We start from the raw sequence: 144179 nt of genomic DNA, 5'->3' as shown, positions 1-144179 counted from the left end.
TCCCTCCCTGCTGTTCTCCTGACAACGTAAGAGTGTCTCCTGAGCTCTGTCCTAAAATTGTCTTACAGTCATTTAACTTACACTCACATCGCATCAACTTTGACATCATAACCTGATGTGCCTTGGTCTGAGGCCGCCGTCAGGATGAGCTCGGAACTATGCCCCAAACCTCCGTTGAGTAAATAAAGAACTGACTTCCACTGTGGGGAATGACGGAGGGTGGAAGAATCACAGAAAGAGACCAGAAACAATACAAGCTCAGTAGGGAAAATTTAGACATCAAACATTTTTTTTTTTTAACACAAAATACCAAAGGTCACTAGTCTCCCACATCAACTACACAGACCATTTTTTTAAACAAATCCATTTCAGTCTGAGTCTTGAAGCAAGTCTGAAATATGTGATTTTGTAAAGAAGATGCTAGGATAATTTTAAATTCGTTGTTTTTGAAAAACAGCAGAGGAACTGTTTGGGATGTCAGACAAGGAAGGCAGCGAAGGATGGCACCATTGTCTCCTCTGTCCCCGTTCAGCACATGGACTTCCATGTACCCAGAGTTGTTGATATCTGATTCACTGATATGCAACTGTAAAATTCCAGAATCAAACTCATTTGCGGGCCTAAGAGGCCACCAGAGGGGCAGCGTGGGCTGCAAAATGTGGCTGTTGTGCCCCATTGATAAAGACTAGTGCCCCCTCTGTACTCGGTCAAGGCTGCCTGGAGCCCCCTGCTTCACCCAAGATGCGACGTCTGCGTTTATCTCGGCAAGAGTTCCACAAGGGAGTGAGTTTTGGCCAAAGGTGGGTGGGATGCATGAACAAGTCCTTCGCCATCTCGTCCTGTCTGGAGAAGGTGGGTAGAGACCGAGGCTTTGCAGGCTGAGTTCCCGGCGACCTTAACTGGAATAACTTGCTCTCTCTCACATCTGCAGCTGTTGTCCTCCTCAGGGAGTTGTCCAACTAAATGTGATTTTAAACATCTGTCAGCTAAATCAGAGCTCCAAATTTAGCACTCGGGAACATGATGTGGATTTGTGATGCTCGCTGGAGAATATCGGCTCCATAAACCAAGCTCACACAACACGGCCGGGTGGAACTCGCCTTGGTAATTTCATCTGCGACACATTTCATTTGCCTGCGCATTTAGGAACGAACGTTATGCAGAGGGAAAGAGTGACCACTGCCCTGCGAACCACTTTCTGAATTGCTGCAAGATCAATAGCCAGAGGGGAAGTCTTTGCACTGGGAACACTGACTTTATTCCTATCCAATCATTTGCCTGGAATTTTAAAAAATTCCCAATGGGCTCATTTTGTCTGAATTTCCTGAAACTCTGTTCTCCACCCCAAGCTGCTTTTCTGGTCCAACGACAACTTTGCTCCACTGACCCCATCCTGGAGAAGCTCTGCATACTGTCACGGATCCTAGTTCCACGACTGGAGATGTCCAGCATGGGAGAATCATCCTTCCCCCCATTGAATGATATGTCTGAAGGCCTTCACTCAAAAACCCTCTTTGCTGAGGCAATACCCCTGCATGATAGGCTAGCAATCCTTATGTACATGGGCGTTTGTAACCCGTCTTATCAGTTCCTGAGATTACGGCGTCCTCAAAGGGAGACGTGGGGAGGAATATCCTTGCAATTTCTGATAGATGATTAGCCAAAGTAAACTAAAACTTGTGAATTTGCTCTACTTAGGCTAACACCAAAGCGCACAGCCTCCCAAGTCCATTTCTCCATTAAGCCTTCCCTAGTTCTTCAGATGAGGTCTCTCCTCTCCTCTGAGCTCCCAAGTCAGCTTGTGCGTGCCTCTTATCAGGTATGAATGTGTGGTGGTGTTAGGGAATGTCTTCAAATGCCCCTGGGATCTCTAAGGAGGCAGAGATGGCGTTTATTTTGTCCTGTATCCCCAAGATTAGGGCAGACTGTACCCAACTGACATTTTATAGATAGTGAATAAATGCATGAGGGACTGGCACTAGTTTGAAAGGCATAAGAATATCTCATCGAGAAGCAAAGAGAGCTGGTTCGGGCACAGGGTTGATAGCAATAGGAGACCCTTACAAAGTACCTTGGATAATCGCAGGCAGATCACGCCTGTGTGCGGGGAACTGACTCAGCACACGTTCCCCTTGCTGTTGGGGAGATGGTGGTCCTCTCACAGGCAGCAAAGCTCAGGCGAGGACAGCCAGGAGCTAGGACACAGGGAGAGCAGTGCCATCTAAATGGGGCTGTTTGTGGGGCCTGAGCAAGGAGGGGCTTCTGGCTCAAAATATCTTCTTTTTGGCACCTGAAATTAGAGTGTTTTAAATGTATTCTTGGAAGGCATGTTAATTCTCCCCTCTATTCATCCCACCTCTGGGATGACATATTTACCTTGGGAACCCACATAAGATCATAGTTAAGACCAAAAATGACAGCATCAGACAGATCAGGGTTCAAACCACCGTCCATAACTCATGAGGTGTATTATCCTGGGGAAGCTGCTAACTCGTTAGGTAGCTGAAGGGATTAAATGAGTGAGTGAGAGGAAGTATCTGGCACAGAGCAAATGTCCAATATCTTCAATATCATCATCATTACTGTAACTAGTTTAAACTCTTATTTGCAAGTGATAAGAATCGACCAAAACTGGCTTAAAAATACAGATGTGTCTTCCCAGAAGCCAAGAGTGGGAATGTACTGGGACTGTCACCGCTGCCCTGCTCTGGCACCTGCTTGATTTTCCTCTCTTGGCTTCTTCTCTTCTCATAATTGTTGGTCCACATAATTGTTGGAGAAAACCCACCTCTTAACTCCTAAGCTGACATGGTATAGATTCAGCTACCCAAGGAGAGACTAATACAGGTCTTTTTCTTGGCCTTTTCACATTTCTGGAGGACTCAGGTCGACTCACCTTGAATCTGGTGCTAGTCCTGCTCATTCAGCGCCGGCGGGGGTGAGGCGGGGGTGAGGCGGGGGTGAGGCGGGGGTGAGGCGGGGGTGAGGGGGGTGAGGCGGGGGTGAGGGGGGGTGAGGCGGGGGTGAGGGGGGGTGAGGCGGGGGTGAGGGGGGTGAGGCGGGGGTGAGGGGGGGTGAGGCGGGGGTGAGGCGGGGGTGAGGGGGGGTGAGGCGGGGGTGAGGGGGGGGTGAGGGGGGTGAGGCGGGGGTGAGGGGGGGTGAGGCGGGGGTGAGGCGGGGGTGAGGGGGGTGAGGCGGGGGTGAGGGGGGGTGAGGCGGGGGTGAGGCGGGGGTGAGGGGGGGTGAGGCGGGGGTGAGGCGGGGGTGAGGCGGGGGTGAGGGGGGGGTGAGGCGGGGGTGAGGCGGGGGTGAGGCAGGGGTCGCACATACACTAGGGCCCCTCCACGTGGGGCCCGCTTCATTGGTGGGGAGGCTGGTGGAGAGGGAGAGCAGGTGGGTGTGTGGGGAGAAATCACCGTGAGGTGGGCAGACGCTGCAAAAGGTACCTTCAAACGACTAGAAGGATGAAAATGGGACATTTAGAAATGTAAAGAAATGTGTGAACTGTCCTGAGCCAAAAAAAAATTATTGCATATATGTTATAATCATAACTCCATTCACTGATGAAGGTAAAGATTTATAGGGAACACAAAGAAATGGTTTTTATGCCACGGTGATGATTTTTTAATGGCCCCTGATTTATTAACAAAACTTTGTTTAATGTGGAAAGCCCTATGGGGATTAATAACCCTTGAGCCTTTGCCACCTAACACCTTAGCAAGGATTCTTTGACAACTGGCTGAGAGCCAGGCCCCAGGGGACAGATCCAGGCCTGGAGCCGAGGAGAGGGAACAGAAGTGCCAAGGGAACCGGAGGCAGGCTTCTAGCTCTGCACACGATAGATGCTGCCGCCCTTCTCCCGGAAAGGCAGGAGGCCTGGCTAGAATCCTGAAGCCGCCATAGAACTGTCTCAGAACATCAGTGGATTCCAAGCCAGGGACAGGGGAGCTACCAGGAAACTCCTTCGGTAATAAAAAGGCATCGGGAACACTGTGCAAGGGACATGCACGGTTTCCAGGGCACAGCTGATGCCGGTTTCCAAAAGCCCTCCAGACGTCCCATAGAAACATCTCTACGGAAACAAACACTCCCTCGCCCACGCCAGCAGCCCCCGCGCCCTTGGGCCGCTCTGTCCCCAGCTCCCACCCTTGGGCACAGTGAGGATAACCCAGGAAGTCTTTCCATTTGGGCTCTGGCACCCTGCTCCCGCGAGCCTGAAGGTCAGTGGGCTGCTGCTTCTAGCGTTTCCCTCGGGGATTGGTTAGGACAGATGGTCACTGTCATGTTTAAGCCAGAGACCTATGAAGCAAGTTCGAGAGCACTGTTAGAGCTGAGCGCCTACCCCAGAGACAGACCCCTGAGACTCAGCCGGGACAGGGACTGAGGCTCTGAACTGCAGCAGGGAAATCACATCCACAGCCTGAGCTGCAGAGTAGAAACTGTTTTTGAAATGGCTCATGTTGGCGGCCCTGAGACATTGCCCAAATGTTTCCTTAAACACTGTTCTTATCTTCAACAAAGCTATATAAGGTCAAAGCTCCAGAAAAATTCACTGTGGCCTGAGGGCATTGAGTGAGTGTTCAAGGCCCAGGCATTAGGAGATCCAAAGTCTCGGCGCTACAGACCAGTCCTTTTTGTGCCCATGACTATTGCCTTAACCCAAACCCTTCATTTTGCCAACTTGGGCAATTTCAGCGCCTATAGCCTCAGATCTCTGTGTCCTGCAGAGTGTAGACCTACAAAGTTATCTGTAAAACAAAATTACAAAGTAGCTATAGGTTCATTCATTAAGTTAGTCAACTAATTTAGCACCTACTACGTGCCCAGTTGTGTGTCAGGAGCTGAGTATGAAATGATGAGTCAGACTCAGTTCTGCTGAGTCTAGGCATCTACAGTCCAGTAAGGGAAAAAGGGTATCTAGAGAGGCAATAACAGGACAGGATAATGAATGCTCACAGGATTAAGTGGGTACTTGCCACACCCAAGAGAAACTTAAGATATTGAAGGGTCAGAGAAGGTTTCCTAATGCAAAGAATAGTTCTACAGAGTCCTACTGGAAATGAAGGACTTGGGCAGATAAAGATGGGAATCAAAACCGCAGTTATTAGACCCTTCAGCAATAGCTACTGGCCCACCTCAGGTCACAAAGCCCGGCTATGAGCTGAATTGGCAAAGAGTAGCACAATCCTGTGTTTCTGTGGAGAGTTGGATGGTGTGAGGAGCTGGACACACAAATAAAAGCAAAGGCTTTCCTTCCTCCAGGAATTATTACAAAATCTGACTTTCTTGGACAGCTGAGAGAACTGTCAACTTTCTGTCTGAACAAGTTAGGTTAATCTACATAGTGGATCAAATATGTAGAGCGCCTACTATGTGCCAAGTAGCTGGGGATGAATGATAAAGTGATACACATGACAGAGAGGGCCCAGAGAGGAGAGATGGGACGGAGTCTGGGGTGGAGGAAAGAAGGAAGGCAGAAGCTATGGAGCAGGCTGTGACCCCCCGCTCGCTCACTGGTGGTGTAAGCTTACCAGCCGATTTTTATCTGCCAATTGGTAACTAGCAACTTCATCTCTGCTAAGATAAACAGGAATGGATACTCTTGGAAGAAGGAGTTCAATTCAGCGTAATACACCATTTCTTGCCAGTTGTCCCTGACATGCTTCGAATGTGGGACTAAGCGCACACATTGGCAGAGGTTTGCAGGCAAGAAAAACGCTTAGATGACTCACTTAGACTTCCTCCCAGCCTGTGCCTGACAGGTGACCGAGCTTAGCTGAATTACGAGTGAAGGAACCTTCAAAGTGGCTTCAGAGACTTAAGTTCCATGCACACCTGTCCTAACACACAGAGTTAAGTCACAAGAAAATGTCAAATACCAAAGTGTTACTCCAGCCTTGTGTGTTTGTGTGTGTGCATGTGCTTGTGTGCTTGTAGTCAGTGACTTTTGCCGAGTGTTAGATCTCTGGCCATTCTTACCTGATTCAAAAGTAAAGGGGAACCTGTTGGGAAGTGGGGGTGAAGAAAAGGTGATGGGATTAAGAAGTGCTAATTGGTAGTTACTGAATAGGCACAAGGTTGTGAGGTAGAGCATAGGGGATATAGTTACAATACCGTATAACTATGTGTGGTGCCAGGTGGGCACTCGAGTTATCAGGGGGAACACTTTGTAACCTATATATATAAATGTGTCTCTGCTGTGCTGTACACCTGAAACTACTACGCACAAAAAAGTATTGGATGCAAACTGTAATCGAAAAATAAAATTTAAAAAAAGTAAAGGGGAGATATGTGTATTAGGTAGTCACACAGCCACCTAATTCATTCTCTATTCTTTGGAACCCCTTGTTTATAGAATTTTAGAGCTGAGGGGGGCATAGAAATTAAATGAGAACCTGTCTATTGGAATGCTTAGCATGTGCTTTGCATTTGTTTAGCAGTGATAACCAAAGTAGAATAACTGTTTCAAATTTCTCATTTTACACATAAGGAAACTGAGGGACATCAACAGTTCAGATGAATTGTTCAAAGTCCCACAGCTGCTCATTCTTTTATGTATAAATTCATGAAAATAATACTGTGTGCCTGCCTCATGCTAGGCATTGTGTGCAGGACACTGGCCAACCCAAGTACTAGAAAGCAGTTATCCAGGCTTCCAGTCCAGGGCTCTCCCTTTAAATTCTGGAATTTACCTTTTAGGTATCCCAGCTGGAGGCATAAACCTGCCTGTCATCTTTATGAGGTGCCGGAAGAGTGATCTAATTTCTCAAAAACAATCTGTATCTTCTCCCTGAATATGCAAGCATTTTTATCATTGGTAAAATCTGGAGGAAATATATTGACCTCAAAAGATAAACCTCTTGTGAATTTTAGGTTTGCAGCTTTTAAAACAATCAGGGTTGGCAAAATGAAGTGAACTGGACAAGTTCAAGTGCAGTTTGCTATAGTATCTTATTAGATTATTGTTATGTTAAAGAGTGTAACAAGTTAACAAACTTATATGCCTCTTTCACAAGTTATGTTTTTAGGATGTTGATCTCAAGCTATTAAAGTTTGAGTTAATGAAGTTATCTGTGGATCATTCCCAAGGAACTTGAAATCAGGGGACACAAATGCGTTAGCCCAGCCAAATCCAGCCTTTGGTTATAGTATTTGGTTTGGCTTGCAGAGTGTTGGCCCACACAAGAGTTTTAAAATTTTTTAATTATTTCACAACATTAAAAAATCAGGAGGTTATTAGATAAAAATAAAGATTCCAGCTTCTCCTGCAAAATCAGAAGTTTTTAAGACACTGAACCACCTTCTCACCCACCATCAGCACGAGTTGACTACCCATGCTGTGGACAGGGTAGCCTTTTTTATTCATTTTACTTTTATTGTTGACATTATTATAGATGTCCATCATTGGTAGCCTTTTAAGTCAAGGCAAACACTCACCATGGTCCACCTCACCCACTGCTGCATTCTATACCTGCCTGTTTCACTCACCGACGTACCAGGCCTGGCATTGGAGTTCATGGCCTTTGCTACGTATCAGGGGTCAAAATCTTTACAAAGCTGTAGAGGCTTCCATCCAATTTTCTCCGGGCGCTGAGTGTAAAATGGCTTTGGTGATCAGTATGGTTAGAGTAAAAAAATTCATTCTTCCCTTAACATATATTATCGTCTCCTATGTTCTAGATAGATGTGTGCTGATAATGGAGGAGACAGAGACAAAAAAGGCTTAGCCTTTCCAGGAGCCCTGGGCTAGTGAGGAAGAGAAACATGTGATTAGAACAGTTTATCCACATGTTATGGTGAGTCATGATAGCACAAAGGTGGGAGCGGCCAAATCTAATAAGGGGAATTTAAGGAATTTTATTAGAGCAAATAGCTGAACTGAGTGATCAGGGTCTGACAAGGAGAACAGGACACATTCTAAGGAAAATGGAGCAGTTTCATACTGTTAATTGGTAACCCAGGTATGGGGTTTTTAAAACACGACCCCCAAATTCTTTGACATTCCTCCTATTGAGGGAGCAGTTCGTGTTCCTGCCCCCTGTTCGGATCTGGGTGGATTTGTGTGTGTTTTTACGAACAGAGTAAGGGAAAGTGATGCTATACAACTTCAGAAGTTAAGGCGTAAAAGTTAGTGTCCTTGTTGCTAGATGGACCCTTCGCATTTGGACCCCTGAGCCCCCAAAAGAGCAAACTGAGTGCTCTGAAACTGTCTTGCTGTGAGGAAGTCGAGCCACATGGCAGGCCGTGTGTGGGCGCTCTAGCCGGCAGTCCTAGCCTTTGAGTCATCACAGCCCAGGCACCAGACATGGGACTAAATAATCTTCAGATGATTCCAAACCCTAGGTGTCACGTCATCCCCCCCCACCCGTAGTTGAGTTTACCCGACTGAGGCCCATACTTTATTGGACAAGAAGGAAACCATGCTGGCTGCCCCCTGTTCACATTCCTCACCCAAAGAAGGGTTACTTTAAGCCATGGAATTTTTATGTAATTTGTTACATTAAAACAATAATCAGAACTACAGGTTATGGAATTGCTAAAAAGCCCAACAAGACAGGGGAGGAACCTACAGATTAGCAACAGCAGGAAACACAGTGCTACCGTCTCTAGGCTACAGGCACAAAGAAAATAGCTGGTATTCATGAGGGTCAGGGCCCAAGGTAACCTGGCAGAAGTTGGAACCAAAGCACATCTTCCAGAAAGAAGGGAACAAGGGAAAAAACACAGCTGGAACTGAAGATGCTACTCAAGGAACACGAAAAATACTAGTTTTCTCTCTCCTTCCTGTTCAGATATTTCTGCTACTGCCTCTCATTGGCCTAACCCAGTCAGAATCTTAGAAAACACAGCCTGCAGAAGTCAGTCCCATGTAACACAGAGCAGAGCAAGGGGAGGCAAAAAAAAAATAAAAAAAAATCTAAGGATCTAAGGGGAACAAGCCCAGGACTAGCACTCCAGGCATTGAGGAATGTGTAGAAGAACATCACAAGGCAGATAAGCAGGGATAAGCTTTCAGCAGAGGTATGAAGGTCCATGCTCATGCTCAGACTTCCAGTAGCTTTCCAAAGTTGGAAGGTACCTTGCATTTGGGGTGGAATAGAATCAGTAGAGAATTTTATCCCCATTGTATGGGCAAGACAACGGAAGCTCAGTGCTGCAGATTAAATATTAATGTCCCCCCAAAACTCACATGTTGAAACGTCACCCCAACATGAGGGAATGTGGAGGTGAGGCCTTTGGGAGATGATAAAGTCATAAATGTGGAGCCCTCATGAATGAAATCACTGTCCTTATAAAAGAGACCTTAGAAAGCAATCTTTCTCTTCCTGCTATGTGAAGACAAAGAAAAGAATCAGGTCCTCACCTGACAGTGGTTCTGCTGACACCTTGATCTTGGACTTTCCAGCCTCCAGAACTGTGAGGAATAAATTTCTGTTGTTTATAAGCCACCCTGTCTATGGTCTTTCTATTACAGCAGCCCCAAGGGACTAAGACGCTGAGAGAGAGTAAGTGTAGTGAACATTTGTCATTTGGAGAGTTACCTGGGCCCCAGCATCTTATTTGGGAGAGCCTTCCTCTGTATATGTCTTGTGTTGTCAACCACTATGAAAGCCAAAGGGCTGACCTGCCTCTCCCAGAGCTGCATGATCCCAATTGGACATTTTTGACCAGAACTTGAGATCTTGAGTAACACAAAGAGTTAAAATTTTATTCACAGTAGCAGTGGCAGCATTTAGGTCTGGTATTACTGGCACTGAGTGTCCAGTAGAAGCCTCTGGATCCTACCCGTCTTGATCTTGGCTCTGTGGCCTGATTTGTGATCTTTTTCCACTCTTGCTAATTTTCTAAGTCTGATCCTCCAGACTTCCAGTTAATTCTGGGAACTACCCAATATCTTGCCAACAAATTCTTTTCCTGCTTAAGTTAGATAGAATCACTTTCTGTTGCTTGCAGTCAGATAATATTATAATAAGTAAGAATTTGTGCTACTAACTGCTCTTTATAGCATTTATTTTGAGAAAGCTAAGTAGATGTTGAAGTGAAAATGAATCCATACTGAGACACAAGATACAGAAATGTGATGTGGATCTCTTTGAACTAATCATAAAGGAATATCACTTAATAAGGAAAAAGATGAAATCATCTGCTAACATGTATTAAGTACTATAATAATTTCCTCTGACTGCTGTAAAAAAAAAAGCCACTAACTTAGTGGCTTAAAACAACGCAAATGTATTATCTTATAGTTCTGGAGGTCAGATATCTGAAATGGGTCTCACTGGGCTACCATCAAGGTGTCAGTAGGGCTGTGTTTCTTTTTTGAGGCTCTAAGTGAGAATCTATTGCCTTGCCTTTTGCAGCTTCTAGAAGCTGCTTGCATTCCTTGCCTAGTGGCCCCTTCCATCTACAAAGTCAGAGAGAAGAGGTTGAGTCTTCTCATATCACATCACTGTGACACTGACTCTTCTGCCTCCTTCTTCCACATTTAAAGAACCCTTGTGATTATATTGGGTCCACCCAGGTAACCATGATAATCTTCTTATTTTAAGGTAATCTGATTAGCGACTTTAATTCCATCTGCAATTTGAATTCCTCCTTGCTACAAAACATAACATACTCTCAGGTTTTAGGGATTAAGATATGGGCATCTTGCCCCGTCAGCATGGCTCAGCTGTTGAACGCTGGCCTAGGATCCGGGAGATCGAGGTTTGATTCAGGGTTGGGGCACATGCACGGGTTTCAGGCTCAATCCCCAGCAGGAGACATGCAGGAGGCAGCCGATCAATGACTCTCTCATAACTGATGTTTCTATCTCTCTCCCTCTCCTTTCCTCTCTCTGAAATCAATATATATATAAGAAATGGACATCTTTGGGGAGTCAAAAATTCTGCCTACCACAAGTACTTATTGTGATGGTTAATTTTATGGGTCAACTTGACTGGGCTAAAGGATGCCCAGACAGTTGGCAAAACATTAACTTTCTGGGTGTGTCTATGAAGGTGTTTCTGTAAGAGACTAGCATTTGAATTAGTAAACTAAGTAAAGAAGGTCACCCTCACTAATATAGGTGGGCATATCCAATCCATTGAAGGCTTAAATATAATAAAAAGGCAGAGGAAGAGCAAATCTGCTCTCTCTGTTTGAGCTGAGACGCCCATGTTCTCCTGCCCTCCAACATCAGTGCTTCTCAAGCTTTCAGATTCAGGATTTACAACGTTTCCCCCTCAGTTCTCAGGCCTTTGGACTCAGTCTGAATTATACAACTGGCTTTCTTGGTTCTCTAGCTTACAGATGACAGATTGTGGGGCTTCTTAGCCTCCAAAACCACATGAGCCAATTCCTATAATAAATCCTATATAAATAAATTTCTATAATAAATATATTTATTTCTATTAAAATTGCTATAAAAATGTATAAATACATATATTTATGAATCCTATTGGTTCTGTTTCTCTGGAGAAGCCTAATACTTGTATTATGTACCAAGTTTTAACATACTTCACCTCATAATTTTCCTAGTGATGCTTTCTTGGGCCATGCAGTGGGCTGTGTGCACAGCCCTGGGTATTAATAAAAAGTCTTTTGCAGGCCATTGCTCTCTCTGCACATATTTCCCTCAGTGAATACAGGGAAAGGAGGCTGATTAAGAATAAAATTGGCGTGTTCTTACATCTCTGCCCCCAAACCATCTTAATCTCACTATAATTTGCAATAAAACAATACAAATGACAGTTATTTGGGTCAACTGCTTATCATTTTTGCCTAATTACTATAGAGTAAAACGAAAAAGTTAGCCAAAACACGTCAGATTAGCTCGTGTGAGCTTTATTTGATTGCAACAGTAACCTCCATTCTGTACACTAACCTTCATGGCTGGTTACACATGTAAAACGGTTGTCTGCTTACAACTTAAAAACATCGGAGGGAACGCTGGGCGTTAGAGACATGGTAAATTATCCAGTGTCTTGATTTCCTGCCATACAGAATGGCTTCAGCCTTCATTGCTATTTCAGAGAGTCTATCTATATTCCTACTGTTTTTGCTTCCAACATCCTAACCCAGCCAGGGAGGTGGGAAAAGAAGGGAAAAAATGGTATTTATATAAACATGATAAATCTGTTATATTACCTACATTACACACTGGACACATTAAAAAAGAAAAAAAACCCACCACCCTCAATTCCGAGCAATTGCTACAAATCATACGTCCCTGATTACATGGCAGTATTCCTGGTGGGAAAGCCAGAAGCAGTGAAGGATGAATTTTCACATGTCTTATGTGTTTATTTATGGTGCAGCACATCATCAAACAACACTTCACAGGCTCTAAGCTGGCAAACTGGAGGGCTTTGAAGAGAAATAATGAGCTGAGAGGTTCATGACGTGCTATTAAAAAGTTTGTGATTGGATTTGGAAAATCAGATGGGTCTCCAAGGAAAGAGACCATTTCTGAGCTGTTGCACTTAGAATATTTTTGAGCCCCAGAGCAGATATTTATGGGAAGGGAGAGTTGTTCTTGTCTCACATCCAGGTTTTGACTCTGATGTACAGCAGGGAAGCCACTTTGCACTGCAGACCTGAAGTCCTGGAATAGCCATGATGTCACCTTTTTCTACTGATCTGGCTACCACTGCCCAGAGGCCGGCTATTAGCTCTGTGATGTTTTAGCTTAATTCTCCCACATGTGGGTTGCAGTTCCAGCCAAAACAAAGTCGGCAGGGGATTTTACAGCCACTGAATCGCTCAAGGTGCTGCAGGCTCTGAGATTGGCGAGATTAGATCAGGACACAAAAGAAAGAAGAGGCTTCTGGACAGTGGGATTCAGAGTTGCCTGATGTGCGATTTCCAAATCAAGCCTCTGGTCTTCCAATCAGTGATTTGATGCTTTGGGTGTTCACCTTTGAGATTTTCGGTGCTTTTCTGGCGAACGTGATGCACGAAAGCATCCTCTTCTGGGTGCTAAACCATAGAGTCCCTGTCACTACATTAGAATGGGGACATTGTAGGATATGAGATCCTAAAAGAGGATAGTATTTGAAAAGGAAAAAAAAAATTACGCACACAATAACATAACTAGGGAAACACAGGATGGATTTGTGGTTAAGCCATTTTTCCCATTGCAGATGACACTATAACCCTTAGAACCTGAGAGTCCTGCACACCCAGCAGGAAAAGGTGGCTCTGTAGCTGCCACCGCCACAAAGCCAGGCTGGACCCGTAGGGCGAAGGAGGAAGGTCTAGAAACACTGGGTTAGAGGGTCAGCACTCAGCTCCGAAGCTCCCAGAGCCCGATCCCCAAACCCTTCACTTGAGATCACTGTGACTCACTGTCCTCTCCGGTCGGCTACGTAATAACATAAGCGCACAGCTCTCAGAAGCTCCTTGGAGTTGAATGAACAATGGGACGGAGTAATCACACCGTGAAAGGTGATTTGCCATCATTACAGAAAGAAAGAGGGGCTGGGCGAAATGTTATGCTAATCAAAGCAATAACTGTTGTTTCTTCAGCCTTCTTCACAAAAGTCACATGGATGATGGTACATTTTCAAGCCTGTTCCAGCCAAACTGAAATACGCAAATATTTTTTCATACGGGCAAAACTGGGTTTTTTCCCTGTCTTTTCACTGTGGGAAAAATGAACTTATTTTCAGTCACCCCTGACATCTGACCACTCAAGTGATCACGAGGACACTGTGGTAAACCACAGCTCAACTTGAAATTATCTTTTGTCGGCACGGTTCCTGTACTTTGGATGGCACCGTCCCTGCCTACCCAGCATGGGCTTTCCTCTACGGGAGTTCCATTTTCGCTTTCCTCCTCGACTCAAAGCAAAAGGTTTTGCTCTAAAGCCTTTCAGTTGGGCTCACATCCTCAAAATAAGCTGAGTGCAAAAACTGACACCAGTTTTCCCCAGCCAAAGCCCCCCAAATGGCCCATTTATACATTGTGTCCTTTGAAAAGGGTAGGGGAGCATGAAAACTTTAAGCATCCTGGAAAAGAAACAAGCAAAAAAAAAAAAAGCCAACTCTCCTGATTAATATCAGGATGATCCAGCAGGGTTTATACATATTCCTTCTGTTTGAATCATCTTGTTTTTTGTAGCTGTTTTACACCTCCAGGATCCTGCCATCTGCCCACTTTAGAGAAACGCTGCAAAGCATTCCAAAAACAATGGCTGGAAGGAAATACATTTGAATAAACCCGAGAGAGATCAACTTTTCTGCGCCCTTCTGGTTACTGCTTCACTCCCTGGAGGGAATACAGCCTGCAGCAGCCCCGAGGTGCATGCAGTTGGGGGCTCGGTCCCCCCACCCCCGCCCCGTCATGCCATCGGGCTAACAAGAGAGAACTCGGTGTACAGATCTGGCTGCCCTCTTGGCCGAGGAAGGAGGAGGAGGAGGAGGGGTGGGCGGCTCCCTGGGCAGTTATGTCCTACTCAGATCTGGTGTGTGTCGCTGCAATATAGGTCAGCGCTTGCTGGACAACTCGAGGCAAGCTGGAAGCGTGTGCACCCCGGCCCAGGCCCAGTTCCCCCCTTGCTCTCCTCCTGCCCAAAACAAGTTAACAGGCCCAAAGAACATGGAGAGGCCACGGGGACAAAAAGAAAGCAGCCCTTCCATTTTGCTCACCAGCGCTGGGGAAATCTCAAGCTTAGCAAAGGCTTTATCAGTCCTGGGGCTGGGCCAAGGAGCAGGCTGACATTCGCTGGCCAGGCCAAACGCAGCTGCCGGCTACTCAGGCTTCCCACAGGGCCTTTTCCTCCAGCCCCGATTTAGACGGCCAAGTGGATGGGCGGTGTGCACGTAGCTGCCGAGGGTGACTGGAGAAACAAAATGACTTTCAATTACCGAGCAGTTCAGGTGGAGACAGGGAGCGCAGAGAGGGTTTTCTTTCCAAAAGCAGAAGGAAGTGTCTGTGAAAGAGCTGCCGGCTTTGCGGGGAGATTACTACTTTAAAGGGAGGTTGGCAAATGCTTTCGGCTGAACATTTAGGCTTGGTTACTTGCCTTTTCCCCACAGTTCACAGAGGGATAAAGATATTGCGTGAACTGGGTTTTTCTTGTGAATTAAAACATCGATGTACTGGTTTGGGGTAACAAACGTTGCCAAGTTGGGGCTGGTGGGCAGAGAGGAGGTCTAGGTCTCGTGCTTTGCCCTGGGGGCGATACGAAGAATGTTCATGGAAGAGAGTCATTCCACGGATTGTCTGAAGTCACCGGACTGTGCCTGCTCAAAGTGGAACTCAAGACTCCCAAATCCCAGCAGCTGATTAAGTGTCCTTTGATTAAAACGATGAAAATAAAATGGATTAGGAAAGGGCCTTGCTACAGGCCAAAAAGTTCAGAAAGCAAACAACGCCTCATGGAGAGTAAGGTTTTCTTCAATTGGGCTGAGGTCAAATGCACCAGCGATAATGCTGTCAATGTGAAACCACTGGTACGATAGATACATTTGTGATTTCCCATCATGCAAGTCAAATTAAAATTTGCTGAGTATCCCTGTGTTCCCTGGAGCCGTGCATGGTATGTGCCCATAAATTATATGATTTAACCCTCATGAGAACCTGGTGGGTCATATGTCATTATCACTACTTTCCTGATAAAACTTAACCTGATTAAAATCCTGTTTGATGGGTAAGTGGTAGAACAGGGACTTAAGTCGAGGTTCCCTAATTGCCATGTTTAAGAATCACTCAACTGCCTCTTTTCTTTCTTCATATATATATACACACATGTATATACATACATATATATATAATTTTTCAGTTATGGTTTACATTCAATATTATTCTGTATTAGTTTCAGTAGTTAGAAAATCATGTACTTTAACAGTGTAGTCCCCGACCACCTCTTTTCAATAGCATCTTACTTTGTGTATTCATATCTAGGTTGACTGTTATAAAGTATAAATTTCAGGATGAGAAAAATTATGAGCTAAAATGGAGGTTTCTTTGAATTACTTACTTTCAATGTTTTGCCTAAATATGAACGTAGTGGAGTTGGTCATGAAATCTTATCATGCCTTTTAATTCAATAGTGCATACATTTATAAATAAACTGTGAGGAAGACATTTTATAACCTGATTAAAATCTGGTCTGGTATTTGAAATGCATTGCAATGTCCAGATGTAAAATAGCTTGGACCTTATAACAGGAAAATACTGGCTTAAAGAGTTGGAAAATTAAAGATGTTTGCAAATAGATGATTCAATGTTTTTTTTTGTGTTTTTTAAAACTATATCTTTATTGATTTCAGAGAGAGGAAAAGAGGAGAGAGAGAGAGTTGAAACATCAATGATGAGAGAGTCATTGATTGGCTGCCTCCTGCACACCCCCTACTGGGGATCAAGCCCACAATCCGGGCATGTGCCCTGAATGGGAATCTAACCTCAATCTCCTGGATCCTAGGTTGATGCTCAACCGCTGAGCCACGCCTGGCTGGGCTGATTCAATGTTAAGAGCATCTTGACAAAGCAGGAAGATGGAAGTTAATTTAGATAGCGTCTTAGTTAGAGGAGTTGAATGCCAGTCTCTCCTAAAATAGAGGAAAAAGACATGATGTCATTTTTTCTTTTTCACCTTTCTTGTTTGACATAGAAAAGATATGGGATAGGAGAAATAAGTTAAAATGGCTAGTAATAGGATGACAAATAGATAGCACCTGCCCTCAAGGGTCTCCTGGTCCAGAAATGGTGGCAGACACAGAAGCAAAACAGATTCTAGATGGAAAAATAGGAATATGTACAAGGCACAAAGACAGTGCAAAGGAGGAAGTAGTTACCTAGAGAGAGGGAAAAGCTCAGAAAACACTGGAAAGGAGGAAAACTTGAGCTGGAGTTTAAAGACTTTGACCAAGTGGGTAATGGAAGAAAAAGGAAAAGTCTGTACGGAGGCACAGAGCATGAAATGAGCTGACATTTGGGGCCTAGAGGGAATCTGATATTGCTGGAAGGGAGGGCTCAGTATGGAGAGATGAACTGGTGGAGTAGTTAGGAGGGCGAGCTTGGAGGTGGTGTGGGAAGCCACATCAACTCTCTGGGTTTTGAAAAGTAGATTTGAGTTTTTGAGAAGTTACTCTTGTGGTGGTGTCAAGAATGAATGGTTAGTCATCTGATCAACAAAATGAAAAGCTGGTTGTTTCAAAAAAGTAATTAAATAGACAAACTCTTGGCATGATTGATTTTTTTTTAAGAGGCAGAAATAAACAGTACTAGATATGAAAAGGGACATTGAAACAGAAAAAGTAAATATTTAAAAATCATAAGAGAATCACATGAACAACTTCAGGCCGATATATTTCAAACCTTAGATACACTGGACCATTTTTAGAAAGCATAAATTATGGAAATTAACTGGAGAAGAAACTGACACTGACTAACCAGTAGGAAGAGGGGGGGAATTAACTCAATAGTTTAAATGTAACACAAATAGTACTGGCTCCAGAAGACTTTGTGGGCACTTTTTTCCAAAAATTCAAGGAAGAAATACTAACCCCTAATAAATAACCATTCTAGAGAGTTGAAAAGGAGGGAAAATTCCTCAGCGCATTTTACAAAGCTATTATAACCCGGATGATTCAAAGCCAGACAAGGAGAGAACAGGAATTAACCTCACAGCCCGAGCTGGTTTGGTTCAGTGGTTAGAGTCTGTCCTCGGACTGAAGGGTCCCGGGTTCGATTTCAGCCGAGGGCACGCACCTAGGTTGCAGGCTCAGTCCCAGCCCCAGTCGGGGTCCTGGTAGGAGGCAACCATTGACGTGTGTCTCTCTCCCATCAATGTTTCTTTCTATTTGTCCCTTCCACTCTCTTTCTGGAAAGCAATGGAAAAAATATCCTTGAGTGAGGGTTAAAGAAAAAAAATCAATCTCACATACGTATTGACAAAGTTGCAAAAATACTACATAAATATTAGCAAGAAATCCAAAGTGAGTGTATATGTAGGTATCATATAAAATATATCTTATGTGGCATGCAAGATTTGTTTAACATTAGAAAATCAGTCATGTAATTTATTACATTGTCATTTTACAATAGATAACAGAAAACATTCAGTAAAATTCTTCTCATAACTTTAAGAAAATCTTTGCCAACTAGTTTGAATCATAGCTCCATGACTTATTAGTTTTTAATTTAATTCAAGTAAAAAAAACACAATCTAAGCTTTGTATGAAAAAGGAACAGAATGAAAGAGAAGAGACAAGAGAATGGAAGTGGAGGTCACTGCGGCAAATCCAGCTTGGGGATCCAGACTTCTAATAGGAGAGAAAAGCCCCCACGGCAGAGACTGAGGAGACGGTGGATTTCAGCAGCAATTAAGAGGAGAGACTGACAGAAGCTGGCGATTGACTGGATGTGTGTGGGAGAAGGGTTGTAATGAGAAGGCAGGAGTCTATTATTGACTCCCGGCTTTCTGGACTAGGTGGCTGTGTGGATGGTAATTCAATTAATGAAAATAGAAAATGTGGTTTGAAGGTTTATCTGAATTAGCAAGGCTCTCTTGCATGAGGGAGGAATAACTATTTAAGAGACTGAGTATCAGCCTGAAAAAAGCTTTTGCTGCCCCTGGATTTCAGTTAATACCAGGAGACAGGGAGAGCAAGAGAAAAAGAGGTGGGGGGAGAATTATTGGCTTTTGCAGTCTACGCTGGGCCTGTCAGAGTCTCCACTTGAATAAATGTTTACTAAATTAGCGCAAACCTACCAGCAGTTTACACAGTGAATAAATAATCAAGGGGCTGAGGCTTTGGGACACCCAGAATCATAGGAGCTAAGCAAAACTGAAAGTTTTCTTGGAAGAGTATAGTAAATCTAGAGTTAAGAATTGCCTAATGATGGCAATATTAGCGATAAAAATATTTTTTTAACATCGAAAACAGAGCAAAGAGGGAAAGATGTTTCCATTTTCTTAAATCTTGCTCTAGCATATATTTTGTTATGCCTTTACAAATAGTTGTTGCATTTTGGATTAAAACTAAGCTTTGTTTACAAGGGAAGTCATTTTTATAGAAAATAACAAAATGTAATATTTTGGTCCTAGATGACCACATGCTGGCAGCTAACAGAATTGCCTTTTTCGTCTCCCTTTATTTCTCCAATCTGCCCTCTCAACTTGATAATATCCATGTAGTTTCACTCATTGTGCTGTGATTTGCTATGTATCAAAATTTGCAGAAACGAGCCAAACCAAATCATCATTTTACTATGTATTTCCAAAGTGTCAGGAAAGTTAATGGTTAAATATTTGTGCCCAGCCTAGGAAAAAAACAGACAAAACTATAGAACGTGGAAGGCCACTTCCAAAGCAGTAACAGCCTCCAAAGGTAGCATTGGGCCGCTGCCAAGAAGATCTGTTAATAGCAAGACCGGTCTTCCCCAAGATGGTTGAGAATGATGACGACCTCATTTGGCTTTAAGGGGATTCATTCAGGTGTGAGTTGGGGAAAAGAATGTGTGAGTGCTGGAAAAGAATGAGCGACCCATCTAGAGTTTGGGTAATTTTGTCACAACCGACTGGTACTTAAACTTTAACCTTTGGGACACCAGAGAGTACAGATAGCATTACCCAGGGACCAAACCCAGATCAGAGGGAGAGTGAACTAGAACCTTTTGCCAGGAACAATCTTCTGCTGATCTGATCCAAGTGGTAAGATCCACAGCAGGACAAAGGAACCTTTGAAAGGGACTTGAAAAAGAGTTCAGTTACTCTGCGGTTAACCCATCAAAGACATCTTCCTGTAACCCAGAGGACGGCAGGCCTCGGCATGTGCTGGCCATTTGGAAAACAGATTCATATGGAGCAGATCAAACATTTCAGGAGAGCCCCTTGCCTTGAAAATATGGAGCCTTATGAAAATCATTAAGCAATTCATTGATATTTATTTGCCTACACTGCGCGTCGGCAAAGCAAGCAGGAAGATGAGACTGAGAACCATCGACCCAGTTTCAGAGGCTCCAGTTCAGGAAAGAAGGATTCCCTTACATGCCTGATTTTTAAGAGCCTTTTAAGAAGACATCCTACCACACAGCTGGCATAGGGAGGCTGCCTTGGCTCCCTTTAACTGTGTATTAGGTTAACAACCACCTCAAGCTTCTTAGAAACCTAGAAATCCCCAGGCAGCTAGAGGAATTCCACAGGGCTAAGAAAACCCTTGCAATCTCAGAGCTTTACGCAGAAAAATATTTCCAAACATCTTCCTTTCTCACTCTGTGGCACTTTGTGTAACCCACTCCCAAGCCTCATAAAACATGGGTGGCTCCACAGTGTGCCCAATAATCTGCTCTTCCTAATGAGCCAAAACTCTTTCATGGCTCGGGTCCAGTGGACCTGGAATGAACAAGAAGCTAGCTCGTATTTTCACTTTGGGAGTTACCAGGTACACAGTTCCTTCTAAACCTAAGTGATCCTACTGTCTGATGCAGGGGACTTGGCTTGCTTTAGAGTTTAAGGAAGTAGTCCCTGAAGATTCATCAGCTTCCTAGCCTCAAATTCTTTTTATTTTTTAAAATATTTTTTAATTGATTTTTAGAGAGAGAGAGTGGGGGAGAAAGAGAGAGAGAGAGAGAGAGAGAGAGAGACATTGATGTGAGATCGGCTGCCTCCTGCACACCCGCTACCGGGGACAGAGCCTGAAACCCAGGCATGTGCCTTGACCAGGAATCCAACAGACAACCTTTCAGTGCACTAGGATGCTGCCCAACCAACTGAGCCACATCAGCCGGGCCTCAACTTCTCTTTTACTCAGCTGCAAAGTTCCCATCAGTGGAGAAGGGCTCATCAGAATGCCATGATTCTTACTTTGGGCTTTTCAAATCTAGCCATGGGGGATGCCAAATGCAGAGTCTCCGAGGCTCTTGGAAGCTGGGCTCAACTTCTCCCAGAACATTACAGAAGTTGAAAAATCTGCCCTCAAATACTCAACACATATGTTCTGAAATTCATTAAGTTCCAAAATTAAAAGAACAAATTAAAAAGATCCAGCTTTGGTTCTTCTACAAAGCACATACTCAAGGAATGTTTGTTGACTGATGAATTTGTTAGCTGATAAATAATGGGAAATGCAGTTTGCTTTGTACCACATGGCAGCTAATGTTGCTGGGAAGACATTTGTCTCTAGTTCGTCATTATTCAAGTTTTAGAAAATGAATTACCTAACCCTACCTGTGTTTGAAAAACAACTTTCCTCACAAAGCCTTCTTATATTCTCCCCTTTGGCATTTTTCAGGAGAATAGCTGTCACTTGGCTTTGAATTATTAATTAAATTTTTGTCATCTCTTCAACCTCATGGTTCCCAAAGGGAAAAATTCTGTCTAATATTTGTTTAGCTAAATTTGGGAGGGTAACTCCCTCAGGATCCAATATGGATTCTTGCACAAAGCACATACTCAATAACTGTTTGTTGACTGATCAGTTTGTTAGTTGATAGATATTAGAAATCCAGTCTGGTTTATGCCATATGGCAGCTAAAGGTTCAGTACACAAAAAGCATCATTCTGTTATGTTTTTGTAGCCTGTACTTGAAAGAAATGTTGTCTTAGAAGATCTTTCCTAAGGTCTCAAATTAGCTTTGGTCACCAGTATTTAAGAGGAAATAATGCGTTTTATGCAGTAAAATAAGTATATAAACATTACCACCACAAATACTCCAACACTACAGTGACATTTTCTGTTGACTGACAGAAGTGCTGGTTAATTTCTAATAGGCCTGTGACAGCCATTTCTACAGTAGATGGAGGAACCTTAGCTATGGCGGATCCTTTGTAGATAAACTAGTTGGGCTTTTCAGAGTATAAGAGCTATTTCTGATGCTTTCTGTATTAAGGAAAGGAAGGAGGGAGGAAAAGAGAGAGACAGAGAGCAGGAAAGAAAGAAAAGAAGGAGGAAGGGAGGGAGGGAGGGAGGGAGGGAGGGAGGGAGGGAGGGAGGAAGGAAGGAAGGAAGGAAGGAAGGAAGGAAGGAAGGAAGGAAGGAAGGAAGGAAGGAAAAAACAAATGAAAACAACTCTTTGTTAATGTATCCACATACATGACTTAACCAGTTGTAAACTATGGACATATTTGCACACATAACAAGTATATCAATACTGAAAAGTAAAAAAAAAAAAAAAAAAAGATTTCCCACTTTAGAAATTTAATTTGAGGACATTTCCCTCATAAAATGTTGTTATCAGTGATCACTTTGCCCAACTCCACCATACTTTCAGAATGAGCCTGCGGAAAGCTCATTTTGGGAGTCAACCTAAACTTTAGGACTCCTAAGTGGTACCTGCTTATCAGTGCTTCAGCTGGGGAAGCCCTTCCAAAAAAGCCTGGGAGACGGGTGTTTATAGAAGCGCGAACTCCTCATAATTGGAACAAAAGCCTCCATCCTGGCGTGTATTGACTCCTTGTGGTTGACTCTGCAGACATCCTCTCATTTATCACTCCATCCAGGCTGGAGCTGTCTGATTTATTTGCAGAGGTCTGGCACATGGGAGGTGTTTACTACTTGTTAGTTGAATAAGTGAATTTCCATATCAGCCCTATGAAATAACAGCACAATGCATTTACTGGAAGGGGCAATGGAAATGGGAAGTAACTTGCCTGAGCTCTTGGTGGAGCCCTCACTTGCACCACTATCTCTCTGACCATACGAGCCCTCCTGAGAGAAGTGGACCATTTACCTAGGTACCCCTTCCTCTTAATATCCAGAGAGCTACTTTCAGGGATATCACTTCCTTTTGCTGATAGATTTAAAAAAACTCTCTCAATCCCTTGAAGCTTAACCAAAAACAAAGCAGAACTATCAAGGCCTACATAATAGTGTTTTTCTGTGACCCTTTTTAAAAAAAATCAGGGAATGGTTACTTAAGCCCTCATAGAGTCAGCTCAGAGCTCTACCTCTTCCCCCTTTATTAAGCCTTCCTTGACTTGGGGAGTAGTTTCTATGCCAAGGACTGTGCCAACCGTATTTACAAGCTGCCAAGCCCACCACCTCTTTCTTAAAAGAGCCAGGGCCTTTTTTCTCAAGAACTTTATGACCAACTAAACAAAAGCCAGCCATTTTCAAGCAACATTATACTGTGGTTTCCACAAAATATTTTAGAAACCTTGCCATATCTAGTTAAGTATTTAACCATAATACAAGTATTCAGTAGCAAGAATCACATAAATATACTACTTTAAGATCAAATTTTTCTAAAGAAATAGTAGCTACTTAAAGATCAAAAAATTCTAAGGAGGTCAACAAATATTAATCAGAGACCACAAAAACGTATTATCCATAATTTCTTTGTTATGTAAATGTGCTATGTTTATATACAGAGCCACCCACAGTAATAACAAAAGCCTAAACCCAAAAATGCTTCTTAGTAAAATTCATTACAATGGGATTCTACCTGTGCAATATTTTTACAATATAAATAAAGAGAAAAAAGTGCCATTGGTTATATATCAGTCTATACTAACCATTTTTACTGAATCTACACATTGACAAAAAGTGTATATCACTGAAAAACACTGAGAGGGAAAAAATTAGTAGACTAATTGCTTTATGACCTCTTTGGAAGAATGCTTGAACCTGGGTGGATAACGAGGACTTGTATAAATCCACTCTTCTATATTGTTAATTTTGCAGTTGAGATGATACTATTATTCAGGAAGCTACCAATCATTTGACTTGAGTAAGATGTTATAGGTAAACCACACGACACAATGTCTGGCACGTGGGCATGGTGCTTTGTTTCAGCTTTCCATGACAGTTATTGGTAAAACTGAGGCTACTCCAAGGTGAAGAAGCATTATTATAAAACTGGTCATGCTTGTCTGCTTGGAATACTTCCCCTGGCATGACCATGCTTACAATCAGTGGAATTCACTTTGGATCTATGTTAGGGATGGATTTATTTCTATGTCAAACACAATAAAACACCAATGATCAAATATGTCCTCAATGAAATCTCGCCCATCCTACAAGTTTCACCTTGAATGCCACCTCCTCTATTACATCTTTTCTGATCTCTCTCCCAAGCCAATGTTTTCACTCTCTCTTGACCACCTCCAAAACTTGGCTTTTACCCTTCTAAGGATACTTTCCCTGCTCTGCTTGTTATGTTGCTATCTCTTTTGCCTAATCTCCTATTAGATTTGAAGTTCCTTAAGAGCAGGGATCAGTCTTAGCTTCACATTTCCTATAGCAGAGCAGAGGGCGTTGGACTTAGAAGCTCAATAAAAATGTGTTGAGTAGGAGAGAATCCTGACCCACCATGGCTACCAGGCCCTCCGCCAACGTCAGAGTGCAGAACACAATAGGGTCTTGTATTTCCCGCTGTGCACACCCACAAACATATACTAAACACCTGGAAACATGGGGACACTTAGTTGCTTGGCAAATACTCTCCCTCCCAGGGTGTCTTCCCTTTTGAGGAGGCTCCTCTGACTGCGGGCCTGCTGCTGATCTGATGGGGCCCTCCCCGGAATGGCCCATTCCTGCAGCACATGGCCAAGTTCACTGTGCCAGGAACCAAGAAAAGAAAAGGGTCCAAGTAGGAGAGTGCCGAGGCCAAGAATGTGCTCCCAGGCTCATAACTAAGAGGGAAGCAGGGCGCACAGCAAGGGAGAGGCGGTGCTGGATTTGCACTGAAACCTCCTGTCCCGCCTGCCCTCCTTTCCTTGTCCACCCTCCCAGTTCCCTTCCTTGCAACCCGTTCTCTTCTGTCACTTGGTCCTGAGGAGCTTGGAATTCAACTCTAATCCCCAAGGAGAGGCCTCCGCTCCAGGGAGGCCAGGGCCCTGTCCCACTTCCCCTGCTGGGTGCTCTCCCAGACAGAGGCTGAGGCAGTGAAGCTCGCTGCTCAGTGTGAAATAAAACGGCACTGATCCGTTTCCAGGAACCCTAGTGGAAAGTTGATTCCCCCAAACCCTCAAGGCATGTCCCAGGTCCTGAAGGGATTATTATTATCATAGTTATTAGTATTGACAAAGCCCATATCATTTAAAAAAAAAGTTTTCTTAAAGGAACGGGATGGAGTAGGGCTAGGCACGCAGCTTCCAGAAGACACCCTCAGGTCAGGCCTCTTCCAGGAGAGTGACAGGACCTGCTGGAGCCTGGCTGGGCAGCGAGGCAGAAGGGGTGGCACTTCTCCTCCAAGCCCAGGCAGAGTTGCCCGATTTCGTAAATAAAAATACAGGGAGCCCGGTTCTGTTTGAAATTCAGATAAACAGTGAATAATGCTTTAGTAGAAGTGGCTCCCAACTATTGCATGGGACATACTTATACTGAAACAATATTCGTTGTTTACTGAAATTCAAATGGAACTGGTTATCCTGTGTTTTATCAGGCAACCCTCAGCCCAGGGAGAGTCAGACTTTCACCAACAAAGCTTCTTTCAAAGGCCTGGCTGAATGGCTTTGGACGACATTTCAGTTCAGGCCCTGCGTTTTCCCTGGAGTGTGAGCTCAGTGTCGTAGAAAAACAATTGGGAGCATGAGCATTCAGCGAGCATTCGGCCCCTTCCTTGCCCTCAGCAGCCTGTGGCAAACTGCTCCCCCTCAACCAGCTGTGGAGGAAAAAGCTCTTTTAAGATGGCTTTCCCCTTCCCTTTTACAGATTGGATTGTTTCTCAGATTTGCTGGAGAGCTGCTTTTGCTAATTGCTTGCAGACTGCAGTCTGACCAGGCCTGTCAGCTATGGAGGTGGGTGGAGGGGTTGAGAGGTAAAGAGCAAGGGGTTTGCAGCCAGGTGATCTCATCTGGAATTCTGGCTCTGCTACTGCACGCCTGTGACACACCGGGCAACTTGCTTACCCTCTCTGGACCCCATTGAGGGTGACATGCAACTGGAGTATGGACAGTGCCCATCACAGTGCCTGACACGTAGTAGATGCTCCTTTAATATTAGCCATTGTTATTAATAATGTGTCTCTTTGGTATGTCACACATGGTGGTGACACCTGGAATGGTCTACTGAAGTCTGGGACTTGGAAATGCTGGAACACAGATTCTAGAAGGCAGTAGAGCCCTTGTACACCGGGAAGGAATAACTCAATTGAAGACAACCCACCACTCTTCCTAAGGGCCCTGCCCCATTCAGTCTTGCAACAGTTGGCACACTGGCCACCCCTGAAGTCAATGATCAGATCACCAAATCTGATCCCACAAAAATGCATTGGGAGTCAGAAGACTCCTTTAAGAAGTAGGGGTAAGAGGGAGAGAAGAAAAAGGAGAGGAAGGGAGGGAAAGTGAAGAGAAAAGAAAGGAAGGGAGAAGGTGGGTCACTTCTGGACTGAGCCCATGCCTGATTTTTCCATCTCTCTCTCCCTGCCACAGTGGTCATGGAAAATGCCTCCTTACGTAAATGACAAAATCAAAGATTGAAGCCCCTTATCGCTGAGTCTTGTCTAAGAAGATAACTACTCTTGAAGAGGTTCACCTGGTCTTCTGTGCCCATTGCATGAGGAAGAAATAAATTCTTGTAAAGCCGCTGAGATATAGAAGGTATATGTTCTCATAGCCTTCTCTTATCCCTGCTAATGGATAGTGAACTGGGGGAAAAACTAAGAAATTAGCAAAAAAGACGAGCAAAGTCAAAGAAAGGATGTTTTTATTTTTATTTTTTTTGAGTTTTTATAATTTTAAGATAAGTAAGACCCAAGCAAGCTTGTTAGGAAAATGGAGAGTCAGTGGAGAGGAATAACCTGAAGATGACAAAGCAGTGTCCTAAAGAAAGAAGGAGCTATGACCATGCACAGGCCCGGAGGTGGGCCTCTGCCCTTCATCCAACAGAGATTAAATATCCAGACCCGAGCTGAATACCGGGCAGTTTGGGTTGGAGATGGAAGTTGAGGGAGCCTACCCTCACCAGCCCATGCACTTGACTTGTGAGACAGGAAAGCGGAGGCTGGAATTTGGAATCCTTGGAGTGGAGCAATTTCAAGGGATGACGCGTGTCTATGACTGAAATAACCATGCATGCAATGATCGCCTTTGTGTATCAGCTCCTGGCAGCTGTCCATGAAGGATGACTGGCAAGGACTACTACAGACTGCATTTCATTCTTTTGGTTTAAATTTTGTAGGCATTTTTTAAACAGAATCATTTATTATTTAAAAAGTAAATTAAGTCAGGCCCAGAAAGGGTTAAAACTGGTTTTTCCAAGTTCTAGCCTAGCCCTCTGCCCCTACTGTTTCCCCAAGTCCTTTAATGAAATTAGCTATTCCATTGACAGGCCAGTGCTGGTCCCCTCACAGAACAACACATGCTGTGCTCTCTCTGGGAGTGCACTCGTGATGAACTCTGAGCCACACATCTGCTGCAGAGAAGGAACTCTTATTCCCAAATGGCTGATGTTAGCCGAAGAGTCTGAGTTCATCTCTACCGTAGCCTATTTGTATTAGATGGGCTGCTGGAGAATCAGAGGAATAAATTTAGTTACTTTGTCTATATCTCATTACAATGCATCCCCAACTATTGCTCTTTTCATCAGCTTGATGTTATTGTAAGGCTCTGTTTCTGCAAAGTGACTATTTGGATCAAAACCAGTGTCCATCCTCATTTATCCCCAAGCCATGTTTGTATCTGGACTATGGATATATTTTCACAATGTCACCACTCCAAAATTTTTTGATTTAAAATGGTTGCCAAACATTTTGTGTAAAGGCCCAGATAGTAAATATTTTAGGCTTTGTGGAACATACAATCTCTGTTGCAACTACTGTAGTCAAGTCTGCCATTATAGCACCAAAGACAGCCAGAGATCATAGCTACATGAATAATAGCATGGTCATGTTCCAATAAAACTTTATTTACAAAAATAAACAGTAGGTCGGATTTAGCTCATGGGCTGTACTTTGCCTATCCTGGTTTAAAGTATGAATTAGTAAGAAGGCTTCAGGTGAACTTAGAGACAAAAGCCAGTATCTTTTCATGTTCATCTCCCAGAAGGAAAAATAAGCTAAAACATTTTGCTGGGTATTTTATTTTTTCTGCAGACAACAGTATGGTATTTTTCTTCTTCTAATATATTGCATCTTAAATTTTGAGATTCTCCTCCCCCACAAAAAAAAAAAAGTTGAGGAGAGCAGTAGAATTTAATTCAGAAAAGGGAAAGTTGTCTGGCTAAGAAATGAAGGGTGAAACATCACTTATTGGCAAACACAGTGTCTTCTTTAGAAACTGATTGCAGAGACATTGAGTTCATTATAAGAGATGTACAGTAAAAACAAATTTACTGACCTTCATTTCAGAGATCAAAGGTTAAATTCATACCCTCTAGGATGGTTCTGTTAAATCACTCCCAAGCTGCCTGCTGACATATTTTCAAAAAATATTTCTCTCCAACTTTATCAAGTGTTCTTTGTGTTCTGGAAACATGATTTGAAGTCCCAGCTGGAGCTGAGACCACATGAGGCTTAGATAGCTGAAATTCTTCTTCAACTATCTCCAGAGGCATATGGTTAGTTGGGATAGACATTCATTGCAAGGATTAACACCTCTGAGTCTAGTTGTTTATCAAATATTGAAATTAATGTTTTACACTGGATACACAAGGATTGTATAAACCATGCATAAATAAAGAAATAAAATTGTCCACACTGACATCCTTGACATTGAGCTGAAGAAACATGTTTTAAATTCTAATATTCATCAATGACTGAATGTTCCCAGTTTCCTTGACTCTATGCAATGCTCCAAAGCAGAACCCCAACATTTCAAAACTTAGGAAAACTTGCGTACAATTCTACTGCTCTCCCAACTTGTTTTGTGGAGGAAGAATCTCAAAACTTATGATGCAAGATATTAGAAAGAGGAAAATGCCACACTGCTGACTGCAGGAAAAATAAAATGTCCAACAAAATGTTTTAGTTATTTGTGTACAAATTACTCCAACCCAAAAAAACTTTTTAAAAAGCAAAGCAAATTTTCTGTCTCTTTAATTGTAAATTCAGACAAAATCTTTCAATAACAATGGTTCACAAAATTCATTTCGTCACAAAGTTTTGTTAGTCCATGAGATGAAAAAAATTAAGACACTGGTGTGAGTATTTTACATAGCTGAGTACCTTTTATTTAAAAGATCTTCCTTTAGTCTCTTTATTTTTATATTAAACAATCAACTTTAATTAATTTTAATTAATAATTAGTTAGTAAAATGATGTTCGCCACCCTATGTTGGTCCCTGGTTGTTTTAAACTACAGTTGCTAAGAACTCAGTTATGCCTCCTGCAAGTCATATATTGAACTCCTAATCCTCAATGTGATGTTATTTAGAGATGTTATTTGGGAGGTAACTAGAGTTAAATGAGGTCATGAAGGTGGAACCCTCATGATGGATCAGTGGCTTTAAAAGAAGAGGAAGGGAGAGAGATTTCTCTCTCTCCCCATCATGAAGACACAACAAGAAGGCCCTTACCAGGAATCAAATTGGCTGGTACCTTGAACTTAAACTTTCCAGCTTCCAGAACAGTGAGAAATAAATGTGTATTGTCTGAGCCACTCAGTCTATGGTATTTTGTTTTGTCAGCCCAAGCAGACTAATAGAACAATTCTACTATTTAATGAGTAGGGAACTGAGAAGATAGAAGAGTGTCATTGAAACTTTAATTTCTAGCATTTGCTGGCTCAATAAAGAGTAACAAATCTGGATTTTCTTCTCTACAAAGTTTGGAGGGTATGTCATTGCTAGTTGACCCCTAAGAATCTGGAATGTAAAAACTAAGCTGAATAACATCTTATCTTTTGGAGGCATATGTGTATACTTAGAGGTGTCTTCATTGATGTAGTAGGAGGTAGGTATCAGGATACCTGATTTGTTGGATGAAGAAACTGAGAGTTGATTTTTCTAACAGTGAGAGAGATGAAAATTAAACCCAAATGTCCCCACAGATGGCATTTCACTCATATAGCACACATCTTCTATTGTAGCATGAAGCAAACCCATGACAATACAGTAATTGAAGTTTCTAGTAAGATACCTATCCAGTATCCAAGGCTTTTCTTCTTAATCTATAAACAGGGATAATAGTATGTCCAATCTCATGAGGGTGGTTGAGAATTAGAGATAAGGCACAGAACACACTAGTTTAGTTACTGGCATAAAACAAGTGCTCAGTAAATGTTTCGTGCTATTATTTTGATTATATGCTAAAAAGAGACCCCCCCCAAAAAAGCTGATTTTAGTCATGGAATTACTCTCCCAAATTTTGAAGCTAAAATAGAAAACAAAATTGCTAGATCTTTATCAACTAAAACTAGTCAAGTGGTTGGAAGGCTTCCATCTGAGACTTTGCTGCTATGCACGTGGGTGATGAAGGGTCAATAATCCAAGAGGATGATAGCCCTGGCCAGATGGCTCAATTGGGTAGAGAGGCATCCTGTGCACCAGAAGGTTTTGGGTTTGATTATTGGTCAGGACACATACCTAGGTTACAGGTTTGATCCCCAGTCGAGGCGTGTCAGGAGGCAACCGATAGATATTTCTCTCACATCAATGTTTCTCTCTTTCTCTCTCTCTCTGTCTATCTCTGTCTCTCTCTCTCTCTCTCTCTCTCTTTCTCTCTCATCAATAAAACATATTCTTGGAGGAGAATTTTAAAAAAACCTTGCCTGATCACTGAAATGAGCCACCAACCCATATGTCAGCTAGAGAGAGCTGCATGATACTGATTAAAACCCCTTTGGACATACGAAACAAAAATCCACTTGAAGTGGCCCAAGGAAGGAGGATTATTTAATCAACAATTTACCCAACAAAAAGAGTGCTCAGTCTCCCAGCACCTGGTGGCATCTTACAGCATCTTAGGGTGAAAAGTCCAGCCAGACCTCATGGCCTAGCCCTGGAATCTGGGGTTTGGGAAAGACCTATATGGTCTTTCTGATATCTTCTCATACTTTCACTACCTTTTTTGTATCTGCCTCGTTTTTCTCTTTCTCTCTTTGCCTTTTTTCTCTGAGTGCTCATTTTGGAAATGGCCCAGGTTAGCTCTTAGACCCAATTTCCTTGTTCTCCCCACTTATGTATTTACACCAACTGGGTCCTTCTCTCTGTGATTTAAAACATCTAAAGAAGGGTTCTGGGTGGCTTAGCCAGCCTATGGCTCTCCTTGAGTCAGATAATCTTAATTAGCTGAAGCCATCGTGGGGGCTCTCAAGTGCACAAGCATGGTGACTCAGGCCCACTCATTTCAGGTCATGGGGGCGCAGTTTTGGAAAATGGGTTTATTGTATGCCCTGGTCTCCAGGAAGAAGGAGAGATGAATTGATAATAGTTCCTTGCAGATTTATCCTCACCGTGGAAAAGAAATCCAAAAGTCATGTCTATTCAGAAGGTACATATTTCTGTATTTTTTTAAAAAGGGCAACATATAAATTCCTGGTTTTACATTATGCCCAAATCTTTAGGGAAACATGTCCAGCAGTGGTTTGTGCCTGTTTCATACTTGTTTTATTTTGTTTGGCAGCAAAATAAAGATCATGTTTCGAATAAAAGCCCAGTTCTGTCCCTTACACATTTCATCAAGCATTATATGAAACAGTTACACCCAGGCACTCTTTGCAGACTCATTTTGTGGGAATATTTTTTCTCATTTGTACATTTATAATTTCTTATAGCCACAAAATAAATCTAACATTTGACATAGGGTTGGAGAATTTGAGGAAGATAAATGTCTCTTATCAACTCATTGTTTATATTAATGAATTGATAAAATTGCTATTTCTTGATGCTGTTTTTTTTAAAAAAAAACAAACAAAAAACTTAAGGGAAACCTAAAATTGAAATATGTTTCTGGCGAGGACAGGAAGGATGGCGAGTGTGTGAGATTGGGAGCTGGAAGTCTGAGCCCAGGCTTCACTAGCCGTGTGTCCTTAGGCAAGTCAGATAGCCTCTCTGGGACTTAGCCCCTCCTCATTGGTCAGATAAGGGTGATACTGCCTTGACCTTGAGCCCACAAATTTGTCTGAGGACACACTGAGATTAAAATGATATGCTCTCACAAAAATACTTTCATGATTTGTGAATATGCCTCAAAAAAATGGAAGACTAGTAAAGCAATAAAAATGTCCTGAGCCCAGAAAACTGCGTGGAGCTTCCTCCCTTGCCCTGTGACTCCCTTCAGCAGTTTCTGGTGGCTTTAGAGGCAGATGGATCCAGACTCTTTGTGCTAACTCTGTCCTGGCCAGTGACCCACCTTCTTGTGGACAGATCCTGTCATATTCGCCTTTCTAATGGTTCTTGGATCAGGCCCTCCAAAGTGGATGCTCACCTCTGATGGCCACTTAAAAACTAAATCAGTCAATGTACGTTAGCACCTATTGTTCACCAGGCATGGTGCTAGGCTGTGACTCTATAATAATAATAAAAACAATAACAATATACCAGGTGGTCTCTTAAGCACTTACACCAATGATCTCGTTTGATGTGCACTACAAACCCCTGAAGTATATACTGTTATCATTTCCCTGTTTAATAAGTTAAGAAAGTAGGTGAGAGAGGTTAAATAGTTTGTCAGATGCTAAACAGACTGTTGCTGTGGAATCAGGTTGTGAATCCAAAAGATCACTAGAACCTCCTCCCTGACCCCAAGGGGCTTATAACCCACTAGGAGGCTGTATTTCACATTCCACTAACCATAACATAGAAGGACACATCCAAGCCTAGTACTGTGGGCTAAGGAAACTCAAATGCAGGCTTATTTCCTCCTGTTTCTATTAGGAGGGCTTCAAAGAGAAATTAGCAGCTGAGTTGAGCCTTAGGCATAGAGCCAAGCTGACCAGACTTCCCTTGTCACCATTCACTTGGACTTACCCATTCCAGGATTTCAGATATGATTCCTGCCATAGTTTTCAGTAACCACATTAGCCTGGGTGTCAGTGAATTGAAGGGGGAGGGGTGGGAAAAAAACTCTCAGTTGAGGGGCCAAATTCTTAGTGCTTGACAATACTACAAACTACCCACCATCCTGCTTTCCATCTAGCATGCACTTGCTTCAAGCAACTCATAAAAGATGAGACCCTGGAGATCATCTAGTTCAATGATAGCAAATAGATTTCACTTCATGTGCCAGCTCCAATCCACTGAGGGTTGCTGCTGGAACACTGGGTTGAGGAGGATCCTGAGGCTGTCAGGGATCAAAGGGAAATGTGCCTCAATTGATTAGTGATGTATGACATGGGCCCAAGAGTAGAAAGTCATGGCCCACATGCAACATGTATACCAGGTTGGATCTAACCCAGCCTGTTTTTTTTATAGAGATGAAATAGGGCTCTAAGGTAAAAGGCTGAATGTCTCAAAGTCAGTTCACACGTTAGTGGACAGTTACCTGGTTTCTAGTGCTCTTTCCGTAACATCTCAGCTCCTGTCGAGGAATAATTGTTGTTCACAAATCAGCAGCAAAACCCAGCAAGCAAATGACATTATGCTTAGTACAGTATCTATGTTAAGTGTATTTCATTCTAATTCCTTGAAAGCTGATGATCCATGCAATATAACTCTATTCATCAGAATATCTGATTATTCAGATCATTCCCTGACTTAACTGGATACTAGCCAATAACCATCCCCCAGGCAAGTAGCAATTTATCCAAGACAAGAGGAAAGAGGACAGGTCAAGGTCTCCCTTCTTTTTTTCTAAAGAGCCAGTGATAAGCATTTATGTAGTTGGACTGTTTGCCAGTATGACCTGAGATGTCAGTGAAATCTGATAAAATAAAACACATTTGAAGGAATGATGGCTCTCTGAACAGCTAGCTCAGCTAAGTTAAACCCTGGTGGCCAGATTTCATCATCTCTAAACATTCCTGAAGTACAAGCTAATCAAGGAGTGAGCCCTGAGGGAACCAGTAGGAATGCAGAGGTAGAGAGAAAGAAAGGAGGGCATACCTGGCAGGGGAACTGCATTCACAAAGGTCTGGTGGTAAAGAGGAGTGGAGCGCCTTGGTGGGGAGTGAGGTCAGCCTGGTTTGGGCATGAAGTCTTGGGAGCAAATGAGAAGCAAGTAGATGATGAAAAGAGCTGGGACTCTGCAGCCAGATGGACTTCCAGTTCAGTCCTAACTATGCCACTTACCAACCGCAGGATCCCAACTCCATGTGCCTCTTCTCTGGGCCTCAGTTCTTCATCATATATCCTTCAGTATGGCATTAAAAGTGACTGAGATAATTATGTCAAACACTACACAGTGCCTAGAATTTAGTTGGTGTTTAACAAATGGTCAAGCAATTCATTAAAATGTTGGGTTTATTATATTTTGTAGGGAAAGCAATACTGGGCCAGGAATGAGAAGCTTTGAGTTCAGATCCCAGCTCTGCTACAAACCAACACTGGGACCTCAGGTGCTCTGCCTTGGACATAGTAAGCATTAAATAAATATTTGTAGAATGAATAAGTGAGAAAATTCAAGGATTTTACACACTTGTTGGGCCCCAGTTTTCTCATCTAAGGAAGACTGATTTCTCAGATCCCTTTTAACAATAATGTTCTTTTGATCTCTGTATTTCTCACAGATGGTCAACTTTACTACGAGTTGGGCACTCTCCTGGCCATGAGACTGAAGTCCCAGGAAAGTTCATAGCATGCAGTGCTTGACCTCAACAATCCCTGGGCTAAAAAAAAAAATCACCCCTGAAGATTTGACCCTAACCACCCAGAGATCCCATAATGCTCCACTTCTTCTTGGAGTTTACTCCTAGCAAAGGAGAGCAGATTTTAAAACAAAGGGTAGCCAAGGGTGAATGAGACCTGAAGGGTGCGTCCCAGCCTCTGCTCATTCATATGAACTGCTGTCACCAGCAACTGTCCTCTTCGTGGGATTTCAGCCTCCTCAGGGACTGTCCAGTGGAAGGGCTTTTGCTGCTTGGCCTCCATGAAAGTCAGGACACTCCATGGACTCTTGACCCTGATCTGCCACATTCGGGTGGGTCGCCAGCTTGTTCAAGGGGAAGGGAATGGCGAGCTGGGTTTGCTGAACCATCAGGACACCAGCTGGGCTCAGGGACCGCCACAGTTTCCCCCGCTTCCTGTTCCCTGGCGGAGATCCCCTTGCGGTGTGGGCTCTGACCCAGAAGGGGGCAAAGGCGCTCGGAGGCAGGGACACAACATTCACAGGATGAGAGTTCGAAAGGAAATAGCACAAGCTGGAAGTAATTGATGTGTCTTTAGTGCTTCGAATATGCCTGCTTTTGTTTATTTTTTTATCTCAACAAGTCACAAGCACTGAATGGTAAATCAGAGTTCTGCCTTCCCCCACTTTGGGCACTCCAGCTTAAGAGGAACTTTTACGCTGCTTTAAAGATAAAACTTCAGAAGGCCTAGCTCTGTGCCCGGGAGGCAGGGAAAGCAGCCATCCGACCAGGAGAGGAAGCGGCCAAGGCTGGCTCACCAGCGCTCCCTGAAAAGGAGGCCGAAACCAGGCCGATCCATTTGCTGGGAGCGGATAGAAGCGGGAGCCGTGGGACCAGAGAAGTCAGGGGGCCGGTTTGTTCTGAATGTAGTTTCAATAGGAAATCGTTACAGGTTTCCAAGCAGAGGACGGACAGTGGGAATATTCTGCTGATGAAAGATGTTTCTATTGTCTTTTCTCATCACAGATTAAAACAACTGATAGAGAGGGCACATCCACCAACTAGCAGATCAAATTCAGATTTGGAAATAGAAAGGATGGGGCTAGGTTGTAATTTTTCTAGCCTATGTTTTACTCAAATTACAGGAATGTTTTTAGTGCTACAATACCATTTAGTTATGTATCCATTCATTCGATAAATAATTATTAAATATCTATGATGTGATCAACTCTCTGGGAGATACAAGAGAAAGAAAATTATAGTCTCACCAACAGAGGTGTACAAAAATGTGCTCAAAAGAAAAAGAGAAAAAGATCACAATTAATTGTCCAAGAAGCAGGGCAGATGCTATTTGATATAATCAAGCTGTTGACAGAATTCCCTGAGAGCTAGAGTGGCTTGGGTGGGACAGGGGCACAGGGAGCAGGAGTTGGTGCAAAGGGAACATTCCAGGCCAGGGGAAAAGATTGGCAAAAGATTTGGAGGGAGCACAAGCAGAGTGTCGGAAGGACCCTGGTCTGTCTGCGATGGAGGTATTCAAAAGCTCTCCTGAAAGCAAAAGGAAGTCCTTGCTGACTTTTGAGGCAAGAGTTCGCCACTTTAAATGGTAATTTAAGAAGATGAATCTTGCAGCCATGCTCAGTGAGGGTCAGGAGTGGGAGAGTCGAGGAGGGAGAGGTCAGCTGGGGCTACAGCAGCGATCTGGGCCAGAGATGGGACTGAGAGCCTAACTTACCAGTTGGTTCCCATTGACCTTTTCAAACATCCCAGGGAACAGGCAGCTGTCCAAGAGGTCCAAAGAGCGAACTGGACACCCATGCTCCAAATCCCTGCTCATGCCAAGAAATGAACACTTCTGGTGCCTAAGAGGAGCCTGGAGAATTGAACAAAACCCCAGGAAAGTGTGCTTCCCATCTGCAGCCCACAGCCCCGGCAGCCCGCCCACCACTGTGGAAAAGGGGGATTAATGAGATGCAGATCATCCAAGGCCTGGCCTTCTAGTATTCATTTTTCTTGGAAATGTCTGAGGTTCTGTGATTCCTCTCTAATCCCATATGCCATACTGAGCTTATATTTCCACAGGCACAGGGCTGGTTGCTTTGGCCAACATCCGCTTCAGGCTGGAGGAGGTGCTGCCTTCAGTCTGTGCTGGGGGCTGGCCACACGTGGCCCGGGCACCCATTTCAGGTGGCATCAATTAGCCCCAGGATCTCAGCTCTCTGGCACGAATCACAGTTCAGGAAATCAGAAAATAGGGTATCTTTTTATTTTTTCTCCTCTTTTTATTTTTTAATCTGAATGCAATAAGTGTTTTTCTCTAACATCCAACTGAATTAAATTCCTGAGTTTAAAAAAGTCACAAGAATTTTTATTCGATCTCTAGGTGCTCTACTCCAGAGCTGCTCCACAACTTGAGTTTCCCTTTCTTGCTGAGGTCCTCTGTTTTATTTTCCTGGGTTACCTGTAACTAATTCTATTATCCAGTAATGTGTGCCAGGATCCCCTGCTCCTAACCAAAGGTTTCTTGGCTCTTTACATCCCATAACATAGAATGAGGGTCACTTTATACCTTTAGGAAGACAAGATATTTCTTTGAGTTTTGTTATCTTTCTTTTTTATTAAAAATGTTGAAACGTAAACCACAGATCTTCTTAATATTTTACCCAATTGATGAAAGAGTGACTTCTGCAAAATATATGAATCCGTACCCTTTCAAAGGCCTCTAATTAGCTCAGTGCCACCCACGTCACTCCTGTTCCCGACTGTCCTGCGTTGTTTGATGTAGTTTGCCGCTTCATTCTCATTCTGTAGTCACTAGTCACAGTGGGTGTTATCTCTTAATGTCACATCTTGAGAGCGCAGCCCAGCAGGATGTAGCACAACACCGGCCTTAGAAGTGTTCTAAAAGGCTTGTTCAATAACCACCCCAAATGGACATTTAAAAGTCAACCTGTTTTTCCTCAGAACTGATCTTACTCTCTCCCGCCCATCCCCATAACTGGGACCCACTCTTGTCTCAACTGCTGTAGCCTCCAGGCCTCCTGGGCCACTCGAAGGCCCAGAGCCCACCTCTGTTACCCTAACCAAGCCCGGGCAGCAGCCCACATGCCACACCTTCCTCCGCCTGCTTCCCCACATCAGAGGGAACCCAGAAACACGTATTCTAGAGTGGGGTTTATTTTCAGATAGAGAAATTCAGTTCTGAAAAAGTATGGTAGGCACCTGGAGGTGCTTTTATTTGGTGGGGTTTTTGGTCCCCTTCTTCCTTTCTGTTGAAAAACCATCTTTCTACACATTTCTATCATGTATGGTTCTGGAGAAGTTCATTCCACTCCTATGCCCTAGAGCAGTGATTTTCATCTTATGGCACACATTAACTAACTACTAACATTCTGCAGCACACCAAAAAATTTATTATATTTTTTGCCAATCTAACCAAAAAATAGGTATAATTTTGATCCATTCATATCAGACGGCTATTGTGTTGGCTGTTGTCATTTTTTTGTTTGACAGTCTAACGGAAAAGAGGTCAGTGGCCCTGATGAAATAGTCAGGTACTGCATGTTTTAAAAATTCTTGCTGCACACTGGGCAAAAATCGCTGCCCCAGAGGATAGCACACAACTTGGCCTGGCCAGTTCTCTTCCCTGGTGTCGGTTATTGATTCAGGAGGTGGGTGTGTGACCCAAGCCAAGCCAAGGTGGCATTCTCAGGATTTGTGCTAGAAGTCTTGGGAAAGAGATATTGTCTTTCTACTGGGTTTGAAAACTGATAGGCTGTAAGCGTGGAGCTTCTGGTGGTCATCCTGTCACCATAAGCTGGGGAGCCTTCTGGAATGCTAAGCCAAGAGAGGAATGCAGAGATAAAAGGTGAAGAGACACAGATGTCTTGTGACATTATTTGAGCCCTTGGACCTAGTTGTGCCTGAAGCTAACTATGCCTGAGCTTTCGACTAAGCTGGCCAAAAACATTCCTCGTCTTGCTTAAGGCAGTTTGAGAAGGCTACTCACCTTGAAGAAAGGGGCTTTCCCTCCTGATGTCTTGGTACTGAGAGCCTACTGTGAATGGAGGGTCTCTCTGCTCTTATTGGTGGGCTAAGGTCCAGAAATGGATTGATTGATTCCTGTTTATGCACTGAGTACGACACAAGATATAAACATGTGGCTTTATGAACACTGCAATCATTTCTAACTCATCTTAATCAACATTCTTAATCTCTTCTTTCCTAAATGTGACAAAGTAATGATTGAGTAGAAAAATTTACAGATGGCTTACTTGTGTGGGGACTGACAGATAATGAAAGGTCTAAATGTAAGGAGCAACAACAAAGGACCTGTCTGATGCACAAAACTGGTGTCCAGTCCCTAAAAGGGTGTTCATGGACTCACTGTACACAGTCTAAGGGAAGCCCCTCTCCAGACTGGCCAATCAGAGCCGAGGAAAAGGACTGCCCAAGGCAACTTTATTTCTGGTCTATAGACCTAAAGACTAAGTCTATCAGTTAAAAGGACCGAAACAAAAATCATGAGCTTTGATGTTAGGCAGACTTGTACTTAAATCCCAAGGTTTGTAGTTTACTAGTTGTGTGAAATCTCAGAGGAGCTTTCTTAACCTTGGTTTCCTTTCCCAGAAATAGAAATACCACCTATCTCATAGGGTTGTTGAGAATATTCAATGAAATTATAAATGTAAGTACTTTATCTACTCACTGGCACGTAGAAAGAACTCAACAGTTGGTAGCCATCATCAGTATAATTATTAGTAATAGTAATTACAAAGATAATAACAGAGGCAGCAGGAGTTTGCTCACTTCTATTTAATTTTTGTGTGTGGGTATAACTGGAATTTTAGGACTATAAAACAGCATTAAGAATAGTTATCCTGGCCGGTGTGGTTCAGTTATTGGAGCATCATCCTTGGCACTGAAAGGTTGTGGGTTTGATTCCTGGTCAGGGCATATACCCAGGTTGTTCGTTTGATCCCCGGTCTATCCCTGGTCGAGGAGCGTACAGAAGGCAACTGATCTATGTTTCTATCTCACATTGATGTTTCGCTCTCCCTCTCCCTCTCCCTCTCCCTCTCCCTCTCCCTCTCCCTCTCCCTCTCCCTCTCCCTCTCCCTCTCCCTCTCCCTCTCCCTCTCCCTCTCCCTCTCCCTCTCCCTCTCCCTCTCCCTCTCCCTCTCCCTCTCCCTCTCCCTCCCCCTCAAGTCAATTAAAAAAAAAACAAAAAAACATATCCTCCAGTGAGGATTACGTAACTAAAGAAAGAAGGAATAGTTGCCATTAGATAGGACTTGATGTCCTCTTAGCCTGGTATGTAAGGATTAGGAGAACAAAGTGATGAAAGGACATTTTGATCGGTTTTGTTGAGGTCAGTACAACGTATGTACCTTGACTGAGCCAAACTTCTCAAACACTTAAAGCATTTATTATGCTAATCTCTGCTTATTTTCAATTCAGGTAAAATGTCCCATTTAAGATAATGCTAACAGATCTCTTTTAACAGTTGAATTATATAGACTTTATTGAAAGATAATAGCTAATACCTTCCATTTATTTGTTCAGCCTCTACAAATGGCATCAAAATGACATATTAACTTTTTAAAAGGAGAATTTTGAAAACGTACTCTACAATACCCCATTTAAAAAATATAGCATAAAATGGAAAGAAAACTAAAGATGAAAATTGAAAATAGAACAATGACAAAATAACCAAACAGAAAAACAAAGTAATGCAATAAATGTAAATATAACATACACGTGTATATGAGTATGGTTTATTGAGTTTTAAATGGTTTTACAGGTCAAGTCTCCTTTCCCCCAAACCTGTCATGCTATATAGGTGAAGGAAAGAGAGGAAAGAGAAAAGAGATTCACGGTCCCCTCTCACTTAGGAACTGAGGTCAGCATCTCTTCTGTTTTGTTGTGTTTAGGGCTCTTTGCCCCGACTCCCACTCTGCTCTCCCCACAACAGGGTTGTCCTATACCAATCAGCACCGCACTAGCCAGAGTGACTGGTTCAGGGATGGGTATAGGAAAAAGTTCTAGTCAGTGAATTCTGATCAGGTTCAGAATTCTGTTGAACAGAACATCTTGGGGAGAGAAATTCACTTTTTTCACAGGACCTGAAAATGAGAGGATGTGCTCCTACTACTATTGCTCATGAAACAGGAGATTGAAGCCAACACTAGCAGAAAGCAGAGCCAAGAAATGAGAGAAACTGAGTCCTGAGAGTCCCCTCTGAACCCTGAATACAGCTGTGCCTAACCCCGCTCCCTGAGCTCTCCAGTTTATGTAGCCCATGAATTCTCTTTTTGTTTAAGCCAGTTTAGGCTAGGATTTTTTACTTGCAAACTGAAGTGAGTTCATGATATCGAGATCGGGTATCAAAAACAAACAAACATAATCAAGAAATATCTAGGTTTAAATTAGGCATAAGCAAGTCAGTTCTGTGATCACAGCTGAGAGATTAAGGCCCTGCACAACAGCCTGTTGAACTTAGAAATCTCTACAAGTTGATCCACAGATGCACCTTCAGATAAAAATATATTTTAAAAAACAAATAAAATATCTGATTTATGCTGTGTGGCCATATCTGTTCAACTGGGGAAGTTTCAAGAGAGAATTTAGGAAAAGTATCCAAGTCTAAGCTGGTGGCTTTGGCAGGAAAATGGATCAGAGCTAATTTCTTAGGGAAATTCGCTAAGGAGTCAGCCCTGCTACAGTTGCCCTGGTCAGGGGAAGCAATGGGGTGGCTTGCTAAAGATTGAACTGGGGTGCTTGCATTATTTAGGGCTTCTGTGACTTCAAATTAAGAGGCTTTTCCAAACTTGGGAAGGTGCCTTTAGGGCCAGAAATAAAAGGGTGTGACTCCTCCAGCACACAAGCAGAAAGAACTCGGACAAACGAGGAATTGTAGTTTTATGAAATGGGGACTGTACAAAGCAGATGCAGTAGGAATTTGGAACCAGCTTAAGACAGTACATTGTTTGTTCAATTCCTGGTAGAAATCCTGCCCCCCAAAATTATTTTTAATCTTATATGGCAACTTCTTTGCCAGAAAAGAGCTTTGATGAGACGCTGGCATAAAAATCACTCGAAGCCAGTGCAGTTCAGAAGAATCTTGGAGCTCAGAAGCTCGGCTTCCAAACCGCAGCCGTCCTGTGCCTGTTCCTGGCAGGGTGGGGTGCAGCGATGGCAGGCTCGGAGCTGAGGAGGCGACAGGGGCAACCCCCAGCGTTTTTCTTTACATCAAGAACTTTCTATCAGGACTTTGATATCTCCTGATCCGTGTTGTTGGAATATCTGGTGCTATTTAATTCTGCTTCTACTGGGTAAACATCAGGAACTGTTTAAAAACCAGGACAGAATTAACGCAGCCCTGTACACACTCAAATACCAAGGTTTGAGTCCCTTGGGCCAGACGTTTGCCAACTACAGAAAGCTCGTGCTCTACCTAGGAAGCCAAGGGAATCATTCCACACCTTAGTTCCTCCCCGTGCCATAGGATGGCTCATCTGGGTACCATGTGCTAAGCTGCATTTATAGCAAAAAAAACATTTCCAGTACATTCAAGCCTCATTTTATATGGCAAACAGGCGAAGGGGTCTGGCTCTGTGATGAAAAACACAGTATCCGAAATGAAATGAATTGTTCAGTACAGAGCAGAGAATCAACCTTAGAATAGCAGCTAGGACATAACAGGCACTGAGAAGTGTATGTTGAGTGAATGAATAAAAGCATAAGCTAGTGAGTAAATGAATGAATGATTGGCCATGCCATTTAAAATGAGACCTGAAAGAGGGCCAGCTGGAAAATTCTTGGAGGTGGAGCAAGATCACCATTATTCAACAGGACAAATATTTATGGCTCGTCCACCTTGCACAAGGTGAAGTGGGAAATACCGAGGGGGAGAGAGGCATAAAGATGTTATCAACATGGTTTCCGCTCAGTATTGCTTGCCATCTGCCTGAGAAAAATGAATATGCTATGAAAACAAGAACTGAAGTTGTAAATTATCGTCATGAAATAAGGGCCAAGGAGAAAATAATCTTACAGGCATTTGTATAGGTTCTGGGGGTTGAAGGTCAGAGAAGGCTTTGCGTAGAGATAACATCAACTTAAGTAGAACCTGAGTCTGTGGGTAGGAGGGGCAAGGCTTGCCTGTCAAGGGAACGCGTGATGTGACTGCAATCATGTGACATATTTGGGACCAGCTTGGCAGCCAAATATCTGTAATCTGTCCACATCTCTTGTCCTCTCTGCCAGGTTCCAGGTTCCTACCATCATCTCGTGTCTGAATTGCAGCCTCCAATTGGGTTTCCAGTCACTTTACCTGGTACTCTTCTAACTCACTGTCCAGAAAACAGCAAGAATGATATTTTTAAAAGATAAATCCTATCAGTTTTCTCTCCTTAAAACCTACCATGGTTCCTAACTGACCTTAGAACAAAGTTCTAGCTCACTAGGCTTTCAAGTCCAGCAGGATCTGGCCTGTTTTCCGACCCAACCCCAACCTTCCCAGCCCTACCCCACTCTGCCCTCCAGCCACACTGAACTTCTTTCAGTTCCCAAGGATGCAGTGCTGTCTCCCCTGGGCTTCATACCTGGTATTCCATCCACCAAGAAAATTTCCCCCCATCTTTCACCTGGCTAACTCCTATCCACAGGTCAGATTTCATCCTAGATAACACTTCCTCTGAAAGAGTCTCTTGGCCTCAGGGCCCAGGTTACGTGTCCCTCCAGTGTTCTCTCAGAGCACCTTGTGCTTCCTGCTGATAGAGCTTGTCACACTGCATGATCGTGTTTAGTGTTCCATTTTGCCACCAGACTGTAAGCTCCATGAGAAAAGGGACCAGGCTTGTCTGTGTCACCACTGTTTTCAACACAAAGTACAGTGTCTGAAACTTGTTAGATACTCAGTAACGTTTTGTTGAATGTGTGGATGAATGAATATTGTACAAACAAGTTGGGAAGGGATTGAGGATTGCAGTGGGCCTTGAATGACAGGCCAAGGATTCTGAATTTTACCTTGAAAGCATCTAATTATTAAACAAATTTGAGTTCAAAGGGTGACAAAACAAGAGATAATTAAATTGATATTCAAAAGAAAAAATAGACGTAACTGATTTTATAAGAGGTTGGAGAATGAAAAGAAGAGAAGCTGAAGATTTCATTTCCCAAAAATAAAGGGTTTAAAAGAAGGAGAAATGAAATCAAGTGTGCAGTCTAGCAATGCTTCTTAGATGAATTACTAATATTTGGGGACTTTTAAAATTGGGTTCACTCCAAAGTTGGTCCTCAGAACTAAACACAGGCCATCCTCCCTTCATGCCATGTCATAATCACTGGTACATGCCTCACCCAGACGCACTCACCCATAGGAAAGGGGGAATGCAAAGTCTCGGGGACAGTTTGTAAGTAACCCTTTCCACATGGGGTGAACCACATTTCTTTGATTGGGGGCAGAGAATAATAAAGATTTAGAATTGAGCAGAGGAGATAGATACTCTCAAGCTTAACTCCACTTGAACTGGGGTGCCAGCAAGCATGCAAGCTGGTCCTCAACTTACCCAACCCACAAGTCTGAGCCGGTCCTTCTCCACAAGATTAAAAAAAAAAAAAAAATTAAAATGTTACCATTGTTCTTTTATTATGTGTGTGGTAAGTGCCATGTAGGCAGAGGAGACACAAAAAGCCCAGCTAGTTTGCAGCTACTATAAAGGTCAAATACTGTAGCCAGAACGACTACCATGAGTTGTCTTAGAATACACTGGCCTGGGTGATTCCTGAGCCTCGCTCTGCATTCAGTCAAATGTTGTTGGATTATAATATTATAGTTAAAAAAACTAGGAATAACATGACCCATACTCTTAAGATTATTAAAAGAGTGGAAAATTACACAACTGAATATTTTTCTTAGTCTTCAAAGCCTGAGGGTCATAATTTGTAGGGATGACTGTGCTGGCTTGGATACTGATTATTTACTAAGCGCTGACAGCTTCTTCAGTTTTGTACAAGACAGAAAAGAAGTTCCAGTTCCTCATCAGGGAGTGATAACGTAAGTTAGGCAGGCAAAGAATCCTACATAATACAGATAAGGTACGGCTGTAAAGTAATAACAGGAAATTTTTTAAACGCAAATGCCAGGACTTCCTATTCAAGAGAGCTGCTCTGCACCTCTGTCTATCACCTTGGGGCATGGCACAATTAGTTCAGAGACGTACCTGCTGCTGAAATATTTTCGGACAGTATCTTCAGACACTGGGACGCAGTGTGGTATAGTGGAAGAAGCATCACCTTTGAATTCTGGCCTTTACCAGCTGCACTGCCATAGGCAAGTTTCTTAACTTACCAGCTCCTTAGATTCTCCTGGAAAATGGAGATAAGATACCACATTCCACTTTTTTTTTTTTTTTTTTTTTTTTGAGGATCAGTGAGATAATGCTAAAAAGTACCAGTCTTAAGAGTGCTTACCACCAAAGGCAGCCATTACTTTTTGTGCTCTTTAAGTCCAGTTTTAGATCAATGGGATAAAATCAGTCTTGCTAGGTAATCAGAATATTTTGACAGTAGAATTACTCACTTGGTAACTCCTTCAGACATCCAACTTAGTCCTTGTATTACTTTCCTAGGGCTGCCGTAAGAAAGCACTACACATTGGGTGGCTTAAAAAACAGAAATGTGTTCTCTCACAGTTCTGAAGGCTAGAAGTTCAAAATCAAGGTATCAGCAGGGCCTCTCTCTCTAAAGCTTGTAGTGGAGGATTCTTTCATGCCTTTTCCTAGCTCTGGTGGTCTCTAGCTATCCTTGACATTTCTTGGGTTGTAGACTTAGTACTCCAATATCTGCCTTCATTATCACAAGCCATTCTTCTGCATGTCTGTCCCTGAGTCTCTTGTCTTCTCCTTATAAGGACACCAGTTAGATAGGATTCAGGGTACACCATAATCCAGTGTTACTTCATCTCAACATAACTAATTATATCTGCAAAGATTCGGGTGGGGAATGGTCACTATTCAACATAGAGCCGTCACCAAAATCACTCTTAAAAAAACACAAGTGTTACTTTTTTTTTCTTTCCAATATATCTTTATTGACTTCAGAGAGAGGAAGGCAGAGGAAGAGAGACAGAAACATCAATGATGAGAGAGTCACTGATTGGCTGCCTCCTGCACACGCCACACTGGGGATCCAGCCTGCAACCGGGCCATGTTCCCTGACCAGAAATCGAACTACGATCTCCTGGATCATAGGTTGATGCTCAACCGCTGAGCCATGCTGGCCAGGTTCAAGTGTTACATTTTTAAGGGCATTCAAAATTATCTAATGCAGGTTTTACGAAAGCTAGCAAAAAAGAAGAGCTTCAGATGTATTCCAAACAGTGGCAGCTGGCAGTTTTATTGGAAAATATGGCTTGGCCACCATTATCATTAATTCAAAACTATCGTATCTGACTCTGTGTATATATTCTCATGGTTTTAAAACCACCATTCTGTCCCTTCATGAACATGGAATGGAGAATGTACTCCTGCATGCCCAGGCTTACCAACTGATACTCAACTCAAAGAGACTAGAAGAGTTATTCTAATAATAGTAACAATAATGATAATGATGGCATCTTCCTCTAAATTTGATCTGATTCAAGCTGAGTTATTCCCTTTTCATCTCATTATTGAGTTTTTTATGTAATCTTTATACATGTCCTTTATCAGATATGTGGTTTTTCAAATACTGCCTCTCATTGTCTTTCATTCATCTAATAGTGCCTTTCAAAAATATAAGTTTTTAATTTTGCCAAAGTCCAACTTATCTTGTTTTTTCCTTTCATGGATCATGATTTTGTGTTCTATCTAAGAAATTTTTGCTTAACCTAAGATCATAAATATCTTTTCTTCCCATTTTAAAAGGCTAGAAATAATTTTAAATTCTATGGAAGTTCTATGTGGACCAAACAAAATACATCTTTCGGCTCAATCTTGCCTGTGAGTCACTTGTTTATTATCTTTTAGCATGATCCCTCATATCTCTAATTTTATATCATGCAAGGGTAGCAGGTCCCTTTCTTAACCTTTTCACAGCACATCATCTTTCACAAGAAACTGTTGTAAGTCTTATTCAGGGTCATCTTTTCCATGATTTACACAGAAGATCAATACCTTCTTTAAAAATAAAAGTATTGGGATGTCAATACTGTCACTGAGTTCTGAGAAAAAGAATAAATGATGGCTTAGTTCTCCTGAGTCTGAACTTGCTTGGAGTTCTGGTCAGATAAAAATCACATTCACTAGCACGATATATTAACCAAATTTTGCTGAACTTTAACTGATGAGAAAATTGTGGAGGGGATGGGGTTGAGGGGAAGGGCCAGAGGGAAACCAGACTTTTCTGTTTAAATTTTGCTTTCAGGTAATTAGGGTCAGTGCCAGTTGGGGCCCTTTATTCTTTGGTGCTATCTCAGAACTCAGAAAGAGGATTTCAAAAGCACTTGACTAATTAAATGCTCTTCCTTTAATGCAGACTCTCCAGGAGAGTGTTTTTAATATACTGGAGGAGACAAAATTCTGGCCCTGGGCATACGTTAAAAACATTTTTGTGTAGTCAACAGAGAAAGAGTGTTCCTAGCCCTCTGGCATTGTTCTGGAAATCCACACATGATGCAGGAAATTAGTTGTCTCATGTCCAAACACTCTCACAAGATCAGCTTTAAAAAATGTAATCAGACCCCATAAAATGCATGGTGCACTTCATAGTGTGTGATGTGCCCTGAGAGTTCACAGGCCTAAAGGACAGTGGGAGTTGAGCAGAGTCTTTTACTGTCACTGGGTGGTAGGGCTGCACATAAGCAAGGGACAGTGGGAGTTGAGCAGAGTCTTTTACTGGGAAAAAGCTTTGCTGGACCCTCTGAAACCACTATAGCATTAAACTTGAGCAACTCAAAAGGAGCAAGGACAGCTATTGAGCCCCAGTGCTCTGTAAATGCATAAAACTTTTCTTACAGCAGAGATGCTGGCTTGGATCAACGAGCATAAACTTGATGTTGGAGACTCTTCTACTCTGTTGATTGTTTCAGCCATGGTTCAAACGCGGTACTGAACTCCTGTGAGAAGCAGTTTTCAGAAAAGTGAAAGCTTTCCATTGCCTTTAAAGGAGAATGTTGCATTGGAACCCCCTTTATCTCCTCTTCTTGGGTGTATCTGGGATTCTCAAAGCAACAGGACAGTTTATTCTTCCTCTGAAGCCATTGCCTGCTATTGGGGTTCTTTTACAGAAATATGAAGGAAATTCAGAGGACCAACAACAGGTTACATGCCTGAAACTTCCGCTGAGTCAACCGTTGAGGCTTGAGTGCCCCTTGGAACTTCACATCCTTCATTTCGCACCAGCAATCAAGAACCTTGGCCTCTGTGTATTTCTTTCAGCCTTGAGTACTAGTCCTTTATCAGTGTATCATGGTCCCAAACGAAGCCATTGATTCTTACTGTCAATTCAAGCTAGGGTAGATTTGAAATCTAAATAAACTTTCCTAGCAAACTCCATTATAGCAGAATTTGAATAACTATATGGGATCTGTTATCTTAAGGGTTTCCTCCTCTATGTCCCTCACCAGAGGATCATCGAAGAGCAGGAATTTTGGACTTTTTTTCCCCTGAAGTAGGTGGAGATATGATAGTTAGGCTAGGAAAAAATTTAAGTCCATTTTATTTAGTACAAAACACATTGCCCATCATAGAGAAAGACAGTTGGTCCATTTTAGTTTCTGTTAGTCCCAGGGGACGTGGTCTAGTAAGGAAAGCACAGCCATGGGTTTTATAGGCCAGGGTTTGAGTAGCAGTCCTGCCACTTGCTGTCTGCGTGGCCTTGAGTGAGTGTTCTGACCTCTCTGAAACTCGACATCATCACATACAAATGGGGCTACTGACACACAGACCAGAGGCTGCTGTGAGGATTCTGCACTGCAGGACCCTGAGCAAGGCCAGGAGCTGCGCCGGCCCTGCGCCCGCCCTCCCAGCTCCATAGATTCTACTGTAGCATTTGCCACCGTTTTTCCTAACGGCTTCTGTCATCTCTGACTTCCCCCAAGACCCCGTTAGGGCAAGGCCTTGTCTCGCTTGCTCACCTTTGCATTAGTCACCTGGCACGGGAGAGTACAGAGGAAGCTTTCAATAAATATTTTTGGAAGGAAAGAAAGAGGGAAGGTAGGGAAGAACAGGTTGATTAGAATAGTGATTAAATGATTAAGAGCGTAGGTCACGATGGCTGGCGATTGAACCTACTTTCGCCCACCCCTGTATTCTCCAGCTATGGAACCACTTGCAGGAGGCTCTGTTCCTGAAGGGTTAATGAGGATGAGGCCTGGGACCAAATACTGTCAGGGATGAAGGAGATGAAGGAATGCACGCTCAGCAGAAATCCCCCAGGTCAGTGCTTTCCCACATTTTGCCTGCTCTGCCCACCCTGACATCCCACAGGAGGGCAAGGCCAATGCTGATCAGAGCCCGCCACACACTATAAATATTCGCTTCACAATTACTAGATTATTAGTATTTATGTTGAAAACAAATCCCCCTTTGGGACTCCTGCTCAACTCTGTTGGCACCTGGTGGATCCTTTAATATTTAAGTTTCTCCATCTTCAAAGATCCACATCAGAGTCTTTCCCGAGGCTGAGGACTGAATGTTCTTGCACCTGGGAATTTCCCTTGTGGCCAAAAAACCAAAAGGGGGAACCATTTCATGCATAAAAGAAATGTTAAAGGGAGAAGATAAGGCAAAGTGGAGGGGGGTGGGTCTTGAGGTCTAAAACCATACATAAAGATTTAAATTAGTCTGCCTCCCCTCACCTTATTCTCATTAGAAGCTTATAAAACAATGTGATGTGAGTGTATTTGTGTGTGTGTCTGTGTGTGTTTATACACACAAGTGCACATGCAGGCATTAGGAAGGGTGCAATCAATCAGAACTGAAATTTACATTGACTTTCCAGAAAATGTTTCATGAAATTTGTTTGTGAAATAAATCTAAGGCAGCCAGCCTCAAACTTCAATGAGCACAAGAACCACCTAGAGAGCTGCTGAAAATTTATATTTCTAGCCCTCAAGAGTCTGATTCAGTAAGCCCAGGATGGAAATCTGGAACCTTTATTTTATTTTATTTTATTTATTGTTGACAGTATTACAGAGATCCCCCATTTCCACCTCCCACCCATTTCCACCCTCCACCCAGCTCCTGCCCCCCCTCAGGCCTTGCCCACACCGTTGTCTGTATCCATGGGCTGTGCATATATGCATATATGTTCTTTGGTTAATTTCTTCCTCCCCCCTCCCCCTGACTGCTCTCCCCTCTGAGATGTCAGTCTGATCCATGCATCCATGCCTCTGGACCTATTTTGTTCATCAGTTTATTCTGTTCATTAGATTCCACATATCAGTGAGATCACGTGATAATGTGCCTTTCTCTGACTAGCTTATTTCGCTTAGCATAATATTCTCCAGGTCCATCCATGCTGTCACAAAGGGTGAGAGCTCCTTCTTTTTTACAGCTGCATAGTACAGATTCTTTATTTTTAACAAGCATCCCATGCAATTCCGATGCAAATGGTCCTTGAACTACTGTGAAAAATGTTAGTCTAAGGTTGATGTTTTTCTCTTTATAATTTTTTCTGTCCTCTTACTCATTTGGGAATAACTTTTAACTATTTTCCCCAATTTTCTCACTGAGCATAAATTTCCCATCATTGGCTCAGGTGGATTTTTTTCACCCATTTGGGGAAACTATTTAGTGCCTGAAAGCTAAAGTGCTTTTTCATTGAGTAGGGCTGGGGCAAATGTAATGGAGACAGCTTTGTTCTGAACCTCAGCTAGACAATGGCAGAGAATACCAGAAAGATTTTCTCTCGGGTTTCTCCACCAAGAACAGTTTCAAAGGAGGAAAGTCAGCTGAACCTGTTCTCCTCTGAGCTATCTGTTCCCTGATAACTTAAAAGCTATGTGGGCCCTGGCCAGTTTGGCTCAGTGGATAGAGCGTCCAGGGCTACGGTTTGCTATGGGTAAGCAGCTGTGTGCAAGTGTGAGGCAAACCAGAGGGACCCAACCGAGAGGTAGATAGCATAGGAATCTGGTCAAAACATCACAGGTCAGCCCAGGTTCATGTGAACTAGAACCCACTACTCAATGGGAGGAGTACCAGAAACTGTCAAGCTATCTTCTGTCAGCCACAGTCAGCATTTAAATAGAAATTAATTCCCAACATAATTAAATCTACCCAAAGGCAATGACTCAAAATGTTTGTTCTCTCACAAAACTCTGAAGATTTAGCCTTCTTAAAACAAAGAGGCTGTTTGGGATATTCAATGATCATTCTATAGCCTCTTCATACCCAGACAAGAAGCTGATTGCGGAGGAAGGTCAGGTTCATGAAGACACTGTTTATAGACCAAAAAGCTATGTTTAAATAGAAACTGATTGCTGTTAAAAAACAAACAAGCAAAAAAAAAAAAAGAGAGAGACTCATTCTAATGTAGTTGACTTTTATCTTTGATAATGCTCAGTCCTTGGCTCTTTCAGAAAGAACGGCATGGGAATTGCTAAGTATCCAGTAACTCTATCTACAAAGCCTCGTTACTGAGGCCACTTCATGGGCCAGGGGATAAGCTCATTGCTTAGTGCTCTGCTTATGCTCTCAGTGTGACACAGATGCCACCCTTGCAGTGCACACACAAACAGATCTTTGTTGTTCTGGCTGCAGCAAATTCTTTACCATGAATAATCTACCATAACAAATGCTCCCTTTAGTTCCTTCTCAGTCCTGAGAGTATGTGAGCTCCCAAGAGAAAGAAATTATTGCTCAATAGGAATTAAATGCTAGAAATACTCTCTTTGAACCCTTGCTACGGAAAAGAAATGGAACTGTACCATTTGTCTTACAAGTATGGTAAAGGGAATAAGTGGATGAATGTGGTGTGTGGACACACAATGCTACAGCAATGAGGCAGCGCAGTGGAGCTGTGAGGCACCTGGCCTTTGGAGTCACTCCATCTGGCTTTGCATCCACACCTGACCACTTCCCAGCTGTGACACTTTGGACCAATAACTGAGCTTAGCTGCACCTCACTTTTCGCAGAGGTAAAGAAAAGACCACAAGAGAAACATCTACCTCATAAGGCTGCTTCTGAGAGTTAAACGAGACGATCCCTCAAAAAACTCAACATGCAGTAAGCACTTGATACATTTTTGTGCCCTTGTTATTACTATGACAACCACATTGTAGACTCACATATACTCACCTTGCTTTTTAAGTATGCAGAAAAAAATGCAGTTTCCTAATTTTGTTCATTACTGATATCATATTAGGAGTTCCCCTACTGTACTGGGTAGTTAGGAAGGGAAAGTTTTAAGCATGTCTATTAATGGTACCTCCATCTCTTCCGGTTTGAATACTTTTTTGATGACTTCATTGTTTAGGTCGTCTAGGATGTCTCTCCTTCCCAGTGCTTTTCACCAAAAATGGAGTAAGAATATAAATGGAAGGTGAGGGCCTGGGACTCACAACCCTGCTTCGGTTCTTGCTTGTCTCTGCAGTGGGGTGTGCCTTGTCCTGAGCAGACATTGGCTATGCTGACAACCATAGAGCCAGCCATCTGTTTCCAGATCTCTGCAGTGTCCCTGGCCTCCAGCACCTCTGAGTCCTGTCATCAGGGCAAACTGGAATTTTTGGATTTCCTGCTTACCATGTACAAGCCCTAGGGAGCCAGGAGCTTTGCCTCAGGCTCATCTACCCATGACCTCTTCTCAACCTGAGCCACTTTGTCACTGTCACTCCAACATGGAGCCAAACGTTGACAGTGGTTCCTATGGGGAGGGAACCACAATTTTGCCTCCAGGAGCTATTAGCAACATCTGGAGAGATTTTTGATGGTCACAACTGGGGAGACACTAAGGGCTCTAATAGGTAGAGGCTAAACATCTTACACTGCATGAGGCAGCCCCTCAAGACAAAAACAATTACCTTACCCAAAATGTCTATGGTGCCAAAGGTGAGAAAATCTGTCCTAGAGGCTCCCAGCACCCCCAGGCCACAATGAGGAAAGCAGGGCACTAGATTCAAGTTTCTTAGGTCTCCTTAAGCCTATCTAGATGTTTCTACCATACAGCACTGCTGCCCTCTCCCACTGGCCGGGAGTTTTACTCTGAGACTGGAGTTAGTAGGGAGGTCGGGGCATGGATACCTCACCACCTTGTCCTGCCTGCCTCTCCTTACAGTTGGGGGGGGGGGGCAGTGGGCTTTCCCAGCCTTTCCTGAGTGGCCGAGATTTCCCCCCACCACTAGCTTCTCCTTTCCTAGATATCATTTGCCCTGGGGCCTTCTCTGGGCCAAAAGGGTGAAATGAGCTCAGGCAGAGACTGACTCATCACTGAGGCAAGATAAACGGAAGGTATTTCAAAATTACTTCACTGCTCTTCTATTAATATTTATAAATATTATATAACCAGCTACTTTTCTTAACGCCAGGCAGTGGCTTGATAAAATATGCATTGAATGGAGTTACTTACACTATAAAGTATTTATTACTACCTAAAAAATCAAAATAAATTTTTTTGGGGGGTGGAGTCTTTTTTCCTAGTTGGCCTCCCTCCCTATACTGTTGGGCTGCTGTCTGTGACCAAAAGAAGCCCCGTTTGTAGGCCACCTTCTTGCCTCTCTCACCTGTGAAACTTGAGCTGAGGGCCCCACCCAGGCCTCTCAGCATCCTGCCTTCCCTTTGTGGCTGCAGGCACTCTGTCCCCGGCCTGAGAGACGCCTGCAGCACAGGGATGGTCCAGAGCGGATCCTGACAGACCGCGGGATGATTCCATGCCCAGGCTCTGGAGCAGGCTGAGGAGGTGGGAATGCTGGCTCCAGCATTTGCTGGAGTTGGGACAAAGAAGAAGTTATTCCGTCTCTCTGAACCTCAATTTCATTAACTGCAAAATGTTGATAGTGATAATATCAGCTGTATAGGCCGTTTTAGTCAGCTCCAGCTGCTTTAACAAAACACCACAGACTGAGTGACTGAAACAACAGAAACTTCCTTTCTCACAGTTCTGGAGGCTGGAAGCTTGAGATCAAGGTGCTGGTGTGGCTGCTTTCTAATGAGGCCTCTCTCCCTGGCTTGTAGACAGAAGGCCACCTTCTCATGTGTCTTTACATGGCCTTTCCTCTATGGGAACACAGAGGATGGTGGGGGAAGGGCTCTCTTGTGTCTCCCCTATTTTTATAAGTACACCAGCCCTCTCAGATTAAGACCCCACTTTATGACCTCATTTAACCTTAATTACCTCCTAAAGGCCCTGTCTCCAAATATAGTAACACTGGAGGTTAGGGTGTCAACATATGAATTAGGCTAGGGGAAGACACGATTCAGTCCACACTATAGGATTTCTTTAAAGATTAAATGAGATCATCCATGTAAAGTATTTGAACCCAGTAAACACGCAATAATGTTTATTATTATTGTTGTTGCTACTATTGTTGTTAAGACTATAGAGCACCATCTGACCAGAACAGGCAGGCCTACAGCTTGACACCCACTAGGATAGGGGTTTACTGAGTAGGGATCTAGGGAAGGAAGACATGGTGCTGACCTGCAGTCTCAGACCCAGACGGAGCAGTGCCAGGAAGAGCCCAGGGAAGGTGCCATATTTGGCAGAAAGAAAGAGGTAGTTCTTCTCAAGGGGGACCAGGTCACCAATACTGACAGGAAACAGCATTTATTGATTTATCCCATAGACATAACAGCTGTCATTTATTTAACACTTACTATGTGCACTTTATGTAACTTATCTCTACTGTCTCCCCACAACCTCACCATATAGGGAAACCAAGCTTCAGAGAAGTTAAAAAGTCGCAGTTATTTATTTATTTTTTAAATATATCTTCATTGATTTCAGAGAAAAGAAGGGAGAGGGAGAGAGAGATAGAAACATCAATGATGAGAGAGTCATTGATTGGCTGCCTCCTGCACACCCCCAACTGGGGATTGAGCCTGCAACCTGGGCATGTGCCCTGACCGGGAATCAAACCGCAATCTCCTGGATCCTAGGTCGGCGCTCAGCTGCTGAGCCCCAGCCTGCCGGGCTCATAGTTAAGTAGCAAAAGCTTGACTTAGTTCCAAGGCTATTTGAATTCCAAAGTCATGCACTTTCCTCCTGGGCTGGACTGTCTCATGCACAAGCTCAGGGCTGTGGACATAAAAGACTGGAAGATGTAGTCCCTTCCCCGAGAGTCATTATTAATTGGAAAGAGGAGCTAGTCTCTACATGCAGCATTTGGAAGGGGCTAGAAAAATTATCCATTTGTCCCTAAACATATTGAGCTGAGAATTAATGTATGGATTAGGGAAATAAAGGGATTCAGGACATCATATCAGTTGACTGTCCCTTGTTACTGTATAACAAGTAATTCACTTCAAAACCCAGTGTATTAAAACAATAATTATTTATTCTTGCTCACATGTCTGCAGGCCATCTGGGCATTGCTCATCAAGACTGGGTTCAGCTAAGTGTCTCTGCATCAAGATATAGGGCTGGCTTCACTTGGCTCCGTGCTGAGGTTCCCTATGTATTCATCTAGGCCTCAGGCAGACAGGTAGCAGCTACATGGGGAAAGCTCTCTTCACAGAGATGGGAGTAGTGATGCCTCTTAAGGCCCAAGTGCAGAACTGGCACCTGGCCACTGTCACCCACACTTCATTGGCCAAAGCAAGTCTCAAACCAATGAGAAAGTTTACTTTGCCTTTTGTGTGAGAGGCTGCAAAGTCACATGGCGAAAGGTGTGGATGAAGAATTGAGGCCAATAATTCTATCTACCAAAGACATGTTCTGACTTGGGGTGGGGGCGGCTAACCTAGACGGGGTGGAGTGGGCAGAGAGGATCTATAAAATCCCACTAACTTTCAAAACATTTGCCGGAAGAACTCTGCCTATGAATAAAACTCCACATTTCCTTATTTCGCCAACGGAGATAATGAAAGGCAAACCCTCCCACCCTCCCACTTTCCTTTTCCTTTTCCTTACAAAGTATACAAAATTGTAGGATGTCAGAATATTAGGCAAGCCCGGCTAAAAAGAGAGACCCCTCTAGTCTCGAGTTTCAACCGTCTCTAAGCTTCTAGCAAATATCTGTGAAAAATGCCTGTCTCTGTTTTGAGGTCTCAGGGTCCCCATTAGGTGTTTCATCTACACCCCTGTAATGTACAAACACAAAGACACCAGCCTAACTGCTTGACAAATCGGAGCAAGCATGCTAATAAAACAAAACAGGAAAGCCCCTAGAAACATAAATCTGAAAGAACTGGGGCCAGATTTTATTGCAGAAAGTCCGGGTAGGCCTCTAGTGGTATCACATTACTGACTATAGCTGTATTTACATTTCATTGTGTTGGCTCAGCAGTTCTGATGATGGGGTTGTTTTTGAACTGGGAGACAGGGTTCCAATGGGAAACTGGATTGGTCTGTCTTTTCAGTAGAGATCTCGCTAGCATCATTTTCTGTCTTCTCTCATATTCAGACAAGCTCCACGGTGTCAATTATTTCAATTTCCAAGAAGCAAGAACACTAGATAAGCTCTTTCTAGGGGTCCGTGCAGTATCCAGGTCCCTTATCTCAGCCTCTTATGAGCTATAAGAAGACCATCCATGTAGCTTAGTGCAAAGGTCAATAGCCAGATGCCTTTTTGCACCAAATTATAGGTCCTGCAGGGCTATGCAGCCCTGAATTCCAATCAGCAAGGAATTACAGATGCCCAACAGTGTGCCCAGCACTGTTGCCAGGCAATGGAAGGTAGCAAAGGAAGCAAAAGACTATATTCCCTGAACAGAAAGTGATCACTGTCTGTCCACTCATTAGGTATGGATCTGCTGTGACTTCAGTTGCGCTACAACTGGGGAGTTGGGGATTAAGAGTTTTAGACTTTGCTCATAAGAACACAGACCCAACTCAGATACCTAATTTTGAAGCAATTACAGTGCACTTTATCTTTTTCTTTTGCCAAAGACCATCTTACCTGAGCTTGCTTTCCATTTTACTTTTTCTTCTAAGTCACAAAAATATCTCCTCCTGGGTCAGGAAAAAAGAAGCAGCACAGACCAAGCCAAATGGAGAAGGGAGTGATGACGGCACTGGGTGCCCACACTGCCTGAGGAGGGAACTTGGATCCTGTTCCCGCCAGGTCTTAAGGCTGGATAGACTCATTCAGGTGTGCCTGACTAGTCTCATGTTCTGGTGGGAGTTTGTTTTTTCCATGAACATGTGGGTTGTGTTAGTGCTTAGGAAGCAGTTAAGTTCAAGAAAGAAAAAGAGAAAACAAAGTGAAGGTATAGTGCTTTTTCTTATATAAAGACTAAGTTCCAGTTTTTGTGTGCACTATTAATACACTCTCCCTGGTTATTTAAAATTAATAATTTTTTAAAGATAAATAAATAAATAAGCACTGTTGTCTGATGCATTGGTTTTCAAACACCTGGATGCATAAGAATCCCCTTGGAAGCTGTTAAAAATCCAAATTTCAATATAGCAGGCCCAGAGGACAGTGGACAAATCTTTATCTTTAATCCTCTTTCCAAAAGATGTGGTTCAGGAAAGAGGCTTTGCAAAGTACTCATGTAGCTACCTGTCTGGTTTTCTTTGGTTCACCCTATGTCAGCTGTGTCATGATCTATCCTGGCTGCACCAGTGAACAACAGTATATTGCCTGTTCCTGCTTTGCGGAAAGTTTTTGCCTAACCCTACCTACATTCATCTGTTGTGGGTTCCAGATGAGGGAAATAACACCTGAGTTGTTAGAGATGAAGATATAAGTCCCTTTAGTGCAAGACTCAGAACAAAACACTGGAGATCTCTAGATCAGTGGTTCTCAACCCAGAGTGACTTTGCCCCCCCACACTTAACAATGTCTGGAGATACTTTTGGTTATCACAATCTCTGGGTAGGGAGTGCAGTAAGAAAGGATGATTCTGCATCTGATGGATAGAGACAGGAACGCTACTGAACAACCTGCAATGCATAGGACAGGCATCCACAACAAAGACTTATCCAGCACCCAATGTTAACCATGCCAAGGGTGAGAAACCCTGCTTTAGACCCAGCTGTTCTTCAAAGGAAACTTGGAGAGTTTACATCCCTTCTCCATGTGCTCAGAGGTATATTGCTCCCAGATGGTGGAGGATCTTGAATGCCATTCTTAGGCATGTACACCCTAATTCATATTTAGTAAGCTTAGATGAATAAGGAAAATCACCTGTGCCTGCAAACCAGTTAGCCCAGAGGAGACTAAGTCATGATAACCTTGCCAAATACATAGCTCATAGTAGACATATATATGTTGAATGTTGACACAAAGGCTGGGGACATGGATAAAAACAGCAAAGTCCTTGACTTCAAATGAATTATTTTTTATGAGTGGATATCATGTCTACTCCAAGAGCTATAATGTAGAGAGAGATGGGCTCAAAATGGAGCATATGAGACCATAGTAAATAGAAGAGGAGAATCCTGAATCGCCTGAATGAGAGGGGGTAGGTGGGCATTGGGGAAAGAAGTGTAATATTTTTTTAGTTGATCTTAAAGATAGCTATAATTTTGACAGAAGACATGAAAACAAGATTAGCCAAGCAAAGATTTAGAGGCACAAGAAATGCAGGGCGGCATTGGTGGGGTGGGGGGGGGGGGTCCCAAAAGAGTGAACAAGAAGTTCTCATTGACATGTGAAGGAGAGAAGTGAGGTTGGCCCAGCTTGGGAAGGTTTTGACTGCTTTAGCCAATGTGTTTGGGCTTCATCCTGTGGGTAATAAGGGGCCACCACCAGGTCCTTTTTCCCAGGAGGCTCTAATCACTAATCCAATTCTTGTAGCCCCAGTTCTTGGGCAGAGTCAATAGGCATATGGGTACATATTTGCCCTGAGGTCTAGCCCCATACCTTCCTTTACTCTGTATCCACTTTTCAGCTGCAGACTGGGCTCTCCAGGTGGCCTGTTGGATATTGAGCTGGGTGACAGGTAAGAGCATTTGGTTGTTTGCAGGTCATATCCAGGAGGGTGAGGAGAAGGATTTCCAGCTTGTACAAAAACAACACCATCCTAAGCACCATGGAGCCCGGTTCCTGGCTCTCATAAACCCCAGGAGCCCACAGACAATCTCTGTTTCTTAACAAGACATCCCCTTGCTATCAGGTGAGGGATAGGTAGAGATAAGTTAGCGGGACCATGCTCTTGGTTCCTGGCAGCTCATGCTAACTTCATTTCGGTAGAGACTCGTTTGGGTTGCTTCTTCAATAGGGTAGCTCCATCTAAGTTATTTTCAATCTTTAAAATTAGCAAGTAATTGCTCAAGTAAAAGTATAAATATGAAAGGCAGCTTTCACATAAATATGAAAAGTATAAATAGAAAACAGCACAAGTGATGGACATCCCCTTAGAAGAGGAGAGCCTGAGAACCAAAGCAGCAGAAGAGACCTTTGATGGAAGTTGAACACACTGGGGAGCAGCTTCCGTATACCTGGAGCTGCATTTCTCAAACTGTGTTCCATGAAACTCGCTTAAGTTCCCTGAAACAATATTAGGTGTTTCATAAAAACTACCCCATAGCCAGGCAAGCCTGGGAAATTCCCAGTCATATCCTATGCTTTCCATAGTCTCCAACAAAGTTTCAAAATTCCCCTGCGGAGCATCACACTAAATGTTCTGAGGACTAAAGGGGAAAAAAATGTAGTTGCCTTTGATCAACCCAGATTTTCCAAATAAACTTATTTTATTTGAGGATCCTTTTATTTATTTGTTTTTTAGTAGTATACCTAGCAACATTTCCTGGATACTTAGGTATTTAACAAGCACTTACCATGTATCAGGTTCTGTTGTAAACACCTTACAAAACATTAGCTCATTTAATCTTCATAACGTACTTAAGAGCTAGATAGTTTTGATTTATTTTATAGATAAGAAAACTGAGATACACAACAGGGGGCAGATGGGGGGCAAGGAGGTCATCTGTGGTGTCAGCCAGGCAGCAAGGCTCCATAGTGCACAGTTTTTAACCAATACATGGAACACGGTGTGAAAAACAGTGTCCTAGTGGGGCTGTCCTAAGAAAGAGCGTGGAGGGAACCTGTCTCTTTTGTTGCAAAGCTCCCTTATCTATTTGTAAATACTTCTAGATATATCATCGGTGTCTGTGCTTTGATTTAACAAACACTTTCTCTCATAATTGGCCAGAAGCAAAGGTGGGCAAGGAGACAAGTTGGCCAACCCAGGCCAATGGTGCCACAGCGGAATGTGTGAACAGAATGTACAAATCAGAGAGAACAGTGTGAACTCAGAGGTACGTTGAAGCCAGAGTCAGGATCATAAATCCCAGACAGGTCCCGTGGAGGGGACTTTCAGAGTATCGTCTATGTGTCTCATTTTACACACAAGTGAAAAACCTGGACCTGAGAGAGTATGTGTCTTGCCCAAGGGCTCATGGTTACAGCTGAGCACCTGTTTCCTGGTCTAGGACTTTTTCCTACACATAACTACATTGCTGCTAATTTTAAAGATTGAGAGTAGCTTAGGCGGAACTACTCTGATGACAGAAGCAATCAAAAACTAATCTCTGCTGACATGGAGTTAGCACGGGGTGCCTCAGCCCAAGAGCACAGCTCAGCTAGCTTACCTCTTTGCCCCACAACCTCTGCATCTGGTTTCCTTAAGTGAGGGGGGGAAATCAAATGATTTAACATTCTTTACTTAAGAGCAAAGTACTCATCACCCTATAGAGCTCCCTGGTACTAAGAGCACAGTACAGGCTGTAATTTCTTCAAAACTCTCCTACTCGCCACAGTAGGTAGACATACTATGCAACGCTTCTTGGAGGAAGGGAGCTGCTGAGTCCGTGGGAGGCAAGAGATGAGCCCCCTTTGAAGGTTGGTGTGGGTGGGAAGACTAAGGAGTCACCCCCACAGCTGCAGGAGCTGCCAAGGTTCCTGGTAAAAGAGCACATGTCCTGCCCCCACACATGTCACTGTCACTGAGCCAAGCCTGCTGGGTCTAAGAACAGGAGCCCTTAGAGAAAGCTCCTGGCACAGTTCTGTGCCTCCCTTTCCAAGCCCTGAATCAAGCCAGGCAGAGCTAAGGCAGGCCTGCCACTCAGCCCTGGGTGCTTGCCTCTGCCCTGGACCAGACTCACCCTGGACCTCACTGCTAAGAGAGGCTTGTTCAGTGTGTAGCATGGACGGCTGCACACAATATGGCAGACATGACCACCTCGATTGCTCCCCAAGAGGAAACTCAACTCTGAGATGAGCTTTCCGGACCGTGAACTATGTTCTGAGAAGATGGAAAATAAGAAAGCACAGATGTGCATGAGCAAAATAGGAAGAGGGCAGAGAGGACACATAGACAGGATCCTATGCCCAGCCAACTCAAATCACAAAAAGTTTATAGCATACAAGGGAAAAAGAAATGTCTTATAATAGATGGAAGCTAGAAAAGTCACTGTGAATTAATGAAGAGCCTCCATATCCTACTACACTAAAATAAACTCCATTTTACTGAATGTGGGCCTATGCAACATTTCAACCAACAGTAAGAGGGGAAGACAGAGCTAATCCACCCTTTAAATCTCACCTTCCCTGAGAAATCTTCCCTAATCTCTGTAATCCACACAGAACTCCCCTTCCTGTGCCAGGGTCTCTGATTGATTTGCCTGTGTTTGTTCTGTTTCCTTGGGTCAGGCCAGGGTGTAGGCAGCAAAAAAGTACAGGCAGAGATTCAGACATGTCTCAAAGTCTCAATCAAGCCGCCAAGATCAGAACAGATGGGGAATGAGAAGTCCAGGTCTGAGAAAGAATGAGACGGTTCCTTTATGTCAGAGCAGATGATGGGTTGAAAATCTAGGGTGACAACTACATAAGGATTTATACAGATATCTACTAGGAAGGCAAGAAAGATCCAGAGCACCGCAGGTCAGAGAAGTTGAAGAAAGAGTCCCAAAGAGTGGGAACCCAAAATTTAGGGCTGATCCCAAAGAGGAGGCCCTTATCCCTCTGCCCTTGTTTATAATCACACTTCCTGCTATCATTTAGTCATCCCCGACCCTCAGGAGACACAGGTTTGGTTATAATATTTTGAAAAGTGAGGGGTCTGTGGGGTTGAAAGGGCAGTCAGCCAGTGTTTTCATTATGTCCACCACTCTTGATTGGGACACCTATAAAAGTGCAAAGAACAGACAGAAAATAATTTTTTTTGTAACCTAAGAACAACAGAGATGTCATGAACTTCTGTTCCCCCAGTGTGTGCCTGGTCAAACGTTCATTAAGACATAAAAGTAATTTAAAATCAGTCATTCTTGGTTTAAATGCTAAAACTTTTGTTTTAGCACTCTAAACTTTTAGCACTGAAAACTTTTGTTTCAGTCACTCTAAAACTGTCACTTAGCCAACAAATATTTACTGACTGCCTGCTCTTCACCAGGCGCAGTGCAAGTCTCCATGAATGTGGGGAATGAGATCAACGCTCAGTCCCCAAAATCAAGAGGCTTCCCATCTAGCCTAACAGAAACACATGCCTGCCTGCCGGCCTTTCAGCCTTCCTTCCTTTGTATGTTTTTTATTGTCTTGGGAGAGTAATTTTCATAGTTTCAGGTTAAATCCTGTTGACCTTAAAGAAATCAACAGCCAGATATTTCTCCAACAAAATGGGTTTATTCAGGGACAGCAAAGAATTGCAATTTGGGACATGCGGTCTAATGATGAACCACATGCAAGTCCAGAGAACAAAGGAAAGAAAAGAGGGAGTTCAGAGAGGCCTCTGTAAACCAAGAGTCCATTGAGGAAACTGGGATTGCAAACTGTAGTGGCTTTTCATTGGCTATGTTGTAGCAGTCTTCCATTAGCTGAGTGGTTGCGGGTGAGGAGAAGATCCTCATACTTCCTCCTGCTGGAGTAGGAGAGCAGAAAAGCATCTTCCTGTTGGAGATGGAAAATATATCTCTTCCTACCTGGGGTAAGTGGTGATGAGTGATAGGATGTGAAAACTCTCTCTAAGGCCCTCTCCAATTTAAGTGAGGTTTCTGTTTATTAATCTCCACAATCTCATCACAAGTTTTTATATAGCAAAATTATTACTCTATCTTCTAGAGATTCAAACTGTAACTTTGCTTTGTTGCTCAGCCTAAACTACATAGAGTGAAAGGGTAAGTTCTTGACACTTCAAAATCACAAAAGAAAAAATGTAAATAATTATAAAATGAATAATATTCAAATGTTAGCCTCCCTTACGAGCTTTTAAAGTCATATCTGAAATGTTAAGAAAATGTGTATACTTTTATTTATCTATCTATACACACACGTTCATCTAAATAGATAGATATTATATACATACAGGTGATTCTCTTTGTGTCCTTCCAACATATATCAATATCATGAAAGCGTAGAATGTTAGAACTTGATAGGCTCTAAGGAAATTGAGATGATGAAATTAAATTCCAGACAACCACTTGGTCACAACCAAACACTCAGCTTAGGAAGTAGAACTCACATCTGTTGACTACCAGCAAAGAAATGTTTCTATAGACATCATTTTAGGGGTTTCTTCAAATTTAAAAATAAGATCCTGCCGCCAGAAAAGGTACAGAGCTTTCACAGAGCAATTAAGGAGACTCCAAAAGTGTAATAATTTTAACTAGCAAAATAAAGGTCAAATGAATTCTAAAACATTCTACTTAGTTACATTGTTCAGCTGGCAATTATAGTAATAACCATCTCTTGTACATTTTCTAAAAAAAATTGGAGCTGGCTTTTTTAAAAGCTAAATAATTTTTTTTTTAAATAAACCCAAAAAGGCATAAAAATTTGTGTTTAAACTGTAATTATGTGAGACTTCAGCTACTGGTTACATTGTCTGGCCTTTAACAAAGTGCATCCTTGTAGTTCTAGTGCTTTTGGGGTTTGGTCCAAAGGCAAAGCCATGTAGCCACAATCTCTGTTTGACAATGATCTATAGTATAATATTCTGCTAGTAAAGCCTGATTTTTTAAAAATAGTTTTTGTAAGGGAATACATCTGACATCAGAAATGTGATATTAACAGCTTGGTAAAAAACATTCCTTGCCGGGCTGGGCATGGCTCAGCGGTTGAGCATCGACCTAGGATCCAGGAGATCGCAGTTTGATTCCCAGTCAGGGCACATGCCTGGTTGCAGGCTCGATCCCCATTCGGGGCTTGCAGGAGGCAGCTGATCAATGACTCTCTCATCACTGATGTTTTTATCTCTCTCTCCCTCTGCCTTTCCTCTCTCTGAAATCAATAAAGACATATTTAAAATATATATACATATATATATATTCTTCAGTGCTTCCATGGTAAGAAGGGACATATTCAACGATACCATGGATGAATAGTTTATCAAAAAGAAAGTGAAATCCACTGAAAGTCAAGTAAATCAAAGTGCATTTTAAAAGACTTTAAGACAGAGAAACAGCCTGTAACGAACAAGTTGGTTCAGCTGCCTGCCACAACAAAAGCCAAACTTGTGGGACAAATGCTAGTGCAAAAGGAAAGAAGTTTATTCAGGTGCCACACAACCTGGGAGAATGGTGTACTTCCTTCTCAAAGACCATCTCCCTTTCCTGCTCAAGCCTATTGTTCTTATAGGGGTAGCAAGTGAGGGGCTTTTTTTCTATCCAATTATCCTGCTAGTTTTCGGCAGCTGGGGCCCTGTCCATTCATCTTTCTGGCTTTTGGTGTGCTGGGTGTAAGAACCTCCCTCTGCACCATGTTGGTCAATGGGGAGACTCCTGGGTGCTCCCTGACGGTCTGTGGTAGTGGGGAGAGGGGCACTGCAGGACCTGCCATCAGGAAGCCTGGAAATGCTACAGCCTTCGGTCTACCTCCCAGTGCTGGACACCACACCCACACATCTGGGGGAGTCAGTTGGAGTCCATGGGGCACCCCTGGATCCCAGAGCACCCGTGTCCTCTGTGCAGCCCTTCAAGGCCTGCCCCTTCCAAGTGGCCAGCCGCACCAGTGCTCTAAAGCTTGCCTACGGTAAAAAACTGAGTATTTATTTTCAAGTAAAGACAGGGCCTGTGTTGAATAGAAGCACACCAATATTTCAAGGCCAATAATGCAAGGTTGTGTGTTTGTTTTCATGTAAATTTAAAACCAAATGCATGGTCTTATTGTTCATGGGAAAGGATTGACTAAGATTTTAAAATCATAATCCTGTGTCCTAAGAGCAAGGAATATTAGATATTAGTCATAATCTGTCAAATTCCCTTTTGATAAAAAATGTTATTGGTCCTGTGTGTATTAGTCTGAATGACCTAGGTTGTGCTGTAGTAACAAACACTTTCCTAAATCTCAGAGGTTTCACACAAGACCTCTGCCTGTGCAGGGGTCCTTCAGGGCAGCTCAGGGACTCAATGTGTTTGTGTTTTATAGCTATAAAACTTGGAACACATAGTTTTAAGGTCACAATGGCCGCAGACAAGAAAGCTCAAGGTACTGCATCAGCTTTTAAATGCTTCAGACCATTGGCCACCTGCCTGCAAATGGGCTGAGAGATGTGGGGAACATATGGATGTTCAGTGAGGAGTAAATATCTGTCCTACCACATGACCCTAATCTGCCTCCAACGAAATGTATTCTAGGAGAAGTTGAAGGTTAATCCTAGTAATTCTCCTTGGGAGGTTTTCTCCAGCCCTTTTTTAATTTGTTAGACTTTGATTAATGCCTACACGAATGCTTGAAACTGATTAGTTCATATCCACAATAGATTATTCAGTAATCTCTTACTTTCAAGAGATGCTCAAGTCCTATCTCTTTTTAAAAGATCCTTTTTAGCAGACTTCAGTGTTTCTTGGCCTGCAAAAGGATCGGGCTCCAACGTGCTGTATAACTGTCAACTCCTGTGGTGCCGACACATTTCCCAGCTTGGGGACACCCTGGTTAAGCAGTTATGAGACTTGAGGGTGCAGTGTTGTAAAAGGGTTTTGTACTTTCCCATGCAGAGTCTGCTTTGTAACATTACTTTCTATTGCAAGACATGGTTTTGCTTATGTTCATTTGATGATTCTCTAAAAAGAATACCTGAAGTGTGCAATTCTGCCTTCATGCTTAACAGACTCAGTAAAATGAGGTTGCTGGAGCCACTGCCATCCTCGGAAAATGGGGGTGGGAATATTCTGGGCTTCAGATCTTGTTCTTTTTTGTTTAAACTTTGCTCAAAAAATTATTTTTTACCATGGAGAAATCTTCATATAATATTTTCCAACAGAGTTAGCCAAGCTCATTCCCTTAAGTGGGAAGCGTTACATGTGTTACCATTTAGCACTGATATATCACTTAAGCATGCACGCAGTTGCAATGAGCTTCACCCAGCAGTGTGAACTCAGGCGTATGGCACCGGATGGGGTGTCTTGGGTTCCTTTCCAGCTCCCGAGCACTTTCATCACACTGTGACCTTGACTGAGTCACTCAACATTTTTCCTCTGAGTTTCCACAGAAAAGTGAGAGATGAACAAAGATGACATGTGTAAAATACACGTTCTTTGAGAAAAGGGAGGGTGTTGCGTGAGTTTAATATTGAGATATGAATAGTTGGCTATGCATTTACATGTTATATATCATTTATGGGAGATGTTAACTCCATCTTGACAGTTTTAGAATGATGGGATTAACAGATTTTACTCTGACTGTTTTGTAAAGATGCATGAAATGTAAGATACAGCCCTGGCCAGTGTGGCTCGGTTGGTTGGGTGATGTCATGTGCACCAAAAGGTTGCTGGTTCAATTCGTGGAGTGCCATGCCCAGGTTGTGGGCTCTATCCCCAGTAGGGGATGTGCAGGAACAGCTGATCCATGTTTCACTCTCACTTTGATGTTTCTCTTTCTCTCTCTCCCTTTCCCTTCCTCTCTTTAAAAATCAATAAAAAATCTTTTTTTAAAAAAAGATATGTGAAATAAGAGTGGTCTTCTAATATAACTTCTTCCATCACTCTGAGCCACCAGGGTGACTTTACTTCCTAGTCTCTACTGGTTTGTTTAAAAGTTCTGGGTTTCTTTCAAAACTGCTTAAACCCTCTGCCTTGTGGTTTTTAACCAAGATGGAAAATGTTCTTATTTTAACAGATGATTTAAATTTTATTTATTTACTTAGGGATTCCTCAAATTGTGACTTTCCTTATCTTCTCTTCTCTTTACTAATAATCTCTGGGCTCCCTCGTTATATTAAACATACAAAGTTGAGCAATACTTTCCAGGAAAGAAGAGTATGGGGACCTGTTTCCTGGAAATATCAACATACCCTTGGTGAGAAAAGATTTTTCCACTAAAATTAGTAAAATCAAGACCAGGAGATGCTTTTGGCAATGTTTTTCAATGTGCTTGGTAATGTATTATTTGAAAGGATATTGACTAAATTTGTGTTGGTTTTTGAAACTCAATGATGCAAATTTAATACTGTATTTTTTTAGTTTACCATTCTTTGTTAGCTTAAGCCTCACATTCTTTTTTTCTCTAACCCCTCACCATCTAACAGGTCTTGAATTATCTCAGATAGCACTGACATCAAAATATTTTATTGATTTATAGGGCTTAGTCAAAGAATGTATCCACTGAGTAAAGAAAACAATGCTAATTTTAACAGCTGATTTAAATTTTAATTACTTGGAGATTTAATTTATGCTATGTCCTTATGTGACAAAGTTGACCAAATAAGATGCAAAAGGTAAGTTGGGATAACATCATGGAAAATACTAAGGACCATGGTGAGGAGTTTGGAATGTGTTAAGTAGAAGATGGAGACCTTTTAGAAGCTTCAAGACACAGACAGTGTATTATTTCATCTGTTTTAACAAAATAACCTTCCCAGTATGAAGAATGGATGGAAAAAATAATATGAAAGAACAAAGACCAGTGAAGGGAGCAGTATTCTAAATGAGACCAAAACTAGTCCAATGAAAGTGAGAATGAAGAGAAAGGAATAGAAATGAATGAATGAACAGAATGGTAGAATAGAATAAAGAGAAAAGGATCCATATGTAGCCTTGGCTTCAGTGACTATAATTTTAATTAGCTGATGCTGAAGGAAAGGTAGAGCAACAAGAAATTTTTAAAGCCTAGTTACTCCCTTATCTCCATAGCCTCAAGACTGAACAAGGGCAGGGCATCAATGCAAGAAGAACGTGGTATTATTGAAAACACTCTGACTTTTCTCCACAGCCTCTGAGCATTGGTACTTTGGTGGCCAATGAGCTACCTACACACCTAAGACTTGGAGTGCCTCAGGCGCACAGAGATAGATGTATGGTTGCGACAAATCATTCCAGAGTGCTGAGCTATAGGGATGAACCTGGATACATTATTGATTACTATTTCTATATATCACTGGATTCATTTAGCAAGACATTCATAAATAATAAGAACTTTACAGTTTACCCTCAACTACAAGCAGTATCTGAGAAATCTTCTTGGGCTATTGCTCAGGACAGAGAGGGGTCCCTTAGATAATAAAAATGGATCATCTTCTTCAGAAAAGCAAAGCAAAGGACCCCTTTCTGTCCTCCAGCATGATTATTTAACCAAGTCTAAGGGACATGTACCAACTATTCCCTCCTATTGTCTCCCCAATAAACACCCTTGGAAGAACATCCAAGATATTAGTGAGATCAGGAAGCAGCCTGTTCGAGGAAACATATGCTCATCGTTAATAGGACACAGGAAGAGAGGGTCCCAGGGCCTGGGTAGTTGAATAGGTATGATCAAGGATCTGAAACTGAAACAGGGCCTTCGAAGGTAGCTTTTAAGTGAATGAAGAAGAAAGACAGTATTTGGGAGGTGAAAAGCATGAGCGCAAGCAAGAAAGCATTTCTGTTGGTGGGGCAAACACCTCACTGAAACAGACTTAAGACAGGAAGTTTTTTGGCTCATCTTACTGAAAAGAACAGGGGCCCGTCTTGAAGGACTTAAAATGCCATCATTGGAACTCCGTCTTTCTCCATCTCTTAGTTCCATTTTTTTCTGGGTTGACTTTACATTCAAGAAAATTCTCAATATGTTGCAAAAAATGTTGACATTGGCTGGAGGTTCACTCCTCACTTTTCACTTGTCCCAATAGAGCAGTGAAAAAATATCACTTCTCTGCAGTTGACCCATCCAAAAGAAATATCTCAAGATTGCCTCTGAATGGAGGGTCTTGGGTTACCTGCCCATCCTTGAACCAACCTGTGTAGCCAGAAGGATGAAACTGACTGGTTAATCAAGCCTGGCTTCTGTGTCTGCCGTAGATCCGGGAACCGGGGCCAAGTATCACTGGCTGTTACAGGTTATCATGGAAAAGACAAAACGAGAGATGTACACTAGAGCATTAATGCATCCGGATATTGTATAGCCCAGTTCGAGGTCAGCAAAAAATATCTTATTGCAGTTATGCAAAGTATGGTAGGGGGAAGTAATGAGGTAGGATGAATAATAATTAATAATGCTGCAAAACATGATAAACCACTGAAGATTTTTCAACAGGGCAAAGCCCTTTGGGTTCAAATGACTCTCTAATTTCAAATATCCAACTAAAAATGCTCTTTCACAGAGAAGAAAGTTTATTAAATGCATTAAGGTTATATATTTATGGGAAAGTCATATGCCTAATTGAGAGTATTTGTATACAAACACTTAACTTCTCTAAGTCTCTATGAAGATATATGAGCATGAAAAGGAATGTTTGATTTGTCTGATAAGTTAATTCTGCTATAGCAACTTCACACATTATCTGACCTGAATGTAAGGTGAGGATAAGTAAAGAAACACCATTGATTGATTGATTGTGTTCTTCCTTCTACATGCAAGACATTGAAGCCATCAGGGTTTGCATCTAAAGGGAAATATGGATTTGACTCCCTGCATCTGAATAATACCGTGGGATAACAGACAACTAATACTCTTCTTCATCAAACACCAAATGAGTGTCAAGTAGTGTGCTAAGAGATATGAACACTATGCAAAGTGAATATTACAGAGGAGTAAACTGAAGTCCAAGAAACATAACTAGTAAGTGTCAGGGATGTAGGGTTCAAAGCCAGTCTGTCCAAACCCAAGGCTATGTTCTTTCCACTATTCTGGGCTGCCTTTCCACAACTGAACTTGTTAATGGTATCATTTCCGAGGTCTGTGACTAGAGTCCCAATTGAAAAAAAAAAGTCCCATTGTTGATGAAGTTACTTGTCAGGAATGAGTTTCTGATTTTCCAAAAGCAATAGTGTTGTACATCATGGGAACTTAAAATCAAAGAGAGAGAAAGAGAGAGAGAGAGAGGGACCCCCACAGTATACTACTTACATATAATTTTGATTTTAATTAAGTCTGATGTTAGCTTCCCCAGAGACTTTCAGTATTTAAAAGAATACTGCAGTGAGCCCTTTTGTGACGTGAAGTTTCTTAATGTGGCTGCTTTATTATTTATTGCTCATTATTTCAGATAAGAATAAAAATGATCAGTCCTAAAGCTTAATCCTAGTGTGTTTTGAATTTTTAAAAAGTATGATCAGTGTGTGGCTTCAGAAAAGAATAAACTACACAAATGTTAAATATGCTATCTGAAACTTAATGTTGTTTTAAAGTTCAAGCCACCCTAAAAATGAAAGATGAGTGCTGGTTAGAGCTGGGGTACATCTGGTCACCTGGGTGAGATTTTTTTTTGCTAAATTCTTCATCCACATCAGCAGCCTCCCAATCGACAATTCTGAGTTCTGATGCGGTTGAACGTATTTGAGCACAGCTACTCTTGAGGCTCATAGAAGAGGCAGTTAGCCTCTGACCACCTCTGACTAATATATATGGAGAGAACCCCCTAAAATAAACATACTTCAAGTTGTTTGCCCAGTAATGGATATTTGACCTATCCCCCACCCTTCCCTAATGCCAGCACAAGTGGTATGTGAAGAGCAAAGCACATTCCATTTTGATTCCAAAGCTTGGTTTGATGCACTTTGACTAACGTCCCAAATTTTAGGGAGCAGTTTCACCAAAGAGATCCTCTCAAGCAGCTCTTGAGCTGGCCATTATCCCACTAATGCAGCAATTATTTCAATCTACACAGAACACACAAAGGCTGCTATGGCTAAGCTAAAAAGAGGGCAGCTATACTGTACACACTAGGGAAACCAATAACTAGAACCAATAACTGAAAGAAAGGAATGGTTCTTTCTTTACCCCTTTGCCCCATTCCCAATCAGAAAAATATACATTTTAAATTTGACAATGTAGTGCACATCAACAGTCTTAAAATTTTCTATACCACTTACCCAGTAGTTCCCCTTTAATGAAATATTATAAAGAAATAATCAAAGATATTTTATTTAGCTACATCAAGGCTTAGCTACAAGGTTGTTCACTGCAGCATTATTTCATTAGCTGAGCCCTAGCCAGTGTAGCTCAGTTGCTTGGAGCCTTGGCCCATGTACTGAAAAGTTGTGGGTTCAATTCCCAGTCGAGGGCATATGCTCTGGTTGCAACTTCAATCTCCCGTCAGGGTGTGTACTGGAGGCAACCGATCAAAGTTTCTCTCACACATCGATGTTTCTCTCTCTCTTCCTCTTTTTTTCCTCTCTCTCTAAAATCAATAAAAACATATCCTTGAGTGAGGCTTAGAAAAAATTGAAAATTACCTAGAAATGCAACAATCGGTTTATTGGTTTTCTTATTGCTGTTCTAACACAATACAATAGACTCAGGGGCTGAAACCACATGAATCCCTCATCTCACAGTTTGGCAGGTCTAGTGGGCTTGACTGGTTCTCTGCTTCGAGTCTCACTGAGCTATAATCAAGGTGTTACCAGGGCTGGATCCCCTTATGGAGGTTGTTGGGGAGCATAGGTCCCTGTTTCCTTGTAGTAGTGGCACTGAGGTCCCCATTTTCTTGCTGGCTCTCAGTTGAGGGTCATTCCCAGATTCTAAAGACCTCCCATATTTCTTGGTTCATGGCTCCCACCCTCCATCTTCAAAGCCAGCAACAGTGGGGCTAATTCTTTTCAGGTCACATCTCTGTACCTGTGTTTCTGCCTCCCTCTTGTACTAAAAGGTTCCATGTGATTCCACTGGGCCCAGCCAATAATCAAGATAGTCTCCCTTTCTGAAAGTTGTCAACCTTAATTCCTTTTGTCATGTAACCTAACATAGCCACAGATTCCAAGGATTAGGGCATGTTGATGTTTGAATGTCTACCACAGTAAGGTATTCATGGAGTAAAGTATGGAACATGCACAGACTTAAATGGAATATAAGTAAAAGTAATGGTGTGGGAAAATATTTAATGGCATGGAAAAATGCTAAGTGAAATATCACATTGAAAAACATTAAAATAAGAATTAAAAAAAAATAGACCACCCAATAATAGAGTACAAGTAATCTATAGAGTAAAAATAATCTATAGTTTAATATGTCTAAATATCTATATCTTTTCAAAATCTATATATCTACTTGGAAAGGTCTACCCCAAAATTTTGAGTGGTTATTTAAGTTTGGGGATTATTAGTGAATTGTTTTCAGATTAATATATATTTTGGAACTTACTTAAATAAATATGTGTGTCATCTACAACACACACACACACATACACACAAAATTTAAAAATTAAACCTTTCTCTTACAAGTTGAATGCCATAAATAGCCCTTTGGCCAGCCAATCGACCCACCCCAAATACCAAAAGCTGTTTCTCCTAGATACAGTGTTATCCTCATCCTCAGGGGACTGAACTCAGTTTCCACATGACAACCCCAATCCCAGGCAGCCTTTCCTAATTCTGAGAAATCCAATATTTTTAGCCCAGTGGCCCAGTAGCTTTTAATTCAAGTTATAAGAGAAGAATCTCATAACTTTATAACCTTAGAACACTGACTTCCTACAGCTGCAGTAATGTATTGTTGTTTAATGTCATCTCTGAGAAATTTTCTGACATTGTGCAGCCTGAAACATCCATATGTCAGTGTTGGGTTTGGTTTAAATTTCAGATAGCTAAAAATAAGTCTTTCTCCTCCTTTTGGTTTTAAAGTGTAAGCAGATCTAGCTTTTGATGTACAAAGCTTATAAACGAAACAATTTGCTGTCTCCACCCAAAGACAGCTAATGCAACTCCAGAAAGAAGGGTCTATCTTTAACAGTTTACTCTACATTCTAACTGTGGTTTCCGTAAGAACATACTGTATACAAACTTTGTTCCTAAGATTATTTCTGTTGGTGCCAAATTGACTTCAATTCACAAAAATCATGTGGTGCATTCCCATGCAACTTGGATTTTTTTTTCTAAAGAAAACAGGTCCCCTCCCCTCTTCAGCAGCCATTCCTGTTTATGGAAGGTCCACTTCCACCACGGGGATCATACTTAGAATCAGTCACCAAATGTGGGCTTAATTCTCAGAAGACCTAGCAAAGACTTTGACCCTTACCTATGACTAGACAGCACACTCTGTCTTATTAGTAGCAGATTGGTGGGCACCTTAGAGCATTATGGTTAAAAAGTGCTGGCTGTCCTACCAAAATCCTGGGGTAACACATCCTTGGGTCCTAATCTCTTCTCTGATCTTTACTCCTTGTGTTACCAGAGATGAGTTATTTAATCTCTGTGTACCCCAATTTGTAAAATGAATATAATAATATTATCTGCATCCTAGGACTGTTGTGAGGTTTAAATGAATTACACTTATAAAGAAGTAAGAGGAGAGCCTGGCCAGGTGTGGCTCAGGGGTTGAACATCGACAACCTAGGATCCAGGCGATCAGGGTTCGTTCGAATTCTGATCAGAGCACATGCCCGGGTTGTGGGCTCGATCCCCATTCGGGGCCTGCAGGAGGCAGCCCATCAGTGACTCTCTCATCATTGATGTCTCTGTCTCTCTCTCTCCCTCTCCTTTCCTCTCTCTGAAATCAATAAAGATATTTTTTTTTAAATTAAACAAGAAGTAGGAAGAGAGAGAGAGGGAGAGAGAGAGAAACTTCTTTCAGAGAATCATGAGCATTTACAAAGAGTGCAAAAAGCCAGGCACCCTCATGGCATTTAAATTGGCTTTTCCCTTGACCAGGTGCTTCCTCATTGAAATAGTCACATGGTCCATTCTCCTACTTCCTTCAGGATCTTGCAGGAATAATAACTTCTCGGTACAGCCCACCCTGATCACCCAATATAAAATCCTACCACCATCCTCAGTGTGGCACTCCCTATCTCCCTTACCAGTTTTCTCCTACTGCACTTTTAACATTTCATATAATTTATGGTGTTTACTGTTATGTAAGTTCCAGGAAGGCAGAGATTTTTGTCTGTTTCTTGCTACTGTATCCTCAGCACCTACAATAGCACCCAACTTGCAGTTAGTGGTCTGTAAATATTTGTTTGATGCATGGATGGCCGCCTGCCTTCAAGAGTGGAGGCTTCCAGTCAGAGAAAGACAAGCACCATATGATTTCACTTACAGGTGGAATCTAATGAACAAAATAAACTAACAAACAAAACAGAAACAGACTCATAGGTACAGAGAACAGACTGACAGCGTCAGAGGGGAGGGGCATTGTCGGGTTGGGTGAAAAAGGTGAAGGGATTAAGCAAAAACGACAACAACCCGTAGACACAGACAACAGTGAGGTGATTACCGAGGGAAAAGGGGGTGAGGGCAGGGAAAAGAGGGTAAAGACGGGATACACGGTGATGGGAGGAGACTTGACTTTTAGTGGTGAACACACAGTACAATATGCAGATAATGTATTATAGAATTGTGCATCTGAAACCCATACAATTTTATTAACCGATGTCACCCCATAAATGCAATAAAAAATTTTTTGTAAGAGTGGAGGATTCATCTAAAGAAGGGTGGGTATGGCAAAGCTTGAATGCAGAACTCGAGTTCTTAAGCAACATGTTGAAAACCCCAGTGGGAGTCCTACACTGTGCGAGCCTCCCCCTGACGAGGCGCCCAGGGGAAGCTGTAAGGAGAGCCAGCGAGGCAGAGCAGTGGCTGGATGCCTGGGGACCGTGCTCAAGTGCCATCGCTGCCCCTCACCGTCAAGTCACTTCAGTCTTCCTCGAATCTAAGGCAAGAGCCAGGTGATTGGTCAAGGCTGGTTAGGATGTAAAACACCGTCTGTTTCCGTGGGTAGAATGGAGACATAAGCAATTGGGTGAGCGTTTATTTGATGCCCATAGACTCAGACTGCTTCAGTTGCCCTTAGCAAAGCTTCTGCCAGAGCCTGACTGCAGGCAGCAAAGCAAGTTAAATTTTCCATTTTACTTGTGGCTAGGACATCCCTGTGACTTACATAGAAAGATTGCTCCAAGAATCCCAAGAAATCTTAATTATTCTTTTGTATAAGATCTCTCAAAAAACCCATAACAGGACTTTTGAGGTTTAGTGCAGAGACTGACAAATTTAGAAATAAAATATCTTTTGCATTTCTCTTTGTTTAAAACGTATTGGATACATTTTTCTGTTAAAAAAAAAAAAAAAAGTGTTTGCCTCTCTTCCTCTCCCGCACAGAAGCAAAGTATTGGTTTGTAAGCATTGGTGTCAGAAGGGGGCCTGATGACGCTTGGCATTTAGAAATCACCCACATCTTCGGGCAGAGAGTGAGGTTTGCATTGCCTCCTGGCCAGCTCTCTGCTGCTGTGGCAATATTAGCATTTCCACTTCCTGTCTAGATTTTCTAGTCTGTTCTGGGAAATGGGAGGCCCACAGGAGATCTAAATCTTATCTTCTCTCCTCATCTGCCCCTTGAGATATAGATAAAATTTGGCTTTAATCCCTAATGCAGAAGCCCTCTACCAGATTTCCATAAATTCATGGGTTGGGCATGCTTTTGGTTACCACCAAATTATTTAGAGTCGAATCTAAGCTGCTATAATAAAGGGACTCAAAACAGCAGTGGCTTAAACAAGATAGAAGTTTATTCTCTCTCGTGTAATGGCCTAAAGGTTGCCAGAAGAAGCAAGGTAAAGCCACTCTTCCATTTTCAGTGCACATGGCTGAGCTCAAGGTGCGTGCGTGGTCCAGCTCCCGCCACCACCTCTGCATGCCAGACAGCAGGGGGGGAAGGCCACGCAGGGCTCCTGCCTGTGCCTTATAAAGGCACAAAGCAGAAGCGGCACATACCACGTCTGTTCGCATTGCAATGTCTAGGACCTATCACATGGGCACAACTAGCTTCCAAAACGGCTTGGAACTGATGTTGTTACCTGGGCTGCCACTGGTCTATCTAGAGAAATGACTGTCAGTAAAGTAAGAAAAGAATAAGTGACGGAGGGCAACCAGTGGTCTCCGCCACAGTCCCCTCTTCAGCCACTCAAACATCTGTCTGTACCTTTCTTCCCGCAAAGAGCTTGGAGCACACTTGTCCCATCCCTGGGACAGTCAGCCCAATGCCCCATCTAGTTACTGCATCAAGCTCTCCAAGAGGAGCAATCTTATCCATCATTTAGGCGCAGCTTCTCAGGGTCTGATGGAATCCTACCGCCCCTTTCACACGCACGCACACTCCCTGTATCGGTGATGGAGTAGAAAGGAACAAACTGGAATTTAAAACTCCCATTAGGAAAGGGGAGGATGGAAAAACACAGCAGTCACTTGTCCATAGCAACTGCCAGGGTTTCCCTCCCTAACTGAGCAGGTGTCTGTGATTTGGTGCTGCTCCGCCCGCTGAGATGTCCTTCCCTCTCCATGATTCTCGCTTGCCCATCTGAAGTGAGTGCTCAGAGCAGGCCTTTGCGGAGCTGTGCAGCTTTGGAAATGCACTTCCTGCGTGGGGCATATTTGGGGGATTAGGGTTGTTTTAGGGATGGAAGAATTACAGGCTTCTGGCTATGTGGTTCCAGTTGATTCCACGTATATGTAACTACAGCCAAAGAGCTCATCCACACAGAGTTATGTTTTTTAACTGATCTTATATTTACTCATATTTATGCTCCACCTATCTCTCTCTGTCTCTCTCTCTCTCTCTCTGTCTCTCTCTCTCTCTCTCTCTCTCTCTCTCTGTCTCTCTCCCTCTTATTGTAGCAACCTTGGGATCATCTGAAACAATAGTCTGAGTGGGAAGGCAACATCCTTCATCTGATTTTTGCTTCTGACTTAGCTCCCACTGTCTGGACCAGAAGTCTTATTGGGGAGGTCTTGAGGCACAATATTATCACCTGCTAAAGGTGTCCCTTTAGAATATGATCCACCTTTTATAATTAGCCAGAGGTCATCAAGAGGTTTCTAGAACAAATCAACATTTTGAGTTTTCTCAACCAGTTTCACTAAAGTTTCTGGATCTAGCGCCATGCATTATCTTCTGGGGTTTCATTACAATGTTTTCAAATATTCTGCATGGCTTAAAACAATCACCAGATTTCCAGTTTGCAGTGTTTTTCTTTGTCTCTTGCTACCCAACCACTAAGCCCCTTATTTGGTTTTGTTATGGTAGCACCCCACTTCTGACAGAAAATTCTGTGTTAGGTAGGATATAGCATAAGCTGCTATCACAACAAAACCCAAGTGCAATGGCTTGAATAAAACAGACTAAAAGGAATTTTGATGGAGTCAACTGTAAGGACAATAATATGTTGCTTTAGGAGACTGTAGGGGGACACAGAGAACGGGGTAGAAGTCAAGGCCAGATGCCTAAAATTCTACCAGATATCACCTGACAGACAGCTAACATGGAGAAACTAGGATTCAGCAAATCCATAGAGCTGGGCATTGTCTTACCACATTGTGAGTTGTCATGAGAACAGGCCCATAAAATGACATTTATTCTCTGCCTTGTTAGCCCTCTAACAATATAATTTTCTATATTTGTTTACCAGTTTACTCAGTAGAGTCTTTAACAGTATTACCACCATCCAGACATTCATGAAGACATCTGCTCAGTTGTAAAATACACATAGATTTTCCTTAGATGCCAGTGATTAAGTATCGATGAACCCCCACTCTCAGAAGGCAGCCATTTATTCATCTTTCCCCTTGTCTCCTAATGCTTATAACATCTATTCACATTCTTTTCAGGCCTGGGTATCTGCTATTCATATTCTTTCTTCCCATTTTATTTGAACTAGAAACAGGTCTATCAATGCTGACATTAATGTGTACAAAATCCATCTGCATGAGGCCTGATGCCATCCATGACTTCCATCCGGTTTTCCCAGCATCTGCAGCTCACCACCATGCTTGGAAGTTCCAAGTGGGACAGATTTCAGATCCTGCCAGCATCCTGGCACAGCCACGGTGGGTTGTGGCATGCTTCCAACGGGGATGTGCATGTTAACACTGGGTATCTGAAGGGTGGCGAGAGTCTGCTGGCCTCGTGCCTCTCATTGTGAGCCTTTAGGTTTGGGTCAGTTCCTGTAATGGTTGAATCATACTAGTCACAGTCCCTTTTAATAAGAAGTAGACTTTTAGGTTTTGCTTTCATGGAATTATATGAGAATGCCTCATATGGTCAGGAGAAAGAAGCTCTGCACGCCTCTATTTAAATGCTGCAAGTAATTCCCGCTCACTCTAACTCTATCCAGATGTGGATACTCAGTGCCCATGTAAATTAGATGGTTTTCTTTTCAGTCTTGTCGAGAATCTGCACTCTGACTCACACCAAAAAAAAAAAAAAATGGAAAGAATGTGCGGCAACTACACACAAGACGTGCTATTTTAATAGTACAAGCTCTGTTGAAGGGAAAATCAGGGCTTTTGTGCTGCAAACAACAGCATTTGCATTTTGAGGGGCTAGACACTATGGCTCAGTGAGAACCAGGCCAACGGTGGCCTTTCGTCCTGGATGTCAGCTATTCCCATAGTTGGATTTCTGGGTTGGGTTCTAAGTATTCTTGAGCCCGAGCCACATCTGTTCTCTGCCCCCAGCCTTGCTGCTGCGACTTTCTAAAAGGGAAGGATTATTCGGAGATAATGGGCCCTCTGTAGTGCCTTCAGCATTTTCCATTCTATTCCCCTCTCTCTCAAGTAGCAGAGCGGCAGTCAGGCAAATGTGGGCACCAAAAACTCTGAACACAAAAAGCAATTCACATGGCCCATCATGTTTTGTGTTCCACAGAGCGTCTTATTTAAAACACACCCTACTAAAGGCCCATTTCACTAAATTGGGCTCTGACACAATGGAAAAAATAAAGAAGAAAAAAAGGCAACCCATTTCTTTGCCATCCTTCAGTTATTTACTGATTGCTCTTCGGAAAAGCTTGTTCCAGGACTGACAGAACTGAATTAATCTGCAGCCTACCTTCACCCCAGGCTCATGCTTCTTCCTATGAGACAGCCGCGGGGAGAAGACCCACAGATGGCGGAGGTGCTTGGAGCACAAAAGTCTCCGCCGCGCTCTCCCAGAATGGCATGGGGGCCGCCCTCCGAGGCTCACCCAGCTCTCCTGCGAGCCTACCCTTTCGCCCCCATCTCAGATTCGGCCCCAGTCACAGGCTATGGCATTTGACATGTGTGTTTATTTACCCTGAACTAAATGTGAGGCTGAGAAATGAAATTCAGAATAAAGAGAATAAATCACCGCTTAGACTCATGTGTCATTGACCATAAATGCCTTCGAACAAGAAGCCCACATGACACTGACCAGGGTCTTGCCGTTTACAAAGTGCTTTCTTAGGCAATACCGTGTTTGATCCTTGCAGCTATCCCAGGAGCTAGTTTACTACTAAGGTTTTCCAGATGAGACAAATGAAACGCAGGGAGGAGGGTTAGCTCCCCAAGATCTCAGCGCTCATTGCACAGGGAAGAGAGCAACTCAACCCAGGGCTTCTGGTTTCCAGCCCAAATGTATTTTCACCAGACCCTCCAGACTCACTATCTCTTCCTTCTGATTATCTAACTTGTTTGGTCTCCCAAAGGTGGGAGCTTTAGGCCTGGCACTTTTGTGGGGAAGGGTGACCAACTGTCCCCACTTGCCTGGGACTCTCAGAGCTACAGTTGACAGGACTTCCAGGGCAAGTGGAGCTGTTTTAAGCATGCTCTTCTTCAGCCAGCTTACGCCATTTCCAGGCAATGTGTACTATTTCCAGAAAACACCTATAGCAAATGCTTCCAGAAGGATGCAGACATCCAGAGGGCTGATCTTTTGATGAGACACACAGGAATTCTTCAGCAGCCCTGTCCTATGTTCCTAAAGGACCAGCGAGTCCGCTCCTCAGAGCGTGAGTCCGTCTCTGAAACCATCTTTCCCAGGCAGTCAGAGAGCAGCCCTCCCACCTGTCTGGGACAAGCCCGGGGAAGCTGTGTGACCACTGGGAGGGTGGCAGATTGAGAGGGAAGCTGAAAAATAAGAAACTTGTTCGTGCCTTCTCCCCCCCTGCAATGACCTTGAGCTCTTGGGGATTGTTTGTTTCGATGACTGAGTTACTCCACCAAAGAGAGGTCTGATGCTGACATTTTTACATAACTTCTGTGCCCTCCTGCTTCAAACAAAACAGGGCCTCTATTCTCTGTGCTTTCTATGCGAAAGCAAGCCCGGTCTGCTCTCTCTACACCTGGCCAAATGCAGTAATATATATCAAAAGCCTTAAGAATCTTCATATCCTTGAATCCAAAAATTTTCGTGGAGGAATATTAGCTAAAGAAAATCAGGGATACATAGGTTAATATTAATAATAATAAGTTCATCATACCAGGCCTATCACCTTGCCAGGCTACATTTATTTCTAGGGATTCGGGCATATTTGGAGCACTGGTAAGACTGGCAAGAGACCTTGAGCTGTGTTTACTGTTTCGGTTTTACTGTTTCGGTCTAGAAAGAGCAGGGCTTGTCTGGAGCCCTGGGAGAGTGGTACAGATGTCCACATCCAGGTTGGGGTGCTGAGAGAAGTGAGTATGTGGCTGTAAAGCATTCTGGAAAGCAGCTCGGTCAGAGGGAGGAAACCAGGCAGCCTAGTAATAAAGGCTTGGACCTTGGAAGGGTGTAGAGATGTTAAGGCAGAGTAAAAATTACTGTCTAGCATCTGTCCCTACCCATGCCCCAGAGGCATGTTTGAGGCCTAGGAAGAGGGAGGGCTAGAATGGAAAACTAAAAGAGTCATTTCACTGAACTATGCGACACTTCTGGGGCCCAAGGTTATACTGTGTTGGCCACCTTTTGGGAAAGGGCAAGTCGTGTGAATGAGAGAGCTGTCCTTCCCACTCTGCCACGAGATCCTGCCCAGCTTTGGCACCATGACGGCCCCAGGCAGCCACTGGCCGGGCAATACTGCTCCGGGAGCAGTGGGAGAGGCTGCAGGTCTGCTCAAGCCATGAAGAGAGGCCGCCCGAGTAGCCAAGGCAGCTGGGCATCAGAAAGGGCAGGGAAGGGGCACAGGTGAATCAGCTTCCAGGGATGCAGGGAAAATACTGGGGACTTGAGAGTGGGGCTGGAGTCAGGTAATTGGGATTAAACATCACAACTTATTATATAATACACCAAATGTTCAACGTGAGAGATGGTTTATAGAAGGGAGGACATGGCCAGCTCAGAAAACATTATGTCGGCATTAAAAATTGTGCATTAGTACAATATTTAATTACAAAAATGATTATGATATATTGTTTATTAAAAACTTGGTAATGCGTATGTGTATATATATGCTATATATGTATACAGTTATTCATATAAGTGTATATATATTGCACATATAGACATACACAGATGTCCCAGACCTTACCAGACAAATGAAAGTAATTTTCATCATCAAGTTTATCTCCCTATCTCCCCTATTGGAGTCTAAGTTCCCTAGGCAAAAAGAACATTATCTGTCTTGTTTACCTTCATATTCTTAAAACCCAGGAGAATATCTGGCTCGTGGTATGTATTCAATAAATATTTATTAGATAAATAAATGGCTGTTGCAACCCAGACTCTTATTAGGATAATTCCTAGAAATTAAGCCCTCTCAAAATATTTCCTAGTAATTTGGGGGAATCTCCAAAGGAGTGTCTCATATCTCATGTATTCTCACCATGGTCAGCTTCAGCATCCTCCCAGTTTTTTCTCCTGGTCCACTTGTCCTTGTTCTCTGACCTTGAAACATCACTGTTACCATTGCCTGCAGTCAAAATCCTGTCTTCTGTACCAAGGGTTCACTTGCAGTCCTTGGAGTTTCAAAACACTGGGTTTGACTCAGAGGTTGGAAAAATGTTCCTCTCTCCAATTCTGGACCTCACTTTGTCACTAGGACCCAACGCAGCTCTACTCAGCCCAGAGGCTGGCAGTCTTTTTTGAATGGTGATTTGGGGCCCTCATGCCTCTGACCATAAATGTTCAAATCCAGGAAAAGGCTTGGGCAAGGGTAAGATATTATACTACTACTCATACCAGCTTTTTTCCTCTCCTTATCAACCCAAACTCTCCTCTCCTTAGTTAATGATAAAACAAAACTCTCTTTGTGTCATAATGTTCAGATAGATTCCAAGGGGAGGAAAAGGCACGAGCATGTATGTAGCACTAACTGCATCTGGTCCTCAGATCATACAGAGGATCAAGACCCTAGGTCAACAGTTGTTATTCCTGGGTGGTGAAATTATGGGTGATTTCCTTTTTCTTCCATAAATATAGGATGTCCCCCCAAAATGTATACACACTTTTTTCTGGTAGCTCAATTGATGTTTCTTTCTTTACAGATTTAATTCATTGGAGTTAATAATTATTTAAAGTATGTATACATTTTGGGGGGATATCCTATATATATAGAAGTATATGTGCATGCATGTGTGTGTAATTTTCACATTTTCTCCAAGTATGTAACATTTAAAATTAAATTTTTTTAAAAAGTAATTATTCAGGGTTATATTTCAAATAAAACAACAAAGGAAAGAAAAAGAAAATCTCACAGCTGTCTCAGCTCCTGCCAGAAGATGCATGCACCTTAACACCTGATGGCACCACACCTGGATTGGTGGCCCATTTATATCACAGAAATGACCTTAGGCCCCAGGCTCAGGAAATATAGAAGCTCAGAATATTGCAAGCTAAGGACTAGAAGTCAGCAAGAATATCTTCACTTGAGGCTCTCCAAAGACATGGCGAGGGCCCATTGACCTCCTCTAATCAGTTACTGGAGAGTCCCAGGAGAAGAAAGGCTTGGCCAGACTGTTAACCCATAAAGAGATGATTCTTGGGTATCAGGTTGTGGGGGTGTTGCTGGTGAGGGAAGAGGAATCTGAAGCAATACCTCAGAATCACAGGAGACTGGAGCTGGTAGAATCCTTAGGGAAGGAAGAGTCTGGTATTCGGCCTCCTAAATTCACTGTTGAAAGAGAAGATGGAGAGCTCACTGAATGGATGGGGGTTTCACAATTCTTTAGTGACATCAAGGCATCATCAACTTTTCTTCCCCTTTTTTTCAGAATGCCATGTTGCCAACAGTGGAAGAATCGAAATTATCAGAATCGAATTGTAAGAAAGTTGCCTGGCCTTAAGAACACCCCTCTTCATAAACACAACCAGGTAGTGATGCAGGACCCAAGGGGTAAAAAGGTCCAGCCATTTCCCAAAGTTTGATCTGTGGGACTCTACTTCTATGGGATAGCAATAGGTATGATATGGGAAAAAGAAGGCTGGCAGGGTATCTTTGAGAAATACTGGGTTAACCAATGTTTTAAGTGATTCCTGATGCTAATATGTTTGTGAATTTGTGTCTCAAACACCTTTGACCATAGAAACTTTACTCATCTTGTAGGATTAATGTTGTACAGATGAAATTTGATAATTCTGTGATAAAAGGCCACTGCCTTAGGCAAAATCCATTATTTTTTTTAAAACCAGAGCTAGGCTGTTCATGTCTGTGGCCTTCAATACAGTTCCCTGAGTCCTTCTGAGAATGTTAAAAATGCTACTCAAGAATGTTCCTGTGCAGTAATCTCCTATTTAGGAACCACAGGTCTATTTATTTTCATTTTGCTAATTTTTTGTTTCATCATCTGTAATTCAAAAATATTTTTATTTTTGCACTGTAAGAGATACAATGAAATATCTATAAAATTTCACCAATATTTTTATCATAAGTTTCTCTTTTGGTAGGCTGTAGAACTATGACAAATAAGGCCAAAAAATCAGTAATGACTGACAGGGATCCTAGGCAAGAAACAAATCAAACAACCTCAATTTGAACAATATCTGTTCAATGACTTCTAAAATGATAACACTGCAAGAAATAGCACTGAGCTATTGAATTTATGGCTTGGGTTGCTTTTATATTTTAGAAAATAGATTCCTTTGTCAAACTGGAGTTTGAAAGCATGTCACCTGGGGTGAACCATGGCGTCTTTAGACATCACTGTATATGGAGAGAATTAACAGCAAATTAAATACTATTTAGATACACAATCTTGTGGGCGGATCTTGCTATTAATAGGTGCCTTCTCTTTTTTTTAGCAGCTCCTAGATATACAATAATTAAATACATTAAAAATTGTCTAAGCCTGGCAGGGCATGGCTCAGCGGTTGAGAGTTGACCTAGGATCCAGGAGATCAGGGTTCGATTCCCCATCAGGGCACAGGCCCGGGTTGAGGGTTCCATCCTCGGTAGGGGCGTGCAGGAGGCAGCCAATCAATGATTCTCTGATCATTGATGTTTCTATCTCTCTATCCCTCTCTTTTCCTCTCTCTGAAATCAATGAAGATACATTTTTAAAAATTGTCTAAATTATCATTAGGATCTGCAGAGCCAATAGTTAAATCTAAATACAAAGAAAAGTTGAGGCCAAAGGATAAAACATATGCACAAAGTAGATAAGCCTGGTCAAGAATGAAAAGCCAGTGTCACTGAGACCCTTTTATGGCAAAATACTTTTCTTTGTTTCAAACCTGTTTCTAGGTATGGAAATATTAATGATGGATATGACTAAAAATATATTTATAGCAGCCCTGCAAAGTTCTTTAAAGTCATCCAAACTGTCAGAAGTGTGTCACTCCTAGTGAAGACAGTTTAAAACTTAGAACATCCAACCTTTGATGTAAAATCTTTTTTTCCCTGCAAGAAAATACTACAACCTCCACCCCCAAATTATATTGCCAACTAGTGGCCCCACAGAGAGAACTCAAGGCCAGTGAATCTAATGCCCACAAAGAGGAATGATACCTGAATAAAGTTTGGGTGCAGGCCTGTACATAAAACACACTTGAGATGAAATCATGGCACATGTACAGTAGGGAAGACCAGCTGGCAAGCTACATCAGTATATGTTTCTACCTCCAAATATATATTTTAAAGTTTTTGTTTTGTGTTTCTTAAATAGCACTTCCTGCCATCCTGCCATTCTTCAGTAGGAGCATATTGGTTTTGGGGTCTACAAGCCTTCTATTTCATAAACAGGAGCCTGTCTTAGCAAAGACTTTCTCAAAATGCCATCATTAAAGAAATATTTATCCTTGAAAGTAGAAATGTCAATAGAAGCATAATCAGTTAATTTCTTAAATTATTCTCTCCTGCTGTGAAAGTTAGTCTGTGGTTGCTTTTTAGAAAGAGCTTTGATTTGTGCCAGGGCGGGGGCAGACTGTGCACTGCCTAGAGGGATGGAGATGGTGCTTTTTAAAAACGATTGGTTAGAAGAATAGGTAAAATGGAGAGAGCATTAGGAAGAGGAAAAGAAGGGTAGGAAGAGAGGAAGGGGTGAATTAAGACCAAACCATGTTCCTGTGTTCTTCCACATCTCCTTCCCCATTCGGACTCCATTCTCAGATTCTAGGTATTTCCTGATTTTCAAGCTCTGCCTCCTTTCAATATTCACAGGGAAAAAATTCAATTTACTATAAAGTGACAATACTACTTCGTAGCAGATATTTTATAAGGTACGCTCATGTGTGGGGCTTTGAGAGTCAGATACACACACACACACACACACACACACACACAAACATACACAATCAGGACAAAGAGAGAGGAAGCAGAGTGAGAAAGCCTGCAAACAGCTCGGGCAAACCCTTCTAAATTAAAAAATGATCAGGGGGAATGAAGGGAATGAGCCTCCAGCCGAGATGGGCATGCGGCTGAGATGGGTTGAGCAGGAGGAACTTGAAGCAAGTCCTCGGACCGCGGCCTCTCAGACTTTGAAGAGCAGACCAGGCTTTGGCCATGACGCCACAGGGCACAGGAGTGAAGCTGGTAAAATGGGAAAGGGCAGTGGGCTGTTCTGTGGGGAAACTGGTGCACGGACTCACCTGGGAGGGACCCATGGGGACTGCTGAGATGTTTACCTGTCATGGAAGGAACATGAAAAAGGCCAAAGGTTAGCAAGCAACTATGAGCCCACATGAGCATGAATGGACTAAAATAAGGGCAGAGGAGAGGAGCAGAAAAAGCAGAAAATAGACCCAGTGGGGAACAAAAGGTACATTTGAAGGGAAGCGCCCATGTCTTTTCATTTGGGGGCACCCTGGACATTTGAAGCCAGGTCATTATTCCTGAAATTCCTGATGGCCTTCTCCAAAGAAAGACAGGACCTGTCATCTGTCTGGGTGCCAGTCGCCCTTGCTGGGCATTTTATTTGCCGTGATACAGCGCCTTACGCCTTTGTCTTTCATTTAACTACAGCATTAAAATTATGGAAGATTTTGGGGTACTTTCATTCATACAAGGACAAGTCAAAAGCTACAATTATGGTATTTATATAACACGGATACATTTCAAAACAAAATATAAGTCATGCCCTTGCATTTTGCAAAAGCAACATCCTATGGAAACATGAAGAAGCTAACACAGCCTTTATCACTCGGCAGGATGTTTTCATTTTGTTTGGTCCATGTCCCAAATTGTATTTTGTTTGAGACTTCTGCTCATTTTCTTTTGTTTGTAAAGAGCTCTGTCAGGCTGAGTCTCCATTTCCTCAAACATTCAAGTTCAAAATGAATTATTGATTAGAGAAAAAGTAATGCTATCGTCCGGGTGCCTGGTTTTCTTCCTTGGTTCCAGCTGTGTGCTTACCACCAGCTCTTCCTAACCTTCTTCTGCAAAGCGAATGTATCAAGTCAAAGGCAGGAAGAAATAAAACCTGGAGTGGTGGGATTGGAAGGGACATGGTAAAGATGTAGAGCTGATGGCGCCCTATCGAGATGGTGTTGCAAGAGGAACCGGCTGTGGCCCTCAGAAAGATTCTACATGTCAGAGGCTTGCACGGGGGTAGCCGGCAAAGGATGGACATCTCAGAGGTTTGATTGGTGACAGTCCAAAAGGGCTAAAAGAAGAACCGAAAGCACAAATTTGACTGTGAACACTGTGGCTGTGTGAAATATAGTAGAAAGAATGCCACCAATGTTACAAGCTGGATAAACTTGGGTAAACCTGAGACACTCTGAGACTGAGTCACATACCAGGGCAAAGATGACTGGAATTGACCATTGGAAAGAAACAGGGAGTAGCCAGGAGGAAACCTGAGGCTGAGGACTTCTTCCTCGTGTGGAGTAAGCTCAATCCAACAAAACAGACATTTTACATTAAAGGGGCAATGTAGAAATGAAATGAAATATTCACAAATTCTGAAACTATTCAAATAACCCTGAGAAGCCCCCATCGGCATGATCCTTCCTACCTTAGAGTGCCAGAGATTAGTCATAGAGCAGCATGCTCCCTGCCAGGCAGCAGTCTTCCATCTGAGATGGAGCCCAGGGAAGGGAAGGGAACAGCAGCCACTGGGGATCTGGGCAAGGTGTCACTCAAGTCATTTTGATCCCAGGAGCAGCTGCATTTTCTACTGATATGAAATAAAGAAGAAAACAATTTGGATGTTTCCCTATCAAATATTTGGGGAAAACATTTCTCCCAATGAGGAATCAGGCCAATTCAGCAATATGTCAAATACCAGTGATGTCAAAGACTCAAATCCCAGGAGCAATCTCCAAGATCAAGGAGTCAAAAATGTCCATGGTCCAGAGCTGTCAGTAAAAGTAGCATAAGAAGCTGTGAAGGTCCCAAAGTCCACTGTGGCCTGGAAAGAGGGCCAGCCAAGAAGGCCAAGTGGGAAGATGAAGGCCAAGTGAGGAGGTGAACCCTAATGTGGTCTGTAAAATAATCCCAGACATAGGATTAATCTCGTATACTTATGAGATCTTCACAGCTTCCAATACACTTTCATGGGCATTATCCCATTTAATTTCTGGAGTTGGAGGGCCTGCCTTCAACTTCAGGCTTCGCTAATGCTTAGCCATGGTGATCTTGGGCCAGTCACCTCTATGAGCTGAAGCGTCTTAATCTGTGAAATGGAGATAATAAAACTACTGACTTCCAAGCATTCACATGAGGATTAAGTGAGACAGTATGTGCAAAACCCTCCACATGGTGCCCTAAAAAATAGTAAGCACTCAATACTCTTTATCTATGTTTTAAAATTATTGATAAAACCCCACACTAACCCTGTGGGGTACTCAGGGCAGGTATTACCATCTTCTTGTTTCAGGTGAGCAAAGTAAAGCTCGGAAAGTGACTTGCCTAGTATTGCAAGGATGTAGGCCCTCAGAGAAAGACGCTAGAAAATGTATTCCCCAATCAAAACCAAGAGCACTCTGAACAGTGGCATCCTGGCGTTGTGCATCCATGTGTTTGCACCCGCTGCAGCTGGAGAAGGTCAGAGGAGCAAATGAGTTTCAGATTTTTAAACCAAAGGAAAATTTGACAGAAAATTTTCCAGTGTTCACTTTGCATCTCAGAAGCAGGACTATTATGATTCCTACTCAGAAAGACTTAAGTTTTATGGTCAGGAGGATCTCAGGAGACAGCAGTGTCCAGAAAAAGAAAAGAAGGGTGTTGCCGATGGGAGAAAGACACGCAGTGGAAGCCTAGACGCCCTCACTCACGCACATGGTGCTGGGCGAGGACTTCCTCCCACAGACCAGCAGGGCCAAGTGAATGTGGCTGTCCTCTGGTCACATCTCTCAGCTCAGACTGTAAAACATCAACTTTCTGGACTCCCCATGGACTGACTTATTGTGGGGAGAGCTGAGGACTTACTCCTTCAAGCGCACAAAACTTTATAAAATATTACTGTTACCATTGTAATGAAAATGTGTTAATTTATCACAGATATCTCTGGCTTTCTAAGCAGAGTACACTGAGTATAACTTAGCCTTTCCTTGACAACACTAGGACATCTTCACGAACATCCATTACTATATTGGGAATGAATACAGTCATGCTATTGGGACATTTTGAAGAATGTTAGAAAGGGATTTCCACTGAACTAAATGGATCCAGATTACCAGCACTTCTTAGTACCTCTCTGTGCTTCTTTTAATATTATATTTGTCTCGTCTCTTACCATGAGCACTATCCTTGTTTTCCCCTTGCCTGTCTCTGTCTCTTTTTCTCTCCCAACCCCTTTAACTTGCTTTTTCTCATCTACCATAGATAGTCAAGCCTTGTAAAATAGGTTGTAAAATAGTACAAATAACACTTTTAGATGTTAACTCTGTGATACATTAATTATATCTCAATAAAGCTATTTTTAATTGCATTGCAGACTATAAAATCTTAAGAAAGGAGAGATATCACATCACTCTGTTTGTTTTGATGCTAAACTATTTCACTCTTTTTTATTTAAAAAGCACAAATAAGCTCTGAGTAAAGACTTAGAATTCTCCCATAAGTAATATGCCCAAGAGTTAAGGTGTGGTCTCTGAAACACCTATTTTTGTTTACTTGATTTTTTGCTTAGTTCTTAATCCTGTAAGTGAAGTTAATTGTCGTACAATGTAGTATGACTGTAGACTCTGATTAAAGCCTCCTCCCTTATCTTTTGTTTATTCATTTGGCGTTTTTAGATGACCTACTATGTGCTAGACCCTAGAAATAAACATGAATTTTTAAGTGACTCAGGTCTTTCTTGTGTGGATTTTAGTGTCAGTCTCTACAAAGTATGAGTTTTGGTGCTTCCTTGATTTGTGTTCCCATAATAATCCATGACTCCAGACCCAGCCAGTCCCCAGGGAAACAGCATACCCGACCAACTGGGAGACCAGCCGTTGCAGGAAAGCTGGCCCATGGAGTGGGGATCCTTGATCAGAGGAGAATGCCGAGACGTGAACACAGAACGGCTCTCAGTCTTCGCAGCCTCTAGCACTTTTCCATGGGGCATCTAGAACTTATTACTCAAAGAATGGTTGCTCAAACCAGCAGCATCACTATTGCATGGTAGCTTGTTAGAAATACAGAATCTTGGGCTCCACCCAAGACCTATTAAATTAGACTCAGCCTTTTAAAAAGTTGCTCAAGTGATTCCTATGCTCATTCAAGTTTGAAAAGCACTGAGCTAGATAATATTGTACACAAGCATCCCTGAAACACCTGCCACTTTACCCATTGCAGTAACCATGTTTTTCGAAACCCTTAGGTGAATGATGCCAAACACGAGAGGCCACCGTTTGACACAGACTCACATCCCACTGGTCAGAAGGCAGGCGTGGTCATGATGATGCCGAGCAGATGTTCAGCATCTTCGCTGAGCAGCCAGAGACCACTGCTGTTCTATTCACTTGCCTGTCAGGTTCAATAACTCTTTCCCAGTGACTCATCGCTTCATACACATGTGTTGTCATTTTCTTTAAAGACCAGCTTGTCAGCAGCATTCAAAGCTGGGTATTTTTCCTTTGTTGCAAAACTTCCATATTTCTGGAAACACCCCCACTTCCAGCTCAAATTCAGCTCTAGTCTTTCTGACACCATTTCATTTATCCACTCATTTACTTGAAAAGTGCTTACTGAGTGCTTACTATCTTCCACATTTTCCTTTCGGCGACTACCACGTAAATATTTGCATCCCTTCTATGTCAACCAGCTTGCTTGCTTGCTTTCCTTTAACACTTAGTTTGTATATCTTACATAAGACTCAAAACATATTTTTTAAAGTACAAGATATGACTTCTATTCTTTAAAAACTAATACTATAACTGGGAAGGCAAGATATATCATTTTGAATTAGCTGGAGAACAAATTTTCAAGACCACACGGGGATGATATATGCTATGCTAGAACAAGCACTGGATGTACATGAGTCAGGAGATCTGGGGCTAGTTCTGGTTCCTCCGTGAACCTACTTCACACTGTTAAACAAGCTTTTTTGCCCCTGTGCAATTTTCTGAACTACTAAAAAATAATAACAATTCATTATTGTTTAAAAGCTCTTGGACCATCTAATCTCAAAAAATTAAAATAAAATAAAATAATAAAATAAAATAAAAATTCCTTCTTGTCTCCAATATCCAAATGTCCAAGAATGGATCCTAAACTACATACATAAACTCTGATGGAATTCAAGGCAAGAAAATAAGCAGCATAAGGTTGATTAAGAAGACTATATTACTATTATTTATATAGCAGACAAATCTAAGTTCAGATCTGATTGTAGTATAAGCTAAATACCCTTGAGGCCTTTGACAAGTCACTTAATCTCTTTGTTCCTCAGTTTTCTCATTTATAAAGTGGGGCAATAATAGTACCTATCTCAGAATTATCATGAGAAGTAAATGAAGTGATTCATATAAAGCCCTTAGCACAGTGCCTGATGTAAAGGGTGTGCTAAATACATGATGAGTGTGGTGTGGTGATGGTGTTGATGATGGTGGCGGTGGTACCTTCAGAAAGGTCTTTGTGAAGCACACAGACCTTCCCAGTAAGGAAAAACTTCAACTCTGAGTTGGAGGAACTAACAGGATGTATAAATAAAGTACAAAGAAACTGACCAGCTAGCAGCAGAGGAGCAGAAAGAAGGAATGGTCAGAGGTAGGGAAGATGGGAATACAGGTAAGTTGATGAACAACGTTGTTGACCAGGATGGATAGAGAAGGGAGGACTTGGTTTGACAGAAAGAATTGGACATGATGAAGCTTAAGTACAGTCGCTCTTGTATCTCTGTGTAGGTGATAACGAGCTGAAGGAATGGAGATCTGCCAGGTGCCTACTGGGTAGTCACTCCAGGGTAAAATGCTGAGAACTAGACAAAAAAATCAGGGCAAAATGTCAGGGAGAAAAAACAGTCCTCTGGAGCTTCCCAAGGATCCTGTTTAGTATTTCTTTCTGTTTAGCATTTCTTTCTGTTATCGGTGGAGACAGGTCCGCATCCCCACCTGTTGCTCATCAGCATGGGCTTCTTGTGATATCCTAAGAAAAGGAATTTTCTGAGACTCGCATGGGAAGTTGAGGTATTGTGAAAAGCTTTATTTCTGTGGAATTAAACCCCTGAGTTTCCAAGGTTCCATTTCCCTTTGCCCTGCCATTGAAAAAGTATAGCTGTGGCTTCAATAAGGCTAGAATCAAAGCCAGTGTCCAGAAATTTTGCTTTATATTGGAGCAGTATCTAGTCCAGCATCAGGCTAGCTTAGTTTGTGTTTCCCATTGCAGTCCATCAGTCCATTGCATATGGGGTCTGCAGAGCCACATGGCTTTGGAGGAAACACAGGCAAATGCAATAGAGCCAAGAGCCAAGAGAGAGAACGTCTTTGTTTTGGGGGATTATGTATCCCCAAATTTTTGTGTGTTTGCAGTGGCCCCGCCAGTTCTGGCCAACAATCTCTGCTCCCAGGTTAGACTGACAGGCACCTTCCCTAGTCACCACAACTTCACTGCGCATGCATCTACCTCCCCTATGTTGGACCCCTTCCCTCAGTGATCTGTGGGGAATGGGCCTGTGGTTCTTTGGGGAATATGAAATTGCAGCTCCCTGGTTACGCTGCCCAAATGGCCATGCTTATAATGTCTGGCCTCCCTTTTGTTTCTTTCCTATTATTAATAACTAGCTAATTACAACGGTATCATTCCCACCCCCATTAAAACTAGAGGAAACAAGCAACCATGTCCATATGCATGAAGATTTTCGAGGAGCTGAGATCACATCCTGTCTGTGAGTTCTGAGTCAGAGAATCCCGTAAGAGGATATTGAGTGTTACTAAGCAGGCCATGTCACTTTTCAGCCTGGCTTTAGTCAGAGATCTTGTCGGATAAGAACAGGACCCAAGCCCTCAAGGCATGACAATGCCTCTGCAGCACCATGTGGTTGCCATTACTGAGCCTAAACAATGAGCCGAGTGCTTGTACGAACTGTGTCCACTGTGGTCTCCTTCACAGTCCGCACCCCAGGGCTGTCCAGGAAGAACAGAGATTGCCCTCATATAGCCATGGGGCAACCACTGTTTCCTAAAGCTGCCCCAGAAGTGGAAGCAGAAAGCTTTGCCTAATTACCAAACTGACCAGAATTTTGCTCCTGGATTCATCACGGGTTGTCCTGTGGTGTGCCTCACTTGGGCTTGGTGCATTCTGGAGTATAGGTTCTTCTTTGCAGCTTCCTGAAAGGCAAACATTGCCCCAGCCTCCAACTATAAACAGAGAAGCTATCATATGATATACGGAGGGGTGTCAGGTGAGGTGGGACATCAGAGGGAAGGACAGTTCAGCAGTCTTCCCAACACATACACACCCACCCCACAGGCCCACCGCTGGCATCTAGCATGACTTCATCTTCTACAGTCCTGGGAGTCTTCTGCCAGAAAAAAAGGATGTGATGGGAAATTGAAACCTGAGCTTTCAAAGCAGGACATGTGGCCATGTCCCCATGGCTATAGCAGGTGGAGAATTGAGGCAAGGAAAGAGCAGAACTGCTTCTTTGAGACAATCAGAGGAAGAGTCTCTTCAATCTCTTTCTTTCTTGGCCTTGACTCATGTACTCAACAAGCAATTACTGAGTGCTGACTACCAACAATAATCCTAGATGCTTCGGTGGATTCTACAAAGTCTCTGATACTTTGTTCAGTAGGTGTAGCATAGGGGAAAGTAGAAGACTTTCCAGGCAATGACATTTGAGCATGATCATGAATGATGAGTAGGGTGTTCCAGCCAGAAAGGTAGTCAGTTCAGGTAGAGGGACTATATGTTCAAAGGCCTAACTTGAGAGGATCCATTCCTTTTGGGGAGGGGGGGGGAAGGGCAGGCTCTGCCACTTACGCAGTCCAGCAAATACAGTATTTCTAGTGAGTGGGGCCCCATCCTTCTAAACCCTATCTCAGTTCCCCCTTCTCACACCCTATGTTCCTGAAGTTATCTTCCACAGTAGAAGTACTCAGTTATCCTTGTAGTAAGGATCTCATTGTTATTAAATGGCTGTTCTTTGCTGGCCCCATTCTTCCTTATATCACAGCCCTAATACTAGCACTAACAACACTAAAACTTCAGCACTAACATCAGCTCAAATTGAGACCTTATTTTCTAAATGGAAACTGGGAAGCTATGGCACAACTGGGCAATATACAAAATGAGCGCCTATAGACACCAAGTGATGGATATGACTTGAGCCCTCATTTCTCGTCTGTAAAATAAAGATAATTCCTGTCTTATTGGACTGGGCTGTTGTGAAGATTAAAAATAATGTACCATGTCTAGCATAGGATCTAGCTTATAAAAATTGCTCAATAATGATAGTCATTATTAATATTACTATTATTTATATCATTATACAGCATAGCCTAAGTAAGAATATCAGTTATTCCCCCCAACTTGATTGGCCTCTCCAAAGTTTGTGGGTGTCTTGATTAAATACTTAAAGAACAGCAAAGAGTTCTATTTTTTTTAATTATCATTTTTATCATGTATTTTGGGTTATAAGCATATTCATTATCTCATTTGCACCCATGCCAGTCTTGTGAGGCAAACAGAATAACTGTAAGTATTAGGACACTACTCTGCCTCACAGTCGGAAGTCTGCCTCAGAGAGGTTAAGTCACTTGTCTAGGTCACACAGCAAATCAGTGATAGAGCCAAAGCCAAAATAGAGGTCTTCGGTTTTCTGTAGAGTTCTTTCCACAATTTTCATGCTGTATTTTGTGCTTCCATGTGTTCAACAAACATTTATTTATTACCCTTTGTATGTGTGTCACTATGCTAAATAGGTTCTACCGATCCAAAGATGAATGAAAGAAAGTATTTGCCCTCTAACCAAGATAATTTAAGAAAACATCCTCCCCTCAGGGAATCTAATAAAAAATACTTTACCAATTACATGACTCTCAATGTTTTTAAAAAATGTATTTGTAAATGAGATGATCAAATTTTAAAATGGGACAACTGCTCTCCCTTGAGCCATAGCATATAAAATTAACATTAAAAAGTAATATTAAAATCACTAAAGTGAGTTTTTCAAAAGAATTACTTTTCAACTGCTAAAAATTTTTTCATTTTTCAAATTAACTTCACTGTTAATAAGACCAGCAAGTTTGCCAAAAAGAATCTAAAAGTGATGCCAATACATATTATTTATAATACACAAATTAAAAAATAAAACTCCTAGCTTCTTTGGGGTCTGGGTCTCCTAGGACATCTTTCTGTCTAGCTCCGCTTTGACCCCGGCCACTGTGAGAAGATATAAAACACTATGGGTTTCAGAATGTTTTGTCCTTGGAAGATTTCCATTCAAAGTTTTTGGCCAAATGTCCCATTAATTCCCCTCTGACAAAGGCACTTTGGGGTCAGCTGAATTTGGGGTCTACAGGGATTACAGAAAAGGGACTGGGTGCAGAGTTCACGCCAATGCTGCATGTTTCAGAAACTTGGAGTAAAGCCAGACTCTGCTACAGGGATTTAGGAGGGAGTTAGCTCAGGGAAGCTTTTTCCCTAAATAAAGAATTCTGAAGTCAATATTGTTCTTTTATTACCAATAATAATAGTGGTTACCACTTAATGAGAGACAAATATGTGCTGAGCACTTTAAGTACCCTATTTCTAATCCTTACAAATAATAATGCAGCAAGGTATTATAATTCCTATTTTACATGTAACACAATTGAAGTGCAAAAGGTAATCTTTCCAAGGTCACATAATAAGAGGCAGAGATGACATTTAAAACCAAGATCTACCTTATTCCTGTTTCCTCTGTATCTCTGATACTTCATCCAACATCTTCGCCCAAAGCAACAAGACTAGCCCTCAAGTATGTATGTCTGTACAGGAAACTTCAATTGTTGATCTGAACATATTTACTAATTATCACCTCCACACCCAGCACTATATTAAGCACTGAGGAATTCTGCAGAAGAATTCTTGGTTTTGGCTTATTTCTTAACTTGGGAAAAATTTGCCTCTTTGTGTTCTGTTCCCACATTTGCCAATGACCTATTTCTTTAGCCACTAGACATAATACAAAAATTGGAAGCTTCTTTTTAAGGCTTGGGGAGAGCTAAATGAAAGATCTTGTTCAGTCAAAAATCGTAATAATATGAATTGCCCATTTAAATCTCACAGATCCCAAACAACATAATTTTCAAAAGTGTCTCATTAAGAAATCTGAGCCACTGCATGTGCATTATATTTTTAAAGAAATACCAAACCTTCCCATACTTTACTTAACATTACAAAGATTCCTGTTGGACGTCCTGTGGCGAACACTCGGAGCACCCTTGCCAGAATTGGCTGTAAATTCATAGTGTCACGAGTAGGTCAGTTAAATGGTGTTCTCTGATCCTCAAGCTGAGGGTGAAGGGTAGAGGGGACAGGAAACAGTATTTTAAAAAAGCACATTTAATATTAAAATATGATGTATAATTCGAAAATGAAATGCATAGCTTCCATAACACAAGCTTTGAAGGTAAAGCTTGACAACTTCTTTGCTGGTGGGTCACTAGCATAAAAGAGAAATGCTGCTGCATGTATATGAGAGGACAGGGGACAGGCCAGCTTACCCCTCAGCCTTCATTCCGTAACCAAGTCCTCAAATCCGTGCAAAGACTTGCACTGTTAGCAAAACTCGAAGTCATCATTTTAGTGACTGGATTTCAGATGTTTAGTTTTGTTTGTTTCATTTTTCATCTTCCTCACTTAACGGAAAAATAAACCAAGGTTTTCTTCTCCCTAAATGGCCTGGGAGGGAGAAAATATGAATAAATTATGTTCTAATGGGTTGTTAAAGATTTCTACATAACAACCTGGGTTCCACTCAACTTGGGAAGCAAAAAGCAGAGGACCCACCCACTTAATAAAGCAGAAATGGCCCGGCCGGGCGTGGCTCAGCGATTGAGCGTCGACCTGGGATCCAGGCGATCGGGGTTCGATTCCCGGTTGGGGCACATGCCTGGGTTGCGGGCTAGATCAGTGACTCTCTCTCATCATTGATGTTTCTCTCTCTCTCTCTCCCTCTCCTTTCCTGTCTCTGAAGTCAATAAAGATATATTTAAAAATAAATAAATAAAGCAGAAATGTCTGGTACATCTACCTCTGATTTCATGTCATTGCACACGGGTCCAGCCCATCAGCTACTCGTGCACCTTCTTCCCTGCCACTCCATCTTTCATCACTGAGGAAGAGAGTTTCAATTGGTCAATTCATCACCTTTTAAAAATTCTTATTCACCAATTCTTTTAGAGCAAAGCCTCAGAGAAATTAGATACTTAAGTGATTTAAAACTAGCTTGTGAGACTAATGGCAAAAATTAATAATTACTAAAAGGAAGAAAGGAAGAAAAGGAGGGAGGGAGGGAGGGAGGGAGGGAGGGAGGGAGGGAGGGAGGGAGGGAGGGAGGGAGGGAGGGAGGGCCGCATGGCTGGCAAGGTGTGTAAATCCATCTTTCTGAAGGCAACGGGCAATGAGCAGGGTTCATACCAGCAAAAGACTATGGTAAGTGATCACAGTTAAGACAGGACATATCAATGCTGGTGTGGAGCATTAGACCCAGCCTAGTGGTTAGGAGAGGAATTAACATTTGACATTTTTATCAAAGAGCTAATTTGTTAGATAAGCAATTTTAGTAGGTCATAATATTTGGGGTTCCCTTTTCAATGCCTTATTTATATTCTAACATAACTGGACCCATGAGGGGCCATGGTTATATGCCATTAAGGTGGAAGTTGGAGGTATAATGGTACCAAACAAGTATAGACCCTTTAGGAGCCAACCGGGAAGCAGGAAGCATTTCCTGACCCCAGAAGGAAAATGGGTCCTGGGAGAAATGGGTGGTTTCTGCATAATTTTAAGCATGGTTGTCTTTTTTACATGTTTTATATATCATTACTCTACCTAACATTGCATTTGAAAAAAATATATCCACTGCTGGAAAGAATAAAATTTAAAAAATACTAGATGAATGCCATTACTATAGAACAACTTTTCCTCTTGAGATTAATTTTGAAAACTGGATAGAATGTTAAAATAAAACATTCTATTAAAAGTATTAAGAACAAACTAATATAATATTGAATGTCAAGTATAATTTAGAAATAAAAATAAGTATTAAGAACAAACAAAATAGTAAGGAATTTCTAGGATAACATCCAGGAAAAGGCAAACCCAGAGAGATAAGCCCAACATTCAAAATTGCTTCGTCCTAAGGGTATATGCCAACATAAAGTAAAAGCTATAAATCTAAACTTTAGTTGTGGTAGATTTGGATAAAACTCAAAGTGCAGAGCCTTCCTTATACACTGTTGGTGAAAATGTAAATTCACTCAGCCACTATGCATGGAATATTCCTCAAAAATTTCTAAATAGAACTGCCATATGATCCAGCAATCCTTCCTCTGAATATATATCCAAAGGAAATCAAATCACTATCTTGAAGAGATAACTGCACTCCCATGTTCACTGTAATATTATTATTTAAACTAGCTAAGATATAGAAACAACTTATGATATCATTTTCAACATAAAAAACCTAAAAGAAACTGCATTTAAATCATTAGAATTAATAACAGGATACAAAACCAATATATAAAAAGTAATTGTATTATTATAGTCCACCAATACAAAACTAGAAAATGAAATTTTTTTAAAAGATACCATTAATAACAGCATCAAAACTATTACTTTTCTGCCCTCGCCTGTTTTGCTTAGTGGTTAGAGCATTGGCCCACGGACTGAAAGGTCAAGGGTTTGATTCCTGGTCAAGGGCACGTACCTCGGTTGCAAGTTCAATCCCCAGCCCTCGTCAGGGCACGTGCGGGAGGCAACTAATTGATGTGTCTCTCTCATGTAGATGTTTCTCTCTCTCTCCCCCCACTCCTCCCTCCCTTCCACTCTCTCTGAAAATCAATGAGGGGGGCAAGAAATGTCCTCAGGTGAGGATTTAAAAAAACACACAAACTATCAATTTCCTAAGAATAAATCTAAGATGTGTGAAACTACTATGATGAACACTAGAAATCCTCATTCAGAATCATTAAAAAGATATTCCATGTCCATGAATGAGAAAGCTTAGTATTGCAAAAATGTTAGTTCCTACATTGTTCTTAAAGTCATTGTAACTCCAATCAAAATCTCAACAAGTTATTTTTGTGGCATTTGGCTGGCTGATTTTAAAATGTACATGTCTTTTCAGAATCAACAAGTAAAGACACCTGCCTAACCATTTCCACCAAAAGGACACCACTGTAAGTCTTAGATCCCCAAGAAAAGCTGAAAATTCTTGAGAATCACCATCATCCCACAGTGCCCCTTAGCATTGCAGGGAGAAAGAGATGAGTAATTTAGTCTTTACGGATAAGGTATATAGAAGTCCTTTCTGAGAGATCCAGAGGCCAAAGGCCAGGTGTTGACCCAAAATAGACCCTAATGTCAGCTGAATGTCCTTTTATTGAAATAGAAAGAAAAAAAAAAATAGTAACAACATTGCAATGGCAGAGACTCTCTTAGCAAAGCTCTGTAGAAAAACACCTTCAGGAGTAAATCAGCTAATCTAAGTAGGATGCCTAAAATCTTCAGCTTCCTTGGGGCAGGCAGAAGTGTTCTTTACCAGAAAATTTGGCACAATACAAATTAGGTATATGCCAAAAGCTTAGCCCTGACTATAGCCCTCCAACCCCTCAGAAACCAGAATGGTTAAATGACTTGGATTGATTCGATCGACAGACAATTATTAAATAGTATGAGGTAGGCACTTCTACTAAGAACGGAGGTAACAACACTGAAAGGCACAGTTTTACCTTAGAAGATACTTGAGAGGATAGTCATTCACAAACAAGCCATTCACATACAGTAAGAATAATCGCTTCTCCAGAATTTTGTATTAAGAATTTTCTCTACTATTGAGAAAACCACTTTACCACCTTGTGGTACAAACTTTCCGACTTGGGAATATCTTTTTTTCATATAGCCCATCTAACTTGAATAGCCTTGGCTAAGTCACTCGATCTTTCTGTGCCTCCTTTTCCTTATCTGTAAATTGAGGACAATAACAATTTCTACCTCAAAGGATGTTGTAAAGATGAAATGTTATAAAGATTAAGTGAGTAATTATATACACCTATAAAAGTGTGTGTACATGTGTGTATGTGTGTGTATACAGTCTGGTACTTGGTAAGCACTCAGTAAAATTAGTTGCCATGATAATAATCTTTATTATTGTTATCATTAGGCTGTTATTCTTTCCTCCTATGAAATCAGAAGTCCAGCCCAAGAAAGTGTATCACAAGTTATGCAATGGTTACCAGTTAATTCAGCATCTCATGAGCTTCTGATGACCATGACTATCTAGGCTGAGCCAGATGAGCTCCCCATCCCCACCTCACACACACACACACACACACACAAGCACAACACAATGCACCCTTTTCTGCAATCCCAGGCACTTGCTTTGCCCACAACTGAACCACTTAAACTGCCACATCTCAAAGACAGATAATCTGTCCATAACCTTCAAGCACCTTTCCCTGCCACACTTTATCTTATTCTGATGCTATAAAAAACGCTCTGAAACCCGATCTAATCAATAACAATTAAAACTTTTCAAATGGACAAAGAATTTCCAGTATAACCCCCTAGATTTTATTATAATAAACATGTATGGGGACATGGCTACAGCCTGGCCTACACCGATCCTTTCAAAATAGCCTCATCAGGGAGTCAGACTAGGTGGCCGCCAGCATCTCTTCTAACCCTAGAATGTTAGAATTCCATTGGCTAACAATACATTTAAAGAGTAGGAATTCACACTGAAAATTACCTACCCAAATCCAATCGGGGTGTTTACTCAGAACTTTGGAGTGAGTGTCCATGCTGGAGCTGCCCCTCGCACGGCCACTCTCTTTGCCCTGATTTGAGTGCTCTCCTCTGATTAATTTTCTTAACCCCGGCTTAGACTCACTTCCTGAGGTGGTTTGATCCTTAATTTCCAACTGGCCCTAAGAAGCCTCTCTCCTGCCTCTCCAAACTAGCTCAGCTAAATCTGTGCCTCTTCCTTCTGTAGGAATTACATTGTGGTCGAAGTTTTCAGAAGCCCCAGCTTTTTGAGATTGCAATTACCGGCTACCCTGGACCTGCTCAATATTAATTCCAGACTCCATTGACAGAAAGGAAGAAGGGATAAGGGGAGGAGGAGATTTAATCCTTATAATTAACATTTTGCAAGAGCAATCACTTTACGTCTCCAGTCTGCGTGAGGCTAGGGGATAAGAAAAGGCCACCTTACATCATACGGTGGCTAAAAAGAAACACTTTGAGCCATGTCACTGGGGACAGTCCCTGCAAAACCAGAATGTCTAGTCACTGTGACCTACAGCAAAAGGTATCGAATAACTTGGACAAGTGCTAGTGCAAACAACTGACCAAGTCATTAACTACTGGGTGCGGGGCACATTTAAACCTCCCAGCTCAAGAAGCAATCTGCGAAAAGACAGAAGTTGAGTTTTTTCCTTTCCATTCTTAGTTTGCCTTTTTTTTTTTTTTTTTAATCTCAGAGGGACCTGAGAACATAGATGGGGAAAGGGACAGCACTCTGACCAATTTGCAGAATTCCCAGCTTACAAAATCAGCAGAATCTTTTCTCTGTAATAAGGTGAAACCACACCTTTGCGTCATGAGCCACCGCTGCAGGGAACCCGACTGTGGCAACCTAGTGGGCACAGCCCTGTTTTCTGCCAGTGTGTTTATGGTGTGCACAGAGAAAAGGACAGCTTCTTGAAAGGTAAAAGAAAACCTCCAGTCAGCAACCACCCAGACTCCTATCCTTCTATCACAACAGTGGTGCTAAGGAGTAGTCCTCAACCCAGGGCTCGCCCAGCTGGCCTGGGTAGATGAGATTATCAGATGGATCAAGACAGTGATTAAGAAAAATAATAGAATAGCTATCATTTCTGCTGCTGAGACTGTGGCAGTTCCTGTGCTAAGCACTTTACACACATTTGCTTATTTAATAGTCTCGTTAATGCTAGGAAGAGCTTTTATTAGGATCTCCATCCTTCAAATAAAGAAACTGAGGCTGAGAGGTTTTAGAGAATTAGCCCCAGGTCACAGAACTAGAAAGCTGCCACATCTGATTAACAACATACCCACTATATGTCCCTCCTCTGCAGCATCTCTGCCCAGACTATTTCTTTATCTTCTTTCAGAACGATTGCACAAGAGGTCCTTGCTTATCAGGTACAAAAGTCAAGTTCTAATTACATCTTTATTTGAATAAAGGTATATAATTTTCAAAAACTAAGACATCATCTCATTTGGCCCCTACCACACCTTATAGGGTAGGTAAAGCAGAGTTGTTTTTTAAAGTCCCTTTAAAATTATATGCAATGACTAAGCATTTCCAATGATTAAACTTTTAGAAGTTTCTTTCAAGACACTAATTGTCAAGATAGAGTAAGCTGACAACTTGGCCCATTAGTGGAAGGACAACAGACATGCTGTTTGTTTGGAGCGGTGACTGAATGTGGGCTGGGAGAGGGAAAGTGCATTATAAAACCACAGGGACAATCGCCGGCACCACCCCAAGCGGATCGGAGACTCTCGGGCATGGGAAATGTTTCTGGGTGTTTTCTCTGCCTTGTCTCTACAGGCTTTTGAGAGCTAGGCCCAAATACAATAAGCTTGTCAGGAAGGTAGAGTCATTTGGGAAGTTGACATTTTCCCTAAATTTCCACTCTCCTATTTTTCACTCCTATTCCTAAGCATAGTGGCATAAAAATGCAGGCTCAGTAGGCACCCAGGGCAGTAATCAAATCCCTGCTGCTCTGCTTACTAACTGTAGGACCTATAGCAACTCACTTCATCAATATGAGCCTCAACATCTTCATCTGAAAAATGGGGATATTGGTTGAGAAAATTCAATAAAACAATGCATATTAAGTGCTTGCCACAATTTTTGATACTTATTTAACAACCAAGGGCACAATCTTCACTTCTATCACTGATTAACTTTAATATTTGACAAACGTATGTGAATAAGGCATAATTGGTAACATATAATGTCTTGAGACTTTAAAAAATCCTTAATAAAATTCCATATATGTGGTCATATTAGGTCATATGCCATCAGGTACAACTACCTCAAGGTAGTTGGGTTTTAAAGTAGGAACCAACAGACTGAGATAATCATATACTTCACTGTGTCAAAAATTGCTCACTTTGGGGTTTTCCAGAGATTTGTTATTTGAATAATCTTGTTAAACTTTTTAATAAATAACCTAAAAAGCAAATTTTAAAATGGCTGCCAATAACACAAAGAATTTCTAAGCAGTAAAAAGTCCAATGTACTAAATTTTGAGGGTAAGGGAAAAAAATAGGGGTGGTAAGACTTCAATCTCTAGACTTCTGGAGGACATGGGTAGGGGGGAGCAAGTACACATTTATAAAATAGCACAACATTAAAACTCTGGCTACAATCTTAAAGCTTAAAAGTATTAGTAGGACAATAAAATCAAGTACTACTTCTATCAGGAATGAGTGTATGAATCCAACAGCTATTTCAAGCTGAAAAATACAAATAGGCTTTTTAAAGTTTGAAAAGAATTCACCAATGATGGACCCAAATCCCATTTGTGTTCCCATCTACTTCAACAGATAAATTCAAGAGCAGCTGCTCATAGGCTCAGGACTGAAGTGCAGGCATGGAAAACACACCTCCTGCCCTGAAGCAGCTCGTAGAGCGGGGAGAAAGCTGTAAGCACTTCTAATTCAGTGCTTCTCAACCCATTGATGAGAAGGAATAGGATTTTTAATTATTTTATTTCCAATATATCACAGACTGATACTTTTGAAAAGTACAATAAAAATAAACTACTAGAAAAAATGAAAATTTAAAAAGCTATATAAAATACAATCCCCAATTTTTTATAATTACTAGAGACAACTGACTTAAAATCATTGTCAAATTACTGTGACTATTTCTAACACTTACCATCAGTTTCTGTACTTGGCTCATCATGGAATAGCAACAATGTGCAGACCAGCTAGTGGTCCTCAGGCCAAATTTTGAAGAGTACCGATATGTAAGTTAGTTGCTTTAACAAAGACAATAATAGGACGAGAAGTTTCTAAGGAGAGAAATTATTGGGGTAACCACACCTTCTTGATTGATATGTTTTCCCAAAGCCTTACCAACTCCTCAGACTAATGGACTACTTCTCTCTTTTTCCAGGACCTATTTTCTTAAAAATATAGCCCATATTTGCTGCCTCGTCACCACGCAAGAATCATTTTATAGCAAAGAACAGAAAAGGATCACTGTATTTTTTTATACTTGTCTTGTAATACTTATATCCTTCAATGTGAGAGAGCTATTTATCTCTCCTTTCCCATTAGATTTTAAGCTTCTCAAGGGTAAGAACTTACCATAATTACCTCAATATCCCTACAGCACCTACTAAAAGCCTTGACCATGGTAAGTACTTGATAACTGCTAGTTAAATGAGTGAAAGACACAGAATGAAAAAACAGGTAAGCTAGCTACAATTCGGTGCCTCCAAAAGTATATTACTAAGAAGTACTATGTCTTCATTTATTTAATACCAAAGGTTACTGCTTCCCTTTAGACCTAAGCTGCTGGAACCATTTAATTTTTCTATATTTGGTCCACATGTGAAATTACAACCAACATCAAATGAAAGTTTGATTAAACAGACCAAGAACAGCATGTGTGATAGATGGGAATTCCCCCAGGGCAGGATGTCGGTCTGGAAGCCAGAAGGCTTGACACTACAGAGCTCAAAGTTCTCCCAAAGAGCCGATGTCCTAGCCCCAAAGAAAAACGGCGTATACTTCACCTCCACAAAAGAAGCAAATCAAGTTCAGAAACCCAAAGGTCTCTGGATCAAATCGCCAGATCTGAACCTGTGCTTCTTTCCCTCCTATTTCCCACTCCTCTTCTATTCTTGTATCCACTCCTCATCATAAGAAAAAAGAAATGGAGAATTCAGTGATATTACAAAAATATTTCTAACCTAAGGAGGCAAAAGGACAGAGCAGTTACAGCTTCCAAGATTGCTCTAGCTTCTCAGTAGCTCTGGTTGCCCTTGAAGCTGGTTTCCTGGAGCAGCTAAGATTCCTTGGATTCTGCAAGCAGCTAGAGTTATCTGGTGAGTGATCAGAAGGCTCCTGGGAGGAGGTCCAGCTGGGATTCCTTCCAAACCGTGTCTGCACCACCTGTAACTCTTCAGTACATGTGCTTGCCAGAAGATCGTCCCAAGCCTCGGGGGAGGGGAAGAGTTGCCATTCCAGAAAGAACCACCAGCCAGCTTTGGCAGAGAAGGACGTCCTTGTGCATTGGGAAGGAGTCAGGGCTTCCAGCTAAGGGCGCCTCGCCAGCCCTGGTATGCAGATCCGGGATCTGTGCCCACTGAGCCTGCCCCAACTTGCCCAGGAGAGAGAGAGAGGCCAGGGAAAGATGGGAAAGGTGTTCACTCCTCACCTCCTTCCGGTTCCAGCCAGCTCCAGGCTCCTTTGAAGTCCTGGGCCAGGAGGCACGGCCAGTACTGATGCTGAGGTTTTTTTCAGTGAGCCTCTGGGACTTGGGGTTCTTTTTCTCTCTCTCTGGAAGGCAGAGACCAACATTAATCAAAAAGCATGGACTTTGGAAGCAGATAAACCTTGATTCAAATTCTGGCTGGGCCGCAAACTAGGTTTATAAGTCCCCAAAGAGTTATACAACTTCTCTGGACCTTGGGGTTCTTATTTCTGAAATAGCATTAATCTAAGAGTTTCTCAGTCTCAGCATTGGCATTTTGGACTGGATACTTTTCTATGGCATTGGAGCGGGGGTGGGGTGTCTGTACTGTGCGTCATAGAATGTTTAACAGCATCGCTAGCCTACCCACTAGATGCCGGTACCACTATCTTCATCCCAACTGTGACAGCCAAAAATAATTCCAGACACTGGGCTAATGCTCCCTGGGGGCTACATTGCCCCCAGTTGAGAACCACTGACCTAACATAATTCTTGGGATTATTGTATATGTATAAAATAATATTGCAAATTTAGAGAGTCTGGTACCCATGAATGAATGAAAAGTAAGCAAGAATTATTTATTCCTGTAGCAGATGCCATCACTGACCCACCCATATCCCCTCAGCATCCACCTTAATACATTGATGGCCACTTCCCATGAACACCTAGGACTCTCTGGCCTTAGGAATATGGTTAGTCTGTGAACAGGGCAAACTGGAACTTGCCCTTGGAAGCAACCCCTTAACCACTGATAGACAAAAGGTTGATGGGTAAACACTCCAGCTTCCTAGCCTCTTAGCTGAGATAGTTCTGAGGTGTGTTCTAGAATTCCCCAGTGAGATCAGACTCCGTCGCCCACAGTGGTAGCTGACTGTATAATGCACAGCCCTTCCTTACCCTCACTTTCCTCTTTCCTCCATGGATATTTCCTAGGATTATTTCCCAAGCATTTTTGCACAACTTCCTTTATCTTTCATGGATTTCTCTCTTTGAGTAATCTAACACATAAAAACTGAGACTTTTATGTCTATAAATATCCTACCTTGCTGATTCACCGGGCTTCCCATTAGAATTTACTCACCATGTTTCAAAAAAAAATGTTTTTAAGTACTGCAAATAAGCTACTGTTCTGCTCTGGGGACTGCTGGAAATAATGATGGACACATCCCGACAGTCTCAATGCAAGTAAAAAAAAAAAATTAGAGGCCAAAATTCTCACTTGTTCCTAAACCCAATCTATCCCCCACATTGCTGCCACACAGCTCCTAAAATGCACACCAGACCGTGTCTGATGGGAACCCAGCAGTGTTATCTATGGTTGTAACCTCAGAATTTAAAACCACTCTAGGTCTAGGTAGGTACTCAGTAATATTTGTTGAATTACTGAGTGAAGGTCATTCTCATGCTTAAATTTGGATGCTTCCCCATGGTATCAGCAAAGATGAAACTCCTTCAAGTGGTACCCAAGGCAGGGTCTTGATAACTCAATCCCTGCTTCCTTCTCCAGCTTCATCTCTCACCCCTCATCCTTTCCACCTGACCCTAAAATATGCACATACAACCTGTACTTTAACCATCCCATACTATGTGTGGTTCCTAGAAAGGTATGTTTTTTGTATGGCCGTGCTTTCACATGTATTGCCCCTGAGCTTGGGATGCCTTCCCAAGTCTTTCCCCTGCTGACATCTGAAGGTTCCTCAAGGGGTTGCTCAACTGTGACTTCCTTTGAGGGGTGGGAGTGGGAGTCTGGCCTGATCCCTTTGAGTAAAGGCAACCCTTCTCTGCTCCCATTATACTACTGTACTTTGGGAATTGCTCATTAATCTCCCCCACCAGAGAAAGAGCGCCTTGAGGTATATAGGACTGTCTCTTTGATTTGTAGGTATTTCCAATGTCTGAGATATTTTAGGTGCTCAGAAAATGAATGCTTTTGCATTAATGAAAGTAATAATGTAGTAATAATTTGAAGGGGTTTTGGTATGTATATTAGTCAGGGTTCTCTGGAGAAACAGAACCAATAAAATATAAGAAGATACATAGAAGGAGATTTATTGTGAGGGGACTGGCTCACTTGATTATGGAGGCTGAGAAGCCCCACAATCTGCCACTTGCAAGCTGGATGCTCAGGAACGCTGTTGGTGTAGTTCCAGTCCAAACTCAAAGACCTAAGCCCCAGAAGAGCCAATGGTGTAAGTCCCAGGGTGAGTCTGAAGACCTAAGAACCAGGAACAGTAACACCCGAGGGTGGGAGAGAATGGATGTCCCAGCTCCAGGAGAAAGCAAATTGCCCCCTTTTCTACCTTTTTGTTCTATTCAGGCCCTCAAAGGGTTGGATGCCACCCTGTCACATTGGTGGGCAGGGTTTCTTCACTCAGTCTACTGATTCAATTGTGAGTCTTCCAAAAACACCCTCAGAGACACACCCAGAAATGTTTACCAGCTGAGTATCCCTTAGCCCAGTCGAGCTGACACATAAAATTAACCATCACAGTGTGTAATATTCATTCCCCTGAATCAGCAACTGACTTCTGCATAGAGAGAATATTTGGTAAATCCCAGGGATCCCCCATTGCTAACCACCTCCAGAAAGACAAACCACAGGTACATGAACCACATTATCTAAGCCTCCTACTCTAATGGTTTAGCAGCACTAATGATGGGAAGAACCTTCTACCTTGGCTAAGAAATAATGTGACCTGCCACCCTAGTCTGTGAAGAAAGCTTGTGTATGAACACAAGCTCCACATTGCATAACCAGGTAAGGGTCTGTCTTGAGAACCAGAAAAGCTGTTTTAGAGTTGTACTCTTTGTTGATTTGAGCTCTTTCAATCTAGAATATCTTCAAGATTAAAATTTTACAAATTTAATACTAGGCCTTAAATCTTAGAGCTTGAGTTTAATACTAGTGAGTTAGTTTCAAAGAAACATAATAGGAAACAAGGGAAGAAGAAGACATACAGGTTCTGATCAAATCTTTAACTCTACATCTAAATTTTCTTCCAGGAGAAGGCTCTAGCTGGGACAAAATCACCCCTCCCCACTTCCCTCTCCCGTCCCATTGTCATCCTCCCAAAACAAAGCTGGCTGAAGAGTCTCAGACATTTTTTTTCCAAAACAACCATGACACCTGAATAAAATCTAATTGCATGCAAAAAGAAATCATAATGCCAATAAGGAACATAATGAAAGGAGAGTTTTCATTGTATTGATTCTATCATACCACCAGCAAGTACCAAACTCTTATGACCAGCTCATACATTAGGGTTTGTTTGACAGTATTTACAAGGTGTACATGATCACCAAGACACAGTGCAGGAGTCAAATGCTAAACATGATGTCTGGAAAGTAATAACGTGTTCACATGACCCTAAATCTCCTGTATCCTGTCAGTAGAAGACACTAATTGAAGTCTCTCTTTACTGGGCTGAAAAATCAACCAAACTCCATTTTCAACAAAGTGGAGGGCATAGGTCTTCCACCAGGACCACCTGAAACATTTCCTCAGTTCCAATACCCAATCTTTGAATACCTTATTTATATCCTGTTTATATCACAAAACAGGTCATTCTGCCACTACACAATTATCTTTAGTTCTCCAAGCCCTCCAGTCATTGGACTGCCTATATCCCCATATGGTAAGCTGAATGAAATATGAAGATTGTCATTTTCTTCCTCTGTTTCTAAAAATAGTTTCCACTTGAGCCCGGCCCGGCGTGGCTCAGCGGTTGAGCGTCGACCTAGGATCCATGCGATGGAGGTTCGATTCCTGGTCAGGGCACATGCCCAGTTGCGGGCTCGATCAATGACTCTCTCATCATTGATGTTTCTATCTCTCTCCCTCTCTCTGAAATCAATAAAGATGTATTTTTTTTAAAAAAATTGAAAAAATAAATAAATAAATAAAAATAGTTTCCACTTGACAACACCTGATAACATGCCATCACAACTGCACTTCAAGGTAGACCTGAACAGCACAGGGAGTCCCCTCAATTCAACAGGCATTTAGACATTGTTTAGAGTGAGGTTCTGGGAACTGGTCCATTGAAGGCCATGGGAGTTTAATGTGAAAATAAATGTAGAGGCTGGAACTTCCTAAGAAAGAAATCATAGAACCACCAAATGCCCAAGCTGAAAGGAAGTCAACAAAACCAGCTAACTCGATGATTGAGAACCTTTCCTTTAAAGCCAGGGAAGATATTTGAAATTCTCAAGTTTCAATAACAGGGAAGGCCAACCATGCCAGGACTTAAATCTCCTGATGCCCATATTATGTTCTTTCTACTGCTCCACACTATGCCTCATCAAGCATTTCCATTATTGAATCCCTCAGCCTCCCGAACAAGCTGGCCTGGCACGGGTGGCCCCAGGCACTACTGACACATTTTTAGCCAACAGTTTAGACAATCAAGAGGAAGAGCAAAGCATCATTTTTCACGTAAGTACTAAACTATATCTTGTTATTCTCCTACCTTACATCCATGTGGACTTATTCAGGAGATTCAGAAAGTTTCTTACCCAGGACCTTACAGATATTGAATGAAGTAATTAATGGCAGAAGTAGAGTAGCAACTACTCTGGCTAAATACAAATAAGAATCCAGCTAAAATAACTGCTACTCCTGCTATAAAAGTATGTTATTACTTGTAGGACTCCACAGAGTAAGAGGTAATTCCCTTTTTATGTGCTGTAGTAGCAAGAATGTTTACATGTCATCTTTATTTTGACAGAGAAGGGCATTAATGTCACATTCTATTTAGATAGACTTTCATTATGTCAAGACCAATGCCTTTCCCTATTGGGTTCTCTTGATGGACAAAAGGCTCCAAAATAGAAACAAAATTTTTATACGCAACTATGGATCTCTTGGGGGGAATTCTAACAGAAAAGTGTAGGGTAGGGTAGTTTGGCAAAACTGCATCAATAACACTAGTGATTTAAGCTTGGTTTTCCTTTAACTTATGGTCCTGACACCTTCCTTCTCCAAAGATTCCATTCCTGACTAATAGTCTCAAACTCTATGTGTTTTTCTTTCTTTTTGATACGTCATGCCTAAGATATGAATAGTTTAGCCTTCAGACAGCTTAGCTAGTGTAGACAAATAGTATGCACAGAAAGAAATTCCCTTAACAAAAAAAAGGAAGAGAGAAAAATTAAAAAATGTTCCTCAATATCTTTTGCTAATAAATAGAGTATCAATTAGCACAGCCCATTTTAATAGCACAATGGTAAACCCTTGAGCTTCTTTTTATGTGCTTTTTGGCCATTTGTATATTTGATATTGATCTTTTTTCCATTTAGAAAAATGTTTAGAATAATAAAGAGAAATAGTCTCTAATAAATACGAAGTACATCGGAGTTTACACTGAGCCTGTGGTAATAGCCACCAAAAGAGAAAAGTACAGAAAGATGCCTTAATGACATACAAGAAAAAATGAGATCATGAGCCTGGCTTTGGGGATGAGTGAGGACTTCAGCACTAGGTTAAGAGGCAAGGCTTCAGTCCTGGCTTCAGGCAAGTCACCCATCACTAATATCACTTAAATGTGCATATAAAGCATAGCTCCTAGCACCCGGTGAGCACTCAATAAATTGTTGGTGTAGGAAACTAGGTTAATTAAAATTCTTTTTTTTCCCTTAATTCTAGGACTTCTCCAAGGCTTTATTATGTAAATGTGCACTAAGACTCTCAAAGAAGCCCTAGCGCTCAGTTGGTTGGAACATCATCTTGTCCATCAGAAGGTCGTGAGTTCAATTTCTCATCAGGGCACATACCTAGGCTGAGGATTCAATCCCTCATCAGGGCACATGTGGGAGGCAACCAATCTATGTATATCTCTCACATCAATGTTTCTCTCTCCCTTCCTTCTTCTTTAAAATAAAATTTAAAAATATTTTTTAAATAGATAAGCTACCTATTTTTAAAAAAAACAAAACAGACTCTCAAAGAAGAAATAATTTGTTTCCCAAATGTAATTGACCATAGAACCTTTTTCCAAAGGTCATCTGGCAGGTCAAATTGTCCAGATACACATGGCAATGCTATTCTACAGTCTTTCTCTTTTACAGACCAGGAACCTGGGGCCCTCAAAAGAAAACATTCAGTTAACTATTCTCAAATCAAATCCAAACTGAGAACCCAAGTTCCTCTGCTACCCCATTATTTAGTCACCTTGAGAGTGTGGAAAGAAGTCCGATGCACTGCCCACTCTGCATTCCACCTATTTAGTCCGTCAAGCTCAGTCCCCACTCTCTCAAGCCCATTGTAACATTTTATGGGCTAGAGCAAGAAGATAAATGGAGATCCATAGAATCTATGTCTAAGTACATAACAGATACAAGTCAAGCTAACAAACTGCTAAAGGAAATATGTTCTACCTTTCTGCCTTGGCAAATAAACCTTCATAATGACCTGGAAGGCCAGGTTTAAATTTTGAACCCCTCAGAATTCTTCTGTGAACATGACACATGAGGAAAACAGGGCCCTTAGCCTGAGGCCAAGCCCTGTCTTTTCCTATCACTTCCCATCCCTGGCTCTGTCCCACACTGGGGGGGGCCTAGTTTACATGTATATAGACCCCTCTGATCACAGTGTCCAGGCTTCATCCCCAGCCCCTGCAATAGCTGCCTCTCCACACTCCTTCAGAACTAGAACTCAGAGTGTGTTACTAACAGCATGGTAAACCCTCAGGAAGTCAGACCTGGGGGAGAGGCTTGTGTATGGAAGTGGGTTCAGGGCTGTTCGGGCAAAAATTGAGAGTTCCAGGTACCTGAAGTATGGAGGGGCGTGGGCTCTGAGTGGACAGATTCCCGCAACCTTGCAGAATCATTGCAGCGGGAGGAGGGCCAGAGTAGGCTCTCCAAAGGTGGAGCCCAGATGAAGGCTCGCTCAACTCCTCTGAATGCCACTGGGATTGTTTCAGGGAAGATGTATGAAAAGAAACACCTAAGGAAATGAGTATGCCTCTCCAGGCCCTAAACTAGGGGCTTTTTAACTGAAACAGCCCTCTAACTAGGGGCTTTTTAACTGAAACAGCCCTCTAACCCCACTGGAGACGGTGTCCCAGAGATTCACAAGCAGGGGCACTGGGAAGACTCCACATGACACACTGAGGTATCAAAAGGGCATACCTGGGAGCCTCTTTTCAGCCCTCTCTGCCCCCATTTTGTAATTTAGAGAATATCAGTAAAAGCTGGAAGGAGACTCAAGGCTCACATAATGTGTGGATGGTTTGCTACATGTAAATAAGAACTTTATGGTAGTGAGCAGATTGTACATTATCATTAGTATGATTTCAGCCTGCTTTATGGCTCCTCAGCTAGTTGGAAACATATTTTTAGTTCTAATATCAAAACCTGTCAGAATTTGTTTTGCTAAAGCTAACAGAATGATACAGGTCAGATAATTATTATGAAAAATTCAATTAAGAAAGTACCATATGTGGCACTAAAAAAAGACTGCAACAGCACATATGGCTGGAAAGCAGAGATGGCACTGCGTCCCTGCACCCGCATGACACCATCTTGCCCTTCAGTCCTTGTCACTCTGGCCATATTGGAATGGGAAATCCCTCCTCCTTCTCAATTCCAGCCTCATGCTCCCCTTGGTTCCTCCCAAACCTCCTGTTCTCCTCTGTACCCCCACCCCAAGAGACCTGGCAACGAATTTAATTGTGTTTGTCTGCAGATGATTTGGTTAACATGACTTTTGGAAGCCCAAAGCATTGAATTTTAAATATTTTTTTAATTGATTTAAGAGAGAGAGGGGGAGAGAGAGAAACATCAATTTGCTATTCCACTTATTTTATGCATTCATTGGTTGACTCTTGCATGTGCCCTGATCTGGGATCAAACCCACAAACTTGGTGTATTGGAACAATGTTCTAATCAACTGAGCTACCTGGCCAGGGAAAAGCATTGAAAATTTTAAACAGGAAACAAAGAAACTGGTTAGACGATTAAATGCAAGGACCTAAGTTTGATTGGATGTCCCACCTCTGGCCTGCCAGTGAGTGGTCAAGGGTTAAGAACACCAGTTCTGAGGTTAAACTAGCCGGATTTAGGTCCCTTCTCTACTACTCCCTCTTCAGGTGACAGTGAGCAATTTACTTCATCCCTCTAAGCCTTGGTTTTCTCCTCTGTAAAATGGAGATAGTAACATCATTTTTCTCATATGTCTGTTGGGAAAACTAAATGAGATAATGCACATTAAAGTACTTAGCATGGTGCCTGGCAAGCAGTAAAAGCTCCATCCATATTAGTTAATGTCTTTGTTTTTATGTCATTGACAGGCAACAGGTTTGGTGGAAAAGCATACAATTTAAGTCAGGAAACCTAGATCTGTCACTAGCTCTAAGACTTTAGGGTAGTCAGTTCACCTCTCTGGACCTCTCTATTCCATCATCGACAAATTGGGGATAATCATACCCATCTGGCAGAGTTGTTTCAGGCTTCAGTGAACTACTGCTTGGGGAAGTGCTTGCAAACTATTATGTGATATGCAAGCATAATTTAATGTAATCATCTCCAAGCTAGCCCCGAGCCTCTGGAAACACTGGGCAGATGTCATCTCCGAGAGTTTGTTCGGAATACAGACTGTCCAGGCAGCTGATTAATACCTAAAAGCATCCTAAGAGTCTAATGGTGCAAAGCAAAAATGAGGCGCAGAAATGTGAAAGCCTGAACTCAAAAGGGCCTGAGATGTACCATAGAGCTGTGTTCAGAAAGGAATTGCCTGACTGATTGTAGTTAATAGTCTAGCATTTTTCAAATAGATTGGCTATATTTTTTAAAAATACCCTCAATCAGTATGCAATAGCACGGCTTCCTCTCAGGCCTAGCATCTATAATGGTTTTGTCCCATGAACCCATAATCCAAGAGATTATACAGGGTTGCTGAGACGCACCACAATGGCAGCCGTTCTTGGGCTGGCCAGACCTCGCCTTGGGGTTTTGCTGATTGAGGCAGCCAGCAATCTGATCACTTGGCTCAGGTCATGGAATTTTTCAACCTTCTAGTCCGCAGCCCTTGGCTAACAGTTATGCTCTCTGCAGGCCCTTCCAGCCTGGTGCTTCTCCAAGGCAAAGCGAACTGATTATTTACACACAACTCTTCCTTCTTGGACTCTGAGGCCTGGGGTGTGTTATGCATTTTTATCTCGAATCTCTTATTCTATGAAAGCCTCGGGGATATATAACAGAAAATGGAACAGGGGAATGAGTTTTAAAGGCCAATGAAAGGCAAGGGGAAGGAAGCAAATGTTCTCTCCTGTCCCTGCTTTGCCTCCTCAGGTGAAGGAAGAGGAAGGGTGGCGTCGCGGTTGCACCAGAGCGGTTCTGAGGAGGAAGCAGTTTGGGGAAGCGGCGGTTGCAAAGCTCAGGGGAGCTGTCAGCTCCTGGAGGAGGTGGCCTCGGCGGGGAGGCTCGGTCTCAGCTGGCTGCAGGAGCGCAGGGCCCTGCTCCTCTGGTGTCAAACCAGGGCTGCAGGCAGTGACACCTGGAGCAGGAGACACAACCCCAGGCCACACGGAGAAGAGGCAAAGCCAACACGGGGGAGTGGACCCCAACGTCTTGTCACCGTGATCTGGTCTTGACCCTGGTTCCTCTTAGCTGTGGTTAAAGAAAAAAAAAATCACGATTAAAACAAAAAACCCCTCACGCGTGTAATTTCAACATTTTATTCAGTTTAGGGGGGTGATGATAGCTCAGCGAGCACTTCCTTGAGTCTCCTCTTGCTCTCTCTTCTGGCCCTTTGTCCCCTAATGCTCCCTGTCCACTGGGTCTGTCCTGGCTCCTGTCCTTGTGCTCTCGCTGCTCTCTCTGCTCCCCCCTCTCCGAGCCCTTCACTTGAAACTCCTCCTCTGCTCCCCTCCCCTCCGCTCCCTCCTTCTCTGCTCCCCTCCCCTCCTCCTCAGTTTCCCTCATCCTCTCACCTGCTCCCCTTGTCTAACTTTCTGTTCCCAGCCCATCTCTTCAAGATGCCCTGATGGGGACTTTCCAATTTCCCTCGGGCTTCTAGGACTTTAAAGGTGTTGCAAAATCTTGTATGTAGCTATCAAAAGGCGGCCATGCTGGTGGGAAAGAAGGGGGGGGGGGGGGTGAAAAAATACTAAAATTACTTTGTTGAACAAGTGAATGAATGAATGTACGAATGACTACTAAAACAAAGTGTGGCTTTATTTCATTGAGCACATATAGCCACAGTGTTAACTGAGCCAGGGGACAGAGATGAGGGTCGCTAGAGAATCTCAAAAATCTTCTAGTGAAGGTACATTTTCCCTTATAATTAGCATAAGCGTTCTGAAAATGCAGATGCTGCTGCTAAGACTTGCCCTTCTCAATGGGCTAACATTTTCCTTGTTTATGTTGCTAACTTTCTTGACAAACACTCTTTGCTACATATAAGTGGAATACCAATCCACAGGCTGTGTGCACAAGGCTGCTGACTCTGCTCCTGTCCCATGGTGACACTGGATCACTTACCCGTCCCTCCTGCACCCAACTTGTTCACCGGCTGGATTCCTCTAACTCATCCTTTCAACAGATATTTATTTTATACTTTTCTGTGCCAATCTTTATGCTGAGTGCTTGACATGTACTATCTCATTTAATCCATACAACATTCTGAAGACTTCACCATGATTATTTTATCTCTATTTTTCAGATGAAGAAACTAAGGTCAGCTTGGTCAAGTAGGTTCACCAGCCGCCCTAGTTTGTCCACCTCTGAGGGAGTTACCAGGACATGAAACTTGCAGTTTTTCTACCAGGACAGTCCCAGGCAAGCAATCCCAGTGTGCCAGGGACTGGGGAGTTCCTGAGTCATGGGGCTTTCGGCGCTAAAACTGGGAAAGTCCCATGCAAACTGGATGATTTTGTCACTCCGCTGTAGTCACATGCCCAAGGTCACACAACTGGTACAGTAGAAATGGGATTCAAAGCCACCCCTTGTCTGACTCCAAGGCCCCCTTTTACCTTCTCAGCCTCTCCCACCAACATTATCTTACTTTTGTCTGCTTCTAAGACATCTTCCAATCCCCTCACACCCCAAAAACCACCACACCCTCAAAAATATCTCTTCCCCTTAAACCAACTGTGCTAACTCTAACTCCATTGAGTCACCTAAAAGCATCCTAAGAGTCATTTCCAAATCTCCTGAATCCTCCTTGTCCTTGCTGCTCCCTCTGTCGCCACCCTGGTCCATGTCTTCAGTCCCTGAATTCCTGGAACCGAAAGGTTCCTCTGCCTCCAATTGTCCACCCTGCACACCACCCTGAGATGCATTCTCTAGAAGGTTGACTTGAAAGAGAAAGCACGGACAGCCATGCGCTGGGATTATTAAGAAGCTAAGGCCAAGAGGAATGAAAAGGCAGGGGCCAGTCTAGCACCGTATCTTCCTAACCTACAGGCCAGTGTGCTTTGCAAAGCATGGCTCCTTGCCTCTCCTGTGGTTCCCCTGGGCCTCAGAACAAGTGCCTCTGGCAGCATTTCAGCCTCCCACTCTCCCTGCAAGTCCATCGCATACCTTCTCTGCTCTGCCAGATTGACCTGGTCCCTGCACACCTCTAATCATCTCCACGGCCACTCCTCTGTTCTTATCCACTCTCCTCTCCCTCTGTAACTAAGGAGGTTTTTATTGAGCACCTGCTATGAACTATAGACAGGAGGAAGACACAGCCCCCAAAAGAAGCAGTTTTCACTCTTGCTCAAGTTCTACCTCCTTGTGACCCCCTCCTCCTGACCCTTTTTTCTCATAACTTTCCAGAACATACAGTGTCTGTACTTTTGGCATTGAAGCTTCTCAACCTTGTTTTCTGTCTGTTCCACATAGATGGGTCTTGCTTTCTTAATAAGATGGTCTGGTCTTGGATGTAGTAATACCGGGAAGCTTTTCTTTCTGTTCCCACAGCACATCTGGCCTTGTGCTGGGCATACACTAGATGCTTGTGATGTGCTTGTTGAGATGAATTAAATTGGTCACAACAGGTTCCCTGTCACAAACAATTCTATGCAGCAATTTTTTCCTTCTGATCCCAGTTTACATAGCAGTCATTCCACCAAAGAAAAACTCGACTGGATACAATTTGCACTGCAGTCCAGGATGGAGGGAGCTGACATCAAATTGACCCACTTACATTTCTTTATTCCAGCAGCTCAAGAGAGCCTCCCTCCTTTCTGTGTTCTTCTGCCTCCTCCAGACGTCTCAAAGAACCTAATCACCATCTTCTGAATCCTCCCTGTCACCTTCCACCCCCTCACCAAACGCACATACCACCTCAAATACTAAACCACAACTCAGATTTTTAAAGTTCAAGAGCTAAAAAGAATGAGGGGTTGACTCATTTTTCCTTGATTCAAAGAGCTGAGGCTTCTCTAGAGCAGCCTTGACACCCCTTCTGTGGGCCTGATCCCGAAGCTGGGGCAGACCAAGGGGATTCCTCCTTCCCTAACCAAATCGAACAATGCACCATAAGTGGCACTGCCTTGATGTGTGACCTTGAGCATGAAGTCACTTTCCTGCTCTGGGGTTAGGAGCTCCCAGCTGCAAAGTGAGGGCTACTTCTCTGCAGGTTGCCCACAGGCCCTCAGCTCACAAGTTCTGTGACTCTGATTTCCTTGTCATTCTTGGGCTCTCTCCACAGCAAAGCCTGCTCAAAACACAACTCAGCCCCAGGAAATCCTCTGCGACCAGCCCAGCTTTTCCATTGCAGGTATAAAAGGTGAAAAGATGTTTTCTTTCTTTCTTTCATTAAATTCCAGGCTGAGAAAAGCTCATGAAAACTGATAGTTCATCCCAGATGAACTGGGGGAAAGACATCCCCAACAGAAGGGCAAACAGACCTCAGCAGGGTATAGATCCTCAGCTAGCCTTTGGAAATAAAGCTATTCCAGAAACTTCGATGGTTTGATTTCAGCAGCTCATAGGGATCCTCAAGCCATTTACCATCTCAGAAGAGAGCAGTAAGTAGATAATGAGTGGGCGCTGAAAAAGCCAACGTCAGCTTGGTATTTTGTGGAGTCTTCCTTTGAATGACACACACAGTATCAGGATCCCATTGGCCTTTCCTCGGAGGACTCACTGGCAAAGGAAAGGAAAATGCTGTTTAAACCACAATTGCCTTCTAAGGAATGTGGCTCTTAATAAATAGGAGACCCTTTGGATATGCTGAGTATCTTAATGGGTTTGGATATGCAAAATGGGCCCAGAGCAAAGTATGGAAAGAGTGGTTGGGGCAGAGCTGAATTACTGCCTCATAATTGACAAGAAGAATTGGAATTGATGGGGAGAACTCAGGAAGGAGGGAGTGAGAAAAAGAGAGGTGGGTGAAGAGAGGTGACCAGCAAAATGGGTGAGCTCAGGCCTCTCTATGGGGTAGATTGACCACTAGAAAATCCCAGGGTGGGGGTCCAGCACTTAGCTGTCATTTTTCAATATGTAGTTGTGTCCTATTGCAGTGAAAGCTCCTCCCTCTTCTTTTCATATCTGCTGTAAAATCTTCTCTACAAAATTTTGTGCGTGGATGAAGTTGTTTGTCTATTTGTTTGTTTGTTTGTTTGTGAGGGTGGAACTCAGAGATGAGGCTCAATTTTAGGATGAGCCAAACGTGGACTAGAATAACAGCAAGAGCAGAGCCACACACACACACAAAAACAGCAGTTAGAAGCCAGGGGTGATTATAAGAAAATAACCCCTAAAGAATTTGGGCAAACTTCTAGATATTCATAGTATATGGAATGGGTGGTTTTAAGCTTATCTTTTCTAGATATCAATGGGAAGGAAGACACCTTTTGTGTGTGTGTGTGTGTGTGTGTGTGTGTGTGTGTGTGTGTGTGTGTGCTTGTGCACATACTGGAGAAAAAAAATGAAGAGGTTGAGGGAGAACGTCTGGCCAGCTCTGGGCCCAGACGCAGGGGAAGCCTGGCTAACAATGAGCTGGTGCCTCTGGAATCTGAGGACTTTTCCTTGAAGAAGTTGAGCAGGTAAAGTCTTGGCTGCTGGACAGGAAATGAAAAGACACCATCAGAAGAAGAGGAAGCTGCTGGCTGCAAATGGGGTGCGGATGTGCCCTCCAGGTGGCTCTCTACTGTGAGGGAGGCTGACCAGAAGAGCTATGAACTTCTCCTGATGGTTCAACACTTTTACATCGAATACGTGGATGTAAAATCATGGCACCTAGAGCATGGAAGATGGCCTTTCCTTATAAATATGCCCCTGTTAAAGCTATTAAAGAGCGTGTGAATATACATTAGTAATAACTAAACCAAGAAAGGCAGAGAGCAGAGTTGGATGGTGAGAAAGAACCAAATTCCTGGCAACCAAAATAGAATCCCATAGGAAAATGGATGCTAGCCACGGAAACAGATCCTTTGATAAATTGTTATTAGGAGAGAAACACAATTAGGAGTCCAGCACAATCTCAGAGCCATCTGGGCTCTATCTCTCCTATCTTTTCTGTTTCGTGCCTCCAGTTTTATTTTTCCGTATATTTACTGAACACCAAATACAAGCCAGGAACTTTTTTTGATGCTAGGGATACAGAGATGAAACAGAAAGACAAGGCCCTACTTTTGTAGACTTAACAAGCAAAAAGTACACTGATGAATGAGACCATTTTAGGTGTTATGAAATAGTCTATGAGTAAAGTAAAGCAAAGAACTGTGATGAAGAACAGCTTGGTATAGAGACTGCTATAGAGAGAGGGGTCAAGGAAGATCTTTCAAGGAAAGTTCATTGGAGCTGAAATGTGAGCAACAAGAAGAATCCAGCCTTGAGAAGATGCTGGGGAAAGGCTTCCTGAGCAGAGGGAAGGAAGTGCAAAGGCCCTGAGGAAGGCAGGAGGGCCGGTGGAACTGGAGCTGGAGAATCACTTCTGGAGATGGAGGGAGAGGAGTGAGCAGGAAGCCCAGGGGCAGGTCCTGCGGGCCCTTCAAAGCCACAGTGAGGGAAAAGTGGGCAGCCATGTGGTGCACTGTCATGGAGAGGGGTCTCTTTCCTGAGCTGGGGGGAAGCCAGTTCTCCTAGAGGAGAAACATTGAGTGAGCGCAGCCCACACGGAGGCGGCTCCAGGAGCGGTGCTTACAGTGAGGAGCCACCAGGTGGCTCTGTAACAAGACTGTCCAGCACTTTCTCCTACCATTGCTGACGCCTTTCCTGTTCTAAGGTAGAAGCCCTTTTTTCATACTGAACAAAAGCTTCTTTAGCAAACAGCGACTTTATTTATTTATTTTTTTAAACAAAAGGAACCAATAGCAACCAGTACAATAGGGCGGTCAGATGACTTAACGTCTTTGCACCCTGATGGCTAAAAGAGGCAACTCGTTAGCCAGGGGGGCTCCTCAAGGCTCCATTCCCAAGCTCCCACTTTTTCAAAGTACTGTGTCCAACCCAACTGGCTTGGTCGCCCTCCTTTTCAAATAGACAATCCTAGGAAAAAAGAAATTCCAGTAGCCCAGGCCATAGGCCAAATTCCAACTCTCCAATGAACCCACTTGCCCAGGAAGTAGTGGCTTTGAGGCACTTACAACCTCAGTGGTGTTGGGCTGAAGAAGCAAGAGGAGCTGAATGGAAAAGGAGGGCAGGGCCTTTGCTATTTTCACCAAGATTTCCTTGCAATGGTATGTTTTTTAAAAGAAAGGCAAGAATTGCTCCAGATAACCTAAGAAGCACTGTCCCAGAAAGAGTTGTTTGGTGTGAAAGAAGGGGCTTCAGCAACCAGCATGCAAGTAGCACCAGGAAGCAAAGGTCTGCAGGACTCGTGGGTGAGTCAGCGAATTCACCAAGGAGGCCCAGGCCCAGGGCCCTCTCGTGAGCTCTGGGGATGGGTGGGAAAGTAAAGCCCCAGTCTTTAAGGAGCTTTCCATCAAAAGTTGACACGGGAATTCTTGCCACTGGAATACTTTCCCTTTCTACGTATTGAAAATTTGCCTCTCCCTTCCTTGAGCTCCCACAGTCCTCAGTACATATTATAGTTGTGTCAGAACTGTGTCCCTCACTAGATGGGCTGCTCCCTGAGTCCAGAGTCACATGTCATCCTCATCTGTGTCCCCACCACCCCCAGAACCTCCCACAGAGCAGGGGAGAGAGAGAGAGAGAGAGAGAGAGAGAGAGAGAGAGAGAGAGAGAGAGAGAGAATTTGTTTAATAATATTGTTCTCAACTCTGTTCTCCACCTCTCCTTGACACAGGTACACACGCGCGCGCACACACACACACACACACACACAGCTCATTTCCAAAACTCAAGGGGCAAATTCAAGGTAGAAAGTGACAGTAGAACATGAAGCTGTATGATAATTTCTCTATCTGCCTGACCAAAAAGAAAAAATGAAAGCCAGGAAGGGCCGTGTCTCATTGCTTTCAGCAAAGAGGAGGAAGAGTCCTGCTTGGGCTGGTCCTTCGTGTTTCCATGAAAGGTCACACGTGTCCTTTCTCCAACAACATCTGGAAGGATGAGCATGACAGGGAGTTTCTCTGAACATGGCCCACCAACTGTCACTGTTGGAGAAACGTCCTTCCTGCCCCTGCTTTGCTGGCAGTGCAGGGTGTTTGTGCAAGATCAGCACCCCAAAGAGCCTTGTGTGGTGAGTTTAAGAACCACCGCTGGCTAAATCTTCCTGTGGCATCACTCTGATTACATATCTCTCCAGGCACAACACCTTTACATGGCTCCCGACTGCCTACACATTCAGTCCAAATCCACTGGCCTGGAAGTTAGACCCTTCTCAGCCTAATCCTCCCCTCTCCCTGGAAAACTTCCTGGATTCCCTCACACCAGTGCCATCCACTGTCACATGTTTCCATAGCAATCTGAACTTCCAGCCCTTCACACCCTGATCATTGTTTAATTGAATTTAAATTAAATATTTGCTTAATGTCACCAGAGTTGACTGCTCAGCCCTGTGTGTACAGAGACCAGGTCTTTTGGTTCAAGCACTCGAAGTAGTGTCTGGTACCAAGTAAGTCCTCACAAATATTTATGACTCATGTTCTGGTCCCAACTTACCTTTTGGCTTCATCTCCTGACTCCTCCATACATACACCTATGCTCTAACCAAATCCACCATTCCCTGACATCTGTCTCTACTTTCCTATCTCTGTCACTTTGTTCATGTGATTTCTGCTTCTTGGATAATGGATATTATTTCTATCCCATTCAAAGACAACCAGAATCAGAAAGGACAGAAGAATATTTGTATTGAAAAATAATTTCATATGTAATAAGTTCACCAGTGATTTTTGGCATATTCTTAAGGTCGTGCAACAACCACCACTAATTCCAGCACATTTGCATCATCCCAAAAGGAAACCCCATGCCCACTGGCCACCATTCCCCTTCTTCCAGCCATCGCACCACACTCTCTTCCTCCCCAGGTTCCTGTCAGTCATTAGTCTACTTTTTGTCTTAAAATATTTGCCTATTCTAAATATTTTATTTAAATGAAATAATACAATATGTAACCTTTTGTGTCTGGCTTCTTTTACCTAGTATAATATTTCAAGATTTGTGCATATTGTAGCGTATATCAGTACTTTATTCCTCTTTATGGCTAAATAATATTCCATTGTATGACCTTTTACTTATTCATTCATCAGCTGATGGACATTTGGGTTGTTTCCACTTCCAGGCTATTATGAATAATGCTGCTATGAATATTTATGTATGGCTTTTGTGTGAACATATGTTTTCAATTATTTTGGGTATATATTTAGGAGTGGAATTGTTGGGTCATATGGTAACTCTATATTTAACTTTGCAAGCAACTGCCAACCTGGTTTTGCATAGTGGCTCTACCACTTTACATTCCCACCTGCAATGTACGAGTATTCCAATTTCTCTGCATCCTTGCCAACACATAATAAACTGTCTGTTGATGGTGATGATAATGATGACAATGATGATGTCCAAAACCAGTGGGTATGGAGTGGTATCTTATTACGTTTTGATTTGCATTTCCCTGGCGACTAACGGTACTGAGCATTTTTTTGTGTGTGTGCTTATTTTATTTGGAGAAATGTTTATTCAAATCCTTTGCCATTTTAAATTGGATTACTTGTCATTTTATTCTTGAGTTGCAAAAATTCTTTATATGTTCTGGATACTAGACTCATATCAGATCTTTGCAATATAATTTACAAATATTTTCTACCATTCCATGGGTTGTCTTTCCTCTTTCTTGAGAGTCTCGTTGAAAAAAAAAGTTAGAATTTTTTAAGGTCCAATTTATTTGGGGATTTCTTGTGCTTTAGGTGTCATAGCTAAGGAATCATTGCATAATCCAAGGTCACAAAGATTTACGTCTTAGAAGGTGTTTTCTTTTAAGAGTTTTATAGTTTTAGCTCTTATAAATTTAGACCTTTGATCAATTTTGAGTTAACTTTTGTATATGGTGTGAGACAGAGGGTCCAATTTATTCTTTTACATGTGGATAACTAGTTCTCTCAGGACCATTTAAGATTATTCTTTCACCATTGAATTGTCTTGGCAAGAAGAAATATTTTTAAGAGAATCCTGATCAAAGAGTCTGCCATGGTAAAGGCACCACAGGCTGAGGTATGGTAGTGAGGAATGGAGAGACTGGCTGGGTTATTTTACCCCACACCTGCTATGTAAACATCGTAACAGCACCATCTCAGTCCACCTCTTTCTATATATACCAATGGTTCTTAACCTTGTTTAGAGTAAATAACCCAATGAAATGGTGCACTCTTTCATATACATAGTATTCTGCTTAACATGTTAAGGAGTTCACAGACATCTCCCTATCCCAAATAGCCCATTCATAGGCCCTAAGCTAAGACTCCCTGCTCTATTCTCTTTCCCACAGAACTCATCCATTGCTGAGGCTCCAAGCAACACCCCACAATGCAGATGACTCATTTTGTTTTTGTTTGTGTGCAGCCCTACCCTCTCCTTTGAATTACACATTTCCACCTAACTCCTAGATGAGTACACCTAGTCCCTGGGCATCTCAAATTCAGCACACTTACCTCCCCCAATCCAGTTCACACCCCAGCTTCCCATTTTCTGGTCACAGCACCGTTCTTCCCATCACCCAGGCTCAAATCTCAAAGTCATCTTCACTTCTTCTTCCCTTCCCACCCCTCCCCTGCCATTCTCTAGGTATGTGTGACTGTTTCTTCATCCTGACCACCTATCAGTACCCGGCTTGGTCCAAGCTCTTATTCTGAGACCTGGCTGATGCAATAGATGTCTCTGGCCTTGCTTGTTTCTTGCCTTCAGGTTCTTCACTTCCTAATTCATTAGGGCACCAGACTCATTTGCTTAGAGCACAGTTCTGAGCATTTCACTCTCTAGTTTGAGAAAGCTCAGTGGCTTGTCATGGTCCTCCAAATGTGGCACAAAGCCAACTGTTCAAGAATTTACGTGATACTCCACTCCCTGACTCCACCAACCACCTGGCCTCATTTCCCAACTCTCCCCAAAGAAGATCCTATCTTCCAGCTAAAAGTGTCCCCACTATCTCTGCCTCTTGCCTTCACACACTAACCTGCCACCATCCTTAGCAAGCTAACTTTGCTGAGCCTTCAAGCCCAGCCCAGTAGTGATCACATCCACAAGGCCTTCCTGATTGCCCCCAGTGGAGGAGGCACCACCCCCACACCTAATGTCCTGTAGTAATGTAATTATTTTATATGACATTTACTATTATTATGTATCTCACATCCCTCTTAGCAGATAACGCAGTGTCTTGAACAAAATAGTTCCTTCATGGATATTGGTCACATTCAGCAGTGACCCTCAGGGAATATGAATCAGTCCCTTAGGGAACCCTTTCAATAACCCCAGTGGGACCCAGATTTTCAAAAGAAATCATCCACTGACAATTATGATGTACATCACAAATTAAGAAATACTCACCAAATTAACAAAACGAGTAGTAATAATGATGTTAAAATATACTGGACATTCTCTATGTGCCAGGCACTGTGTGTACAGTCTCATTTAATCGCAGAAACCCTAGGAGGTAGGGAGTATTATTTTCCCATTCTTTGGATGAAGGGACAGTATTAAAAAAACTAAGTCATTTACCTAAAGTAGGCCATTTATGAATGAATAAATTAGATGAAATAAAGGTCCCTGAAGGACACGTACAACCTATTGAGAAATTTAACAGTGATTTCTCAAGAAATACCTATGTTCAGATTAGTCATTTTTAGCCAGTCTCTCCTTTTCCTAACTTCCTGACCTTGTGACCTTGGGCAAATTACTACCCCTCTCTGAGTTTCTGTTTCTTTTTCCATAGAATAAGCATAATATAATAGCTACTATAATAGAAAAGATTAAATGAGTTAAATCATGTGAAGTAAGTTACCTATAATTATCATCATCATTACTTTTATTCAAAAATGTGTGCCAACCCAAAGTAGTCTTTCATAGCTTCAGTTAACAAAAACAGGCTGAGTGGCACATTAGCTTAAATCAGCTACACTGAAGACAGACTCTCAGTCTTTAGGGTGTGGTTAGAACTAATAAATATATCTTTACTGAGGAACTTCTTTAGATGCCAGGCATTGAAATGCAGTGGTAAATAGAGATAGGGTCCCTGCTCTCAGGGAGCTTGCAATTTTGATTACTGAGATCAGGGCTACTCCACCCATGGCAGAATTTGTTACTTGGTCTGGAGGCCTGTGAGTTCTTGAGGAACTGCCTGTGTCAGGGTTTTTCAGCCTCTGAATTTCGGGGTGGCCCATTTCTACAACATAATATTCCCCTCCCAGACAGCAAAGGCATGGAGGAACATGGAGGCAGCTTTGGGGTTTGATCACTTCAACTACTGTCTGGACTCTCATTGTTCTCAAACTTCCCTTTGAAATGAACCAAATGTGGTCTAGTTCTGCTTTCTCTCCTCCCCAAATGTGCTTCAGGATGGGGCAAGAGCATGATTGTAAATGATTATAATGTGCCCCTTCACAGGAAGAACACAGACATGAAATATCTCAGCTATTGCAGCCTGCACTGAATTGCAAGTGCTATTTTAATTGAACACTTGCATTCGCATAGAGTTTTTGGATTTACGGTATTCCTTCAAAATACACCCTGTGATGGAAGAATTATTGCTGTTAGTTTATAAATGAAGAGACTGAGCCTCAGAGAGTTTGTGTTATTTATCTAAGGTCACACAGCTAATGAGCAGCTCTGACATGGAAATTCTAGAAAGGCTCTTTAAAAGGGAACGGACAGTGGAGGTGGGAAAAGGCCACCTTTTGCCTTTCTTTCTTCTTCCCATTCCTGCCTGAAATTCAGACATTAGGGCTATAGTTCAAGCAACCATTTTGTAACTTGGAACTTGGAAGCCATGCAAAAAAGATGCCAAAGCAGAAAAACAGACACAGCCTAGGTCACTGATGTCTTCTTGCAACACCAGACCAGCTCTGAACAGCCTACCTTTGGCTTTTTTTCCTCTTGGGTCTCTGTTTCTAGTAACTATAAGCTATTCTTAGCTGCAAAACAGCATTATCTATAATTGGACAAAACTCCAATAGGGACACAGTTTAGCAAATGATGTCACATCATTATAATTGCATCTGGGAGTCTCTCTTCATTCCTAAGAGGGACCTAGACTATCCTCGCCCATGTAAGCCATCAAAATAGTAAATATAAATAACACAGATGCAAATTCCCAGGCCCATGATATACCTAATGGCATATATACTGTGATTGAAATCATGCAAAATATCTGCACATGGAAGAAAAAATTAAAATCTAAAATACAAAAATAATAATAGAAATTTAAGCTGCCCAAAATCATGGTTGATTTTTTGATCCTGTTTTCAAAATTGTCTTCAATATTGTTGCCTTGTCCTTTGAATTAAAGCATTAAAGAATTTTTTAAATGCTGGGTTCTACAAATCACCACCTTTGCTATTTAGTTACTACTAAACATATTCATTTCTGCCCAGGAGACATAAGAATATATAAGTATTGAGTATATGAGGCTATCTCTCCCTATAATGATAAATATTTTAGTAATAGGAAGGATTATAGTCCATATTCACATTAAAAAACAACAACAACACTGGAGAAGCAGGGGCGTCTCCTTGTATTTGGTAAATTCCTAAGGCTATGTGAAGAGGGCCCCAGGGAGAGCGGGCAGATTCTGGAGGTCTGTACGACCTGGGTGGGGAGATTACACCACAGGAGTGGCCCAACCAGTCCATAGTTCTCCAACTTCTTCAATCAATAGCATGTGGGAAATGGGTCTAGTTTTCAGTGGCTGTCCTTTAATCTCAAAATTTCACTTCCCTTTAATATAAATGCTCATTGAGGACAATTTCCGGGTTGTTTAAATCCACTCTCTTGGTTCAAAGGTGTTTCCAGGCTCCTAAGAGAACACTGTGTTTGACACTTGCCTCCTTGCTGAACTCATTGTTCTGAGCCACACAGCTTTTCATGGGCCTTACCCTTCTCCGTGTCCATATAAAGCTGTAGGTGAGTGTAAACTAGAGCAAAGTCCACTCCACTGGAGGAGATACCAAGTATACGTGAGCGTTTGAGTAGGAGAAAGGGGGGGGGGACAATGGGTGTATGCTTGTTGAGCACATGGAGTATGCCATATACCATCCTGTTCCTGAGCTTGTACTTCCATTCTCAGGTCGACTCCTTCATAGGACACATCATGTACAAATGAGTGAGCTAAGGCTCTTTAGGTGAACTCACCAGTCAAGGTCCCACCATTAGGAAATGTCACCAAAAACAGGCAAACTCAGATGTTTCCATCCAAAGTCTTTTCATTACCTTTAGAATGGACTCACTAGCAAGCCAAGAGCACTGGAAACTTTCAGAGTAGTTTCTAGTTTAGGTCACTAACTTCATTTACACGAGGAAATGCACTGCATTCGGAGGTAAAAGGAAGATGACCAGAAAGAAAACCACTTAGAGTAAGAGATAGTCTCAGGCCACCTTTGACGCCCAGTCTCAGAGTTTGAATATGGGCCCTGCCACGGTGTGATCTTGGGCAATTTCTCCACCTCTCTGTGCCTTAGGTTCTCCATCCATAAAATGGGGATGAGAATATAGCTGCCTATAGAGTTGTTCTGAGGGTCAAAAAAAAGGTAAGTAGAGCACACATAAAACACTACCTTCTGCAGAACACTAGTTCTGAGAGGTACCAGAGGAGGGAGGGAGGAACAAGAGAAAGGAGGTAGATTTTAACCAAAGAGGTTGAGGAGTATTGCAGCTCTACACTCTTGGATATTTACCACACACTGTAATCAATTAAATCCCAAATCCTACTCTACAGAACTAAAATTTACCTACTCTTTCTCCAGACTTACTTGAGAGCAGTGCCCCTATCCCGCCCAAGACCGGAGCAAGTGTTCCTATTTTGGGGAAGGCTGCTTTAGAGGAGGGGACATCTGGCACTCAGCCGCTCCTCCCCTCACACAAACCCTGCCGAACAACCAAGGGGGGCTTGAGAATGCGTTGATCCCGCTGCATCTACTTGCTCCATGTTTCTAGAGTCAAGTGGATTTTTCTATGGGAAATTTGCATGTCCTTCCCACAATTACATTTTAAAGTTGATGAGTAATATTTAGAAGTGGAAGGCTTTCCACTTCTAGTTCCTCTCATTGGTATGTACTGTGGGCAAGTTAATTAACCTGCCTGGGTTGAGTCTTGCTTTCCACCAGATGGAGAACCATGCATAAAATGAATAATTGATACACCCTTTCATATGTAGCCAGTTACACTTCACTAAAAATGTCATGCCCAACCCCCTCGCCCCAAAAAAACAGTCACAGGAATAATTAACAAACTGAACAGTAAGACATATTTACTCAGAATTAGAAATCAAAAGACTGATTAAGTCACTCTGCCTGCATGATCGTGTGTTTTCCCACCAGTCTGTGGATCTGTCAATGTGGTAGCCTAAGGGTTCAGGGGAACACCAGGGGACTGGATACTAAACTGCATGTGACAAACGCACGTAGAAAAAATATAGGCAAAAGGACATACTTTCGACCTTACTTAGGAAAAGGTGCTCAGCAGAAAATAGCAAAGTGACTAATCAGGAAAGGCTGGACCATGGCTGACCCTGCTGAAGCCGATTCCATGAAACAGATTAAAAAAGAAAATTAACTGAGGTGGCTAACACTCCCCGGCCCAAATAAAAATTAAAAGAAAAGTTGCTATCTACTATCACCACACTCCAATAAAGAGACCTTTCGCTACAGAAAAATAAGAGGTATCTCATTTCAGAATAAAAGACATTTCTTAAAATTGAATAAATGTAGAGATGTGAAAACCGCACTACCTTGCCCATGCTTCTCTCATGTCCTCCTGCGTCGGTGAAAACTCTCCTGGACTGTCTGCAGCCCAAGGAGGGCCGGCTTCAGCGAAGAGACATCGATGGCTCACCCGGGGGGCCTGGCCAGGTGGCCGCGCTTCCCCGAGGCTCCCTTCTCACCCCTGAGGTGGCACTAACGTGTGCCCGCTGGCCTCCCTCCCAGGGCGGGGGCCAAGTGATGCCCGGCACCGTGCGCAGGATGGCCCTGGAAAAGGCGAAGGATTACACAAACGTTAGGATTGGTATTCCTTCTCGGCTGCAGTTATGTGCTTATTCCCGAACTCCTGGCATCCGATGCTCTTGCCGTAAAATGGTGCATTTCAGAGAAACAGCAAATGCCAGGTGCTCACGCATTTTTGCCGTTAAGAAAATGAAACATGACTGGATAGTTTACCGTGGAGACTGGGAAGCTAGATCTAAATTGAAGGAGCCCCATCTGAAACTCGTCCAGGATGAAGGGCGTTGGTTTCAGCTGGTCCTCTGATTCTGGGCAGATTGCTCCTGAACCAAGTCACACGGTGGGAGTCTTTCCCATTTTTAAAGATTCCAAAGGAAGTTTCACAGCCTCAAGATGCAGCACCTCGCTGGGACCATATTTTATTCATCTCTGCATGCACAGAACTGAGAGCAGTGACAGGACAGGATAAGGCTTCATAAAAGGTTCAATAAATGAATAAACCCCCAATGTTGGCCCTGGGAAAGCACCTTCCAGTCTATTGGCCTAGCGCTCTCATCAATAAGCAGGGAAGAAAACTACCAACCTAACTCCAGGGGTGGCTACAAATATTTCCTATTAAAAACAACCAAGGAAGTATGTTGCTTGGGAAGGTGAAGTGGAACAGTCAGTCGCTTTGGGAAAAGAGCTTGCCAGTTCCTTAAAAGGGTAAACATAGAATTCCCGTATAACCCAGCAGTTCCATTCCTAGATATGGGCCCAAGAGAACTGAGAACACAGCTGCACACAAAAAGTTGCACACAGGTGTTCATAGCGGTATTATTTCAAATAGCCAAAAAGTGAAAACAACCCAAATGTCCATCAGCTGGTAAATGTGGTATATCCCTATAATGGAATATTAGTCAGCAATGAAAAGGCATGAAGTACTGTTACATACTACAACATGGATAAAACTTGAAAATCTTATGCTAAGTGAAAGAAGTCAGACAAAACAGGCCATATATTGTATGATTTCGTTATATTAAATGTCCAGAATAAATACAATATTTATGTCAGCTACAATTTAAAGATTTTTTTTTTTTTAAATGTCCAGAATAGGCAATCCCATAGAGACATAAAGTCAGAGTGTCAGGGGGTGGGAATCAGAATTGTTAATGGGTGTGGGTGGTAAAAATGTTCTGGAATTAGATAGTGGTAATGATTGTACAACATAGCGAATATACTAAAAAAAACCACTGAAGCACACACTTTAAAACAGTAATTTTTATGTTATATGAATTATATCTCAATGTAAAAAATTTTAAATATGGAAGGCTGTAAGAAACAGGGAAGTTAGGAGTGACAAAGAGAATTATGTTTTATTGAATCAGCCTTAAAGAAATTAGTTTCCAGTTACGCCTCCTCCACTTTAAAAAGAGCTCTCACCTGTCAGAACTATTTATTTAAAGTTGTGTCAGGAAACATATTTCTTTTACAGCACCTGGGAAATCCTATGCACTCAATAAATGGTGAATGAATGAATATATATGAGGACTCCACATTCAATTTCTTAATAGACAAGTTTTTAAAAAATGCATTTTAGGACATAGCAGGGAAGCCTGGCAGACTTTGCTCCAAAAATCATAAAGAATCAACAAACCCCGGTATAGTGACCCAGGTAAAGGCTGAATACGGATCAGCATCCTTGACTTAGGGGTTCTTAAGTCTTAAGAACAGTCTGAAACCATGGGAGTTTTACTCAATGAATTGTTTGAACCAGGAATTTTCAAATTTTGAGATGCTTTCAGTTATATCAAGTGAAATCCTGAAATCTAAAAGTTCTCAAAATAAAATTAACTGGACTTCCTTAAATGGTTAAAGTCCATCTATTCTCTACAGCACATTTAGGTAGAGTAGGGCACAGTACTAAGCAGGCTAATCGTAGCCAGGAGTGGAAACTCCAAAACGATCTGGAATAACAACATTGAAAGGACCCGCCTGAGACCTGTTCAACTCTCATGAACTGTTTCAACAGCCTAGTGAATTGTATTTCTAATTGACACCCAAGCTTGGACTGCCTGTGTCCGCCTGCACTTAGTAACTCATATAAACTGAATCCCTCATTTATAAAGGAGGAAACCATGAACCAGGGACCCGAAGAAACCAGTCTGAGACCACCCTGCTGGTTAGGGTCCGAGTTGAGCCTAGAACCGAGACTGCCTGATTTCTGGGTTTGTGTTTTTCCACCGATGGAATTCTATAGATGTTCTCCAACTATAGAGAACACGCTGAGAAAATTTTGGAATTTTAATGTGGCTAACGTGACCATAATGGGTTTCCTCCAGGTTCATGAATTTTATAAATACCTTAAGTGAAGGTCTGGCACAGGTTCAATAGAAAAAAATATTTCCTACTTGCCCATAGGCTCCTCACCCTGGAACTGATGCTTGGAACTGTTTGAAAAGCTGCAATTCTTCCCATAAATTTAGCTCTCTCCTTCAGGTGGGCTAATTCATCCTTGGACACACAGCTCTAGTGAATGCCACTCATTCTCCGAGTTGGTGAGGTGGGGAGGGGGAAGCCAGCTTTGACTTCAGGCTTTGCCAAGAACAAGTCATATAATTTATAGCAGAACTAAGGAAGGTATAATCTGCAAATTGGCTGTGTATTTATTTTTCTAAGACATAAGTGAAGTGTTCTTGGGAGGTAATACCACATGGCAAAGTGTAAGCTCTTTTGGAGGCAAGGGGGGAAAGAAAACAACTTCATGAAGAGAAACTGCAGAGGCCAAAGTGGAGGGCAGTCGTTGGATTTGCCCACACAGCACTCATTTTGCCTTCTTTTGATAAAAGTGATCTAGTTTTACTTTGGGGAACACCCATCCCCTCTCAGCCCATGGAATTCGGACAGAACTCAAATTTACCACCCCTCCCCCACCAACTCCAAGGATGGTCATGTGACTGAGACTTGAGCAGTCAGCATATTTTATCTCCTGCAACTGTGGCTGTGTTAAGGATGGCCAGGTGGAAAAGCCAGGCCAATGAGGCTGTACCCTCAGACTTTGTGCATTTTGGGAAAGAAAGCTCTCTTGCTGCTTCCTTTACCAGCTGTGAGGAGCTACCAAAGGCTACCACATGGACAGCCTAACTGTAAATAAAGGCAGTGCAAAGCTAAGCCAAGAGACGGTTGGCAAGAACAGCACAGGCGACAGGAAGACTCAGTGGAAAACTGAATCCTGCCTTACCTGAAGCAAGGACTGTCTCTGGGCTCTAGTCACATCAGGCCTTTTTGCTCGTGCCAGCTTACGTTCAGTTTCTGTCCTCTGCAATGGAGACAGACAGTACTATGCACTAGTCATGCAGCCTTTCAGAGCACAGGAACGAAATGTGGATCCTGGTTCAGCCACTCTCTAGGTATGAGACCTTAATCTCTCTAAGTTGCATTTTTCTCATCCGCAAAATGGGAGCAATAATATCTGCTGCTGAGACCAATAAATCCAAAATCTATCCAAAGCACTTGTCCAAGTAGCTGCCGTGTAGCTAGTGTCCACAGATGTGAGCTATAATTTTTTTAATGAACAAACTATAATAAAAGCAGCCCAATGCCTGCTAACACAAAATTAAAGTTACTACAGTATTATTTCACTTTTACTAAGCTTCACTAGTACATGAGAGAAACTAGGCCTTTAAAGAACACAGTTCATCAGAAGGAGGCATGGAAAAGGACCTGAATATCATATTGTCTCATGTTTCTAAAGAGTTTGAAAAACATGGAAAAATGTCTGTGGTCGTATACTAAGAGAATAAAGAATGCTATCATATAGTCCATGCTCTATTTCGCAACAATGTTCAAAAGGACAAAAGCAAAACAAAATCTTTAAAGCTGTGCATGAAAAATCCTGGAAGAAACTGCAATAAAATGAGACAATGACTGTGCATATTGCCTGATAGTTAGATTTTTTTCTTCTTTCTGTTTTCCCCTATTTCCCAAGCATATGTCAATGAGCACTCGCTGTGCTTCTGTTTTGAAAGTTTTATTGTCTGTATGTTCCACAACCACATCATTAGGCTTTAGAATGTTGGTTTAGGAATTGGAGAATCCCAGACTATTAGAGGTGAAAGAGGCAACAGAGACATTTTATACAACTCTCTCATCTTACAGAAGGGAAAGACGTGTCCAAGATCAAATAGCTAGACCCTGGCAGCACTGAAATTATAGCCTAACATTCCTATTAATCCAGAAAAAATCCTTGCAAAAGACAATATTGATTGGACCACATCACCTAGGTTAATTCTACTAATCTTTCAATGACTCATTGAAATATCACTTCCTCCAAAAACTTTTCCCTAGGCATTAACTAGAAGAAATCCCCCCCAGCTTTTAATTCCCAGAGCACCTGAGTTTTACTTTTATTATTGCCAGTATTATTCCCCAGGCGTGCTTAAGTCTTCTTTATTGGTCAATAAGTTCCTTGAAAGGGGATTTGAGTCTTTTTTATAGTTATACCCTGAGCATCTGACAACATGTTTTGGGTACATAGTAACCACTTGATAAATGGTTGCCGAAAAACAGGCTATTATATTGCAGTAGGACCTATTGAATCCAATTGGCTGAGTTAGAGAATAGAACTGAATTGCATAGACAGAGAAGTCATCACCACACGATCCTTCCTGGGCATAAGGAAGATGGTACTTCCTAGGTTCATTACAATTGAAAGGGGCTATATGACTATTTTTGGCCAAAGGACTGTAAGCAGAGGTGAAGTGTGTCACTTCCATGCTGAGGCAGTGAAAGGGCCTTGTGAGACCCTCCAGTTATATCTTCCCTGACCTCAGCATCCCAGAAGCACCTGCTGAGAAAGAGGGGCCATGCAAGGAAGCAGTCTTCACACAAAGGGGAGCCACACTTCAGAGCCACTGGACTTACATCACATTATTAAGAAAAATTTCAAATGTGAGGCATTCTTCTGGGAGAAGCTGCATTTTGAAAGACAAGGAGAGTTTAAACATTGGAGATTTTGAAAGCAGGTTTAATGAAGCATGTTTAATTCTTCTTCTTACTGCTAGTGATTCTCTCAAGGATTTGTCTACCTTTAATAAAATTTCATTATTAATGTGTCTGCTGGTTCTTTAATAAGAACTGACACAAAAATTATAACTGACTCCAAAGAAAAGAGAATGTTCAGAGTCACCAAGAGATTCTTTCTTTTCTGTATTTCTTCCTGGACCAACATGTTAATGCACTTCATCTCAGCTACAAGCCTCTCAAAATCTGGATTTTTATAAAACAAAGCAAAAGCAAATTTTTAAAAATCATAAAGCCAGCTCTGACTGGTGTGGCTCAGTTGGTTGAGCATCATACTGTGCACCAAAAGGTCACCAGTTCAATTCCTGGTCGGGGCACATGCCGGGGTTGTGGGTTCAATCCCCAGTCTTGATCCATATAGGAGGCAGCCAGTCAATGTTTCTCTCCCTCTCTCTCCCTCTCCCTTTCTCTCTCTCTAACATCAATAAAGACATATTTTTTTAAAAAAAGATAAAATTATGCAACCACTATCCCCATCAAGACTGCCTCTTCAAATAGACACTTAAAAACCATGAAAATCTTACCTCTGGTAATAGGTACAAAGTCCATCTCTCTAAGCTTTAGGACTCCATTCTTTCTAAGACTAGCACGGGCTCCTCACCCTTCATGACCAATGCAGAAGTATTTCCAACATCAGGCATTTCAGGCCATCTGAACTCGTGAAACTATAAACACAGGGCAAGGAGTATGTCCCCAAAAGAAAAGATTTCATTATCTGCCTTGAAATATTACCCACAGGAGTATTCAAAGCCTTTCACCCACCAGTTTTCCTAGAAAACACTGTAACCATGTGTCCTTTCGCACACTAGCTCTCAGTTTTCCAGAACAGGGCTTTCAGGATGCAATGGGCTTGTGACCAAACAGCAATTATTTTAAATCTTCTTTTATAGAATTTGACAAAATATCTTTTCAGCTGGAATTACGTCATTTCTAAAATAATCCCCATTCATTGCAGATTTTCAGATGATGAAGGCTGTAAGTCCCAGGGTGCATTTAAAAATTGGAAAGCCTTGCTGTCCTTAATATTTTTATACCCAACCGTGGATTGCATAGAAGGATTAAAAGTGAAGAGTAAAAGCAGACAGGCCTGAATTCCCCCGACCACAGCTGCTACCAGTTACTGAATCTGTCTGAGCCCCTGTTTCTACACATGTAAAATGGAGCTGGTCGTCCCCACCTTATGTGGTTACTACAATGGTTGAAAAAGACAATTCGTGTAAAGCACTTAACATAATACCTAGCACATAGTAAGCACTCAATAAACATTAGCCATTGTTGAAGCATTCCTCTTTCTCTGTAGCTGACAGAACTCTGGGAAGAATCACTGAAGGACAAATCCAGAAATTCTTGGAATTATTGCCAGACACAGATACTAACTAGGGCCTCTGTGGGTTTGGCCATTCTGAGGAGCAACACTTGGTCCAAGTGGGTAAGCCAGGCACACGGCCTGCAGAGCCGAGCTCTAAGATCCATCCACAGGAATTTAAAACTACATTTGGCAGACTGGTGCCTATTTTGTGTCTGTATCCACCATGCCGCCCAGAGTGACTAAATCCTTTACAATAAACTGTTCCAGATTGCAACCTTTTCTCCCCTACCAGACATGCATAAAAATGAATCCATATGTGTACGGTAAGTAGCAGTTCCAAAAATAACAGCGACATTAGATACTGCAAGGCCACAGGACAGGAGAAATGGCCCTGAAGTGGGATGGTTAGGGAAGCATTTATAAAGGCAATGAGGTCTGATCTGTGTCCTGAAGGATGACTAGAAGTGAGATGTGGGTTAGAGAGAGAGGGTGTCTTGGGTAGTCAGAGCAGGACAGAGCTACAGAGGTAGTAACGAGAGAAGTGGAGACAGTGGGCAATGAACAGAGCTGAGAGGCTGTGTGGGGAAATGGGGGTGGGGTGGGGTAGGGGGGCAGGCTGTGATGATATAAGGAGCTGGGGAGCAGCATAAGAAAGGGACCCTTTAGGGTCCTATGCAGCTTTATATCTACAGGACAGAGCTTGGCATAGGGTAGTTCTCAATAAATTCCTACGAGTGAATCAGTGGATCAGTAAAGAAAATAAAATGGCATTTCTAGATTTATCTGGCTGCATGCACTAGAGGAGAAAGAGTTGAGGCTGGCGGATCCGGTAGGAAGTTACTGCAGGTCTGAGCCGGAGGTGATGATGAGCTGAAGTAGGAGCACTGTGGTGGCCATGAAGAGTTAGTGACCAGAGGGAGAACGTGATGGAAGAGGAACTGGAAGAACCTGGAGGTTGCTGCATTAGTGGAAGGAAGGCAAATTCCAAAGTGCCTGGGGCTTGGCTGGGACCGCAATAAGGACAATACCTGACGAAGCAAAGGTGAGGGTAGGGAGGGAAAGTACAAGTCCAGCTTTGAGCACTTAAGGTGATGGGATTGCCTGTTGCAATCGTCTTGTCCTCATTTGGAGATAAGAGCCCAGGAATGAATTAACCGGGCCAAGGTCTTCCTTAAGGAGACACTGTCATGACCAGGTTGAAAAGCTTTTTCACTAAACTTTTTTCCCTTAGACAACATTCTAAAATTACGTTAAGCTCTCCACACAGTACTTTTTGAAAAACTGAGGTGGAGAAAAACACCCGAAAGATGCTAAGTCTGGCATCATTCTGCTGTTCTGCGTGAGCGTTTTCACAAAGCGGTGTAGGGCCGGTGCCCCGAGCGCAGCTGCGACGGGACGGCCTGGTGCGGGACGCTGGGATCTGCGTGTCTCATTTGCCCCCGAGTCATTCTGAGGCTCACTGGGTTTCAGAATCCCTGGCACAGGGGAAAGGAAGCCTCTCAGTGCCCTACCTACATTGCCTTTGACCCACTCCTGCAGAAGGCAACCTAAGTAAGGTAGGTGGTTAAAGGTAAAAGCTCTGGGGCTGGCATGCCAGGGTTCAAATCCCAGCTCTTAACTAGCTCTCTGTGCTTGGGTAAATCATTTAATGCCCAAGCCACTTAATCTCTCCAATATTCTCTGATCGAAAATAAGGGAATAAAAATAATACTACCTCATGAGGTTCCTGTGAGGATTATGTGTACTAATATATATACAGAATAAAGTTTTCCAATGTTGGCACTATGGACAGTTGGGATGGATAATTCTCTGTTGTGGGGGCTGTCTTGTGCACATAGGTCATTCAGCAGGATTTCTGGCCTCTATCCGCAAGATTACCACTAGACCCTCCTTCCAATAGTGACAATCAAAGATGTCTCCACGTATTTATTGCCAAATGTCCTCTGGGGGGCAAAATTACCCCTGGTTGAGAACCACCAACACAGAACAGTGCTGTTTCCTGAGCATTTGTGAAAAGTAATGTTGAACATGGCATTCATTGGAGCCTTAATCGCCCAACACCCAATTGGGTAGGTTATTATCTCCAGCTTTATAAAGAAAGAAACAGGTTAACAGGGATAAAAACCTTGCCTGAAGTCACTCAGCTAGCAAATTATGGGGAGGATCTCCAATCAATGCCAGCCTGACCCTCAGTCCCCAGCTCTTTCTGAGTTGCCAGATAACCAAAGTCTCACAAGGTGGCTGCTGGGGAAACTGATCTTGTCGTCATCACATTTTTCTCCAAGGTGAGGCAGAAACTGCAGTCAGTAGCACCTCCGTGGCCTAGCATCATGGGAATGTACGACACTCTGATCCGGGATCCTGCAAGTCTGCCATCTGTGGTTTTCACCCTACGTCACTCATATGGGGTAAACTTCAGTTCACAGGAACTAACACCTCCCACTCACCTCACAGTGTCTGGTTTAGGGCCCTCCTCTGTACAGCCATCTGTCACTGGAGATCACCCCAGCCGTCTTGTCTCTTTGTGAGTGTCTGCTCCTGGGGCTGTTTCCACAACACAGGCAAAGGGCATGGCATGCACAGGTGTGCAATACATGGACTGTTTCTTCAGTGAATGAATGACCTCCCTGGCCATCAGCTCTGAGATGTATGGATCAACACCGGCCTCTGCCTCACTCCCAAGTCCTAGGAGCTCATGGAAAGCACTACAGACTTTCAGGAGTATATCCATCTTGCTTTTTTATACCTGAGCAGCATATGGAAAATGAATATGAAGTGCCTGAATCCTTTAAGCAGGCATTTCAGCTGAGATTACTTGAAGAATGTTTGGCCAAGATGATGAGGACAAAGCAGGGAGCAACCAGAACACATAGTCTTAACTCAAAAAGATGCCTTCCACTTCCAGTTAGCCCCTTGTCAATTTAATTCATCATTGATGGGTTAAGAGCTCTGGCTTTGGTATCAGATGGACATGGGTTCGAATCCCTGCCCCACCTCTCATTAGCTATGGTATTTTGGAGCAACATAACACACCTCTCTGAGCCTCAATTCCCTCACCTGTCAAATGGGGATCAGAATAACTGCATCATAGAGTTGTTATGACATTTAAAGGCATGAAGATACCTAAAATAATTAGTGTCTGGTATACAGGGAGCACCATTATTAGTAATAATATTTGTATTGTCCTTTAAAATAAAAAATGATTATTTTACTGTAATAGGATGTTAAAATAGAAATGGGCACATTGCAAAGGGAAGTGCTAGATAAAATGCACAGAAGAGTTCAAAAGAGTATAGTGGTTGTTACTCACTACCTGGACCACTAAGTTCAGTACTATTATAGGAACACACCAATATGTGCTTACAGGATGTAAAGATGATCCGCAAATGACAGTTGGACCGGGCAGACAATGGGTGGAGGGGAGAAAAAAGATAGAAAGAGGAGATTAAAGACCCAGATTTCACACAGAGCCCTGCCAGCCAACCAGAGAAAGGTGTGAGGTGTGATTTGTGGCCCAATACTTCCTGCCACAATGCTGAGAACCCATTTCCAACATGTTCCATGGGAACAGCACCCAGGGTGCCTCTTCTCCACCCCCACCCACCCCTCCCACCCCAAGCTGAACTCTTGGACAGTTCAGCCTGGGGCTAAAACAGGTACTTGGTGAGTTTCTCCTCTGAGCTCCTGTCTCCTGAAAACCGGGGTATTAAATGTCACGCAGAGTACATCTCCTCGGAAGCTGTGAAATAGAAACTTTCAAAAGATAAGCTCATGTTTAAACCACACAACCTGTGTCCTTTCATAATTCTAAACTTTCATAACCCGCATTTCCCGGCCACAGCTGGCGTGAAGAAAGTGCCATGTAATTTGCTCAACACAGTCCTCAGAAGGAATCAACAAGTTTCTCAGGTGGCTTGAACCCATCTTGCAAGAATACGCTGAGCTGGGTTTGGAGCCAGTTTAAGAAGGCTGGAGCTGCCTTTCCCTTCCTCCAGTTTCCACTTGAACCCCCGCCTCCTGCTACCTTGCCCTCTCTTCCCAGCCGCTCCTCACCCCCCTGCCTGGGAGGCCCCTGTCCTATTTTCTACAGCTGATTTCTCCAAGGGCACACTTGACCTCTTCTCCCCCATCTCTCTTGTATCTTCAGTCAGATTATTTCCCCCATGGCTGCCAAAAGAGTTCTCTATTCTAAAAACAAAATTAAAGAAAAAAAAACTACCAAGGGAATTTCCTCAGCCCTACTCCCCCCTCAAGTATATCCTATCTCTCGCCTTTCATCACCTACTTGGGGCTCACGAATGTTGACCTGCGGACTGGCTCTCTCCAAGTCGCCAGTGAAAACTCAGTTTCCTAGGCCAACTGACCACTAAAGGGTTTTTTTTGAAATATGTCTTTATTGATTTCAGAGACAGGAAGGGAGAGAGATAGAAACATCAATGGTGAGAGAATCGTTGATCGGTCGCCTCCTGCTCGCCCCCGACCGGGGATCGAGCCCGCAACCCGGACATGTGCCCTGACAGGGAATCGAACCTCGATCTCCTGGATCCTAGGTCGAGGCTCAACTGCTGAACCACGCCCGGCCGGGCTGACCACTAAAGATTTGACTCAGGCGGTCCTACATGGGGCCTAGGAATTTGGATTTTTCAGGTTCCCTCCAGGTGTTAGGATGTTCAGCCAAGTTTTAAAACCACTGGACTACCCTCCCTGTTGGTATTTCATCACCACCCACTCCAAACACCTACCAGGCTGACATGCCCACTGCTGCTTTCTCAAGAGTCACCCAGGACTTCCGACAGCCACGTTCAGTGGCTTATTCCCAGGGTTCGTTCTTGGCTTCAAGAAGGGAACAGTGATCCTTTCCTGACATGCTTTTCTCCCGTTTCTCTGGTGAGCCATCCGGAGACACTATCACACGGCTATCACACGGCCAGCAGCCCATGCCTTTTGCTATGTCCACGACCTCCTTCCCCTCCTAACATGCGAACATCAGCAAGACTGAGACAAGGGTTCTCCCCTGCTCCGTCGCAGGAGATTTCATTCAGTCATTCGTTTTTTGAGCCTCTAGCATTAAATCATTACTTCCCAGATGAAGAGGCCCCAGATAGGAAAGCAGACTGCTGGGGTTGGTTTTCCAATAGGATAGGTTTGTGCTCCCCCCGACCTCCTCATGACACATTGCTGCACACAGGCAGAGAAAGCAAGCAAAGTTACTGGTTTGTACTACGGTGACTGTGTAACCCAGATATCTCACAGAAAATCCAATTTCCAATCCTCTTGTAAACAGCAAAACAGTGTTTTTAGGTGGGGGCTTCCTGACTATTATTTAATCTTTTCCTGTGTTTTTCCTACACTGTTCATGCATGACCTGTGCAATTACAATAAATAACAAAATGCAACATTGTACTAATTAGGGGGAAAAGTATACATGCATAGAGAATTCTTTTCAGCTGTTAACATCATGTATTCTTGTTGCGTCAGGTGCTTTCATTTTGGTCTGGGAAATCTGCTTGCCATGTAACACCAGGCTAACCTGCTGCCCTGGGCGCTTTAACTTTCTCTAGCCGTGCATGCTAGGGAGTGAGATGCTGAGAAACCAGGGACACAAAATGCCCCAAGAGTTTTCCACAGCAAAAGCCCTTTCAAACTGAAATGACTCAAGGCAACTCTGATCCCCTCCGAGAGCAAGGAAGACATTTCAAACAGATTGGCTATGCACGCTGGGCTCACTCTCTCAACCTTAAAATGTCATCTCATGGATGTTTTGTGGAAGCAGAGACTCTCCCTAGGGCAGGTCTGTGGATGACTGTCTTTGATCCCCTAATTTAGACAGTGACTAGGAGAGAGGAGTGAAATGAGTCTAACGCATTTCCAGAGGACTCTCTAAGCTATTGAAAAGAATGAAATGGACCTCTCTATACTACTGTGGAAAGATCTTCAAGGCATTTTAAGCAGAAAACAATATCAACAATACGGTCTCACTTTATAAATGAATAAAGCTATAGATCTTTATGCATGTAAATGCACAGAAAAGTCAAACATAATAGGGATTATCTCTTGGAAAAGAACTGTGGATAAGTAACTGGAGTGTTCAATTTGCACTATATGATTTTATAAGAAGAATAAAATATTGGTTTATGTGTATAATTTGTAAAGTTAAAACATTATTTAAAATATATATAAGAAGTAGCTAACCAAGGGTAATAAATGACCTCGGTAGCTTCCCATCTAGGCCTGAAAATGGTTAAAACCACTTCTAGGCAGGGAAAGAAAAAATGACTTCAATAGTTATTTATCCCTGGACAAACCTATCAGCAAATCCATTTAACTCTTTCTCAAAATATGTGTCGACTTGAACCACTTCTCGCCACTCCCCTGCTCACCTTGGGTACCCTCCACCATCACTCACCCGTGGCCTCCTGATAGGTCTCCCTGCTTTGGTCCTTGTGCTTGCACAGTCTCTTTTCCATTCTGTTGGTCCTGAAAAAAATGTCCCCCCTCTGCTAAGAAACTTCCAGGGGTTTTTCATGTCATTTGGGGGAAAAGCCCAAGGTCTTATAGTGACTGCAAGACTCTGTGAGCCTCCGGTTCTCTCTCTCACCCCATCTCCTACTACATGTAGCTCTAGCCACACTGGCCTCTTTGGTGTTCCTCCTGCCTCAGGATCTTTGCACTTACTGTTTTACCAGCCTGAATGCTCTCTCCCCAGGTTTCCCCATCATTTGTCATTTTATTTAGTGTCTACCTCCCCGTACAAAGAACAAAAGCTCCATTTAGACTGAGGTTTTTTTGTTGTTTGTTTATTTGCTTGCCTGTTTGTTTGTTTTCCCTTCTTAACTGAGATATAATTGACATAGAACATTGTGTAAGTTTAAGGTATACAACCTGCTGATTTGATACATTTAAATATTGTAAAATCATTAACACCAGAGCATTACTTAACACTTCTGTCACGATTACCATTTCTTTTTGGGGGTGAGAACATTTAAAATCTACTCTCTTATTTGCTTGTTTGTGTTTAATCAGTTTAATTTATTGCCGTATCCCAGCACCGAGATCCATTTCTGGCCCATACTGGTGTTCAATAATGTTTTGTGCAGTAAGTGAGATTTGAACAAGCCTTTTGATTTACATCTTTAACTGCTGGATCAAGCTAGTTTCTTTTTGTGGGCTTATGGTGGACATCTCCATCCTTTTGAGAACAATGTTAAAAGATTAAGGAATTGACGAGCCCAGGCTTTTTGCGTTGCTGGCAGGGAGTGAAAGGCACATGGCAGCTCCTTGTGCTCGGGACCCGTCCCTTCAAGGCCCTGCCAGCTCTGTCTGCTCCGCCTTAGAGCCTGGAGCCTGTACCTCCCCTGTGTCCGAAGATGCCGCCCGACCAACCACCCTAGCAGGCGAAGGAGGCTGTGCCCAGGGTCAGAGACAGCCGAGCCATTGCACATACCACAGAAAGGGAGCCCAGCTCAACTCATCAGAAGCAGGTTGGCCTGGGGAGCAGCCAGGGGGAGAAAGAAAAGGTTACAAACTTAAAGGGGTGGGGAGGGGTAAAAACAGAACCGTGCACACAGCATTTGGAAAAGACACATGCTGCTGAGAGACATTTTGAGGGTGAGTCTATCCAAACTCTCAGGAAGGATCAATTGTCCAAAAACGAGCTACGAATCCTTGGCTAGTCACAGAAGTGAGCAGTGTTGTTTCTATCTAAGGCCCGTGTACTGCTTCTCCAATGCTCAAGTCAGGATGCCTCTGGCCTCTACTTAAAAGGCCGCATGGTGATGTGGACACATAGCTTTGAGGTCAGACAGATCTGCGTTCTAATCCTGCCTCCACCTGACTAATAACTTCACTCTGGACAAGTGACTTAAACTTGGTGAAACTCTCTCTCCTTGCATAGCAAATAAAATGGGAATAATAATATCTACTTTGCAGGCAGGTTTTTTGTCGATCAGAACTAATATTATATTTATATATGTATATATTTGTATACAGTATATGTTTATAATATTTTATATGTACATTTATGTATGTATGTATTTATATACAATGAGCCCTTAGTAAATGGTAGCAGTGCTCTTTATAATTAGTACCATTGTTGATGATAATAATGAGACTTAGCCCTTGAAGATTCAATTTAAATTTGACTTGGAATACCTGGGGATTTTGCCTGTTGTGGGATGTCTGGTGTGTTTA

The sequence above is a fragment of the Miniopterus schreibersii genome (genome assembly GCF_964146895.1).
Source record: "Miniopterus schreibersii genome assembly, chromosome: 14".
Lineage (NCBI taxonomy): Eukaryota > Metazoa > Chordata > Mammalia > Chiroptera > Miniopteridae > Miniopterus > Miniopterus schreibersii.
The sequence above is the reverse complement of the archived record's forward strand: the minus strand, read 5'-3'. Positions refer to the sequence as shown.